The 144,179-nt window shown below is 41.8% G+C and overlaps 2 protein-coding genes across 4 annotated transcripts; one reads left to right on the top strand and one right to left on the bottom strand.

Moving 5' to 3' along the window:
• The first annotated feature begins 35,178 nt into the window (after nucleotides 1-35,178).
• Nucleotides 35,179-70,029, top strand: TBPL1 (TATA-box binding protein like 1). The gene is made up of 7 exons (XM_047758348.1): nucleotides 35,179-35,305; nucleotides 59,000-59,178; nucleotides 64,037-64,119; nucleotides 64,299-64,362; nucleotides 66,303-66,406; nucleotides 66,500-66,594; nucleotides 69,506-70,029. Exons 2-7 carry the CDS (start codon nucleotides 59,044-59,046, stop codon nucleotides 69,583-69,585), a joined length of 561 nt encoding a protein of 186 aa, XP_047614304.1. The 5' UTR covers nucleotides 35,179-35,305; nucleotides 59,000-59,043; the 3' UTR covers nucleotides 69,586-70,029.
• Nucleotides 70,030-71,195: 1,166 nt separating this feature from the next.
• SLC2A12 (solute carrier family 2 member 12) lies at nucleotides 71,196-135,105 on the bottom strand. Of its 3 annotated transcripts, none has more exons than XM_047758320.1 (5): nucleotides 134,858-135,104; nucleotides 113,804-115,144; nucleotides 92,119-92,241; nucleotides 87,442-87,574; nucleotides 71,196-73,804 (listed from the first exon to the last, which is right to left on the bottom strand). In XM_047758320.1, the coding sequence occupies exons 1-5, from the start codon at nucleotides 134,970-134,972 to the stop codon at nucleotides 73,651-73,653; spliced, it is 1,866 nt and encodes a 621-aa protein (XP_047614276.1). In that variant the 5' UTR covers nucleotides 134,973-135,104; the 3' UTR covers nucleotides 71,196-73,650. The 3 variants fall into 3 exon arrangements, with proteins under 3 accessions (XP_047614276.1, XP_047614285.1, XP_047614292.1); XM_047758329.1 differs by lacking the exon at nucleotides 134,858-135,104 and adding an exon at nucleotides 128,613-128,673; XM_047758336.1 differs by lacking the exon at nucleotides 71,196-73,804 and adding an exon at nucleotides 75,888-76,394 and having other exon boundaries at nucleotides 134,858-135,105.
• Nucleotides 135,106-144,179: the final 9,074 nt, after the last annotated feature.

Below are 144,179 nucleotides of genomic sequence, written 5' to 3'. Positions count from 1 at the left end.
AGCCTCAGCCTACACAGCCTCCTGGGTCCACATCCCTTTCCAGGTGCTGCCTCGAAGACCGCCAGGTGCGTGTGCCAGTGGGGACCGACCCCGCGCGGGGAAACCACCCAGGAAGGGTTCTAAAGTAACAACCCAGCTCGACCAACAGAAGCACTGGCCCAAACCAGCTGGCAAGCCGAACTTCCTTTCTTAGCTTTGCATCCTTTTCTCCAAATTCTGGCGATGCCCTTGGAAACTCATGTGGTGCCAACGGCGTTCTTGAGAGCCCGGCTGGCTTCCTCCAGGCATCAAGGCTCTTTCGATCTGGCAGGCTCAACTGGTCCACCTCGGCCAGTTCATGGAAAGATTAACCACCCCCGAGGACTAGGCTAAAGATCCCTTCCCAGGACAGAGGGAGGAGAAAGGGATGGAAAGGGCGGAGAGAACAGTTTAGAATGTCATTCAGTTATGAGACCAGACGCCTCAAGGCAACATCAGCTCATCGTTTGTACCCAGCACCCAGCGACCTGTCTGACACCTCAATAAATGTTGATCACTGGCAAATCATTAACTCTCTGTGGCTATGGTGAAGGAATAAGATAAGATAAAGGGCACTTGGAGCAAAGAAATAGACAGTGGGGCTCTTGCTGTGGTTAAATTGAAACTGAGCCTCTTAGCTGAAGTCAGGGTGCATATGTGAGGAAAGAATAAAGCAAGCAGACATACTGGGACCAGATGGCATCAAATGGGGATAGGATGTTTGAACTGCCCTCCCCTCTCTCTCTCTCTCTCACACGCGCACACACACACACACACAGGATCAGATGAAGTCTGTTCTCTCCCGTTTCAGTAGAAGATGGCAATATTTGTTTTGAATTCATATGGCCCTTGGGTCAGAATCATTACCTTAAAAGATTCTTTGAATAATGGAAATAACTTGAGATACTTTTGAGACTAAAATGTAAACTGTAAGATTAAAAAGGTCTATTTATTTATTTATTTATCTTGCTCTTTTGCTACAGCTGCCAGCCTATGCCACAGCTCAGGGCAACGCTGGATCATTAATCTCCTGAGCAAGGCCAAGGATTGAATCAGTATCCTCATGGATCCTAGTTAGATTAGTTTCCGCTGAGCCACAATGGGAACTCCTAAGAAGGTCTTATTTTAAAGTTAATCCATTTGGTGATAAGAAAGTAAGTTATTGCCTTTTACAGATGTAGTTCACATCTATGTCTAGTGGATGGTATAGTGGAAGGAGCTTTTGACTGAGTTCTTGGGCAAGAAATGACTATTTAGGACCTTGGCTCTTCCATCTGAAAAATGAGTATAAGAGTATAATAAGGACTGTGATAAGATATGTGAGCAACGTCTGGCACATGACAGGCACTAATTGATACTGGTTTTCTTCCTCTCTTCTCTGGTCATTAAGTTATAAAAGTGCCTAAAAGAATGCTATGCATTTCCTCTAAAGAGTTATCTAACCACTAGTAATTACTGAATAGAATAGTAATAATTATAAAGAATTACTAAATTCTTATGCTAGTCCAGTCACTTCAGGTCATCCTGAAGATGACTAAAACAGACCTTGCTACCTTATTCACAGTGTATCCTGCTCCTCATTCTGGATTTCAGCACTTAGAACCTTGTCAATAACAGGCAATCCTTATTTTCTCTCTTTCTCTATTTAGTTTACATTTATCTTCACCAGCTCCATGAGAGCAATTCACTTTGGTTTCCCAGCCCCCAGCACAGTGCCAGGAACGCGTTATGTGCGTGAAGAGGAATGAATGTATAAGGCTTAATAATAAGCGTATTAGAGATACGTCATCTTCTACATAAGTTCATGTTGTATTCCTATAACCAAGGGCTGGTTTAAATATATACATCATTTAACTTTAGAATGTGGTAATGAAGATTTATTCTATAATAAAAATCAATCTACAATGAAAAGATCAATTCTTTGAAGGGAATTAATCTGAAAAATTGGTCCTCATCGCATGTGGATTCTCCCTTTAGCACTAGATCTCAAGAAAGTGTCTATATGAAGTACTGTGTCTTTCAAAACAGTGCATACCTCCCTTCAGTACCCTTATTGTCCCTGGGGACCAGTCAGCTCTAGACTTTTCTGCTTGGTTCCTGGGATTATTCACTGACAAATCTTATGAAAATTTTTTCTTCTTCTTCTTTGCACTTTGTGAGAATACCACCATCTTCTGTTGTCCTCTAATCTCTTACTTTCTGGCATCTGTTACCCCCTCAATAGCTCCTTCAACTATCTTTTTTCTTTTTTCTTAACAAGCATTCTTTCTCTCCCCACCAAGGACTAAAAAGAAACCCAAGACATCTCCAAAACCAGGGAATTTTTTAAACCAATAGGGGTCATTTGGTTACAAGGAACAAAAATCCCTTCAAACTGGCTCAAATAAAGAGGGGAATGAGGCGTTGTAAAGATAGTCCAAGGAATCTGGCTGACATCTCCAGGCAGAAAATAAACAGTAGGGAAAATCTATTGGGAAACTGAAAGTCAAGGATAAAACTCCCTTTCTGTCTCTCCCTGGAGCTCTCTGAGCTCTTATCTCTGCTTTCTTTGCCAGTTTTCTGCGTTTTCTCCTCTGATTTTCTGTGCTGACTTTCTACTCCTCCTGAACTTTCTATTTCAGATGGAACTGGTTTGTTAGGTTCCTGACAGATGGCCCCAATTCTATAAGAACATGCAGCCACAGGTTCTTCTATCCAAAATTCTAGTCTCAACACTTCTTACTTTGATTTTTTTTTTTTAAGGCCACACCTGGGGCATATGGAAGTTCCCAGGCTAGGGGTCAAATTAGAGCTGCAGCTGCCGGCCTGCACCACAGCAACAGCAATGCCAGATTCAAGCCACATCTGCAATCTACACGGCAGCTCACAGCAACCCCAGATCCTTTAACCCACTGAGTGAGGCCAGAGATGAAACCTGCATCCTCATGGATACTAGTCGGGTTCTTAACCAACTGAGCCACAACAGGAACTCCAATTCGAATTCTTGAGAAAAAAAAATATATCCGTATGGACTGCCACAGTCTTGTCCTAAGGGGCTCTGATTAAATCCCCCAGGTCAGACGTACCCCTCTTGTCCCGTCGGCTATGACTGGCTGGGGATGGATGGACGGGTTGGCTGATGACTGGGATAGATGTTTTTGAGATGGAGGCTCAGAGTGAGACGAGAATCTCATATATGTTTGCTACAAATGTAATCTAATGGATCAGGGCTGAGATGTCTGCATATGGGCCACCTGGTTTTATTCTGCTACACCAATGGTGAGCAATATGTGTTTGGGAAAAGGTCAAGTTTACAGGTCATATTGTATCTGTGATGAGGGAAAAGGGTAGAGACACCAACATCAAGAAAACACGGATTCATATATCCAAATGATCTGCTTTACAGCACAAAATAATTTTATTGATAAAAATCACCTCCACTTGTATGGCAATGCTACTATTGGACATATTTAGGAAAATGCTAACTCACATAGATTCAGCTTTATTAATTTTCTTTATCCATTTGCATTACAGAGAGCTTGTTTATATGAACTATCATATTTCACCTTCAAAATAACCCTAACCAAGAGACCTTATCATCTCTTCTTTTCATTTAAGGCAACTGAAACACAGAATGGGGAAGTAAATCACCAAAGTTACATGGTAGATAAGTGGCAGAGGATAGAATTTTCTTATTTAATTAAACTGAAATGAGCTTTTGCCTTGAACATAGGACACTCCCCAGGATAAAAGAAATTAAGGATGGTTATAACCCTAAAAAAGAAATACTTGCAATAAAAGCATAACATGATGCTTTTTCACTTTTTCTTTTTTCTTTTTTTTTTTTTAGGGCTGCACCCATAGTGTGTGGAAGTTCCCAGGCTAGGGGTGGAATACACCACAGCCACAGCAACAGCAGATCCAAGCCACATCTGTGACTTATACCACAGGTCACCAAAAGGCTGGATATTTAACCTACTGAGCCAGGCTAGGGATCAAACCCATGTCCTCATGGATACTAGTTAGGTTCTTAACCTGCTGAGCCGCAAGGGAACTCCATGATGCTTTTCTAAACTAGAATGGTTGTCTTACACTTATATAAAGATCTCTTTTAGACTTATAAGTATATGTGTTATTCTCTATCACCATTAAGGATATGAAAAAAAAGGAAATTATAAGCAAAATAAGTTAAAATAGTCTAAAACTGTTCTGTACTCAGAGTCTAATTCATTTTGAATTATTTATTCACTCAGTCATTAAAATCTGCTGATTTTCTATCTATCATGTATTGGTCTTTGTCATATAATAAACTACCCTAGACCCCAAAGGCTTAATCTGTAAGCACTTGTTATTCCTTATGAGTCTGCAGGTCTGTTGGGCAGTTCTGCCAATTTGGACAGAAATTGAACTCACTCCTCTATCTGTGGCTGGACAGCAATTTGGCTGAAAACTAGCTGGTCAAGGATGGCCTCACTCACCTGTCTGATGGCAGGCTCACCACCACGGCAGAGATGATGAGGGTGACAGAGCTACATGTCTTTTATCACCCAGTGGACCAGCTTGTACTTGCTTTCATGATGACTTCTTGGACCTGGGTTCAAAACTTACTAACGTCACTTTGATTGTATTCAATTGCCTAAAGCCAGTCACAGAGCATCCTAGGTTCAAGGGATGGGCAAATAGATTCTACCTCTTGATGGGAAAAACTGCAGTCACATTGCATAAGGCATAAATACAGAGAAGAATGAGACTTGGGACCACTTTTATGATTTATCTATGATAGTAAGGTTTTCCTAAGGCTTCTTCATTTTCTTCATAATCTAGCCCTCCTGAATTATTTTCCCCTTTGAATGTGTCAATATCTAATGATTTACCACTGAATTTTGTCCTCTGGGTTACTAAAAACATTTCTTAGAAGAGTTTTCCTCTATCATTACTGTGATTTTCTTCCAAGCCACTGATACCCATTCTGCAAATTTCAGGGCTTACCTTTTCTTGATTTTGTCAGAAAGGAGAATAAAGAAAATACCAATAGAAATTAACATACCAACCTTTCTTTTACCTATTCTTAGAAATTTGGAGGTTTTTCTGACTCTAGTTGCATTGCTTGACATGTGTAAAGGGGAAGAATAGTGGTCCCAAAGATATCAGATACTAATCCCTGAAAACTGTAAATGTTACATAATTAGGGGGAAAAAGTCTTTGCAGATGCAATTAAGTTAAGGATGTTGAGATGGAAAGACTGTATTTGATTATTTGCATAGGCCCTAAGTGTCATTACGAGTGTCCTTATAAGAGAAAAGGAGAGGGAGATTCAAGGCACCGAGGAGGAAAAGGTGATGTGAAGACAGAGGTAGAGATGAGAGGATAAAACCACCAAAGGCTGGAAGAGACAAGAAATGATTTCTCCCTTAGAATCTACAGAGTGAGCAGGGCCGTACCTACACCCTGATTTTGACCTAGTGAATCTGATGTTGAACTTCCGTCAACCAAAAAAGGATAAGTCTCTGATCATTTGTTACAGCAGCCATGGGAAGTGAATAAAGCGTGTGACAGGCAATTTGTTGCATGTATCTCAGTAACAAAATGTAAGAGAGCCATCTACTTATGGTTTATTTCCTTTCTTAAGTTCTCTAAAGCATTCGATGTGACTTTGCAAGAAAGTACAGAATTATGGATAATCCTTCAATGAAAAATGCCTTTTTCCTGCACAGTAGCTGTCTATTTCCATGCTCTATTACGTGTAACAAAATTATATTTATTATTTATATATCAGAATAACATTTTTTCTGATGTTGTATATTCTTCTTAAGGCATTTTCAATGGCAATTAAACCCAGCATGGGTTGTATTAACAATACAGAAAATTCAGACGAATGGACCAATGTTAAAACGCATCTCAATTTCAGAAATACAAAAAATAAAGTATCTTAGAGTGATGATATATGTAGTTCATTTCATCCCATGCATCATCATTAAGTGTTCATGCTATGCAAGCCCTGTGTTACAGACTGGAAAGAGGCTAAGACAGCACCTTCCTGATCTCCAGCTTAGCTCTTTCTCTCCAATATTTGCAGAATCTCTTCTCTGCAAGGACCTGAAAGAGCAAGGTGGGCTTGTGTTATATAAAGCACCTACTGTGCCAGCTTCCAGAAGGCTGGGCTACCAGGACATACTGGCTGCTTCTGTTACACTCTAAGCTAGTGCTACAGACAGCTCAGTCTGTCACTCACGAAGCTAGCCCAACATGGAGCACAATCTCTACCTAGACTAATCAGCCTCCTAGTAGTGGGGAAATATCTGGGGAAGTGATTTCAAAATGTCCTTTCTACAACCAGGGTGGTTGTCCTGGAGGCTTTCATTTTCCTCAGGCTAAAACTGGATCTCAGACCATTTGGAGTTGGATCTTACATGGTGAGCCATTTTTCTGAGACACTAATTAGGGAGTAATTTTGCAAATATGCTCTCTTGGTCCAAAGCAAAACATTTTCAGAATATGATAGGTGCATTAGCAGAAATCAACAAAAACTACCAGGAAATCAACAAAACTATGAATGACAGACCATAAGAGTCAGTTGTGCCCTGTGATAGCTGAGCTTAACTTTTCATGCCTTACCTGCAAAGCCTTCTGCATCATCTCAGGGGCCTTCCCCTCCAAACAGTTATGAACATTCTGAAGATTTCTGTCCCCCAAACCTGTCTTTTGCTTTTTCTTTTCTTCTGAATCTTATATATCAACTCACAAAATTATATGACATTGAATTCCACTTTCTCAATACTGCATTATCAACTATATTTTATTAGAATAAATATTTTTAAAGTGATATTTTCAAAAGCTCATAGACAAACCTAATCAGGGGCTCTGCCACTAAGTTACTCTAGCTCCAAGCCAATCATTTAATCTCCCTGTGCCTTGACTTCTTCACCAGCAAGATTTTAAAAATTCCCTTCAACATTAAAAAGTTTTAACTCTAGAAAGCACTTCATGTGGTTTTTGAGCCAGACTTCTGATATTTGATCAGGAAAATACCCACTCACTCTTTTCTTTTTTCTTTTTTTTGTCTTTTTGCTATTTCTTTAGGCCGCTCCCACGGCATATGGAGGTTCCCAGGCTAGGGGTCGAATCGGAGCTGTAGCCACCGGCCTATGCCAGAGCTACAGCAATGCGGGATCCGAGCCGTGTCTGCGACCTACACCACAGCTCACGGCAACGCCTGATCGTTAACCCACTGAGCAAGGGCAGGGACCGAACCCGCAACCTCATGGTTCCTAGTCAGATTCGTTAACCACTGCGCCACGCCGGGAACTCCCCCACTCACTCTTAACTAAATGTAGAAAGACCTAGAAACTGTTGGTACCATGACTAGTTTTAGAACTTCTGCTGGTCCTATTAGAACCAAAAATAATACGAGATTTCTTCTAAGACTCTCTCTAATTAGAAAGATTTCCTTTTGACACAATGAACCTTTTTGCAGAACAGATACTGACTCACAGACTTTGAAAAACTTATGGTTTCCAAATGAGACAGGTTGGGGGGTGGGGGGGATGCACTGAGGGTTTGGGATGGAAACGCTGTAAAATTTGATTGTGATGATTGTTGTACAACTGTAAATGCAATAAAATTCATTGAGTAATTTTAAAAAGGGGGAAAAAAGAAAGATTTCCTTTTTTATATGTTGCATAATATTTAGATAAATTTCAAAAATGAATGATAGCTTCGCATCTATTTAGTTACCATTCTCACCCTGGTCTGGGCTTATCTCCACCAAGGGCTAGATAAGCAAAATAGGGCTAAAAGGAGGATGAAGGCTTCAAGGTATGGCACTCGAAGACTTATTAAACCTTCAAAAGATTTAATCAAATCAAATTTTATTTATCCCATCCACAGTTTAGCCAACCATTCCATAATTTTCAGATATTTAGATGGTCTTTCACTTTAGGCCGCAATACACATTTTGGATCTTTGTTTGCATTTTCCAGAAGTAGAATTCTGGGCCAAAGTGCATGACCTGTTTGAGGCTCATCATACATATTGCTAAATTTCTTCTGATTTTACATCCCATCAGCAACTACCTAACTGAACTACTTGAACTGCATTTTGAATTTAACTTTTTTTTTCTCTTGCCCACATGAAGAAGTCTAACCTCTTCAGAGCAGGGAAAGAGAATGAGGGATTAAGATGAATGAGTTTCTCTCTTCTCTACTAATTTATACCATGACCCCCTTTCGGATTAACTTACAACTTAAAAAGAAATAATATTCATTTGGGGGCAAGGGCTGAAGGAGAACATGAAAAAATTAAAACTACTATAACTGTGCAGCCACTGGGGGAGGGAGTAACCTTGTTTCAAAATTACATCCCCAGGAATCTTTAGAAACAAAATTTTACCTTGTATGCCTCACATAAAAAGACTTTTACCCCCAAACCAGAAATCCTCAAAATGGATGTTGCCAAATTAAAACAAATGCTCTTAAATAAATTTTTCTAATAATAAAAACAACGTATGATTCTTTTAAAATATTTGGAAAGAAAAAGTTTACTTCCAGAGAGATAAGTTGATAAACATAATAAAAATTAGTTTAATATTATATATGCAGGTCATATTCTACTATTTGCCACCTAATACTATGAAGCAGGGTTTTTTGTCACATCATACAGTTATTTTTGGAAACATAATATTTAAAAACTGGGCAATTTTCCCCTTAACGTATCAACTATACTTTATTTTTAGACATTTGTTTCTATTTTTTTTCTATGATAAATAACTCTGCACGGAACATTCTCACGCATCCTTATATCTTTGATTAACTCTCAAGTTATCACTTTGGATAGATTCCAAGAATGATTTTTTATAAATATCGCAAAATTGCTTTACAGAAAGCTCATACTCATTCAAACTCTCACCAGCAGTGTATAAGAATATCCATTACAATGAAGCTTTATGAATGCGTAATATTATTCTAAGTTTTTATCAAAGATTCTCATTGTTTTTACAAGTTGTTTCCAAAGCAGGTCAGGGTAACTTCTCTTATTTACTTACACAGCTTTTATTAAGAGAGAGATGAGTTTCTGCTCCCCAAATTGTTCAGACTGCTATGAAAGGCAAGTTATTTGCCTTGGTAGCATCTGAGTTGGGTAGCTGCTGAGTTACGTGGTCAACTGGTGGAGTTAGTCACCACCACCCACTGGAGTTTCCCTAAGTGGTCTGGTCACGTTTGTTTCATGATTAGCCTCACTGTTATGAAATACTGAAGGATGTGCAGGACAGATGCCCAGTCATACCTCTTGGTTAGCATGGAGCTCAGAAGTCCTAGAGAGGTAACCTGAACTCTCTTTAAAGTGGGAGTTACCATGGCTCAGCAGTAAGGAACCTGACTAGAATCCATGAGGATGCAGGTTCTCTTCCTGGCCTCGCTAAGTGGGTTAAGAATCTGGTGTTGCCATGAGCTGTGGTGTAGGTCACAGACATGGCTCAGATCCTACATTGCTGTGGCTGTGGTGCAGGCTGGCAGCTGCAGCTCCAATTCAACTCCTAGCCTGGGAACTTCCATATGCTACAGAAGTGGCCCCAAAAAAGACAAAAAAATAAATTTAAAAGATAAAATATAAAAAAGTTGGAGTTAAGAGCGGTACAGACCTGATAACTTGCAGGTCCCCAAAATAATCTGGAGTGGAGGAAGGACAGTGAAGACTGAGTGAAAAACAATGGAGTAGAGTGAGCCAAACTGTACAGCAGCACATGGATATTGAAGAGAGCATTTTTTCTGGGAGAATAAAAAAGTAGGCTCAACCATCCTCTGAAATAGCCACTGAGGGCTGAAAAAACAGTACTCCAGATGAGCAAATTACAATGCTGTGGGAATGCCCTCTTTAAAGAAGATGTCACCATAAGTAGGAGACTTCCAATAGTTGGTGTAAAAAGAATACCAGGTAACAATCCCAAGATCAGCAGAGGGGGCAGAAACCCCTCCCATGGGAGGACAGAGAGTCTGCTCTCCCACAGTAACAGGTTCAAGGAGAAGAGTGACAGCTATCAATCTCAAATGAACAGGAAGTTGGAGGTGCTAACACTGGCTCAAGGGAGCCACAAACCCCTGTTTCTGTTACCTTGAAAGGACAGCCCTGATGCTTCAGTCCAGCTCCTGCCTCTGTCCAACCAGTCCTCCAGAGATTCCGACATTGAAAATGACAGTAAACAAGGGCAAACACCCAGAAAATCATTAAGAAAAAAGACTACAGCTTGCTAGCCAAGTTAGTGGGGCTTAGCCCATCAGGATGTGTGGGGTACAAATCTGAAAGATCCATTCTCATCAGCTGAAGCCCCTTTCAACTTTGTGACACTTATGGATATGGTGTTATCTGGCTGGAACATAGTGTGTGCATCCATTATTGATTAAGAAAACCTTTTTAATTTCTCAAATTAAAAACCTATTGGTTGTTATAAATTCCATCTTTACATATACCAATTTGTGGCCACTGATAATAATGGAGCAGAAATCCTTCCAAACAGTTCTTTTTTGCTTTGAAAAAATATATATACAGACTAACAAATATATATGCACACATATATACATGCATATACACATGAGCAGGTAACATGTTGATGAACAGTTTGAAATTCACAGGGATAAAAACGAAACCAGTTTCATTTCCCTCCTATTATTATAATATGTTGAATCTCCTCTTCTAAGTGGGGAGCAGATACCTAATGCAATCTTGGGCAGAAACCATAGCATTTCCAACACTTTCTAATTATAAGACAAATTTAGTATTGTTCAGTTTAAAACTCAAATCGCATATTTGATGCAAGTCTCATCTCCATTAGACATGGCCCACGGCTCCAGAGACCTGCAGTGGGTTTGGTCATTAACAGGATGGAGTCAAGGGAGGGGGTCTGGCTTGTCTCTTCCTACCTATTTAAGAACATATTTCTCTGGTGGTGGGAGTTGAAAGGAAGAATGAATGAGGATGTGTCTTTATTGACTGCCTACTCTTTTGGTCCTCTATTGGTTTTTGCTCTTCACTTTCTCTGGCTGCCTTCTATGTAACAAGGGTACAAATATATCTTCTCATTTGGACAAGAGTAAGTTCTCCTGCAGGTTTACTTATACCAAGAATCAGGAAGATATCAAACTAATTTAAAAAGACAATCAGTATGGCAGTTTTAACTAATGTAATAAGACAAAAAAAGGAAATAAAGGGTATTCTGACTGGTAAGGGAGAAATAAAGCTGTTTGTTCTTGATGATGTGATTATCTATGCAGAACATTCAAAGGAATTGACAAAAAAAAAATTCTGGAGCTAATAAATGATTACCGGTAAGGTTGTAGGATACAAGGTTAATACATGAGAGTCAATTGCTTTCCTATACAATGAACAAGTGGAATTTGAAATTAAAAACACAATACCATTTCATTATCACCCCTAAAATAAAATACTTAGATATAAATCTAACATAAATCTAATGTTCAAGATCTATGAGAGAAAAATTGCAAACCTCTGATGAAAGAAATCAAAGAACTAAAGAAATGGGGAGCTACCCGATGTGCATAGATAGGGAAACTCATTGTAAAGTTCTTGCCACATGGTCTCTAGATTCAATGCAATCCCAACTGAAATCCCAGCAAGTTATTTTGTGGCAATCAACAAACTGATTCTAAAATTTATATGGAGAGGCAAAAGATTCAGAATAGCTAACACAATATTGAAGAACAAAAAAGAGCTTTCATAATCAAGGCACTGTGCAACGGCGAAAGAATAGACAGATCTATGGAACAGATCTGAAATAGACCCACATAAATACAGTTAACTTACCTTTGACCAAAAAAAAAAAAAAGCAAAGGCAATGCAAGAGAGCAACAATAAACTTTTTAACCAATGGTGCTGGAACAACTGGACATTCACATGCAAAAAAAAAAAAGCAGTCTAAACACAGACTTTACACCCTTCACAAAACTTAACTAAATAGATCACCTATCTATATCAAAATGTAAAACTATAAAACTCCTGAAGATAACATAGGGAAAAATCTAGATGACCTTGGGTTTGATGATGACTTTTTAGATACAGTGCCAAAGGCAGAATCTATGAAAGGAAGAATTGACAAGCTGAGCTTCATTAAAACTAAAAACTTCTGCTCTGCAAAAGACACTGTCTTTTATATATATAAAATATATATATATTTTTTTTTTAGGGCTACACCCATGGCAAATGGAAGCTCCCAGGCTAGGGGTCTAATCATAGCTGTTGCTGCCAGCCTACACCACAGCTACAAGCAATGCCAGATCCAAGCCGAGTCTGGGACCTACACCACTGCTCACAGCAACACCTAATCCTTAACCCACTGAGCGAGGCCAGGGATTGAATCCCCAACCTCATGGTTCCTAGCCAGATTCATTTCCACTGCACCAAGACAGGAACTCCCAACACTGTCAAGATAGAAAAAACAAAAAGCAAAAAAACCCAAAGACTAGGAGAAAATATTTGAAAAGGATATATGTGATGCAGGACTGTTATCTAAAATATACCCCCCCCAAAAAAAACCAAAACAAAACACTTAAAACTCAACAATAAAAAAAAATTTAAGAAACAGGCCAAAGAGGGGATTATAGTAAGATGTGCAACAGGCCTAGGTAGGTATATTTGCCATCTTAATTGCCTCCACACACCACAATCTTTCAGATGACAGGCTGCCTGCAGCTCAGAGCTCTACTGCCTCAGGGGAACCCATGTGTCAATGGAGAGGGCAACAAGAGGGCTGGAAGGGGAAAAAAATAAACAAATAATCAAAACGAAGGCCAAAGATCTAAGAGACACCTCACAAAAGAAGATATACAGATGGCAACCACGCATACAAAAAATGCTCCAGGAGTTCCCCTGGTGGCACAGCAGAAATGAATCCAACTAGTAACCATGAGGTTTCAGGTTCCATCCCTGGCCTCACTCAGTGGGTTAAGGATCCGGCATTGCCATGAGCTGTGGTATAAGTCACAGACATGGCTTGGATCCTGCGTTGCTGTGGCTGTGGTGTAGGCCTGCAGTTGCAGTTCTTATTCAACCCCTAGCCTGGCAACTTCCATATGCCGCAGGTGCACCCCTAAAAAGAAAAAAATAAATAAATAAATGAATAAACAAATAAAGCTCCAAGTTTTATGTCATCAGGGGAAGCAAATTAAAACAACAATGGGGAGTTCCCTTCTTGGCACAGCAGAAACAAATCCGACTAGGAACCATGAGGTTGCGGGTTCAATCCCTGTCCTCACTCTGGAGCTGTGGTATAGGTCACAGACGCGGCTCGGATCTGGCATTGCTGTGGCTGTGGGGTAGGCCTTTGGCTACAGCTCCGTTTAGACCCCTAGCCTGGGAACCTCCATATGCCACAGGTGTCGCCCTAAAAAGACAAAAAGACAAAAAAAATGATATACTTTAATAAAATGGCCAAAATCCAGAACAATAACATCAAGTGCTAATGAGGATGTGGAGCAGCCAGAACTCTCATACATCATTGGTGTGAATACAAAATGTAGAGTCACTTTGGAAGACTGTTTGTCAGCTTCTTACAAAACTAACCATATTCTTTTAGAAGGAGGAGGAGAAAAGAAAGGGAAAGAGGAAGAAGAAGAAAAAGGAGCACAAGAAAAGGACGAAGTCGTAGGTATAAAGAACTAAATGGAAATTTTAAAGCTGAAAAAAGATAATAACCTGCAGCGGTCGGGCCCAATGGCAGGATGGAGAGCACAGAGGGAAAAAAATCAATGAACTGGAAGACAGAACAACAGAAATTACTTAATCTGGAAATTCCCTTGTGGCTCAAGAGTTAAGGATCCATTGTTGTCACTGCAGCAGCTGGGGTCACTGCTGCGGCGTGAGTTTAATCCCTGGCCCAGGAACTTCCACATGCTACAGGTAAGGCCAAAAGAAAAAGAAAAGAAATCACTTAAACTGGAGAGGAAATACACTGAAAAAAGTTGATCGAGTACTCAGTGTCCTATGGGACTATATCATCAGAGTCCTGGAAGTAAAGGAAAAAGAGAGAAGAACTGAAAAAGTACTCATGTAATAACTGAAAAGTTCCCAAGTTTGTCAAGAGACATATATCAAAAGTTCAAGTTGCTGTGAATGTATTTTGAAAATGTAATTAAAGTCCATAATCAGTTAACTTCAAGTAAGAGAGATTATCTAGACAACCTGGGTGGGCCTGATTGAATCAGTTGAAAGGCCTTAAAAGCAGAGCTAAGGTTTTCCTTCTGTGTAAAGAAGAAATTCCATCCATATACAGCAGCTTCAGTCTGTGCCCAAGATAGACCTGTGGAATGAATGCCTTACCCATGGTCATGGGATTCCACTCATGCTTCTGATAAAGGAACTCACTTCACAGCAAATCAAGTGGAACAACAGACCCATACTCATGGAAGTCACTGGTGTTACAATGTTCTCCACCATTGTGAAGCAGTCAGTCTGATGGAAGAGCGGGATGGCCTTTTGAAGATTCAGTGATAGCACTGGCTAAGTGGCCTTAGCTTGCTGGGTTAGAGCAGTGACTTCCTAGAGGTTGTATATGCTCTAAATCAGCATCCAACACATGCTGTGCCTCCAGATTCACCAGGCCAGGAACCAAAGAGTTGGAAATGGGAATGGCTTCAGTCACAATTACCCCTGATGACTCACTATCAAAGGTTTTGCTACCTGTCCATACAGACTTAGATTCTGCTGGTCTAGAGGTCTTGGTTCCAAAAGGCGGGATGTTTTTACTGGGAGACATAACAATGACTCCACTGAACTGGAAGGTGAGACTGACATCTGGCCACTTTGGGGTCCTGAGGCCTCTAAATACACAGACAAATAAGGGGTTAGTGCAGTGGCTGGAGCGATTAATCCTGATTAACAAGGGAAACTGAGTTGTTACTATACCGTGAAAATAAAGAATATACAGGAGATACCCTAGGGCACCTGTTAGAATAGTCAGCTCTCTCTAATTGTGGTACTTATGCTCTATAAAGTTGATGTAAACATTGAGTTAGTAAATACTGAACCATCATTTCTAGGGGAAATCTGAAAATATTTCAGGCGTTCCCAGGTGGTTCAATGAGTTAAGGATCCAGCATTGTCACTGCTGTGGTGCAGGGTCAGTCCCTGGCCTGAGAACTTCCACATGCCAAGGGTGTGCCCCCACCCCCCGCCACAAAAAAAAAGAAAAAAAAGAAACTTTCAATTCCACTAACTGAGAGATAGGAAGATTTATGAAGAGAAAAATGTATATATTTCCCATATACACAACGTTTCTCAGATTACAGTCATAAATTCTAAAAAGGATCCAGTGTTGCCATAAGCTGTGATGTAAGTCGCAGATCAGCTTGGATCTGGTATTGCTGCAGCTGTGGTGTAGGCCAGCAGCCGAAGCTCTGATTTGACCCCTGGCCCAAGAACTTCATGGCCTCAGGTATGGACATAAAAAGAAAAACAAAAAACTAAAAATGACATACAAAAGTAAGTAACTTGCCTGAGGCCCCCCCACCTCAGGGTACCAGAGCTGGAATCCAAACCCTGTCCAACCAGCCCCAGATCAGGAACTCCTTGCACTACATTGCACTGCCCTACTGACTCTACCTTCTGGTTATCTTTACATGAGGGTAGAGTGTAGCCTTGTGTGTAACCTAACTTGGGAACTTGCCCAGCAAGAAATTCAAATTTTTCTCTGGTCTCTTTATGCATGCAAATGACAACAAAATCCTGCGAGTATTGATTTGAGGATTATGAAGGCATTTTATTCTAAGTGAATTAAAAAAAATACAGGATTACTTAGTAATGAGGGTCTAGAGAAATGGAATGTATTGGATTGTATAAATATGTATAAATATAAATCATATGTATATATAATTTATTAAAGAAATTGGCCCATGCAATTATGGAGATTAAAAGTTCCATGATCTGCCATCTGCAAGCTAGAAACCAGGAAGGCCAGTGGTATAGCTGCAGTCTGAGTCTGAAGACCTGAGAACCAGCAGTCAATGGTGTAAGTTCTAGTCCAATTCCAAAGGCCTGAGGACCAGGGGAGCTAATGGTGTTAGTCCTAATTCAAGGGCAGGAGAAGACTTTATTCCAGTTCAACAGTAAGGCAGAGAAAGAGAATTCTCTTTGTCTCTCCTATTTCTTTCTTTCCTTCTTTTTTTTTTTTTTTTTTGCCTTTTTGCCTTTTTGCCTTTTCTTGAGCCGCTTCCGGAAGCATATGGAGGTTCCCAGGCTAGGGGTTGAATCGGAGCTGTAGCCACCGGCCTACACCAGAGCCACAGCAACGCCAGATCCTTAACCCACTGAGCAAGGCCAGGGATCGAACCCGAAACCTCATGGTTCCTAGTCGGATTCATTAACCACTGTGCCACGACAGGAACTCCCAATTCTCTTTCTATTCAGGCCCTTCACGGGTTGGATGATGCCCATCCATTTGGGGGAGGGTAATCTGCTTTACTCATTTTACCAATTTGAATGCTAACCTCATCTGGAAACACAATAGTGATAACACAGGATCCTTAACCTGCTGAGCTGCCAGAGAACTCCTATAATGATCTTTTTGAAATGTCAGTTTGCCTAGGCTATAGTCCCCAGTTACTAAACAAAAAATCCATAATCAATTAAAGCTGTCTTTAAGTAAGGACAATTGTCCTGGATAATCTGGATGAACTCAATCAACTGAAAATTGCAAAGTAGAAGGCTTCTCTAAAGAAAAAGAAATTCCACCTGTGGATAACAATTTCAGCATCTGCCTGGGTTCCAATGGACAGCCTGCCCTGTGTATTTTAGACCTTCCTGTACAGCCCCCACTATTGCATAAGCCAACTCCTTGCAATAAATCTCTTAATATATATATCTACTACTGCTTCTCCTTCTCTGATATACATGCCAAAAGAGAATTCAGGCTGCAGATAGAATTCAGCTTGCCAATCGGCTGCAACTGACTTTAAGATTGGGGGAGTGGAGAGGGATTAAAACAACTCCATCGAGAAATGGGAAGCCCTAAATCAACATTCCTCCAAAGACATATGGATGGCCAGTAGGCACATGAAAAGATGCTCAACATCACTAATTATTAGAGAAATGCAAACCAAAACCACTATGAGGTAACACCTCACATCAGTCAGAATGGCCATCATTAATAAGTCTACAAATAGCAAATGCTGGAGAGAGTGTGGAGAAAAGGGAACACTCCTATACTGTTGCTTGGAATGTAAATTAGTACAATCACTGTAGGAAAAAGTATGGACTTTCCTCAGAAAACTAAATATAGAACTACCATATAATCCAGCAATCCCACTCCTGGGCATATAACCAGACAAAACTACAATTCAAAAAGATACATGCACCCATATCTTCATAGCAGCACTATTCACAATAGCCATTATTCACTATTCACAATAGCCTAAATGTCCACTGACAGATGAATGGATTAAGAAGATGTGGTATACATACAATGGAATACTACTCAGCCACAGAAAGAACAAAATAGTGCCATTTGCAGCAATATGGATGCAACTAGAGGTTCTCATACTAAGTCAAGTAAGTTACAAAGAGAAGGACAAATGCCATATAATATCATTTATATGTGGCATCTAAAACATGGCACAAATGAACCTATCTACAAAACAGAAACAGACTCACAGACATAGAGAACAGACTTATGGTTGCCAGGGGGGAGTGGGGAGGAAGTGGGATGAACTGGGAGTTTGGGGTTAGTAGATGCAAACTACTGCATTTAGAATGGATGGGCATTGAAGTCCTACTATATATAGCACAGGGAACTACATCTAATCCCTTGAGATAGACCATGATGGAAGATAACATAAGAAAAGGAATATGTGTGTACACGTATAACTGGGTCAAAATTTGCTGTATAGCAGAAACCGGCACAACACTGTAAATCAACTATACTCAAATAAAAAAATGTGAAAAAAAAAAAGATGGGGGGGTTAGCCTAGATTATTCAAGTGAGCCCAATGCAATTGTGAGGGTAGGTAAATGCAGAAGCGGGAGGAAGAAGGCTCACTATCAGTGTGATGCAGCATGAGGAAGACTGCACGGCCTCTGCTGGCTTTGAAGATTGAAAGACACCACAATCCAAAATGGTGGCGGCCTTTAGAAGCTGGCATCAGTAAGGAAAATGATTCTCCCCTAAGCTGCCAGAAGGAATGCAGCCCTGCTGACATCTTGATTTTAGCCAGTGAAACTAACTTCAAACTTCTGGCCACCCAAACTGTAAGACAATAAATTTGTTGCCTTAAGCCACTGTTTGTTTGCTAATTTGTTATAGCAACAATTAGAAATTAATACACCAAACTTACAAAAGCTATCTTAAAAGTTTCCTTAGACTAATAAAGATATATATTTATATCATTTAGAAATATGTAGAGTATATGTATACATACATATAACTTAGATTATACATATATAAATTTATTTATATACATTTTGATATAAAAATTACTGCATTGACTTAATTTATTCTCAACATCACTGATTATTAGAGAACTGCAAATCAAAACTACCATGAGATACCACCTCACACCAGTCAGAATGGCCATCATTAATAAGTCCACAAATAACAAATGCTAGAGAGGGTGTGGAGAAAGGGGAACCCTCCTACACTGTTGTGGGAATGTAAGCTGGTACAACCACTATGGAGATCAGTGTGGAGATACCTTAGAAATCTATACATAGAACTACCGTATGACCCAGCAATCCCACTCTTGGGCATATATCCGGACAAAACTTTCCTTAAAAAAGACACATGCAAAAAAAAAAAAAAAAGAAGTTCCCGTCGTGGTGCAGTGGTTAACGAATCCGACTAGGAACCATGAGGTTGCGGGTTTGGTCCCTGCCCTTGCTCAGTGGGTTAACGATCCGGCGTTGCCGTGAGCTGTGGTGTAGGTTGCAGACGCGGCTCGGATCCCGCGTTGCTGTGGCTCTGGCATAGGCCAGTGGCTACAGCTCCGATTCGACCCCTAGCCTGGGAACCTCCATATGCCGCAGGAGCAGCCCAAGAAATAGCAACAACAACAACAAAAGACACATGCACCCGCATGTTCATTGCAGCACTATTCACAATAGCCAAGACATGGAAACAACCCAAATGTCCATTGACAGATGATTGGATTAGGAAGATGTGGTATATATACACAATGGAATACTACTCAGCCATAAAAAAGAACAAAATAATGCCATCTGCAGCAACATGATGGAACTAGAGACTCTCAGACTGAGTGAAGTAAGTCAGAAAGAAAAAGACAGATACCATGTGATATCACTTATATCTGGAATCTAATATAAGGCACAAATGAACCTTTCCACAGAAAAGAAAATCATGGACTTGGAGAATAGACGTTGCCAAGGGGGAGGGGGAGGGAGTGGGGTGGTTGGGGAGCTTGGGGTTAATAGATACAAACTATTGCCTTTGGAATGGATTAACAATAAGACCCTGCTGTGTAGCACTGGGAACCATGTCTAGTCACTTATGATGGAGTGTGACAATGTGCAAAAATAGAATGTGTACATGTAAAAATAAATAAATACATATATAAAATATTAAAAAATTATTCTTTATAAAAGAAATTCTGGGGTAAAAATACTATTAGAATTAGTTTTATGTATGAGAATGTTCAAATAGAAGTTTTCACGATGCAGTACAAGATAATAGATGTTACAGTTCACAGCAGAGCCTTTATGAAGAATAAAAAAGAATATCATCCAGAAAAAAATAGTTTTGTGATCCTTGAATCCCTCAACCAAATCAAGACTGTGAGTGGGATGGGAAAGTGTGAACAGAAAAGAGACTGTTAGGTGAAGACACTCTGGAAGAAGATATTGTGTGGTGTAGGGCTGGGCTGTGAGCCCCAACCCACCCCAACCAAGGCAGAAAGGAGGACACTGCCATTTTATGGCATGGGGGAGGTTGCCCAGAGAGATTTAGGTGTTACTCCTGTGGGGAGAGGATAGGATTGGCTCCCTCTGAGGCCATAGATGTTAACTTCCCTTGTGCCCGATCCAAGAGTGGGGACACTGCACTGGGACCTACATACCCAGAGCCTGACCCCCCGCAAGAGAGAGAGCAGACACAAAGTCACCATGGGTCCTGTCCCAGCAGACCACTGGAGAGGCAGAGAGACCCAAGAGGAAGTTAAAGCCCACAGGTAGAGCCAGAAGTGGCTATCTGATGTGGAGATGCATTGGGCAGCACCCATAACAGGAAGGTTGGCTCTAAACAGCTACCAAGTCCAGTGCAGGTGGTGTCAGGTTATAATGATGCTCTGTCCCTGTTATATCTTTTCTTTCCTTGACCAGTCTCCAGACCCAGTCTTTCCTGTTTCATCTTTTGCAGGGGGGGAGGTCAGAAACTGGCAGGGTTAGGGGGTTTAAAGGAAGAGAAAAAAAGGGAAGAAAAGACTGAGATGAAGTCAAGTATAGGCCCCTTTTCCACTCTAGTAGACCTGAGCTGAGGGGTTGAGGTTTAACACAGAGTACAGTTCAGAATTTCTATTAATATCTTGGGTTGGATATCTCAACTACTGGACTGAGACTCTGTGACATTTAGAACTGTCTACTAAGGATGAGCACAAAAGTTATAGGACTTGCCACATTTCATTCAGGAGAATAAGAGCTTGCCTCACTTAACACTTTTTCCATGGGTAATAGGAGAATGGACAAACCAATTAATAGATAAAAATGTTTGGATTTCATCAACGTAACAGTTCGAGTGTATCATGGGGACTTTCTATTCCTTCCAACCCATTTTCCAGCTGGGTTGGAAACTCAACACTAACCCTCTCTCCCTATGATCTCCTGTTTCTGTTTACACATACCAACTGGACACCTAGAATCATCAAGATTTCCTCTCCTGCATCCACCCATTCAGTCTAATGTACTCTGCCTTTACAACATTTTATTTATCTATTCTCTCCTTTCCTGCCCTCCATTGCTCTACTGTAGGTTCAGACTGCCTCATATCTTGGGTATTGTAATAGTTTTCTACTATATATTCATTAGTGTCTTTGATTAGGTCTTAGGATCACTTTCCAAATCAGTCTATTCCACATAGAAGCCAATTCTTCATGAAAACATCATATCTCTCCATATTTCTTCGCCTAACATTCAAAGCCTTCAATGACCTGACTTTACTTTCTTCCCAAGTCTATACCCAGTTCCTCCCTATCCAATATGTTGGTTCAAGGTAAATAGTTATGCCTCTGCACGTTTTCCTTATGCTTGAAATTTCCCCATGTTGTGGCTCTATTTCAGTTTTGTAAAATCCTGTCCTTCCTTCAAAGTCCAATTCAAATGCCACCTCCTCCATGAAGCCTTTCCCAGTCACCTCAACTGGAAGGTATAAGCTATAGTCTGGGTAAGATGAGTTCTAGAATGGTACAAATCAGCCTAACTAAATCAACTAATAACTGGAACAGGCAGAACATTTGCAGGTTCCCACTCATATTGATTTGCCCATTTAGTAAAATGTGTAGATATATAGATATGGATACATAGATATAACTGAGCCAAGGGTAGATTGACAAAAGGGATGAGATTGACATAAAGCAAAATAACTATTCTATTCAGAAATTCCCAGCAAGACATGAAACAGAGGAAATTTTGTCACAAAGAAGGTAGTTTTATGACAGAATAGAGTTCACTGGGTTTCTACAGAGGTTGAATTAAAGACACACCTTTATAGTCAGTGTCTGGTCAGAGGGCAGAAAACATATAGTGATCTGAACAGGGAAATTTTAATTTAAAAAGATACTCACTACAGCAGAGGAGTAATTAGAAAGGAAGAATGCTGGGGCTGAGGGGGTATCCCCACAGAGGGAACAAACTTGGAAGAGAGGCCCCCTTCCCAAGGCTAGGATTCAGGTTTTGCAGATGTCCCCCAGACACAGAAGATCCCAGTGTTGTTCTGGACCAGAGCCGCCCCACAGCTGCTTGGAGGAGGGACTGGCAAGCAAAGGATTTCAGCTGGGACCAGCATTCAGGGAACACTCTTCTGCCGCGGAGGCAAACAGAGGCTGGCAGACTGGTAACTTTGGCTGGGACTCACTGGGAATTTGCCCTCTGGGAATTCTACCAGGGAAAGCCATCTGCCAGAGGTGCCACACTTGGGAAGTTTCTGTAAAGCCACCAAAGGAGATGCTGCGTGGGGCTCCCGCAAGGGGGTGCTGTGTTCTCTTAGTCACCAGATGCAGCAGGCTGCCACACGTGCTGCCAGAGGTCTGGTCTGCAGAAGCTGACCCGGGGAAGGACGCCGCTAGAAGGCTTTCAAATGGGTGGAACAGAAAGGGGCACCCCATTCTCCTGCAGTGTCCTTCCAGCGCCCTCTACTGACAAAGCTTAACATCCCACCAGCTGCAAAGGAGAGATGCTTACAAAATCCAGTTGCAGAAGTTAGAGGCAGCACCTTGATAAATGGAACACTGCCAACCATTTTCTTCCTATGCTTTACTTTGACTACTCGTCAGAAAAAAAATGGATTCTTTTTTTCTTGGTCTTTTTGCTATTTCTTTGGGCCGCTCCTGCGGCACATGGAGGTTCCCAGGCTAGGGGTTGAATCGGAGCTGTAGCCACTGGCCTACGCCAGAGCCACAGCAACACGGGATCCGAGCCGCGTCTGCAACCTACACCACAGCTCACGGCAACGCCGGATCGTTAACCCACTGAGCAAGGGCAGGGACCGAACCCGCAACCTCATGGTTCCTAGTCGGATTCGTTAACCACTGCGCCATGATGGGAACTCCCAAAAATGGATTCTTAAATCAACTTCTTAGGTATCTAAATCCCACGATTTCTCTAGATACCACCACCACCACCATCAATGAATTCCAGGGGAACAAAGACATTTCTTTGGACTAGCCTTAGAATAAATCTTGCCTATGTTATCTCCCTGATGCAGGATAACACACTCTGCACTATGTTATATAGTAAGCAGTTCATAAGTACATGCTACCCTTCTTTTTAACAAACCTGAGGAAACCGAAGTTCAAGAATACAGAGTAAGGAGTTCCCACTGGGGCTCAGTGGTAACAAACCCAACTAGTATCCACGAGGACACGGGTTTGATCCCTGGCCTTGCTCAGTGGGTTAAGGATCTGGGCTCGCCATGAGCCGTAGTGTAGGTCACAGACACGGCTCAGATCCCGAGTTACTGCGGCTGTGGCAGGCCAGCAGCTGTAGCTCCGATTTGACCCCTAGCCTGGGCTCCTCCACAGGCCCTGCGTGTGGCCCTAAAAAGACAAAAATAAAAATAAAAATAAATACACAGTAAGTAATGGATCTAAAAATGTGAACCTGGGACAATGTGACTAAAAATTGCTGCTTTGTCCACCAACTCAGCCTGACTTTCTCACCAAGAGACTAATTTTTTAATGATGTGCTGAGAAATTCCATAGTCTAGGCAAAAACTAAGGTCCTACCTTTGAGAAATCCTGCTGGCAAGAATGTGTAACTTTGAGGATGACATCTTTTCTGTAGAGTCTAGTTGTACACACATCTCTGTTGCTAGGAGATTCTATCAGCCTAGCATTTACCGAGCACTGAGTGAGGGCTAGGCATTGCACCATGGGCTGTGTATGCTTTTTCCGGGGTAATCTTTGCTGCTGCCCAGTGGGGAAGTACTACTAGGCCCATTTTTCAGATAAGAAAACTGAAGATTGGAGAAGTTGAATATATTGACCAAGTTATCACGAAAGTGGTGGCACTGGAATTTGAAACCAAAACAAGTCTGACTTTAGAACTCAAGTTCATGACAGTGAGACCAGGGCCCATCTAGTTTCCCTGTGTTCTACACTTTATTTCAAAAATTCAAGATTTCTAAGTTTTAAAAATACAAAATAGGCTTTTTTTTATTAAAGTATAGCTGATTTACAATGTTGTGCCAATTGCTGCTGTACAGCAAAGTGCTGTGCCAACTTCTGCTGTACAAACATATACATACATTCTTTTTCCCATATTATTTTCCATCATGTTCTATCCCAAGAGACAGGATATAGTTCCCTGTGCTATACAATAGGACCTCATTGCTTATCCATTCTAAATGTAATAGTTTGTACATACTAACCCCAAACTCCCCATCCATCCTACTCCCTCCTCCTCTCCCTTTGGCAACCACAGTCTATTCTCCGTGTCTGTGAGTCTGTTTCTGTTTTGTAGATAGGTTCATTTATGCCAGATTCTAGATCTGTGCCATTTGTGTTGGATTTTAGATCACATATAAGTGATAAAGTAGGCTTACTATATATTGTTTGGTTGCTTACAATGAATAAAAGAGATTGCTCCTTTGAGATTGTTAGGCTTCTTTAAGAATGTTCCTACAGGGGGGACAGCCCATTTCTAACCCTGTTAGATTAACAAGGGAAGAGTTTCTGATATGGTGCCCCTTGCCCATTTTCATCAATTCCGTGGGGTAGGGCAGAGCCATGCGTACCTGACATGAGCAATTTGCAATTGCCTAGGATGAAGATATCAGCTGATAGAGCAAATATTATTGTAAAGCTTATTTGTCACTGCCTTTCTTCTCACCCTGCACCTGCCTGTTAGGAGCCTCCCCGCCCCAGAGGGGGCCTCTGTGCAACTCAAGCAGTGATTCCCCTTGGGTACTACTTTATTTTTAGCCAAAAATGGATCTTAGTGCACATTTCTGTGACACTGAAACTAGAGCAGAACATAAGTAACCACTGACAGCAAATCTAAAAATTTGCTTCCCTCTGCTTCACTAAATTGTGTTTAAATTATCTCATTTATTTAAGGTCTATCATGCCAAAAGCATCTTATTGTGAAAACAAGTGGGAACAAAGAGAATTTTAATAATGTAATATCTTATTTTACTTAACTTGGTTTTATAAAATAAAATCGTGCATATCTAGAACCATTTTTTTTAAAATACAAAAATACAAATTTCTAAGGGCCTTCTATAGACCTCTCAATCTGTGGACATGCATCAGTTATAACATCTTCCTGGGACTTTAGCTAGCTCCATGGCTAGGTCTAAAGTTTGTAATTACTAAACAGTGGTGATTACTGTTATAATTCATGGACATTCACCTTGCGTAATTTCCCCAATTCTCACACTTCCCTGTACAAACCCCTCCTTTCTGTTCAAGTATCACACCACACGGTGGCAGCCTTGTTTCTTGTTTCTTCTGTATTTTCATGGCAGAGATCCTCATTGTAACCGAATGAGTGGTGGGTTTGGGAAGAAACCAACAGATTCAGAACCATATTTCTGAAGGAAATTAGTAGGAAAAAAAGGTGTGGGCCTTTGTTTCCATATTGATGAAAAGCTGCAAGCTTGGATTTATGATTCCAAAGCTGACTGGACACAACACTTGAATTGCGGAGAGAAGATGATGATGGGACAAAGCCTTGAGGAGCAAGTTTAATGAGCACGGGCAAAGTGCAAGGAAGGACAGAAAGCTAGAGATGAGGCGTTCCCAGCATTTTCCAAACGGAAGGTAGGAAAACAAGCTCTTGGGCAAAAGGAATTAAGGAAGATTGTGATGAAAGTTATAAATGAGCTAGAAAACACTGGTTATAAGGGTTTAATTTCCATACCCCAGAAAATGTGCTAAAATCAATCCTGTATAAAACTACCATCTCGGAGGAAAACCAGGAAAAATCAGTTCCTAGTGAAACTAACTCTAACTGCTGCTTCTAGGAGAAATACAAAAACACTCCAATCCAATTAAGGAGAGTTTCAGGCGGAAAACCAAGCCCTGGTCAGTAATATTCTAACTCCTCCGATGAAAAAAAATAAGTTAATAGAAAGATAGCAGTCTGCATGGTATCTAAAAATGGGGAGACAGAAAAGAATTTAAAGTGTCTTCTGCAGCATTGTTTAGGAAAGAAAGTCTTGATCATATTACATATATATATATATTTGGCCCATTTGAGGTGAATGTATTTTTTTCAGCTTTCTTGGAGTTTCTTCTTTTATTTCTCTAACTTGATACTTCCCTTATGAATTTTCAGGCTTTCTTCTTTAAAATAAGAGGCTTTTCAATTGTGTTAGTTAAAACTTCTATAGCTCTATTAATTTTTTTCTGCTTCACCTATCAATAATTCAGAGAGATTCATTGGCATATATGCTCTGATATAAGTTTGCCAATTTCTCATCATATATCTATTCATTTTATTTTTCATTTTGCCAATATTAAAATGGCTACTAGTTTTTAATGGTTTGTGTTTTTTCTGGATTTTATTTTATTTTATTTTATTTTATTTATTTATTTATTTGGATCCTTTAACTCACTGCGCTGGGCAGGGGATCTAACCTGCATCCTGGCGCTGCAGCGATGCCACTGATCTTGGTGCACCACAGTGGGAACGTCCATTTAGATCATTACTTAGTGACAAAAATTAATGCCACATGACTTAAAGATCTCCACTGTCTCTGATTTTAGCCCTTTGGAGGAGTTCTTATGTAAAATGCATAGGTTTCAAAGATCCTCAGTTCTGTTAGGTTTAATCATCAATTCTCTATCTCTATAGTTTATTTCAACTATGTAATCTTTTGTGTGTGTGTGTGTGTGTGTGTGGCTTTTTGCTTTTTAGGGCCGCAGGTGAGGCATATGGAAGTTCCCAGGCTAGGGATCTAATCGGACCTACAGCTGCTGGCCTACACCACAGCCACAGCAACATGGGATCCAAATGGAGTCTGCGACCTACACCACAGCTCACAGCAATGCTGTATTCTCAACCCACTGAGTGAGGCCAGGGATTGAACCCACATCTTCACGGATACTAGTCAGGCTTGTTTCCGCTGAGCCACAACGGCAATTCCTCAACTATGTAATCTTTTGTTCTACACAAGTAATACACGACTACACTTCTCAGTAGAAATTCAGACAGCACAAACATATACACAGAGTGAAGTTTCCTTTAATCCCCCACCTCCTGCCATCCCGCCCCTTCTCAGAATTAACAGTGTAGTGTACCTCTCCTTTATAGGGTTCAGACGTTCTCCACTGCTCTAGTTTTCTGGCATTCTAGACTCCTTTTTTGTTCTCTGAATTCATTTTTATTTATATTTCTTCTGTTAATTTAATTGAATTCTGAAAGACTAAGGAGGCAAATAGGTGTTTTTAGGCCTCTTTCATGAAACAAAATTTACTTGGTCACTTGATAATTCAATTCACAAATAAGATAAATAATGACATTACTTGAAATACATAAAACAGAAAATTATTTTCAAAACACCTCTTGCCCTCTAGTGGTGGGAAAGCTGTCTGCTCGAAATTTTATCATTTTATTTAGCAATTCAGACAATTTGGGGGAGCAAAGTGGAGGCTGCTGAAAAAAGAGTGTCCTTAGACTTGTAATGTTTAAAAGAGGAGTTAAGGTTGCTTAACATTAGATATTGTTGAGTTGTTAAATAAGATTGCTAGAAAACTACTACTATCATAAAGAGTACAAAATAGATTGTATAAATTCTCATCTAGTAGAAGGCAAAAATTAAATAATTAATGGATATAAAGAAAGTCAAGGGGGGAAAAAACCCACAGAAATAGTGAACAAAAGAGAGCATAAAGTAAGGTGTGGAAACAAGTTCTAGATTTCCAGGAAACATAAAACATGTAAATGGAAAAAGCTCATATGCCAAAAAACGCAGACAATATATAACTGATTAAATAATTCAACGAGACATATATGTATGTACATACACACATATCCCCCCCCCCCCCGGCCTTGGAATGCCATATGCTGTAGGGTGGACAAACAATTTTTTTTACTTTTAAAAATATGAACATATATATATTTTTTTCAAGTGGATAGCCAACTGTCTCAACACCATTTATTGACAGTTTATCCTTTTCCAACAGATTTGAAATGTCACCTTTAGGTTTCTTTAAATACATGGATCTGTATTTTATATTCTTTTTCCACTCATATTTTTGTCCATTCCTGCTCAATCATATACTATATGAGCCCAGTATAATTACTGATACTTTTTTTGGCCACACCTGTGGCATATGGAAAGTCCCAGGCCAGGGATCGAATCCAAGCTATAGCTCTGGCAATGCCTGATCCTTAACCTTCTGTGCAGAGCTGGAGGTTAAACCTGTACTGCAGAGGTGCAGGCCGCTGCAGAGATGATGCCGGATCCTTAATCCCTGTGCTACAGCAGAAACTCCAATTATTGTTGCTTGTTAATGTGTTTTTATATCTGGCAGTCTAACATTCTTGTTTTTTGGAAAAATTGGCTGTTTTTTTTCTTTTCCAGATGAAATTCAGAGTCATTAATTGCATCAAAAAATGATCACTGCCTATTGATTGGGATAACATTAATTTTATAGATACATTTGAGGAGAACTGACTTCTTTATATCACTAAGCTTTCTAGCCAAGCTCTTGCTTCTCTTTTCTCTCCATCTTCTGTCTCCAAGTCAGCTTTATCTCCTAGTGATTATCCTTCTCTGCCTGTAGAAGCGGGATACATTAGCCTGCTGCCCTCAGTTCACGCCTTCCCAGTTTCATCACCAAGAAAGGAAATTGTGGAGTTCCCCTGTGTCACAGAATTTTCACTCAGGTCTCTGCTGTGGCACTGGTTACCACATACTCGGAACTTCCACATACTATGGGCACAGCCAAAAAAAAAAAAGTGAAAGAAAAGAGGTGGTCTAAGACACAGAGACACACAGAGGAGAAGACGATGTAAAGATGGAGGCAGAGACTGGAATATGTCATAACCCAAGGATGCCAAGGATTACCGGGCGGCCAGCCACCAGAAATTGTTAGAAAGACACGGAACCTCAGAACCTCCCAAAGAAACCAACGCTGCCAATTACCTGATTTCAAAATTCTGTCTCCCAGAACTGCGGGAGAATGAATTTCTGTGGTTTTAAGCCACCAAGGTTGTGATACTTTGTTACAGCAGCCCTAGAAAACTAATACAGCTTCTGGCTGGGAACTATGTCTAGTCACTTATAATGGAGCATGATAATGTGAGAAAAAAGAATGTATACACGTAGGTATAACTGGGTCACCACGCTGTACAGTAGGAAAAAAAAAATAAGGTATTGAAGAAATAAAAATAAAATAAAATAGTAAAAAAAGAAAAGAAAACTAATACCCTTCTGAAAACATGAATACAAAAATGGAAAGAAGCGAAAGGAAGAAAATGATTCGTGAACACAAACACATGGATATAACATATTAATAGGTAATATACAAAAATACTGTAGTCTTTATTTCGTATGGTTCAGAAGACCGTAATGAGTATCTCTGACTTTCATTTCCCTTACCCACTCTGCATTTCCCCTGCCCTCAGCCAGAACCTCGGCCTGTTGGGAAGCTTTGCTTGGTGAAATGACCAAGATCTTCATTTCCAAAGGTTCGAAGTCTTCAAGAACCCTACTTTTTATTCTTGGTTGCTTTAATTTTTCAATAAAGTTAATATTAGACATGGAAGTACTAAGAGGATGCCCAGGGAATCTCCTGGGTTCCAGACTGTCTTCCTTGCCTCCACTGTGAATAAGCCAATTTCCCCATTGGTACTTAGGATCGATCACTCCAGCCAGAAGAGTAACCATTTCTTTGCTTTTGGTTTCAGTGCTATAAGGAACCCTGACTGCCCAGTTGGTAGCCTTATCTTCCAGGAACCATTGCACCTCCTGAAGGAAGCATTCTCCCCTTGGGGACTAAGATCCTACACTAGCAGCAGTCAAAGTTTTTAAGTAAAGGAAGAAAAATCCTGAAAGTGGATGGTTAGGGGCAATTGTGAAAAGAGATACTCCCACTGCCATACTTTGACTCAAATGTATTCTGACTGTGGAAGAGAAAGTACCGTATAATGGGTTCTGATTCAAAACATATCCTGTAAAACAGAATCCCATTTTTCCAGAGTGTTGCTTCCCAAATGGACCAGAACTGGCTCTTCAGTAAGTCATTTCACTGTTCAGTTAAGCCAGCTGCTTCCAGGTGATGATGTATGTGGGAGATCAGTTAATTCTATAGATATGGACCCACTGGTACACTTCCTGTGCTGTGAAATGAACAGTCGGCTCAGATGCAGTGTTGTGTGTAATGCACTGGTGGTAGATAAACCATTTTGTGAGTTCGCAGATAGTGGTGTTGGCAGAAACATCATGAGCAGTCAAGGCCAATCCATTTCCAGAACATGTAATTATTACAATGAGGATGAATCTTTGCTCCCTCAGTGATGGAAGGGGTCCAATGTAATCAACCTGCCAGATGGCTCGTTCATCACCCTGGGGACTGGAGCCATATCAGGGACTCAATGTTGTTTTCTGCTCTTGACAAATTGGGCGCTTAGCCATAGCATCAGCAAGGTGAGCCTTAGTAATGAGAAAATCCAGGTTGTTGAGCACATGCCTAGCCTGCCTCCCTACCACCCTGACCACTTTGTTCATGTGCCCATTGAGCAAGCAGTGGGGTGGCTGGGCAAAGAGGCTTGCTGACATCCACAGAGTGCGCTATTTTGTCCTTCGGACAATTAAAAGTCTCTCTACAGTGTGTACCTTCAGTGTGCATTCAAATAGGACAAAAATATCTTATCCTATTAATATCTTCAGAGTCAGTGCCCATTCTGAGTAACATATCCCCACACTTCCTTGTCACCAAAATTCCAATTCCATTCCATCGAGAAAAACCATTAGCAACTTCCCATTCCGGTCATCCCTCACTCCAGACATGGCAACAAATACACTGTTTGAATTATGTCTGCTTAGATTTTCCCTCACCACTGTTCTTCAGACACCTGAGTAAGGCTGAGGAAGCTGCCTGTGCCGCAGGAGGTGGATCCTAGAAAAGCCTTCCATGCCTCAGGTGCGCATCAGGGAAGAACACTGTAACCAGGAAGCAAAACCTTTTCCTCTTTCAATGTCACTCCAGCACTTTTTCTAATTTCAAACCTTAGCACTGTAATAGTTCACAAAAGACTATTCCAAGGGTCAAGAGTCACCTTCATAGAAGAGGCAAAAAGAGTGAATTTGCAACGAAGAGCCATAACTCAATTACAGTACAGATCCTATATAGTTGCCCTCGCTTAGCTCAGAAACCCCCTGCTCTATTGATCACTGCGGCTCTTGCACCAATCTAATTTACTACCCACATTAGATTGGAGGTAAGTAAAGAGTAGAAGTAGTTTCTCCACATGGGAAATAAGAGTACTCTTCCCCCCAAAAAAAAGGAGTTCTGGGTGGACAAAACAACAAATGTTCCCTTCACATCAGCTTTGGCTATTCCATGCATGCATGTGCCCCCCCCCCCCAACACACACACACACAATTTTCTCCGTATCTATAGTTTCTGTTAACATAAAGCAATGATCCCATATGCAATTGAAAATGTACTCAATCTGTACCCAGATGAAAATCATATCCCACCCAAATTCCATGTCTTTTATACAGTCAGTCTCGATCAAGTCCAGATGTAGCTAAGTGATGAATAACAAATTTTCCCCCAATGCACAAATACACAGTAAAGGAGGTGGGGGATGGGATAACCAAAATGATGAGAAACGGCAAAAAGGAGACGCCAAATGCATGTAACCACACCATGTCGGCCAAGAGTAATAAGGGTAAGTAAGAAGGACCTCTCTTCAGCAGAGAACTGAGATTTTTGGTCTGCCAATAGAGTGCCAAGATTTCCTTTGTCTCTTATCCTTAAAGACCCTGCCTTTGAGGAGTAGTGAGAAGGAATCTCCTGGGACTGGCTCAGCAATCAAATTCATCTTTCTACAGATATGGAGACCAGGACATCATCTTTGAGACAGACACCAGTAGATGCCTTTTGCCAGGCTGAGGACTTTCTGGCAATACCTTAAAGCTCATTTGGATACCAGTCAATGTCATTTGGGGGAAACCCATTAGCTTGTTATCAGAAATCTCACTGAGACATAAGCTTTGAATACAGACTTTGCCCTTCCTGCTTCTATCTCTTGGAAACTGGCCTGGCAACTTTATCACTCTCCCTAGATCTTAGCTCACTGTCTTTGTCCTATATAGACTCTATCTGAGGACAGAGGGAGGGAACAGCTGGGGTCATAAAGCCAGGTTATAGAATCAGACTCTCTCCTTTGAGCTGCATACAACTCACCTGCCATAATGGGAGGAATTACTTTTTCAATTCGTAAGAGTGCACAGCAGGATATATTTGAGAAGAATCCTGGGAACTGAGAATCCCTGACTCTACTGCTCTATTGGGAGACTGCATTCCTAGTTAGTGTTAACTTTACCTGGGGCAAGTGGTTTTCTCAATTGGCAGAGTAGATATTATCTGATCCCTACCAGTATAGGGATAACAAACCACTGGCAGAAAGCACTCCTCTTAGTGATGCTGTTTAAGTACCACCCCGCTGTTGCCTGTCTCTTCAGAAAGGCCATGCCGAACCACAGTTTGTCTCTCTCAAAGCCCCAAGCGAAGCAAGCAGTAGTCAACTGCTTGATTTTTCCAATAGCCTAGTTTTTTTAACCAAGTTCATAAAGCTTGAGCCTCAGTGGGCATAACCTTAGTGAAGGACCAATTTTTTTTTTTTTAGTTACCAAGCCAACACAGACAAATGCTTTCATAAATCAAAACTGCAAGCTTAGATGTCACAGTAATGTCACAGTACTGCAAATTTCAAAATGTTCCTTTTGATTTATCTACCTATTTCATTGCTAATCAGTACAGTTTACACACTGGCTTTGGTCTGTACATCATATTTTAAGTAGTACTGATCTGATAAAGCTCACTATTTTCCCAACCTAAGTATCAATTTCTATATTAATCAAAAGTCTTGGTTCAGAACATACACTGTATATTCTAACCTTACCTCATACCCGAATAATATCATAACCTTACCTGGATCTTGAATAATGGAGCACATTAGAAGGCCAGTGAAGCCCATGGGCTTTATCTCATTGTCTTACTTCTTTCATCTCGAAATGAATTCCTTCGTCAGAGGAACAGTATTTGAGCTAATGGGACAGTATACAAACATTCAATAAGTCTATGGAGAATCACGCCTGCAGTAAAATCAAACCCAGGTCCAGAATGGGGAAAGATAGTAATGAGACAAATTATTGACTGATCTGTGACAAATGGGGAGTCCAAAGTAACTGACATGCTTGATACCAGGTCTCCTGCAGGAGGGTGCTTCACAAAGACCTTAGTCATCGTTGAGCAAAAGTGACTTTTCACTAGTGGCAGTAAGCACTGGAATAGAGTCTTCCCCCTGCCATTTCCTTGGTAAGTCAGACCATGTCACTCTACAGCTGAAAACTCTACATTTTCCCTAGCACTTGAAAGAAAATCCAAACTCCCTTCTACACGGTTCAATGCCTTCGTTTCTCTCCAACCTCATCTCACGTCCTCTTGCCCTTGTTCTGATGGCGATGCCCCATTCACGCTTGTATTCCAGCACAGCAAACTCAGCCTAGCCTGTTCCCTTTGCTTGGAACAGTATGTGCATCCCTTCTACTCCCATCTCTTTCAGCTAACAGGTGAAATGCTACCTCCTGAAAGTGATCGGCCCCTACCACACTGACATTACTTTCTAACCCAGTCTCTTGTTCATTTTCTTCATTATACCTAATAAAAGCTACAATAATTTAATATTAATTAGTACAGAAATTGAAAGAAAATGGAAATTCCGTAACTCTACAGTGCTTTTAAAAGCTCAGATATTTTACTGAACACTGAGTGGGAAGCAAAAGATCTAAAGTTATCCTTGAAGATCATATAACTAGACCTTAGGTAGATCTTTTGGGTAAGTGAAATAACAAATTGTTGTCTACTCCCAAATCCCCCAGAAATCAACCCAGGTCTTCTCTTTCAAAAGGGCTGTGGTGTTACCATTTTTCACGCTCGATTCAGATTCACACCAAACAGAGACCAGGTACCCCTGAGCCCGCTTCACGGCCTTTTATAAAATCAGAACTGCCCGTTAGTCTCATTTAGGGCCAGAGGCTTCTTCTGACTGCAGGCCAGCTCTGGAGCATAGGCCTGCGCCGGCCTAGGAAGGCAGCTGCGGGGGATCGGGGTTCCAAGCTGCCTGGAGCTCCGGGGGCCGTTACTTCGGTCTCGCTCCTGCAGGCAGTGCCTTTCAAGTCACCCCCCGAAGGGCCCCGAGAGCCCCAGCTTGGCGGTTCAAACTAGCGACTGCACGCCCCTCGGGGTTCGCCCGGATCATTCCAAGGCTACTTCGGCGCAGAGCCGAGGAAGGGTCTCACTCCCAGGCGGCCAGCTTCCTTGTGAGCCAAGCCGCCGCGACTCCTGCGCAGCATCTCAGTCCCAGCCTGCAGCTGCCCTCTGCCACCTCCCATCCTTCTTGGATCCGGCTACGGGTAAAAGCCTCTGAAGTGCCTCCCGGCTCCCAAGGCAGAGTCTTCACTGCAAAGCCCGAGTAAGGAATATCATAAGGACAGGCGACAGAAGTGTGACCTAAACTCCCTGCGTTATCTATCTATCTATCCATCCATTCTATCAGTCTATCCGTATATCCACCCTTTCACATCCCATCGCTAAGATTGTAATTCCGTAATGAGAGGGTGATCGCGGTGCCGGAAACGCGTTTAACTGAAAAAGCAATGTAGGACCCTTTTCAGATAGACAGTATCTTTGCTAGAATAAGAAGACAGATTTAGTTGCTAAGGTCTAGCTTCGCTAACAATGTTGAACGGTGGACCTTTTCTAGAAATTGAATGAGCTAACGAGAAAGTTCTAAGGTTTTGGCCAAAAAAAAAAAAAATCCGTTCATATTACACTGTACGCCAGAAATCACGTACTCATATTTACCTACCAGCTAAAAATGTACAAGGGATACATAGTTCTTCGGAAATCTTTTAAGCAGTTCTCAAGCAAAAAAAGAAAAAGTCTAGCCTCATCACACCTTCCCCCTCATTACCCTACTTCGCCAAGCTCGTAGGCAGGCGGGGTCAGATCTGGGCACCAGGAAGGAGGAAGGGAAAGTGGGGGAAGGGGCGGGGGGGAAAGTGCTGGGAGCAGTGAAAGCCGGAAGTGAGCGGCTAGCGAGGCATCCAGGGGCGCCCTGTCCGGCGGCGCTCTAGCCTCCGCGCGGTGTCTCTATGCTCTCCCGCGTCTAGTCTATTTATTGTCGCGGGGAAGCGGCGGCCGCCCCGTACCCGGAACAACAAAGCGAGAAAGACGGAGCCCGAGCCTTGGGGGCTCCTAGCAACGGGCCGGGGCGGGAGTTCCATGGAGACTGGGGAGCGCGCCCGCCTCATCATCATCCTTGTCCTCCAGCTTATCCTTCGCGTCCGCCGAAACCGGCAGCAGCGCTGCCGCCGCGTCCTCTGCCGCCGCCCGCTCTTCCCACGGTAACCCAGTCGGCGACTCTGGGCGGGGGGAGCGCGGGCGACCGGGCGGCCTGAGTGCCGGTTGCGGGGCGGGTGTGTGCGGAACCGGAGGCAGTGCTGCGGGTGGGGTGTGCGGGGGCGGATGCCTGGAGGAGAGGAGCTCAGATGCGGGAAATTAGTCTGGGGTACGAGGGAGGCTCCAGTACTTAGGAAGACAGGGTGATATTTGGGGATCTCATCAGGGATAACGGGGTGGGGGTGGGGCGTCACTGCCTGGAGCGTTATCGAGCGGAGTAGAGGATAAGAAAAGAGGGGTTTTATTTTTCCTCTTAAGCCATCACTGGGAAAGATAGGAGAAGGGAGATTCCCCATTTGTGGAGCCCTCACCCAGGAGCACGGAAATCGGGCAAAGATGCTAGGGGTCCGTTGCTTCCCAGAAAACTTCCAGCGGCCTCTCCCGCGGCGGGAAGGCTCCCAAATTACACCTTTGTCGGTTCCTGGTTTTGACAATGCAACAGCCCCGTTTAATTTTATTATTATTGTTATTATTAGTGGTAGTATTAACCAAAATTAGGCTTGATGAAGAAGGATCCGGAACTGAGCAAGGTAAAATGAAGAGTAGGTAGGGCTAAGCAGGGTTGAGAGTTGGGATTTAGCGCATAATGATTGCCAATAAGAGCCCTAAAGTAAATTTAATTGGGAATGACGGTTTTTAAACTCCTTCTGCCGCGATGTGCATCTGCGGGCGCTGCCAGTGTGCTCGTTGCAATAGGATTCAGGCTGCAGCCAATCCACATCTGTGAGCTCTCTGACTGCATCTGTCACCTGCAGTTCCAAAGCAACACTGGCAGTTAACCAGCGTGGGCTTGTGTGTATAGGGTTAAGAACAGTGCTTTAAAATTGGCTCAAGGAAAGAAAAGGAAACAAGCTTGGTGTGATTTTTGTGTGAAGAAACAATGACAGATTCCCTGGGGAAATTGAAAAAGAGAAATATGAGAAGGTTCAGCTATTCTAGCATAATCTGCAGTCTCTTTGAAAGTTTGAGAATATGGTAGTTCATTCAAATACAGAAAGGACTTTTATCACTATGTGATTTAAAGAATTATTCACAGTTGATATGTCTGGTTAAATACTCACCAGTTTATGCTGTCTCTTTCAGCCTTGCATCTCTAACTACTTAATGGTTTTTATGCTTTCCAAAACCATTCTAGGTCAGTAAATGAGGTTTTCCTGTGGCATAATGAAGGGGCCATTTATACATACTACAGTAATGCCATTTTTGTATCCAGTGGGAACAGAGCTTTCTATATAAAGTTTATATAAAGTTGAAGATTAAAGATGAACATAAAATTGATAAATCACGGGGGTTATGTCAACCATAGTTTCCACTTGTCCCTTACCTTTTCCCCTAAGCCTGGTTTGTCTTAAACAAAAAGCTTTCATTTCCCCAGCCCCCACTTTTTGTGCTCTGCCCTCAAAATCAGTCTCAGAAACAGAAATGATGTGTTGCTTTGTGCTCTTGATTGGTTGATGCCAGAACAGAGTTTTGACTTGGGCATTTTCACAGAATTGAGGTTGAGCATCTCTTGTTAAAGGAATGTCACATATGTGCAAAAGAGTGTGGGCAGTTTCCTTTAACAAAGAGTGGAAGTATAAGCATTGGGAAACTTAGAATTTCATTTTGAGCTCTTAAGAAGAAAAACCTAATGGTGTCATCTTTAGGTTAATGAGTCAAGGACTTTTGCTTAATCTCTTCATGTAGCTGTACCTCTGTGAAGGTTGTGCTGGAAACGACCACACTTGAGGCTGTTGAATGTTGAGTCCCAGGATTTTCATAGTGAACATGAGACTTAGTGAGTTCCTTCTGTCTTAGGGCTGCCATCACACTCACTTCCCCTAGATCTGATTTGCTGTTTCCTCTTCCCTTACCCCTTCTGTGTTTCGGCCCTTTCACCTTTATTAACCATCGGATCACTTCTTTCCCTGATCTGTGCTCCAACACTCCCAACATTTTGTGTAGTCTTAGTTCCTCTCCTTAACCACATCCCAATCAAAAATGACTTTTTTATGCTATTTGTATTATTTCTGTTTCTTAGGGAGTTTTCAACATAATGTCCTTGGCCTGCATATTGTTTTCATTAATGTTACTTTGTCTGTTGCATTTTTATTTCTCTGTCTTCTGCGTTTTCTTTTCCCTTTATTTGGAGAATGGAGTGGTCATGTCAGATGTTCTGTATTCATTCTGAATAACTGTTGGTTAAACAGTACAACAGGTAAGAGCTTTATGCCAAGAATCAAGTCTGTATTGAAATAAAACCTATACAGATATTTGAACTTTTAGAAATACAAGGTGTTTCAGAAGTCCAGGTGGTAACACTGTATTTGGAGATGCAGTCAGTTTTTTAGAGATAAGAGTACTGTAGAGCCTACTTTGTGTTTTTAATTGAACCTTAGGTTTTCATACTTTGTATTCTAAAAACCTTTTCGTAACATCCATCTTTTCTTATCATTTTGCATCTGACTATTTGGCTGAAATTACATTTTGCCAAATTAAGGGGGACAATACATATGAAATCTACAGCTGAATATTTTTGGAGTGTTCTTCTTTATCATGGATGTGGCACATTATTTAAAAATCAGCACCTATTGTATAATCTAGCTGAGTGGGTGTCAGTGCTGTTTTTATGTGATGAAGGCCTATAATTACCTGGTGATTGATTTCCTTCTGTTGCATCATATCACAGACCATGTGATCAATTATTATTGCTTGAAAAATAAAGTTTAAATCGACTTTACAGTTGATAGTGGAATGGTTCCAGACTGGCTGAAAACCTATAGTGCTTTAAGAATTTAGCTGTATTGTGGCATTTGAATTAATAAATAAAGATTTCCTGAAATTTACACCCATTTTGTTGCACCTTTAATATGTCTGATGCCACAGCAGGTACGCAAAGCTGGGTGAAAGGTGTTTCTCTTCAGGCGATTTTTGTGCACTTGTAGATAGCAGAGAAATGACATACATGGATACCAAGTCATGACAAACACAAATTTGAATTTTAAATCCTTTATTACATACTGCTTGGTGCTATAGGTGTTGGTGAGTGGATTTCATCATGCCTGTTAAATTAAAAGTTTCTTGGGGATCAGAGCTGTAAGTTGCCATCGTATCCTATGTTCATGTGTTGTGTGTGTGTGTATTTTGAAGATTAACATGTTACTGAGAGGATATATGTACATACATAATTTCTTTCACTTCAGGGACTTATCTAGTGGATGAGAGGAATCTTTAGGCATCTGATATAATTAGGAATCTAATCACTGATGCCTAAAATTAACTTTTTATACTGGCTGCAAATTCTAAGCAAAATTTCTCAAGCATGATTAGGGCTTTAAAAAAATTAATTCAAATAATAAAAGCAATGATTTACTGCTTTGAGTTGGTACAGTATTTGTTCTTGCCACGTGATTACAACTTTGTATAATTCAAAAGAGTAAAAGAGTGTATATGTTTTTGAGGTCTTTCCAAGCCACATAGACAGATTTGATTTCTGTATTGTGTGGCACAATCAACCTTTTATTTAGGAGAGAATTGGAGTGTGTATGTTTGTATAGTTGTGGAAAAGCAAGATTCCAGAAGAATGTCGTTAGTGGAAAGGAGTCAGGTCATATCAAAAATTGCCCTCATGTGGTCTTATCCTGTGATTAAAAGGTGATAAAATTCACAATTTGGTTGAAATGGCTTATTTTGTCAAGGGAAGCATGTTGCTGGGGATCCTGTTAAATGTTATTCTGGAACAGTTCAAATCAGCCTTCATGTGTGAGTCCATAATGAAACTCTTTAAAATTTCACCAAAAAACATGCAGCACAAAACTTTGGCTGGCGACTTTGACCATGCAGTATTCATCTATCAAGAAAAAAGAATACTGAAAATCAGATTGCATGTTCATGACAATTTTCTTAGGACATGTGTGGATGACTCAGTACTGTAATTGTGTTTACCAGCATAGACTTCTGTCTGTAGACATTGGCCCATGATAAATTTTTGTCTTTTAACTCACTCCGAGCCTCAGCTGCCACGCTGCAGCTGCAGCAACGCTGCCCTGGGTGGAGATCGAACTTGAGCCTCTGCATTGACCTGAGCCACTGCAATCAAATTCTTAACCCACTGTGCCACATCAGGAACTCCTCACAACATTTTAAAAGAAGTCAGAATTTGTTTTTATTAAGTAAGTGGTTCCAAAAGGCAGTTCTCATTGTGGCTCCTTGAGGATGCAGGTTTGATCCCTGGCCTCACTCAGTGGGTTAAGGAGGCATTGCCACAAGCTGCAGCATAGGCCACAGCTGCAGCTTGGATTCAACCCCTGACCTGAGAACTTCCATATGCTGCAGGTGTGACCAGAAAAAAGAAAAAAAATAAATGGTTCCAAAGAATCAGGCATTAACCTTCCTCCTCCTGATGAATTAGAAGTACTTTCACTGTCAGAACAATTTTGATCTAAATCAGGTATGCTTTCTTGGGATTAGAATTAGTATAGCACTTAAGAGGGTGGGTTCTGGATACAGGCTGCCTTTGTTCAGCATGGTGACTGTTCTGCTTCTTGGGAATATGGCCTTGAGCGGGTTTTTTCTTTGCCTTTATTCCCCAGTTTCCTCACCTGCAAAATGGGGTGAATATTTGCACCACCTTCTAAGGTTGCTCTGAGAAGGGTCAAGCACTTAAAACAATACTCTGCAGTTAGTTGAAAAAATACTGGTCTGAGGTAGTGCATTAAAGGTGAACATTAGCCCATTTCAATGCTTTGTTTGTTTCATTTGGAGGCTGTTAAAACATTGAAACTCTTTGTGATCGCTGCCTCTTGGGCTCTTCCCTGCTTTTAGGTCTTGGGAGGGGGAAGAAGCGCTTTTGTTTTAATTTTGAATTGTCACACAGGCATCTGGTTATCACTTATGACAGATGGACTCAGTAAAAGGAGACATCTCTGTTTCTTGGAAAAGGAAGGCCAACAAAGCCTGGCCCTGGCTCCATGTTGCGGCTATTGAAACACTATTTCCCTGTGGACTGGACTGCTTGTTTAGCTGTATGGTACTTCTGAATAAAAGGAATAGACCCCAGTCATTTCATTTAGCAGAATTAGTCATTCTTTAGAAGACACTGTTTTTCACTTGTATAACCTTAGGTGATGGTAAACTTGAAACTTCTTTCAAATGTCATTGTCAAGCCATTTAACTTGAGGTTTTTTTGTTTTTTTTTTTTGTCTTTTTGCTATTTCTTGGGCCGCTCCCTCGGCATATGGAGGTTCCCAGGCTAGGGATCGAATCAGAGCTGTAGCCACCGGCCCACGCCAGAGCCACAGCAACGCGGGATCTGAGCCGCATCTGCACCCTACACCGCAGCTCACGGCAATGCTGGATCCTTAACCCACTGAGCAAGGGCAGGGACCAAACCCGCAATGTCATGCTTCCTAGTCGGATTCGTTAACCACTGCGCCACAACGGGAGCTCCTAACTTGAGATTTTTATGTCATTATAAATATCCTCTACATAGTAGCTTTTTTGTAATTTTAGAGGTAGCTGAAACTGCTGTTCTGCTCCAGTAATTCACGTGACTCAGGAATGACTGCTTAAGATTGCAAGATTATTTGTTTATGGTAAAGCTAACACCAAATACTGACCAGGAATGACCTGATAATTATATTTTTGTTCATTAGGCTGCAATTGAATTGGCTAACTTTTTAATGTTAAGTCCAAATGTTTTAGTTTAGTTGTATGGACCTTTGAAACTGTAGACTAGAAAATAAATATTTCTTCTTAAGTCCAGTGAATCACAAACTGCTCTTTCCTATTTTGGCTAAAATCTAGGTCTTGGTTTTTAGTTGAAATAATAATTTTATAAAACATAAAGAACATCATATAAAATGTATTATTAAAACTATGTTTTGCTCTAAAGGGCTAATATTTCTTCCATATGGTGCTGTTTTTGTTTGTTTTAATTGGTTTTTGTAACCCCACCACCACCAAGAAGACTGGCAAATACACTTGTATTTAAAGGTGTGGCTTTTGTTTTCCTGTTTAAAGAGAGCAACATCTAGTTGATACTGTTGATTTCATTGAGTACAAATAATTACATTGGCCAGAATAGATTTAATATTGATATAATATTGTTAACATAATTCCTGTAGCCGTCATGGATTCTGGGTCTAAAAAAATACAGAGATAAGCAGGGAAATGGTTGTGGCTATTTCACTCACACACACACACACACACACACACATACATATCCTTTAGTTGTAGATATTCTGGGGACTGTATTGGGAGGTTTTCAGGACAAAAGGTCTCCAAGGTGTCAATGTGGTCCAGCATAAAGCATGCATATTTTATTCTAACATATTGTTAATGTTTCCCTGGTGTTCTTGACAACACCTTTTTCAGGGACAGGTGTTTCGGCCCTTCACATATGAAGATAATAAAGCCAATGTGTAACCCAAAAGTGCAAATCTGAAGATTGGCATTCAGTTTATGACTGTGGCCAACACTTCTAAACCCTATCATTGTTTGAGCCTCTGTTAAGATTCCTGATGAACCAGAAGCTTTTGTGAAACAAAAACCTCCCCATTCTTTTTAACTTGCCAAATACTTTAGTTGAACCACAAAGACTTTTTTCTCTTACCTGCTTATGGCTACAGTGAGCATCTTGTGTGTTTCCAGTTTCTTGTCTGCATGTGCAGCCTAGTGAAGTTCTAATGAGCAGCATCCCTTAATTGCTTGTGGGTTGGTCATATCCCAGGATCTCTGCTGGTGGCAGGGGGCACAGTCCCCAGTTCATTAGACCTTCTCCAACACAAACTTGGTGTGCTATTCTCAAAAGTCCACCAGATAGCTTAACTCAGTTCTCTCCTCTTTTTTGTTGATGGAGGAAGACCTGAGGGAAGCAATGTGACAGGGCTGAGCAGTTCACAACTGATTAAAAGCTCTGTGGATATTACTTCTATCATCTTTTCAGCAGCATATTGTTAACGTAAATCTTTAGAGAAAACCTTTGGCTGACCAGTCTTGAAAATTCTGCTTCAAGGCATAGTGTAAACCTACTTGGGTAGTTGTTTAATTTGTGTGTACATTAAGAATGTGTGCCTTTTAATTTACTCTTTCTAGGCTTTTCATTTGAGGCCTGTTAATTGGAAGAGTTTCTTAATTTGTCTTGTGTTGTATCCTCATTCTCACTATGTAAGGAGAGGAATGGTGGCTTTATTATGAAACCCTGTTTAAAGGATGGTTGCTGTGCTGAAAGAAACTGACTGCAACTACTGACAGGATAGTCAGTCTATAACCAACTCTCATGGGGTGAACTTAGGATATGGATGAGTTAGGACCCTTGGGGGTGAAATGGAGAGTGTAACTTAGGAGGGGAAAGGAATATATATCAAAATTGCTTAGGGTCTATATGTGTGTTTTAATTAAAATAGTTCTTTCCTTATATCACCTCTTTGTGAAAGCTCCTGGAACATAGGTGTTCTTTAGGATTTGGGGGTCTGAACTAAAACCAATAGTAACAAGTTAGGTGTAGGAACACTAAGTGGAACATACCAGAAAGTGAAGTAAGGAAATAATAGGCTACTGTTGGAGAATCTGAGTGGTTGGGGCTACTAAGATTCTTATTGTTATAGTGGAAAATGTCTTCTCTTCCCGTTTATTCTCCAGCCCCACGATTCTTTCCTTCATTTATCCTTATGCATTTAATTCAACATCTGTTTATTGAGTTAATGACCAGGTGCCAACCACATTTCTATTAAACTGTTCTCTTCAAGGAGCATGGTGCCTGCACCGTCTAGTAGGCAGTTGCAATACAGTCAGGACCTTTGCATTTGCTCTGCCCCCTGCTTGGGGTCTCTTTTCCAGTATTTCACCTCACTGGATCCTTCTTAGCTTTCACAATGTCTTTTAGAATAATTTCTCTTCTCTGAGAAAGTAAAGAGGCCCTCCTGGATCACTGGAAAATTTCTCTTGTGTCGTCTTCTTTCCTTTATAACATAGATCACATTCTCTAATTATTTTCGTTGCTTGTCGTCTGCTTCATCCACTGGAGCGCAGCTGCCATGAGGGTTCCTTACCTGACCGTGTTGTTCTGAGCTGTTTTCCCAGTGTCTGGCCATAGTGCCTGGTTCACATCAGTTGTATACTAATGGGTGCAATTATGAGCAACAATTTGTTAGTTGAAGGAGTGGGGAAAGGGCATCCTAAGCAGATATAAAGTCAGGAAAGGGTCTGCTATAGCAAGAGGAATAGTAAAAAGTTGAAACCATTTTGGAAGTGGCAGGTTAGGTTACAAAAGATAATTTGGAGACATGAAACTCATTGCATTCCAGGCCAAGCATGTTAGATTCTATTCTGTCCCTATAAGAGAGCCAAGAGGTAGTGTTTTAAGCAGAGATGGGGCGCAGTTAGGAAGATGGTTCTTGTAGCTTATTTGGTAGACAGCCTAAATTCTGGAGGCTGCGGAGAGTTCCACTAGAAAGCTGTAGCCTCAATGACACATGAAAGCCTAAAATCAAACACTGATACTTGGGAGGCAGCAAAGAAGTTAGATGAGAAGTTAACTGGGCATGGGTGAAAAACAAGAGACAAAGAATGATTTGAAATTTCTGTTTCAGGTTGGGAGTGTAGGGTAGTGGCTCCAAACTAAAATTAAGAATATAGAGGCAGCAACTATTTATAAGGGGTTAATTATTTGTTTGTTTTTCCTTTTTCTTTTTAGGGTTGTACCTGCAGCATATGGAAGTTACCAACCTAGGGGTTGAATTGGAGCTGAAGCTGCCAGCCTACACCACAGCGACAGCAATGCTGGATCCGAGCCACATCTGTGACCTCTGCCACAGTTTGCTGCAACGCAGGATCCTTAACCCACTGAGTGAGGCCAAGGATCAAACCCTCATGCTCATGGATACCATGTCAGGTTCTTAACCCGCTGAGCCACAGTGGGAACTCCTAATTATTAGTTTCAAATGTGTTGGTTTACTTTAATGAGTACGCCTAACAGGAATATGGTTTCAAATCTCTGATAGGTCAGGATTGAAATAAGAGCCATAAACTTATGGATAGCAATCGAAGCTTGGAAAGCTTAAAGAAGAAAAGGATTTGGAGTTCCCTTCTGGCTCAGTGGGTTAAGGATGCAGCATTGCCACTGCTATGATTCAGGTCACCTCTGTGGCGTGGATTCAGTCCCTGGTCCAGGAATTTCTACATGCTGCAGGTGCAGCCACAAAAGAGAAGAAGAAAAGAATTTAAGGCAGTAATTTGTAACCTTCAGGGATCTTAAATTCATTTGAGAATATGAAGAAAGCAATGACCTCCTCAGGTACATGTCCAAATTTGTGTGGATATGATTTCAAGAGGGTTTGGGCCTCTGGAACCAATTGTTGAGCTTTTCAGGGACTTTCATGGACTTCCTCGAAGAATGTATAATTTAAGGGGCAGACAAAGTTTGAGATGGCAGGAGAACCTAGGGAAGGTGCCTCCGAAGCCAAGGATAGGGGATGGCAAGGAAGAATTGGGGAATCAGGGGTTCCCAGGGCTTTATGCTCGGTAGAGGCCCAGTAGGGGGGAGTGTCAGCTGTGACATGGGATTCAGCAGTTCCTGAGCAGTTTCTTTGTGACATTTCATCCCATGCAGAGGCAGAAGGCAGATCTCGACAGTTTAATGCATGAATCCAAGTTTAGGAAACAACGCATGGTATACGGAGTGCAGAAATCTTGATGTTTTCTCTGATGAAGTCCTGATAAGAGAATATAACCCATGTTAAGGACCTACTGAAAGGGAGATTCCATTATTGTCATGGCCTGTTGCGGTGTTTCAGCCCAGTGGTTCTCAGCTGACTGGCCCATTAGAAATAACTTAGAAATGTTTTTAAAATCACGTCCCTACAAAGGTTAGTTAATCCCTATCTTTGGGGTTTGTGCCTCTTCATAAGTTTTTATTTTATTTGTTTTGCTTTGGCTCTTTCTTCAAAGTTAAGAACCAATGTTCTAATCAGAAATCTCCCTTATCACCCTGGTTGTGTGTTCTCTGTAAGAATACTTTCTTTTACTTGTATGTGATTATCAATAACTCAGCTTACTATTGTGCTAGTTTTGAGTCAGTGTCCTTTAGTCCTTCTCACAGACCTTAATTTCCAGTTTAAAAAGTTTTATGGCTTTCTTCTGATCTTTAGCCAGGTTCTGCATATTTATCTTTTTTGAGTGAAACAGCCCTCAATCAGTGACCCATTTCCGAGTAAAAGAAAATTCTTAATGACACTTACACATGGGAAGAGTATTCATTCTGCAGTCTTGTTGCTTTTATTTAAGTGCTACATTTTTTGCTAAATAGTAAAACAAAACAAAAACATTTTTTAACTAGAAAAGTGAACTCTGTACACTGTTTTCCAGATAGCTAATCTCATAGTCTTACCTACCTTTTTTTAAAAATGGCAGTCATACATGGCCTAGACCTTAAGCAGGTTGTTTACATTAAAGCAGATATTTTATAAGTAGGGTAAACCTATAAAAGCAGTTGAAAGGAAACTGTCAAATAGGAAAGTCCACCTGTTGTGTTTTCACCTTGCAGTGCTTTCTCTTGAGTAAATTCATGATGAGCTGTCAGCAGTTCATTTTTGAACCCTGCATTCACCCCCTTGAAATAAAAATCAGTATATAGAGAAAATTGAACTTTATGCATGCTAGTCCTGACACTAACCACAAGCTGAAAGAATGTTCATTCAGTTTGTTAGCAACCTAATGAATTAACATTTAAACTTGCCAAGAAAATGATAATCTTTTAAAAATTCTGCTGTGTTCAGAGTTCCCTCGTGGCGCAGCAGGTTAAGCATCTGGTATTGTCACTACAGCAGCTTGGGTCGCTGCTGTGGTGCAGATTCAATCCCTGACCCGGGATCTTCCATGTGCCATGGGCGAGAGGAAAAAAAAATTCTGCTGTGTTATTAGCATCAACTTAATGGCTAAATTAGCCACACAAATTGCAGTAACTTAAGACAAATATCAAGATTTTCTAAAAGGAGATGAATTTCCTAGTTTTTTAAAAAATGTATTATATCTTATTTTTTTTGCTTTTTTGTCACCTGTGGCACATGGAAGTTCCCAGGCTAGGGGTCAAATAGAGCTACAGCTACAGGCCTCCACCACAGCCACAGCAACATGGGATCTGAGCCAAGTCTTCAACCTACATCGCAGCTCACAGCAACTCTGGATCCTTAACCCACTGAGCAAGGCCAGGGGTCGGATCCACAACCTAATGGGTACTACTCGGGTTCATTAACCGTGATGGGAACTCCAATTTCCTAGTTTTTTAAATGATAGTTCATAATATGGGAAAATAGGGACACATGTAAGACCTGCTGGGGAAAACTGAGGTCTTACCCTTGAAATGAACAGGATACATTTATACTGTAAGTGAAATGAATGTGATAAACAGTTTTGTTGAAATTTAATATTCAGTTTTCCTGGTTTTGCAAGTAACTAGCAAAGAAAACATTAGCAAGTTAGCAAAATGTCTTTTTGTAGTTTGTAGTAGACTTGGTCAGTCTCTTTTTTTTCTCCCTGCCCCTACCTGTCCCCTTCTCCTTTCTGCCCCCATCCCCCTACTCCACCCCCCCCCAAAAAAAGAAAAACCCACACAGTCAACAACTGTTTCTTGTTTCGGTTAAAAACGGTTTTATTATTACTGGTTTTGTTTTTTTTTTAATTCACTGTTAAATTTAGTTGTTTTTTTAATGCTCATTTCATTTACCAGATACATCTAAATTGTATTGTTTATTTTTACCCTTTTAGACTTGAAGCAACATAATCTGTTTTTGTGTTCCAAAGCTGGAGAACCATAATGAATAACTGGAAATCCTTTCCATTTTTGGACATTTCTCTATCCGTAGAAGATGAAGAAAGGAGATAATAATAGTAACAATGAGGATAGCTAAATCTGAATGCTTAGCATGTATACAAGTACTGTGCTAAATGCTTTGCCTGAAATTTTAGTTTTCCCAACACTCTGCGCTAAATGCTGTTATCTGCCTTATTTTACAGATGTAGACATTGAGACACAAAGGAGTTAAATAAGCTACCCAAGGTCACACGGCTGATAAGTAGTAGAATCTGAATTTAACCCAAGTAATCTGCTCCAGAACCTGAGCTCTTAAACTTATGTTCGTGTAGATATTGCTTTTTAAATAATCTCAGGCTAACAGGTTCTTACAGACATTTTATTGAGTGTGTTTTATGCCTTGGGAACTATGCCAAGACTTGGGTACAGAAGTAAGTAAGAATTGATGATGCGTCTGATGAGCTCCTTGTCTCCCAAGGAGCTGTGTATAGCTAGGAAATTTCACTACAGAGGGGGAAGGTGCTGTGTGGTGGATGGGACTCAGAGTGCTCCTCTCGTGGTAATGGACGCTCTGGCTCAGGCTTGGAGGTCAGGTGTCTCAGTTCTTTGATTTCTTATCTTACCCATCATGGTTTTAATTCCCTTCTGTATGAAGATTTCCCAGTTTTCACTTCCAATCTAGACAGACCTAGGTTTGTCCTGAGCCATGGACTCTTACTTGATCATCTACTCTGTATCTCTTCTTGGGTGTCTCACAAGTTCCTTCAAGCCAATGTGTCCAAAATACATTCCTTACTCCTCCTCCATTCCCATCTCCCCCATAGACCAGCTCTCCTTCCAGTGTCCCTGTCTCAGTAAGTAGCGTCTGGAGTCACCATCCACCTCCCTTTTCCTCTTCCCCGTATCAGACACAAAGCCCTGCTCTCTTTGTCTCCTAAAAATGTCCCTCTTCCATCCACATCTTTCCATCTTCCAGCCTGGTCCCACCACTGTCCTCTTTCACCATGGCTACCACATTAGACCCTGACTGTGTTTTCTGGCCGTTCTTCCCTTGCAGTCCATTGTCCTGTTACAGAAATGGCAGCCATAGATTTTATGAAAAGATGTACATTATGTCATTTCTTGTTTGTCTTTAACTCACATTGCTCTTGGGATAAAGGTGAAAATCTTTAACATGGCCTAGAAGGCATGATGGGAGCCCTTCCTGCAGCTCCAGCCTGGTCTTGTGCCACTTTCCTTACTTTCCCTCCCCCCACACTAGCCAGGCTGGCCAGTCTTCCAGTTCCCACTGCTAACTCACCCCGAGCAGCGAACACCTGCTGTTCCTCCTACCACATCTTGGTCACTGCTGGATCCCCATCCCCTGGGACGGGGCCTGATGCTTGGATTTCCATTTCATTGTTATAGAATTGATTGAATGAAGGTGCTGCTCAGTTGTAGAACAAATAGGAACGAGCCAGGTATGGAAATGGGATTGATCATTTTTAGCAGAAGGAATAGCGTAAGCAGGCAAAAGGCTAATAATCCTTTTACGTACAAGAGCTTTTGTAAATGAGTAGGATATCTCAAAAATGAGCAGAGGATATGAGGCAGTTAACATAGAATAAATACAAGTATTTAGTCATATTTTAAAAGTTTACCTTCATTGGTTTTCAAGGGAAATCAATTCAGTATTGCTGTTTTTCAAATCTCAGGTCGTCAAAGGTTTTTCACAGTATCCTTTGTTGACAGATACAACAGCATATGCATATTATCTCAGTCTTATTTAATATGTGCAGATAAATATATGGATTTAGCAGCCTCAAAACATGTGCCTATAAGAGCATAGAAAACAACAGTAATTATCACTGTGGTGGGATTATGGGTGACTTTTTTTTCTTTAAGTATTTATCTAATCAGAATATGACATCCCATCTTTAAAAATCATATATTAAAGCCATTTAGTGGAGTTCCTATTATAGCTCAGTGGTAATGAACCCAACTAGTATCATGAGGACACAGGTTTGATCCCTGGCCTCGCTCAGTGGGTTAAGAAACCGGCCTTGCCATGAGCTACGATGTAGTTCACAGATGTGGCCCGGATCCTGCATTGCTCTGGCTGTGGTATAGGCCAGCAGCTGCAGCTCCAGTCTGACCCCTAGCCTGGGGAACTTCCATATGCCATGCTACTGGTGCAGCCCTAAAAAGACCAAAAAAAAAAAAAAAAAGAACATTTACTTAAAATACTATGAAATCTATCCAGAATAAATTTTATTTTTACATAATAAGGAATCTTCTTTGAGTTTGCATCCCAAGATTCCAAGTTGTATTCAGTAAAATATATTTAAAATTAACATTAGCATTGACTAATATAACTTTAATAGAGTATATTATAATTTGTAAGGTGCTCATTAATCCCTCAAATTAATCATATGGTGAGTAAACAGTGTTGTTTGCGTTTTGCAAATAAGTGTAGGAAGAGTTCAGAGCTAGCCCCTGTCACATAGTATCCCTTAGGGTCCATATCTTGACATCCAAGTTTTCTTACTTTACAGATACATTTTAGTACATATTTAAACATTATTAATATGCGATAAGTATTAGATTGTGTATTCTTAAATTACAAAATACTTTAGTTTTTTATATTGGAACTTTTTTTACTATTGACTTACCTTTCCATAAGCACTTCTTCAGAAAATCACCCTCATTTAAGTCTTCCTCCACCACTTTTTAGGCATCATTGCAAATATTTGTATTGACTGAAACATAAAATATGCTCCTCCTTACTATTTTTTATTATCATTATTATTTTCGTTTTAGGGCTGCACCTGCAGCATATGGAAGTTCCCAGGCTAGAGGTCAAATTGGAGCTGCATCTGCTGGCCTATGCCACAGCCACAGCCACGCCAGATCAAGCTGCACCTGCCACCTACACCGCATCTTGTGGCAATGCCAGATCCTTAACCCACTGAGCAAGGCCTGGGATCAAACCCGCATCCTCATGGATACTAGTCAGATTCTTAACCTGCTGAACCACAATGGGAATTCCACTGTTTTTTTAATAGTTGCTGTCTACCCTCAGAGTAGTAGTTGTTACTGCTAAAAAAAAAAACAACAACACTTTGTAGTTTTCCTAAAGTAGATTTTTAAACGTTGTAATAACCATTTTGGTGCCATTCTTCAGAATTGGTATTTAGATTGAGTCAGAGATACAAGGTGGAGACATGTAACGAAGACAGTTTAGCTTTCCGTTTAACTTAATGGCATGATGGTTTTACACATCAAATACTTTCGCTTGTACTAATGCTTTTATTAACTGTTTGTGTATTATGAGTGGTATGCTATAGAATCCTTTCCTTTGGCATACACAAGGGTTTTTGTGGCCAGGCATACTATTAAATAGTTTTCTTGATGTGCTAGAACACAAAATTGCCAACACCAAGAATTGGCTCCTAAAGCATAAGCTCTTGGGCCATGCACAGAAACATCTTTATGATGTAACATCAACGGGCCAAACAGATTTTGTGCTTTGGTCCTCTGCCTGTGCTGTTGCCTCCAGTGCATCTAACTTTCTCCCTTTACTGTCCATTTGAACACAGTGCCTGTTGAAGGGAAAGTGGGAAGTTCAGAATTGGAATGTTAATTTAACTAAACTGACATGATAGCTCTAGAATTGAAATTTAGTATATAATTCCCAAATTTGTCTATAGCATGTCTTCATCTAAGACGCTGGAATCCTGGGATTTGAGAATTAGATCTTAGAAACCATCTAGTCTCCTCTTCTACCCAGTAAAAGACTCATTCTATAACATCCCTAACTTGGGTAATTATCTTGCCCTGCCTCCCCTTTTTTGTGGACTTGAGTTCTGTGGAGCCTTCTGCTTTGCAAGTATTTGTTTTTGTGTGGCTTTATGAGGTCTGCATCCGTGTGGCTTTAGTTGGATCTTTCACTTTCTTTTTTTCAGACATTTGAGAACAGCTACTGTATTTCCTTCCTTGTGCTAAGTGTCCTGACACTTTCCTCATACAACTATTTTTATAGCTCATGCCATCCTACTTTCCTCTGGATATCTGGACATCACTGCCCCTTGAAATGGTGAGGTCAGAATATTCTGGGTCTTTTAATGGCAAAGAGGCTTATACTTCCTTTGCTCTGAATACTCCTATCTAAGCTAGTTTTGTTTTTTAAGTAATATAATTAAAACCCATGTTATCTTAATAGTGTGACCTATTGTGAAGAAATTTTTTTTTTGTTTTGAAATACCTTTTTAAAGTTGACATTTTTTGACAGAAATGTGGGGGGGGGGCATGTAACAAAAACCTGTATATCCTATTGCCTAGATTTAATAATAATTTTTAAGATATGAGGCATGGCTATGTTCCAGTAAGATTTTTCTCTTTTCTTTTTTGCAAAATAGACGTTGGCCCATTGCTTATAGTTTTGACCCCTACCTAACCTATTATGATCTCTGTGTTTGTTTGTTTTAACTGTTAGTGTGTTGGTTCTCAAGTTTTGTGTCAACTCATTAAATAATACTATCTGGTTATGATGGCCTACTCCCTGTGAGTCCATTAAACTGTAGTAGCTATTGTTTCGTGAACACGTTGTATGCTGTGTACTCGACATAGATAATCATATATCATATTTAATCCTTCAGAGCACCCTGGGAGATGCAGTGATGTCCTCACCAGTTTTCAGAAGAGAAAATTAAGAATGAGAGAGAGGTTAGATAGCTTACTCTGTCACATGCCTAATTGCAAACAGTAGGTCAGTGGCCCCTTTTGTAAGGTTTATGCTGAACTATTACACAGATGTGAAAGCACACCCTCTTTCTAAAAGGCAAAATATCTGCTTTTCGGAGTTCCCATCATGGCCCAGTGGAAACAAATCCGCCTAGTATCCATGAGGATGCAGTTTCCATCCCTGGCGTTGCTGTGAGCTGTGGTGTAGGTCGCAGATTGCGGCTTGGATCCTGCGTTGCTGTGGCTGTTGCATAGGCCGGCAGCTGTAGCTCCAATTCGACCCCATATGCTGTGGGTATGGCCCTAAAAAGCAAAAAATAAAATAAAATAAGGAGTTCCCATAGTGGCTCAGTCGTTAATGAACCAGACTAGTAACCATGAGGTTGTGGGTTCGATCCCTGGCCCCGCTCAGAGGGTTAAGGATCCGGCATTGCCGTGAGCTGTGGTATGGGTTGAAGACTCAGCTCGGATCCCATGTTGCTGTGGCTCTGGCGTAGGCCAGCAGCTGTAGCTCCGATTGGACCCCTAGCCTGGGAACCTCCATATGCCAAGAGTGCGACCCTAAAAAGACAGAAGACAAAAAAAGAAAAAAAAATAAATTTTTAAGATGTGCTTTTCTCCATCTTAGTCACAGGCATGTGTTCAGAGACTGTCAGGTAATCTGTTGGGATCAGCAACTCAAAATGTCTGTTTCCTAAGCTGCTGTTTTGGGAGGTTTATAAAGAATACGAGTTTAGTTTGCATGGCATATTTTATTTGTAGAGAAGAATGATCTCTAGGAGATTACCTGAGTTCATGCTGTGTTTTCAAATTAAACTATATCCAGTCTCTCCCTCCCTCTGCCATTCCTCAACTTTTTTTTTTTTTTTTTGGTCTTTTTGCCATTTCTAGGGCTGCTCCCTCAGCATATGGAGGTTCCCAGGCTAGGGGTCGAATCAGAGCTGTGGCCACTGGCCCATGCCAGAGCCACAGCAATGCAGAATCCGAGCCACGTCTGCAACCTACCCCACAGCTCACGGCAACACCAGATCCTTAACCCACTGAGCAAGGCCAGGGATCAAACCCGTAACCTCATGGTTCCTAGTTGGATTTGTTAACCACTGTGCCACGACGGGTAACTCCTCAACTCTTGTATAGATAGTAATTCTGTGGTTAAACCTTGCAGGACTCCCACAATATCCTCAACTTGAATACACTTAACATTAGCTAGAATGCACTTTTCTGTATTCTCAGGTTTATCCAGTTTCATTCTTTGGGCTTTTAATTAGATTTAGGGTTATTTTTGCTGTGATTTTATAATGGTGCTTATTGTGTCCTTTTAGTTTAAAATATCTTTCCTGTTGTGGAAAATTTTCAATGTAGTAGTCTTGGATGTAATTTGACCTAAAAACCAGGAGGTGGCGATATTTTCCAGGTGATACTTTAAAAGGTTGCCCTTTGACTACCACTAGAAAGAGGACCTAACTGCCATAAGAAGGAAAATCATTATTCTAGAGGAACCTGGGAAACTTCAGGCTCCAAATGCAGAAGTTCCTAAGCCAAGGGTAGAACCCACACCATAGCAGTGACCTGAGCCGCAGTAGTGAAAATGCTTGACCCTTAACCCACTGAGCCACCAGAGAACTCCTTATGGCAGTATTTCTTAACATGTTTTCCATTATTGTCCCTTCTGAGGAGCTTTTTTAGACATTTCCCTCCTAATTCCACCCCCCCAATGAAATTTTAGTAATACAGCTATTTATTTCTCTATACACTCTACATATATCTGTGCTTTGTTTTAAAATACTGCTATTTTTTTCATTCATGTAAGTCATAGGTGGTGACTTACATCTTTACTTTAAGATCTAGGTGGTGATCCTACATCTTTACTTAAGATCTATGGTGCTTACACCTGGTTGAGTTCCAATATGATAAAGCCCCATGTTCTCTGCTCCCCTTCCCACCATCCTGATGGCCCAAGGGGGATTCTGTTTGGGGTTGATTCTGAATGGATTTAATTTTTGCCCTGCACCCTCTGTTCCAAGAAGAGCTTTAGAAAAGGGTCCGGACACCCTTTCTATTCACTGGTTATCTCTTTGAAGGATGATTACGGACAAATCTTCCCATATCCATACTTAATACTAGGAAAGTTCTTGGGTAGGGAATTTCAAGTTCTTGAAGGACCCTACTTTCAAACGATGAATGTACAACCAAAATGTGGCATATCTATGTGATAGAATGTTATTTGCCCATAAAAAGGAAAGAACTACCATATGTGTGTCATGCTACAACATAGGGGCGCCTTGAAAACATGCTAAGTGAAAGAAGTCAGTCACAAAATATTACTTATTTTATGATTCCATGTATATGGAATATTCAGAACAGGAACACTTATAGAGACTGAAAGATTGTGGTTGGTTGCCTGACACGGGGCAGCGGGTGGGGAAAATAGGGAGGATGATAGCTAAAGGGCATAGAGTTCTTTTGGGAGCAATGAAAATGTTCTAGAATTAACAGTGCCGGTTGTACAATTCTGAATATATGTAAAACACTGAATATATGCTTTAAATGAATAAACTGTGTGGTATGTGATTTATATCTCAATAAAGCTGTTATTAAAAAAAAAAAAGACCTAACTTGCCCATAAAAATCATTGAGCAAGGAAGAAGCTGCTTCAAATTCTAGAATGTGTTTTAATGCAAAATACTAGAAATATGTTATTTCCTGAAGTAGGACAGCTTCAGTTTTCAACCTTGCCTTTTATTAGAAGAAAGTATTTGACAGACTCATCAGGCATTTATTTGAGAAAAAGAACAAAACATCTTATTAATCCAGGTCTTAATTTTAGGCCTTGGGCACTGGGGAAATTACTGATATGTATTTGTTTTAAAAAATCTAGATTCTACAAAATAACAGAAGAATAGTTGTTTTCAGAAGTCACTCTGATGACTTAACACACACACACCACACTACACCACACCCTGGAATACTACTCAGTCATACAAAAGAATGGAATTTTGCCATTTGCTACAACATGGATGGACTTGGAAACTATTATCCTTAGTGAATGAGTCAGACAAAGAAAGGCAGTACTGTGTGATATCACATATATGGAAGATAAGATAAAATAGTGAATATAACAAAAAAGAAACACACTCAGAGATACAGAGAACAAAGTAGTGGTTACCTACTAGTGGGGAGAAAGAGGAGGGACAAGATAGGAGTAGGGGATTAGGAGGTCCAGACTACTATGTGTAAGGTAAATAAGCTACAAGTATATATATAGTATATAGCACAGAGAATGTAGCCAGTATTTTACAGCTACTATACATGGAGTATAACCTTCCAAAACTGTGAATCACTGTGTGTACACCTAAAATTAATACAATATTGTAAATCAAACTATACCTCAATTTTAAAAAGCTGGGGGAAAAAACTCTAAAAAAAAAAACAAAACACAATTTTTTTTTAAAGGAAACCAGCCTAACTTGTCTAAGTCTACTAGTATAATCGTGATACTCAAACCAGATAAGAACAATTCAAAAAAAGAAATATTATAGGCTGATTCTGCCAACAAGCATAGATGTGTCAATCCTAAATGAAATATTAGCAAACCAAATCCATCAATGTATTTTTTTAAATCAGGACTTCCTGGGTTCAGGGATATGATATATATGTTATAATTTTAAGGGGAATGTATGGGAATGATAAAGCACCAATTCAGAGAGGTGAAGGTTTTCTCCAGAGGGAAGGGATGAGGATATAATTTGGGAGAAGTACTTGGGAAGGCATCAGTTGTAGTGTAAATTTTATTTTTTAAGCTGGGTGTTGGGTACATAGATGTTTGTTTTTGCTATTTTATCTATCTCAAATATTTCATGCTATAGTGTTAGCAAGCTTTGTAAGCTCAAATGCCACTTTAAAATACTATTCTTTTGTGTGGAGTTGGTTAAAAACATTTCCCTTGGAACTGTACAAATGGGTTTAAAAGTTCTTATGTATAAACTGTTGTGATAAATAAGTAGAGTATACACAATATACACATATAACGAAAGTCCACTATGGGGCTTCAGGTAGAAATTGATTTTTCTCTCACATTCATGAAGTCAAGAATTAGAAAGGGCAGGGGTTTCACAACATCAGGGATTCGGGCAGCTTTTGTCTTGCTGATCTTCCCATACTTGTCTCATAATCGCGTGATTCCCAAGTGGCTTCCGGAGCTCCAGCTCTCGTGTCCAGACTCCAAGCAGCAAGAATGAAGAACAGGACGGCAAAAGAGTTTTCGCTGGCTTAGTCCCTCTAAGCAGACTTCCCAAAAGATCCAAAACCATTTCATTTGACATCTCTTGACCAGGACAGAGTCATGTGTCCTCTTGACGGTATCTGTTGCCAGGGAAGCTAAAATGTAAGGTGTTTTCTTTCTGTCATAGTGTCCCCAGCTAGACATCTGAGTTCTATTCATTGTGAAGGAAGGGTGGATTGGATGTTGGGGTGAGCACGTAGGAACCTCTGTCTCACAGTTATTTCCCAATTTTATTAGGAAAATAGCAGATGGCTCAATATTTGGTTTATGATATAATCCTGGGAAGTGATGCTCAGAAACCTCTGCTCTGCCTGTTGATTTAAACTTATGTTTATCACTGTCATTATTGTTATTATTTTCCAGGTATATGTGCTAAGTATTTTTCATACATTTTACATAATTCCCATAACACTAACTGGTAGGCACTGTCCATTACCTGTCACAGATGAGGAAACCGAGACACAGATAGATTGCACAACTTGCCTAAGTCCTCTGAGCTAGTAGGTGGGGAGGCAGACATTGCATCTGCTGCTTAAGATCAGCCTTGATAACTGCTTCTGTCCTTTGCTTATTAATCTGCCCGCCTGTATATCTCTCCCTCTGACCCACTGCCACTCCTGTCCCATCTCTTATACATAAAGATCACCCGAGGTTGCTCACACATACATAAAGAACAGAAAAACAAAAAGATAAACAGATTGAAGGGAATATAAGAGTGAAAAAATATGAAGTTCCCATCGTGGCTCAGTGGTGGTGAACCTGACTAGTACACATGAGGACGCAGGTTCGATCTGTGGCCTCACTCAGTGGATTAAGGATCCTGTTACCATGAGCTGTGGTGTAGGTCACAGACATGGCTCAGATCTGGCATTGTGGTAGCTGTGGTGTAGGTCGCAGACATGGCTCAGATCTGGCATTGCTGTGGCTGTGGTGTAGGCCAGCAGCTGCAGCTTAGACCCCTAGCCTGGGAACCTCCATATGCTGCAAGTGTGGCCCTAAAGAGCAAAAAAAAAAAAAAGTGAGAAAATACAATGGAGTTCTATTGATACAGAGTCAAATGCTATATGATGCTATAGAGGTGCTAAAAGTCTTGGTCTGACTTCTCATTGTATCCTATCAGAAACTAAAAGGCTGGAGAACAAGTTTGAATTGTTTTATTTGGATTCATCTTCATTTGTTAGTCATATAATAATTTGAATCCATATAAAGAATACCAGTTCTTTTTCATATTGTGGCTTCAGGGAATCATAAAGATAATTATAATATTGTTACCATTTTCTGATTTTCTCTTCGTGCTGTAGGTAAGCTGAATTACCATTAGAGACTTGTGGCTGCCTGATGGGAGGGGGAGGGAGTGGGAGGGATCGGGAGCTTGGGCTTATCAGACACAACTTAGAATAGATTTACAAGGAGATCCTGCTGAATAGCATTGAGAACTTTGTCTAGATACTCATGTTGCAACAGAAGAAAGGGTGGGGGAAAAATGTAATTGTAATGTATACATGTAAGAATAACCTGACCCCCTTGCTGTACAGTGGGAAAATAAAAAAAATTATTTAAAAAAATTATTTTTAAGATGTGGAAACCCAGTCAAAGAGAATATTTTTAGCAGGACATGGATTGTGTGCTTAGTAAAAACAAGGACTTGTGGAGTTCCCATTGTGGCCCAGCGGAAACAATCCAACTAGGAACCATGAGGTTGCAGGTTCAAGCCCTGGCCTCGCTCAGTGGGTTAAGGATCCGGCATTGCCGTGAGCTGTGGCATAGGCTGGCAGCAACAGCTCCTATTCGACCCCTGGCCTGGGAACCTCCATGTGCTGCAGGTGTGGCCCTAAAAAGACAAAAGATAAAAAAAAACAAGGACTTGTTTTTGTTTGTTTATAGAAATACTTCTGTCATAGTTTCGAAAAGATACATTTCGGAAGTTTGGAGTCTTGATAGCATTGTGCTCAGTAACTATTTGTTAGTTCTCCCCCATGTACACACGTTTGTGAACTCCTTCAGGACAAAAGACTTTGCCATAGTCCTTTTCTCCTCCAGTGTCCTCAGTGTATAGAGGCGTTCAGTAAGCAGGTAGTGAGTGAATGACTAGTAAATGAGAAAAGTCTGTTAATAAATGTTATAATTAACATTGCTGCCTCTTTAAACTTAAGTCAGTGGCTCTACCTGAAATAGAGGAAAAGTAGGTCATTCTTTTTATAGCCCTTGAAAGTTGTATGAAGTGGGTCATAGTATCATTAATGGTTGGACATTGGGATCACAAATTCTAGCCTTGAACATGGTTTGTTTAGAGAATCATCGTAACTGCAAGCTCCTGGCATGTACAAGTTACCAGTTAATTTTAAGGAATGAAAGTTAGGTCCAGGAGTTCCCATCGTGGCGCAGTGGTTAACGAATCCAACTAGGAACCACGAGGTTGCAGGTTCAATCCCTGGCCTTGCTCAGTGGGTTAAGGATCCGGCGTTGCTGTGAACTGTGGTGTAGGTCGCAGATGTGGCTCGGATCCCACGTTGCTGTGGCTCTGGCGTAGGCCGGTGGCTACAGCTCCAATTCGACCCCTAGCCTGGGAACCTCCATATGCCGAAGTAGTGGCCCAAGAAAAGGCAAAAAAAAAAAAGACCAAAAAAAAGAAAGTTAGATTTTGAAGGGTTTCATGAGACATGTTATCTTTTAAAAAGTGACATTTTATACAGGGAAAAGAAAAGACATGGTTTGACTTGAGTAACATTTGAAAATAAATAATAGAGATTCACTTCTTACATTACATTTTAGTTTTCAAGATTACTTGTGAACAATATATTTATGAAACATTGGAGTTTAACTATCTTATTTTGTTTCATTTCTCAGGATGTGATCTTCGTGGTGGGAAGCTAAGTTTTTAAACTACCCCAATGGATGCAGACAGTGATGTTGCATTGGACATTCTAATTACAAATGTAGTCTGTGTTTTTAGAACAAGATGCCATTTGAACTTAAGGAAGATTGCTTTGGAGGGAGCAAATGTCATTTATAAGCGTGATGTTGGAGTAAGTATCTAAATTTTGGTATTTGTGCTATATGCAGCCTAATTTTATAGTGCAGTGAATGATACACTAAAATGTGTTCTTTCTACTACAGTTTATGAACAACTTACATTTGAATGATGCCCTGATATGTGTTTGTATATGCTAATTTTAATATGTTTATTAAATTTATTAGTATACTTAATTTTAATGTAGAATCAATGTATATTAATTTGGTAGTGTGTTGTCCTGTCCCTCTTTAATTAACCAAGGTAGTCGTAATTCTTTACTAACAAATTGCAAAAGACAGTATGGTTCATATCCTAACCTGTACATTTTAAATTTTAGTTTTTGTTAAACCTATAATATTTAAAAGAAAAGCTGTTAACTTGCTTTTGACCTTAGCGTTTTGAGAATAACATTATAAAATACAGTGGCTGTTCATTTGGCTTTTATAAACTAAGGAATGATGATAGTGTCTTAAATGTTTATTTTAAAAATTAAGAATGTATATGGAAGTTCTCTTGTGGTGCAGTGGCTTAAGGATCTGATCACTGCAGTGGCTCAGGTCGCTGCAGTGGCACAGGTTCAGTGCCTGGTATAGGAACTTCCTCATGCTGCAGACATGGACCCCAAAAAATTAAAAAATAAATTAATGTTTCTTAAAAAAATTATTTAAAAAGAATGCCTGTGAAAGCTTTATTTTATTTTTATTTTTGTCATTTATAATGATTTTTATTTTTTCCATTATAGCTGGTTTACAGTGTTCTATCAGTTTTCTACTGTACAGCAAGGTGGCTCAGTCACACACATATGTACACATATATACATATATGTATATATACATTCTGTTTTCTCACATTATCATGGTCCATCATAAGTGACTAGATATAGTTCCCACTGCTATATAGCAGGATCTCATTGCTTATCCATTCCAAAGGCAATAGTTTGCATCTGTTACCCCAAATTCCCAGTCCATCCCACTCCTTCCTCCTCCCCCTTCGCAAACACAAGTCTGTTCTCCATGTCCATGATTTTCTTTTCTGTGCCATATATTAGATTCCAGATATAAGTGATATCACATGGTATTTGTTGTTCTCTTTCTGACTTACTTCACTTAGTACCAAGAGTCTCTGGTCCCATTCATGTTGCTGCAAATGGCATCATTTTGTTCCTTTTTATGGCTGAGTAGTATTTCATTGTGTATATATATCACATCTTCTTAATCCATTCATCTGTCAATGGACATTTAGGTTGTTTCCATGTTTTGGCTATTGTGAATAGTGCTGCAGTGAACTCAACGGTGCATGTATCTTTTTCAAAGAAAGTTTTGTCCGGGTATATGCCCAACAGTGGGATTGCTGGGTCATATGGTAGTTCTATATATAGTTTTCTGAGGTACCACCATACTGTTTTCCATAGGGGTTGTACCAATTTACATTCCCACCAACAGTGTAGGAGGGTTCCCTTTTCTCCACACCTTCTCCAGCATTTATTATTTGTGGACTTATTAATGATGGCCATTCTGACTGGTGTGAGATGGTACGTCATAATAGTTTTCATTTGCATTTCTCTAATAATTAGTGATGTTGAGCATTTTTTCATGTGCTTGTTGGCCATCTGTATATCTTCTTCGGAGAAATGTCTATTCAGGTCTTTTGCCCATTTTTCAATTGCTATTTTTGCTATTGCGCTGTCTAAGTTGTTTGTATATTTTAGATATTAAGCCCTTGTCAGTTGCATTGTTTGAAACTATTTTCTCCCACTATGTAAATTGTCTTTTTTGGGTTTTTTTTTTTAGTGGTTTCCTTTGCTGTGCAAAAGTTTGTTAGTTTAATTAGATCCCATTGGTTTATTTTTGCTTTTATTTCTGTTAACCTTGGGAGACCTGAGAAAGCATTTATAAGGTTAATGTCAGAGAATGTTTTGCCTATGTTCTCTTCCAGGAGTTTGATGGTGTCTTGTCTTACATTTAAGTCTTTAAGCCATTTTGAGTTTATTTATGTGCATGGTGTGAGGGTGTGTTCCAGTTTGATTGATTTACATGCGGCTGTCCAGTTTTCCCAGCACCACTTGCTGAAAAGACTTTTTCCCATTTTATATTCTTGCTTCCTTTGTCAAAGATTAATTGACTGTAGGTGTCTGGGTTTATTTCTGGTGGGTTCTCTGTTCTGTTCCTTTGATCCGTATGTCTGTTTTGGTACCAGTACCACTCTGTCTTGATGACTGTGGCTTTGTAGTATTGCCTGAAGTCTAGGAGAGTTATGCCTCCTGCTTGGTTTTTGTTCCTCAGGATTACTTTGGCAATTCTGGGTCTTTTGTGGTTCCATATAAATTTTTGAATTGTTTGTTCTAGTTCTGTGAAAAATGTCAGGGGTAATTTGATGGGGATTGCATTGAATCTGTAGATTCCTTTGGGTAGTATGACCATTTTTACAATATTAATTTTTCCAACCCAGGAGCATGGAATATCTTTCCATTTCTTTGAATCCTCTTTAATTTCCTTGATGAATGTTCTGTAGTTCTCAGCATGTAACTCTTTCACCTCCTTGGTCAGGTTTATTCCCAGGTATTTGATTTTTTGGGGTGTAATTTTCAAAGGTATTATATTTTTGTATTCCTTTTCTAATACTTCATTGTTAGTATACAGAAAGAAATGTGACTGATTTCTGAATGTTAATCTTATATCCTACTACTTTGCTGAATTTGTTGATCAGTTCAAGTAGTTTTGGGGTTGAGTTCTTAGGGTCTTCTGTGTATAGTATCATATCATCTGCATACAGTGACAATTTTACCTCTTCTCTTCCAGTTTAGATACCTTTTATTTCTTTTGTTTTTCTGTTTGCTGTGGCTAGGACTTCGAATACTATGTTGAATAGAAGTGGTGAGAATGGGCATCCTTGTCTTATTCCATATTTTACTGGGAAGGCTTTCAGCTTTTCTCCATTGAGTATTATATTTGCTGTGGGTTGAAAGCTCTATTTTAGCTCTAAAAATTAGATTCCAGTAAATTTTAGTAAATTTTCACCAGTTCTTAGTGCTGGAAACTAGAATGAATTAAATTCAATTAAAAATTTCAAAAAATTAAAAAATTTTAAAAAATTTTTTTTAATTTTTAAAAAAAGGAGTTCCCATTGTGGTTCAGCGGAAACAAATCTGACTAGTATCCCTGAGGACGCAGGTTTGATCCCTGGCCCCTCGTTCAGTGGGTTAAGGGTTCGGCATTATTGTGAGCTGTGGTGTAGGTTGCAGACAAGGCTCGGATCCGGTGTTGCTGTGGCTGTGGTATAGGCCTGTGGCTACAGCTCCAATTCAGCCCCTAGCCTGGGAACCTCCATATGCTGCAGGTGCAGCCCTAAAAAGTCCAAAAAAAAAAATTTCAGTGAGTCACAATTAAAGATTGTCAGGTTCATCAATAATGTCATCATCACTTTAGAAAAATAGTAGATGCATCTGCTAAAAAGAAGGAAGAGCGTAATGTTGCTTTGGAACTTTGGCGTGCCATGTGGGAGAGAAGTCATTTTTTCCTAGGAAGGTTAAATCTGAGTTGATAGACAGGCCAGTAGTGAAGACAGTTAAACATAGAATAAACTCATAGTTTCTTAGCCACTTATATATGACATTTTGTAATGTGTTTTAGCTCAGATTTTATTTTGGATGTGTGATAAATTTTGTCTCCCCAGATTTGATAGCTTTCTAGTTTGATAATATGGCACATGACAGGAAAAGGGAGGAACTCAAAACATAACGAGAGTTTTACAGAGAAACGTCTGATTCATTTATCTGTTATGTATTCAGTAAACATTTCTCCCTCTTATACAAAATGGCCACATAATGAAAAGTCACAATGAAAATTTAAATGTTATCTTGGACCTTAGTCTTTGACCTGTTTATACTCATGCTGTGGGTAATTTTATTCAAACCAGTAGCTTTAAGTGCCTTTCATTTCTAAGGCATCTAAAATTACATCTCCAGCTCCAACATTCCTCCCACATTGAATATTTGCACATTGACCTTGACTATGTAACAGGCACCTCCGCTCTAAGACATGGTCTGAAGAAGTGATGGGCACCATGAAACAGAGTAAAGCAGGGTTAGACGTCAAAGAGTGATGAAGGGCTGAGTCTTTCGTGGGAAAGGTCAGGGAGGGCCTCTCTGTGGAGGTGACATCTATTGAGAGACCTTAAGTGAGACTATCAAGAGAAGAATATTCCAGACAAAAATATAACAGCTACTCAGAGTTCCTGAAGTGGCTCAGTGGTTAACGAATCCGACTAGGAATCATGAGGTTACGGGGTGGATCCCTGGCCTTGCTCAGTGGGTTAAGGATCCGGCGTTGCCGTGAGCTGTGGTGTAGGTCACAGACGCGGCTCGGATCCCAAGTTGCTGTGGCTGTGGCGTAGGCCGGTGGCTACAGCTCCAGTTCGACCCCTAGCCTGGGAACCTCCATATGCTGCGGGAGCGGCCCTAGAAAAGGTAAAAAGACAAAAAAAAGTAACAGCTACGCAAATCTCCTCAGGTGTGAACAAGTTTAGCATATTTGAGGATCCATGCAAATTGTAGATTCCAGTTATGAGAACGGTGGTATGAGAGTTGGAATGTGTACCTATTTGTAATACATTGATTTCAAGTATATAGTAAGAGATTTACACAGACCTTGAATTTTTAACTAATTAAGTGTCCTTTTGGATTATTATGTTGTTTAGTGTGGTCCTTGATTTCAGAATGGGTGATGTAGTGAACAGTTATTTCAGCCTTGGGTAAGCTTGAGGGGGTATTTCAACATTAAAATGGCCACACAGAGTAGAACTATGTGTACAAATTAACACTTACTATGTAATCAGTTTGTTGGGATTTTAGTTTGTTTTTTCTTTTTTTGCAGAAAGTATTAATGAAGCTTAGAAAACCTAGAATTACAGCTACAATTTGGTCCTCAGGAAAAATTATTTGCACTGGAGCAACAAGGTAAATGTTGTCTGGGCTTCAAATTTTTATTTTTAATTTTTATTTTTTAACTTTCTCCTCATGGAAGGGGCATTTTTCTAGACTTAAAAATGAAATCACATGTACAGTTTTTCGTGTTGCTCAGTATAAAATTTATTTCCTGTGTAAATGAAAATCTTTTTCTTTTCTTCAAACCGTAGTGAAGAAGAAGCTAAATTTGGTGCCAGACGTTTAGCCCGCAGTCTCCAGAAACTAGGATTTCAGGTAATGTTCTCAAAAGATACCCAAACTGTAAATATTCAAGGATTTATTTTTGTACAGTTAATATTTTTCATTTAGTGGACTAAAGAAATCCCCACAGAAAGTCCTCCTTTGATTGACCCTTTTCTACATTTTATTATACTGTCCTTCAGCACAAAAATTTAGTAGCAGAACTGGTCTATGTGGGTATTTGTAAGGGATCCTAGCTTTTCCTCCAGTCCCTTTCCCGTAGAGAGAGACATGTTTCCTTAAAAATTAGCTGCCTTTTCAACCCTTTAAGTTTTTCACTTCTCACCAAAAAAAGAAAAAGTCATGTTTTTGATCGTCACAAGAATGCTGTGTCAGGATGACGAGTAGAGAGCTGCAGGGGCCTGTTGACTTGTACACCCTGGTTGACAGGCCCTCACACTTAGAAAGTGACCGTCGCTAGCAGGTCAGCCTTATGAAGTGTAATTTTATAGAGGCATGCATCTGAATAAAATGAGTCCATATCGTGGACTTGCCCAGTACTTGGAAATGATGAGGAAATGAAAGAAAAAGATGAGCTGTGGTTCCTGGAGAAGTGGGCCGGGGCTGTTTGGGGTTTGAGTGCGAGGTCGAGTTCCTCTCCAATGACTTCAGTCTCCTTTGAGGTGGAAGGTGCTAGGAGAGCACTGCGTGCCAGTGGGGAGCGGGGGTGTTGGTGCTGGACGGGAGTGCAGGATTAAGACCTGCAGGAGACGGTGGGGCTGCTTTGCAGACTTTCTGACTTTGTCCCACTGCCTTGTACCAGTACTGAGCTGGAGGATGGTCAGTTCATCCAGATTTGTGGTTGTACTAAGAACAGTTGAAACGTTAACAAGGTAAAACCATTAAAATATTAGTACAAGTAGCCAAAGGTGTTAATATTGAGAGAACATTATTTTCAACCTTGGAGCCTCTTTTCTTGGCATAATATTAGAAATGTTGAGAGAAATCTCAGAGTTAAAAACACAGTTTTATCACTCTTTTCCCCACGGTATGTCCCAAGAGAAACAAACATCTGACGAAACTCAAGAAATGTCATTTTTACCTTATTGCATATAGGAAAAAGTCTGGGCCTCTCCCACCCTCTTAGATGGCCCACTCTTTTTCTGTGAAGTGTGTTTGTTTCTGAAGACATCTGCTTCTCACCTATCAGGAAAGAAAAGAAAGAAAAAAAAAATCCTGGCTTATGGGAGTTCAGTGTTTACTATTTTCACTTAATATTGAATGACAGCTTTTCCATTTTGACTCTTCAAGGAGGACTCTGCTTTAATCTTTTCCTTACTCTCTGCTTTAATCTTTTCCTTACTGTTCTCCCTCCTATCCCAGGAGATTAATAATCCCATTTAAAGTATTAAGAAATTAGGGAGTTCCCGTTGTGATGCAGCAGAAACGAATCCGACTGGTATCCATGAGGATGCAGGTTCGATCCCTGGCCTTGCTCAGTGGGTCAAGGATCTGGTGTTGCCATGAGCTGTGGTGTAGGTTGCAGATGTGGCTTGGATTCCACGTGGCTGTGGCATAGGCCAGCAGCTGTAGCTTCGATTCAACCCCTAGCCTGAGACCCTCCATGTGCTGCAAGTGCAGCCATTAAAAAATAAAAATGATAATAAATAAAAAAATAAAGTATTAAAAAATTAAACGGAAATAAAATTCGGAAGACCCCAGATGTACTGTTTTACTAGTGTAATTATCTCCAGCTTTATTTATTTTTAGTTTATTTAAAATTTATTTTTTAATGACTTTTTGAGCTTTTTTTTCCCCTTTTAATTACAACATTAAAGAGTCCTTGATTACTTAAAATCCTGAATCCATGCTTTAAATGTATATCTCGTTTGCTCTTATTTTTAAGGATTGAAATTTAATGATTAAGAATACTCTGACGAGCAGATTTTTTGTTTGTTTTGTAGTAATTTATTGGTTTTACTCCTCTCCTAAAGGTAATATTTACAGATTTTAAGGTTGTTAACGTTTTGGCAGTTTGTAACATGCCGTTTGAAATCCGTTTGCCGGAATTCACAAAGAACAATAGACCTCATGCCAGGTAGGTCTTTGAAGAATTAAGATAACTTATCAAATTTGAAATTACCTATCAGGCTATAAGTATTTATAATAATTGTGACTTTTTTTGTTATAGTTATGAACCTGAACTTCATCCTGCTGTGTGCTATCGGATAAAATCTCTAAGAGCTACATTACAGATTTTTTCAACAGGAAGTATCACAGTAACAGGTATTTTATGATATTGAAACTAAGCTTGTCAATTATGGATCGAATGAGATAAGAGGTGTTCATTCCAAAATAATGTCTGCGTTGTCCCTTGTAGTCATTTCTGCCCTTCTGGGAGAACCAGTCTCCTCACTTTGAACATGTAGCTTAGGTTTCCCTGCTTTTCTATACAATTTTGAACTCTTACATATAATATTTTATGTCTCTCCTCTTTATCTTCATCATTACCTTAGCAAGATTCATCTGTATTGTTCCATGTAGCTGTAGATTAGGTTTTTTTTTTTTTTGTCTTTTTCAAGGCTGCACCTGTGGCATATGGAGGTTCCCTGGCTAGAGGTTGAGTAAGAGCTGTAGCCACTGGCCTACACCACAAACACTGCAACTTGGGATCTGAGCCATGTCTGCAACCTACACCACAGTTCACGGCATTGCCGGATCCTTAACCTACTGAGCAAGGCCAGGGATCAAACCTGCGTCCTCATGGATACTAGTCAGATTCGTTTCCACTGAGCCACGATGGGAACTCCTAGCTTAGTTATTCTTACTGCCATTTAGTACCCAGTACATGAATATATTGTCTATGAGCATTTAGATAGTAGTTTCCAGTTCGTAATTAAGAATATTCTAATATTGGTGTTCCATGGTAGCTCAGCAGGTTAAGAATCTGGCGTTGTCACTGCTGTGGCTCTGGTCACTGCTGTGGCACAAGTTTGATCCCTGTCACCAGAACTTTCACATGTTGTGGGCACAGCCAAAAAATAAAGCCTATTCAAGTATATATTTTCATATTTGGTATAAGTTTATGATATTTTGTGTTTAAAATACTCAAGGAGGAATTCCCGTCGTGGCACAGTGGAAATGAATCTGACTAAGAACCATGAGGTTGTGGGTTCAGTCCTTGGCCTTGCTCAGTGGGTTAAGGATCCATTGTTGCCGTGAGCTGTGGTGTAGGTCACAGATGAGGCTCGGATCTGGCATTGCTGTGGCTGTGATGTAGGCCATCGGCTACAGCTCCAATTAGACCCCTAGCCTGGGAACCTCCATATGCCGTGGGTGCGGGCCTAGAAAGACAAAAGGCAAAAAATAAATAAATAAATAAAATACTCAAGGAGAATCCCTCATATCTCAGCAGGTTGAGGATTCAGCATTGTCATTGCTATGGTTCAGTCCCTGGTCTGAGAACTCCTGTATGCCTCAGGTGCAGCCAAAAAAACCTAAAAACAACAACAACAACAAAAAAACTTGAGAGAAACCCATTTTATGAACTTCATGGAAGTTTTACATGAACAACTATAATTGGCACCTGTTATGTTTTATGTGTATTTTGTTGTCTCTGTTGAGTCTTTTTAATTATTTGGAAGGGATAGTTGCAGAAAACGAGGCATAGACGTCAACGGGTAGCATTAACACACAGGCTGAATTTTTTAATGTTATTGTAGTTATAATTTTACAGAGACATTACTTGGGAGTGAGGCCCAACCTTTGGCAAAATTGAGTTAAGGAAGATTTCTTTAGTGTCCTTGAGTGTTCTTTTTACTCATTCAATCCTTAGAGGAAAATTAAAATGATTAACTGACACCTGTTAACCTGAAACAAAAATCTTTAGTTTTGATTTATCCATGGATTTTCACATCTTCCTCAGAGGTTTTTAAAGGCTCTTGCGGAGTCATGCCTGAATTTTAAACATGGAGTGGTGAGGAACAAGTCTATTTGTTCTCTTCTTTCAACTCACTGTCTCTGTACTTTGGAGCTCAGACTTCACAGAGGTCCCCAAAGCTGTTGATACATCCCTACGAAGGATGGAATACAATAGTGCCTGTGTACAATATAGATTAACTTAGTAGAGAATTAAACAATAGCAAACTGAAGAGCATTGACCTGGTTAGTTAGTACACATTATTATATATTAGCATCCAGTATATCCTGTGAAGTGTTAACAATTCAGTGGACACATACTGAGTGGTTCCTGTGGGCAAAGCTCTAGACTCTGTGGACGGGCTGAGGTGGGTTGGGGAGGAGTGGACCCGGATAAAACGTAGTCAGTACCTTCCAAGGGTTCACAGTGGGTGTGCATGTCCACTTCTAGGATCTTTCACAAGGTAAGCGTACATCTGTGAAAAAACTTTCTTTTTTTTTTCAAAGTAAGTTTTAAAAGTTACTTCTAGCTTCTAGCATTACATGTATATATTGTCAACCATCCCTTGCTTTTTTTTTTTTTTTTTTCAATTAACAGAGTAAGTTTTAAAGGCCAGATTAGTAAATTTGTGAGGATGTTTAGACCTTGCAGTTTATAACAGCGCTCTGGTTTCCCAGCACTCTGGTCGCAGCACTGTGGAGCCCTGCTGGGTTCCTCAATACTCCAGTGAGCTTCAGTCGTAGCCTAAACAAAAGCCAGTCTGCAGTGACCAAAAGGATAATAGTTATCTAGTCCCACTTGTTATTCTTTCCTTTAAAAAGCGTATTATAGCACTTTGTAATCTCCTTCTTGATATCTGTGTGTGTTTTTTTAATGTATTCTCTTTTCACAGTGGTACCCTAAAATGAGGAATATCATCCTTTTATGTTCAATTGTCTTTAATGGTCCATAAAAAAAATTTTATTCTCTTGATCCTTACTATGACTATGTGTGTAATTATGTAAATGTAGTGGGGTTTTGTTTCGTTTTGTTTTTCCCTTTTTTGGCCGTGCCCACATCATGTGGAAGTGCCTGGGCCAGGGACTGAACCTGCATGACAGCAGCGACCCAAGCCACTTTTTTAACCTGCTGAGCCACAAAAGAATTTCACGCATAGATTTTAAAAAAGAGGCAGCTAATATTTTGAAGTGTTTGGATATTTTTAATTGTGGGAAATCAGTTTTTCCTAGTGTTGTCTTTGGCCTCTTCTCACTCCTTCCTCTTTTGTGCTCGTTACAGGGCCCAATGTAAAGGCTGTTGCTACTGCTGTGGAACAGATTTACCCATTTGTGTTTGAAAGCAGGAAAGAAATTTTATAATCCATCGCTTAATTGGTTAGAATCCCTAACTGAGCACCTTTTAAAACCTGCTGCACATTGGACTCAAAAGGAAAACTGGACCAACAGTAATCGAGGAAATAGACTCTTTTATTCATTGACGGCTACAGTAAGCTCCAGTCCCTTCGGATTTTATTTCAAACCTTGCTGTAATATAAAGAGGAAGTTTACAAGACATGACTTTGCTGCTTTTACAAAAGGACATTCTATTTATTTTCGCAGTAATTTTCATGTCCCCATAAGCAGAGCTGTCACAGTGTGCACTACCTTAAATTGTTTTGTTGTCATTATTTTTTTTCCAGTTTGAGCTAACGTGTTTTATTTGTGAATAGTCTTTTACATTTTTGTATGCTAATATGGGCACCAAAGAACCTGTAAAAGTTATCTTTTTCAATTGAATGTGCACAAATAAAAGTTTGGAAAAGATCTCTCTTCATATCCATTCTATAACTTTTATTCCCCATTTTCTATTTTAACAAAAATTGTATTCATAATTTTTTTTTAATCTATGCAAGCTTAGACTTTTGCTAAAGTGTGTTGGCTTCTTTTTGAAGTGTATTTTGTAAATATATATATGCCACATGTGTAAAGTATCTTTTAATTCTCTGTTACCAAATATCAAATAGGAATTTTTTTTCTTGCAGATTAGAAGTAAAAACATGTATATAAATCCTAGGGAACCGGAGTAGAACTTTATAGTTTAAGTGTAATGTTTTATGTTGCTAATTTAACATGATAGAAGACGTTAACAATCTTTTAAAAGTTGCAGAATTGTAGTTTTTAAAAGAGAATCCTCTTACTTAACAAGATGAATATGAGAAGGAAGCTGTGATGGGTTGTACCTCATTTGAACCTTTGTTATTCTGGAAAGACAACGCTGGTTGCAGGAAAGTCATCATCTTCGGTTGGTACTCGAGGCTATGCTAAGAGTCTTGTCAGAAGTTGAAGCATTGTGCTGTTGTAGCAAGAAGTGCCCAAAAGCTGCCCCTGTGCCACAGTATAATTATCCTGTAGTTCAACTTGAACTTGAAAGCCATTTTGTGAGAGAAAAGTCTTTCCCCTTGTTGTGTCTTATTTAATGAAGCTAAAGAGCAACTACTCAGTATATGGAATGGCTACTCTTAAAGCTATAATAAATATGCATTATTGAAAAAGTGGCTCTCTGGCTCACCCATGAGCCCAGGAGTAGTAAAACAGGCTCAAGCTGCATTAGCGTTCTGCCATTTGCCTTTAGGAGTTTAGTATAACTAATAAGGATTTTACCTAGAACTAAGGCTGAGTGGAATCATATTAGCTTCAGTTAAAATTAACAGAGGTAATACTACAACATAATCTTCCACTAAAACTTTGAACTTCCAAAGTGTTTTGAAACTGGTTGTGAACAATTGGAACATCTTAACTTCCCATATTCCAGTACATTTTCCTTACCCTATTCTAAAATCCTGAAAACTGCACTGAACAGTAAAAATTATTTTATGTTTATTTTATCTTCTTTCTTCTCGATGCCTTCCTCTGCTTTCATAAGTGGGGGGCAAAGGCTAACTTTTATATTATTTCTTGGGAAAGACTTAATTGTGATTTTCAGACTTCCGTTCTCATTTTTTACATTGTTGTTTATTTGTTTCATTTTAAGATCCAGTAGGCTAGACACCCTTCTAAAATATACAGAATAAAATTTGATGAAAGTTATGGTTCTGGGCAGGCGTTTTTCAAAAACTTGAGGTTTTCCACTTAGATTTAATTAACAGTAATAACTGATCTCCTGATTTGCAATATTCACACACAAAAAAAAAAGGGAGGAAAAAAACATGATTATATAGCCAAGGTGCAGATCCAGGTATTGTAACATTTTTCAGTATTGAGTGACTTGAATACTAGGTAGGTCAGTAGCTCATCAAAATGCTTTCTCAGAAAAGAGGAAGAAAGACAATCAGAGCAGGTCTGGTTTCAGGGCTGCTGCTCAAGTATCGCCTGGCGCAGTGTCTTGGGTGACCCTTTACATTTAACAAAGCTGGTAAGAAATGAGCGTGTCTGATGTCTTCTGGCTTTTCCCAAGTGCTGTACATTTTTTAACAAATAAAAACTGTGAATATGTACATACAAATTATGTATTCCCCCTTTCTTATTTTTGAAAGTCAAAAAGCTCTAATTGGGCGTGTCGGGTAAAAATTAGCTTGAAAATATATTTGTTTCAATAAAGGCTGAATAATAAGAAAAGCATGAGAGCGTTTAAGATACCGAAGTTGAAATCACTTAGTGATAAACCTACCAGGTTCCTAAACAATTTCCTGCTCATTCGCAATGCATGACTAAACCAAGAAATAACTAAAGTATATACTGTGTTTGAACCGCACAGCGAAACATGTAACAGTTTTGTTAAACATCTCTCAATCCGTGATGCTTGACAAAGAAGAAAATTCATATGATTACCTGTCCTGCCTTTTTAAAATCTCAGCATATAATTCCACTGAAGGTGGTATAATAAATTTCTTAAATTGATCCTCTACAGAGCATACTTTGCCTACTCCCTCTAAAACACATGAACAAAGCAGTGTGTGCTCTGACTTGCATCTGAAATGAATCATACAGAGTGCAGATGACAAAGCTCCTTAAAACTTGCCCTGCCAATTTTAATTTAGATAGTATGTTTCAGAACCTGGTCGTCTAGTCTCCTGAGTTTCTGATAATACAGCTTTACTATCACTTATATAGACTGTAGTCTTGAAACCTCTTCATTTTCAGGGAATGCAGTAGATCATATCAAACTAGGACACTGTTAAAGGCCAATAGAAAGATTTCAAGTCAAACAAAAAGTTTTTGACTCTTAGGATTCTCTTCTTTAAGGTAATCATTATTGTATTCTTTTTGAAGTTCGGTTGCTCAATCCTTTTTGTGTGTGTCTCCCATAGCTAATAATACTGTAATTTAATGGGTTACTACATAAGTGGTTTGAGATCCTTTATTGTAGATTTTCTATCATTGCATCCAAATTCTACTGGTAAAATGCCTCCCCAAGTCTCAAAACTCAACTGGAGAAATGCAGAAGAGAGCAATCCATTGTGTAGGTGAAACCCAAATGTGTGGCGCAGTCGGTGATCTGTGTTTCATCATAGAGAAGAGCATAGTGAGGGAACTGGCCCGATGTCTGGATGTCATTTATTATGTCTGCAGGCATCTGAAGGTCAGCATAGATTATATATAGCCTGTATGCCTTAACCTGAGGTAGTGATATCCCTGAGGACTGCAAAGAATTGTAAGAAACTATGGACCACTGTGAGGTTATCATGAAAACCTTACAAAGAGAGAATTGTATAAGCTCAGTAACTTGAACCTAATTACGTACAGATTTGGCTAAATAATACCCTAATGGCCTGACTCCTTTGCTCATGTTTGCCTAACAGCTATTTCTAAACAAATATGGTCCCAGGATTTTCAAATTGTCCTCTCTATTCATACTTAAAAACGGATGGAAAAAAATGCTTACTTTTCTCCTATTGCATAATTGTTTATTTTATAATACTAACATCAAAAAGGATCTTTTGCATTACACTGTAGTTTATAATTCATAAAATACGTCATATAATCTTTATACTTGTGTGTAGTTAGAAATTATCACTAGAATCCTAACCAGAACCCTGTCCTAACCTAGAATATGTGTGCAGTCGTCCACATTATGTCTTGGTTCTTTTTTGCACATGACCCAGTGCAAGGTGTGTCTCAGTAGGCCAAAAACTGTAAGCCTGGGATCAGACCACTTCTGTGTCTGAAAAACAAAGCCGCCACTGGCCTCTGTGCATACATGCCTTAAGGTAAAAGTTGATGGCATCACTAGTTCATGGTCTTTCAAAGGCTCCTCTGTGAAAAAGGTGGTAGATAGTGAACCAGCTAATATTTTTAACCTGGTATTCTGCTCAGTAGGAAAGAGATCACTTGGGACCTTGTACCTCATCTACCTTTTGGGGGGTAGAACGAGTGGCAACTGTGTATGGTGGGAAGACACTCTAAGTGTTCGTACGCTGTATCAACATCTGTGAGGTTTTGCGGCTGCTAGGTCTCCGGAGAAAGCTGCCTTGGTTGTCCCCTACCCCGCAGCTTCTTAGACTCCAAGAACTGTTCTTGGGGTTTTCTTTTTTGAAGCTGTTTTGGCACTAATTCCTCTTGGTGATGACTCATAAAACAAATGTTGTTTTTCACATAGTTCCTGAAAGAGAAGGAGGCACTAATGAAAATGTCATTCCAGAGTTTACAGTATTTTGAAAGAAAAAAAAATGCAGGCTATTATTTTTTAAATCACCATGGGGCTTTAATGTATTAGCTGCGCAAAAAAAGACCAAAGCACACTGCAAAGCCTCGACGTGTCATGAAATTCAGCGCACCACAGACCTTTGGTCAATCTCACGCAAAGGGCAGGGTGGGGTGTCTTCTCAGGGCATAATCGCAACATTCCTGTCTGCAGGGAGCAAAGGACTCCAAGGACAGACTTACCTAAAACTAATGGAGATTCCATCCCAGATCCTCTCTGATTTTTCACTTTTCTCAAACACTATCAATATGCCTATATTTATAGCTACAGATTCTTTCTGCATTAACCCCTTGCTCCTGCATTAACAAATCCATTTCTAAAGGATTATTCCCAACAGCATAAAAACATGGTCTAGTATTTTATGTCTATTTTTTAAAAGACCACCTTCGAACCTCTCTTTCACCTTCCAAATACCTTTTCCTTTAATTTAACCAATTCATCAAGTGGCCACGATGTGCCAGGTGCTGTATATAGTAGGTGCCATGGATGGAACAAAGACTTGCTTTCAAGGAGCTTACATTTTAACAGAGGGAACAAGGACACAGGTATATATAATTGCAAGTAGTAAGAGTGCTAGGGAGAAAAGTAAACCAGGAAAGAGAAAAAGAATGACTTGGGGGGGTAGCAGACTGTATCATACTGTTGGCTTCTCTAAAGGCTAGGTGACATCTGATCAGAAACTCGAGTGAAGTTAGAGAACCATGCGAAGAATTGCAACCAAGTGCTGTGTTACGGAGAATCCAGTATGGCTAGAGCTTGGCAAGTACATGAGTGACAGAGATGAGGGTGAAGGGGTGAGTAGCAGCCATAGTTTAGAAGCTTGACTTTTATTTGAAATGTAGACTGTTGCATGGCTAATAGACTGTAGAGGGCAGGAGTTGAAAGAGGAAGACTAGTTTGGAGGTTAATAAGTCCAGATGAAGGATGGTGGCTTAGATTTAGAAGAGTAAGAGCAGAAAATATATATTTGTATGTTTTAGGAGCTGACAAGACTTACTGATAGTGTAGCTGTGGGGTGTAAGGAATAGCAGGGGTGAATCCTAAACTTCTGGCCTGAGGAGCACCCCTGCCCTGTTCCCTCAAGCAAAAAGGCTTGTGGAGGAATAGGGTGGGGGTGGGATAGGGAGTCAATGGGACTGGAAGCCAGGAGTTCCATGTAGGCCACGTTGAAAGCTAGAGATGCCTATTGGACATTTCAACCAAAAATCTTAAGTGGGCAGTTAGATTTGAAAATAAAAAAAAAAAAAAAAACTCCCATCGTGGCGCAGTGGAAATGAATCCGACTAGGAACCATGAGGTTGCAGGTTTGATCCCTGGCCTTGCTTAGTGGGTTGAGGATCTGGAGTTGCTGTGAGCTGTGGTATAGGTCGCAGACTCGGCTCGGATTCCGCGTTGCTGTGGCTCTGGCGTAGGCTGGTGGCTACAGCTCCAATTAGACCCCTAGCCTGGGAACCTCCATATGCTGGGGTGCAGACCGAAGAAGCAAAAAAAAAAAAAAAAAAATCAGGCAAAAGGCCAGAGCCTAGAGATCCACATTTTGGAGTCATCAATTTATGGATGGCTTATAAAGCCAGGGGAATACACAGAAGAGGTGAATATAGATAGAGAGGTAAGGATTGGAGCCTGGGGCACTACTGCATTTAAAAGAAGAGAAAGCAAAGGAGACCAAGGAGTGACTAGTGAGGCAGGAGGAAAACCAGGAAAGTGTAATACTCCGGAATATATGTGGGGGAAGAAAGTGTTTAAAGATAGGGCGCTGGAGGAACAGGGCACATGCTATTGGGATGTCCCCTAACACAGGGGTGGAACAGTTTGATAACTCAGCAGAAGTCATAGGTAGCCTGAGGAGTAAGGAGGCAGGAAAGAAAGCCTGAGTGGAGAAAGTTTAAGAAGGAATGGAAGGAGTTCCCACTGTGAAGCAACGGGATTGATGGTGTCTCTGCAGCGGCCAGGATGCAGGTTCAATCCCTCGCCTTGCACAAGGGGTTAAAGGATCTGGCATTGCTGCAGCTGCTGTGTAGGTCGCAACTGCAGCTCGGATCTGAAAGATCAGCAAAAGGTGAGGAAGGGGGAAGAAGTGCTGGAGGCTTGAGGAGCGAGGACAGGGTGTGAGGTAACAATTGTGGACAGTAGGAAAATCAACGAAGGAAGTTGGAGGACATTCCTGAAGACCTACTTGAGATTTATGTACATCAGTTTAAAACTGGGCTCATCAGCATCACTGGGTATTTTCTCCAGCCATGGGGTAGTTCCTCGGATGCAGGGAAAAAGCAAGCTAAGGACCGGCTTAATCAGAATTAAGGTTTGCCTGAATGATGGCCGGAAAGAGGGCAGGGTAAAGGCGGGGGGTGGCGGGGTGGGGTGGGGGGGCGATGCACAGGATCTAAGCAGGTAAGAAAGGAAGTGTGGTCACGGGTGATGAGTCTTCTGTGGATTCCGGGTCCTGGTGCCTCCTGATGCGGTTGAAATGCAGGTGCTTGAGAGTGAGCTGAAACAGAGTGGTCCATGGGTGAATGGGCTGTTTGTGAAAGGAGCAGTGATGGGGAAAGACAGTCCTCTTCCCAGCCAAACTGGGAAGTCGTCTTCACTTCATGAGTATCTGCTCTCTCCTCCAGCCTCCTCAGTCACCTCTGTCCTCACACTCTGCTGAGACTGTGCCTGACAACCTGCCGTCACCCTCCACCTTGCACCTGGCTACTCAACAGCACTCAGCATCATCCAGTCCCACCTTGTTATAACACTCCCCTCGGCTTCAGTGAGACCATATTCTCTGGCTCCTCTCCAAGCTCACAGTTGTCTCCTCTTCAGTCCCGATACTCTCTTCCACCTACTCTCTAAATATTGGCCTGATCCAGGGCTTGGTCCTCGACCTCATTCTCTTCTCTCTGCTCTTTTCCTGGGTGACCTCATCTGGTTCCGTAACCTAAATACGACTGACTCCCAAATCTGACCCTGACCCTGAATGTCTCCAGAATTTCCTATTTACACATCCAGCTGCCAGTGAATACTATAGCCAGCTGATCTCAAATGCACGTTTCTGTAATCCTTCCAGCCCTGAAACCTACTCCTCTTCCAGGCTCCCTATTTTGCCATTTAGGTGTCACCCTGACTGCTTCACTGCCCTACGCCTATAATCAGTTCATGCATTCATTTTTTTCATTTCTTCATTTTCAATAACGAGCTTCAGTTATATATTAAGAAACTGTTCCAGGTGCCAGGAAACAACAGTGAACAGAGCATATGAAATTACCTGCCCTCAAGGAACTTCATGCAGTGAGAGCAGATAGACAAGAAACTAAGCAAAGTATAGAGGGTTCCAGCTTTGGGAAAAAACTGAAAAAGGAGAGTGGATGCAGAGTTGTGACATGGTTGTGATTTTAAATAGAGTGATAGGAAAATTTGGAAGGCGATCAAGCAGTGAAACAGGCAGATATCTAGGGGAAGGGAATTTTTAACAGAGGAAACCGGGGCAAAAGCTCTGACACGTGAGCATCCCTGGTGTGCTTAGGGTGCAGCAAAAAGGCCAGTGAAGCCAATTAGAATAGAAGAGGGGGAGAGTAGTGGGGTACGTGGGGCTGTGTGAGCCATCAAAGCTGGTGGATTTGAGCAAAGGCTTGGTCACATTTAAAGGGATCACTGGGAGTTCCCGTCATGGTGCAGTGGTTAATGAATCCAACTAGGAACCATGAGGTTGCGGGTTCGATCCCTGGCCTTGCTCAGTGGGTTAACGATCCAGCGTTGCCGTGAGCTGTGGTGTAGATCGCAGACGCGGCTCAGATCCCGCATTGCTGTGGTTCTGGTGTAGGCTGGCGGCTACAGCTCCGATTCGACCTTTAGCCTGGGAACCTCCACATGCCGTGGAAGTGGCCCAAGAAAATGGCAAAAAGACAAAAATAAAAATAAAGGGATCACTGGATGCTGGGTTGAGAACAGGCTGGAGGGGATGAAGGCTGAAAACAGGACCAGGCTGGTGGCTACTACAGCAGCACCAGAGAGAGCTTGGCCACTCAGGTCAGGGGAGGAGCAGGGAAGGGGGCCAGGCTCTGGATCTATTTTGAAATAAATGCCAATATTATCTTCCGAATGACTGAACATGGGGTGGGAGGGCAAGAGAGTCAGGGAACACTCAGTCCAAAGTTTGTGGCCAGAGCAAGTAGGATAAGTTTGCCATCAACTAAAGTGGGTAAGTCTGAGAGTGGAATAAGTCTGGGGACATCAGGGTTCAATTTAGAAATATTTGTAGACATTTGAAAAGCAATATAGAACAAACTGTTGAATAGACAAGCCCTGAATTCAGGAGAGATATTGAGGCTGGAGAGATAAATTTTGGATTCAGCAGCATATGGACGGTATAAAGGCATTAGCTTTATCTGAGATCAACCAGCCAGAGAGGATGAAGCCCTAGGACACGTCAACTTTAAGATAAAGGAGTTCCCACTGTGGCTCAGCAGGTTAGGAACATGAACATCCATGAAGATGTGGGTTGGATCCCTGGCCTTGCTCAGTGGGTGAAGGATCCAGCATTGCTGTGATTTGTGGTGCAGGTCACTGATGTGGCCTGATCTGGTGTTGCTGTGGCTGTGACACAGGCCAGCAGCTGCAGCTCTGATTCGATCTCTAGCCTGGGAACTTCCATGTGCCTCGGGTGAGGCCCTAAAAAGAAAAAGAAAAAAAAAAAAAAGGTAAGATGAGCTGGAACCAGCAGAGGATGGATGTTGAGGAAAGACTGGTAGGGGATAACCAGGAGGTTGGTCCCTGAAGGCAGAGAGGCAGGTGTTTCGGGGAAGAGGGCAAGCATCCGCAGTCAGTGCTCGGGGTGGTCGCTATGCTGCCACTAAGTGACAGGTGAGAACTGACCCCTGGGTTTAGTGACTGGGAGATTACCAGGATGTTGAAAAGAACACTTGCAGTAGAGTGGTGGCCATGCAAGTCTTATTGGAGCAGGTTCACGAGAGACTAGGAAGAGAGGAATTGAGGACAATGAAGAGAGACAACTCTGGAAGAACTAGGCTATCAATGATGGCAAAGAAAACAAGTGAAAAGAAATGAGGGAGTAAAACCTAGGGAGGAAAGTGGGACCAAAAGACTTTCTTTTTTTTTTTTTTTTTAAGATGGAGAAAAGGAGATCCCGTTGTGGCTTAGTGGTAACAAACCTGACTAGTATCCATGAGGACTCAGGTTCGATTCCTGGCCACGCTCAGTGGGTTAAGGATCCAGCGTTGCTGTGAGCTGTGGTGTAGGGCACAGAGGCTCAGATCTGGCATGGCTGTGGCTGTGGCCTAGGACAGCAGCTGCAGCTCTGACTCCACCCCATAGCCTGGGAACCTCCATATGCCGCAGGTGCAGCCCTAAAATGATAATAATAACAATAAAATAAAACAAAACAATGGAGAAAAAAATCATGCAAGGTTTCTGTGCTAATGGGAAGAGAGATCCAGGAGAGAGGTATGAGCTAGATGATTGCAGGTGTGAGCAGGGAGGGCTGTGGGGGAATGTTCTGGATAAGCAAGTGAGGAGGGCAAATGAGGAGAGCGGTTTCCAGAGAGAGAGGTTGGTATTGAGCAGTTGTCTAGGAGAGAGGCAGTTCATGGACGAGGGACATAGATGACTGCCAGGCAGCACGGAGGGCCACTTGGAGTCAGTGGGGATGATTTAAAATGAGACCTGGGAGTTCCCACCATGGCTCAGTGGGTATCGAATCCGACTAGGAACCATGAGATTGGGGGTTCAATCCCTGGCCTTGCTCATTGGGTTAAGGATCCAGCATTGCCGTAAGCTGTGGTGTAGGTCGCAGATGCAGCTCGGATCCTGCATTGCTGTGGCTCTGGCATACGCCATCAGCGACAGCTCCGATTAGACCCCTAGCCTGGGACCCTCCATATGCCGTGGGTGCAGCCCTAGAAAAGACAAAAAGACCAAATAAGAAAAAAATTAAATTAAATTAAATTAAATTAAATTAAATTAAATTAAAAAATAAAATGAGACCCAGCCCTGGGCTCCTGTGCTTTCTAAGCCATGTTCAGCTCTGAGCCTGCAGACACTTGCTTGTCACACCTTAAGGTAAACCAGATCACGTCACGCCTCTGCTTAAAATACTTTTAGTAGGTTCCCATTGCACTTAGAATGAAATCCAAATCCAGCCTGTAAAGCCCCACACATCAGTCTCCACCAGCCTTCTCACTGTATCTCAAAGATCGAATCCTCCTGGGCTTCTTTTGAATCATGGAACAGGGCAAGTGTGTTTCTGATTCACCCTTTGCACTAGCTGTTCTCTCTACCTGAATTCTCTTTCCACCCTATCTTTGCAAAGTTGGCTCTTTATTACCACTCAGATTTTATCTTTCATGTCACCTCTCAGGATAATCTTCTCAGATCACCAATCAAAGGTAACACCCCCCCCCCCCCGCCCCCGGCACACACTTAGTATCTTATCAGCACATTTTAATTCTGATGCGTTTTTGCCTGCTGGTGAATATGTTATAGCACCTAGAACAGTGCCTGGCACGTAACAGGTACTCAGTAAATATTTATTGAATAAATGAATTTGGGTGAATGAAAGAAGGAATGACCATGTAAGATTAACTGCTAAGAGTGAAAAATAATCTAAGCCTCTGAACTGAAATATTTACCAAACATTAACTGGTTGGGTTTCTTTAATTGTCTCCACTTAAACTGGGGAAAAGAATGAAAGTCACAGCTGAAATAGCAAATATGGCAAATGTCCCATTTTGTGTTTGTAGCTGGCAGGGCAGAAGTTCAAAATGAAATCCTTTCAAATTACATTATTGCTGCACTCTTTTCTGACCTCCCCACTGAGTCATTGTTTATCTTACAAGAAACTTAACAACTTTGGAAGAATATTTGTTTTCTCAGCCTCCTAGAAATAGGAGAAAAAGAAGCCAACTCCAAGTGTGAGAAAGGAAAATGCTAGGAGGTGTGGAGTATCAAATGTGAAGTTAATTTGATATTATAAATAGTTTCCTTTCTTAGAAAATCACGAGGACATACACATCTGGACTCTCTGTTCCTCTGGTGACAAAAGTTGATTCATTGTTTCATTAACTCCTAAATCCAGGAAGACTCCCTTAACTCAGCAATAGCCTTTCTGCGTCTTAAAGTTCACCTCACTTTCCTTTCCTCACTTGTTCCCTGGGACTTTCGACCATCCCGGGTTCACTTAGCCAATTCTGTAAGTTTTCAATGCCTTGATGGATTTGATTTCTGTTCTTGTCTTTGACATTTCCCTCCAGGGAAATTTGTTTAACACACATACTTCATACATCACTTTGATCAACGTACACACTTCGGGCTGCTTACATTTTCATTTGAAAAGCATTCACCAACCTGCCGCTTCAAGCTAAGACATGTCCCTGGCTCTTTGGTGTTTCAGAAATCAGAGGGAGCCAAGATTTCTGAAGGCAACTGTTTCCTTTCTGCCCTCAGGTACTGGGCTTCCTGGCAAGAATGTATCCTTAGCCCATACTGCTGCTGCTGCTACAAATAAATTGGCAGAATTGTTTTGCCATCTCATCTTTCATAATTTGCACCAATGCCCTTATCTATACTTATTCTCCTCCACCAGCCTCGTGTTGACTTGTGGAGTCTATCTGGAGGTGAGTAGTATTTGGTTTGTGGCTCTCTCCTAATTTGCAATTTAAAACTTCCCTGGAGAATCTGAAAAAGAATGGATGTGGGTATATGTATAACTGCATCTCTTTGTTGTATAGCAGAAATTATCACAACATTGTAAATCAACTATACTTCAATAAAACTTAAAAAAAAAACTTGGAAAGGGTCTAGATTTAAGTTACTCAAAAGTAACAGGAATGTGATTCTTTCGAAAACATTTCATAATTCAGAGTTTGCTAATTTAGACAGATTCCTTCCCCACCTTGAATTCTGAATGAATATATACTATAAGGAGTTTTACATACCCCCCCTCCGAATAATTATGCTCTTAGAAAATGCCTTATTCTGGAGGTCCATCGGATGGGAAGATAGGCTTTTCTTAGGTTTGGCTTCAGATTTTCATTTGCCCTGAAATTTAATGCATCCTGACAGCTCCATATGAAAAACAAAAAAATCAAAAATCTTCTTAACCTTAACTCATTGAGAACATTCTGCTTTCAGGTTAGACTTTTTTGAAAAAGTGCAAAAGGAGTGATAATAGGAGAGGCCCTTGGTTTTGTTCAATTAATTCATGACTGCTTTTTCCCTGCTTCAATTTATTAGTTAGTACAACTCACAAAATTTTTAACAAACCTTTATTTTTAAAGGAATTCTTTCCCCCAGCTAGGATACGGGCGGCTCAAAAGTGCATATACCCAAGGTGGATTTCCAAAAATCCAGTGAAACTTAAGACCCAGGGCCCCTCACCTGCACAGCCCCTTCCAAGACCCGTATACTCATGCCTCACCTTGCATTCATGGTTTGTATTATTTTTCTTAAGCAGGACTTTCAAAAAGCTTAGGTTCTGCAAGATGGATCTGCTTATGCACCTCCACGTTGAGGACCAAATTATCCCCAATATAGATATTTCCCCTTAACCCCAGCTTCCAATGTACATTTGCCTCCTTTCTTCTTCATTTGCACGCTCCACAGGTGCCTCACATTCTGTCTGTACAAACTAACTCAGTGAACTCAGTGTTGTCCCAATCCAACCTCCCACCAGACTCCCGCTTCCCAAACCTGCACTTTCCCCTCCTCCAGGTCTTACTTCATTGACTGTCCCCATTGTCTACTGGATTAGTTCTCCAAGCTAGAGAACTGTTTCTTCCAGTCTTAGCTCCCAGTTGTGCAGGTTGCATCCCTACACCCCGCCAGCCCCAGGTTTCCCATCCGATTCCCCCCACAGGCTCTTCCTAGGTTTCCATCACTCTGTGTCTACGCTCTCCATTTGCCATATTTTGCCAGCTCCTCCTTCAAAAATCTGGTCACTCCCCACCCCCACCCCACTCTGTTGTTTTAAACATGACCTACTGGAGTTCCTGTTGTGGTTCAGTGGATTAAGAACCCAGGTAGTATGCATAAGGATGTGGGTTTCGTCCCTGGCCCTGTTCAGTGGGTTAAGGATCCAGTGTTGCCACATGCTCCCTCATAGATGTGGCTGCAAGGGACAGCACAGATGCAGCTCCCGTGTAGCTGTGGCTGTGGTGTAGGCTTGCAGTTGCAGCTCCTATTTGACCCCTGGCTCGGGAACTTCCAGGTGCATCCATAAAAAGGAAAAAAAAATTTTTTTTTTAATTAAAAAAAAATGCCCTACTGCCTTAAGGGTAAAAATCCAATTTTTTACCAGGATGGACAAAACTCCTCTTGACTACTCTCTCCCTCCCTTTGATCTGGGCTCATCTCTTGATCCCCGACCCAGAACCTGTCCTCTTCATACCACTCTAGTTAGGCAACTGACCTCTGCTGTGTGATTCCTCTTCTGACCCCCATGCAGTTCTCTTTGCCTAGATAACTGCTTCAAAATTCAGCTTGGAGAGAACCTCCTTCAGGAAAATTTCATAGATGAATTCCTCTAACACGTGCGACCTTCCTTTGTACTTGCCAACACAGTGCATTGCAATGCTCTGTTTTCTCTCCTGCCTCTTAAAGCAAAGAAACTATGGGTCCTCTGTTCCCTATATCTTCGGTTCCTGCCCAGTACAGTGTCTGGTCCACAGTAGATGGTCAACAAAGAGCAGAATGAATAATTCATGAAGTGAGAGGGGGAGAAAGGGAGTGGTATGATGGTAGAACCAACATGTCTCCCTTTTCTGAACACATACCCCTTCCTCCTCCCATTGCACAGATTGTTAGATCACAGATTAAATCACATCCTATGACCCATAAAGATCAAAACCTATTGTGATTTATACGGTTATTCATGATCTAATCCCCACACACAATGAATTCAGCACTGGACTGACCGCAACTGAACAGTGAATATTTTTTAATCTTCTGCTAGGAATCAGTTTTAAGGCTAGGCACTGTAGAGATTACATAAGGAGAATGGGCAGAGACCATTCTTGGAAACTAAAACTCTATAACCTCCTTAAGGAAGTGAAACCGCAAGAGTTTTAGCTGAGGCAATAGAAAAGAAAAAAATGGGACTAGAAATTCTTAAAGATTTAGGAGAAAGGAATGCTATCCGGAGCTAGGGTGACTCAAGGCTTTGAAGATCCTTGGGCATAAGGAGGTAGAACTAAATCTGCAAAGATAACTACATGTAGGAAGAGAAGGAGAAATAAGGAAGTAAGAGGTAGGAGAAAACCCAGGGGAAAAAACGTTCCTTAGGAGGTAAAAGAATTTCAAGAAAGAGTAAGTATGGTAGATTAAATGGGTTTAAAAAAACCTTTGGGAGTTCTGGCTGTGGCTCAGTGGGTTACAAACCTGACCAGTGTCCATGAGGATGTGGGTTCTATCCCTGACCTTGCTCAGTGGGTTAAGGATTTGGTGTTGCCACAAGTGGTGGTGTAGGTTGCAAATGCGGCTCAGATTTTGTGTTGCTGTGGCGGTGGCATAGGCTGGTGGCTATGGCTCTGAACTTTCATGTGCTGCAGGTGTGGCCCTTAAAAAAAGAAGACAAAAAATAAAATCAAATAAAGACATTAGGTCAATGTCTAAACTCCTTGAATCTGGGCTGGCCTTAGGACTTGTACCGACGATAGAAAGGGATGGAAACGATGTGGACGTGTGACTTCCAGTGTGGAAACCTCTCAAAGAGCTGAATGCAGTGTCAGCCTCCACTACCAGGTCTGACAGGGGGTGAAGCCACCATGGCCTCCTGGAGGAAGAGGCCACCTGAAGAGAACTGAAGTTCCCCGCTGTATCACCTACTGTCATCCATCTCTGTGAGGCTCCCTTGGAGCTTCCGGTCCAGCTACACCTCACGCTGATGTTGTAGGCACATGAGTGACAGGTTTGTAGCCCAGGTGAAAGGAGCAGAGGCACCACCCAACCAAACCAAAGAATCACAGAAAATAGTAAACAGTGTATTCCAAGCCACTACTCTGGGGGAGCCTGTTTTATACCTAAATAGACCACTGATGTGAAACAAGCTCTGGGGAAGGATGAGAAATGAAGGGTCACCCACAGATGTGGCATCCTCATGTCCTGGCATCTCAAATCTGGAAAAAGCATGAGTTGGTCAGACAGGTTTCTAGTTAAAGATGAATTATCAAGGTCTGAGGCTATCCGCTATTTGAATGGCGCTGAGTTATCAAGGCCTGAGGCTATCCATTATTTGAATCGTGCATGTGCAATTAATTGTCTTGTTTAGATTCTGTGCTCACCAAGAAATCCTATTATTTGACTTCAACTTGTGCAGGCCAAAGGGAGGGAGCCAGCTTTCATGAGGATTATATTTTTCTTTGTAAATGCATAATATTCATTTTCATTGAAGGTTTTAAAAATAGGGCCTCTTCTGTGTCAAAAAATTAGCCCTCTGGGTGATACTTACCTTGAATTAAGAGAAAAGTGTTTTCTGCTAACGTGAAATATCTTTACAATGCAAACCATTTTAAAGTATATAAGGTACAAAGTAAAACTTTTCCACACTCCTGCATACTCTATACCCTGATAAAACCAGGATTAACAGCTCCGTCTGTGTATTTGTGCACATACACCTCCCATCAATTTACCTGTCAAGTTTCTTCTTCCTTCAATCAAAAGCCGAAGAATCACTGTGCCCACTATTTCTGTGACCTCATACGTTTCTCTCTAGGAAAGTTTTTTTTTTTTTAATTTTTTTGTCTTTTTGTCTTTTGAGGGCCGCACCCGTGGCATATGGAGGTTCCCAGGCTAGGGGTCGAATCAGAGCTGTAGCCACTGGCCCAGGCCAAAGCCACGGCAATGCAGGATCCAAGCGGTGTCTGCGATCTACACCACAGCTCACAGCAACACCGATCCTCAACCCACTGAGCAAGGCCAGGGATCAAACCTGCAACCTCATGGTTCCTGGTCAGATTGGTTTCCGCTGTGCCATGATAGGAACTCCTCTAGTGAAAGTATTTTTAGAAGAAAGTCACAAACTGTAAATATGTTGTTTCTGTCCCTTATATTAAAACCCAAGAACAAGTTATCTCTACATTGTCTAGTGGGATGCTTTAATCCTAGGCAGAGTAATAAGTTCATTCCTGGCCACATACCTGGTCTCCTCCCCCAGCCAGTTTCAAGTCAGAGCTGCGAGTTCTGCTACTAAAGGAAAGGGGAGTTTTCTGTAACCCACTTACTGCTAAGTTAGACTGTTGTAGCCATCTCTCCATGTGAATTTTCTTTTTTTTTTTTTTTTGTCCTTTTAGGGCCACTCCCATGGCATATGGAAGATCCCAGGCTAGGGGTCTAATTGAAGCTGCAGCCGCCAGCCTACACCACAGCCACAGCCATGCCAGAGAGAACCACATCAGTAACCTACACCACAGCTCTCGGCAACACTGGATCCTTAACCCACTGATCGGGGCCAGGGGTTGAACCCTCATCCTTCTGGATGCTAGTGGGGTTCATTACCACTGAGCCACAACAGGAACACCTCCACGTGAATTTTATTTAACCATTATTTTAATTAGCTATTCACATTAAGAAACGCTCCATCTTAATGTACTTTGTGCCGTATTTGGAAGAATTGTAGACATGTAAGCCCAAGAGTTATCCAGATTATCTGAACCTTATATGTTTGGGGCTTAAAAAGACCTACAAAGTGTAGAAGAGGTGGAAGGCTGAAGCCCATGGCTCTAGCATAGGGCAAGCATGATGGGCCAGGACCAACCTGAAACCCTAAGTAAAAATTTGAAATGAGTCAGAAAGACAAAGACAAATACCATATGATATCACTTATAACTGGAATCTAATATTCAGCACAAATGAACATCTCCACAGAAAAGAAAATCATGGACTTGGAAAATAGACTTGTGGCTGCCTGATGGGAGAGGGAGGGAGTGGGAGGAATCGGGAACTTGGGCTTATCAGACACAACTTAGAATAGATTTACAAGGAGATCCTGCTGAGTAGCATTGAGAACTATGTCTAGATACTCATATTGCAACAGAACAAAGGGTGGGGGGGGAATGTATACATGTAAGGATAACTTGATCCCCTTGCTGTACAGTGGGAAAAAAAATAAATTATATAAAAAAAAAATTCTTCCTGTGTAAGACAGCCAGGGAGATGGGAGGGGTTCTTCAATCATCACTGAAAAGATCTCTGAAGGGTTCCCTTGTTGGAAAGCACTGGTTATTCTAATTCCTTCGCTGAGTCACCCAACTTAAATGCACAGCAGAGAACCTGGTAGTTTCCAGGCTGTTTTACTGATGGTTGTTTGTCGGTTGTAATTTGGTGTTTTCATAAGAGAGGGTGAGCTTAAGTCCTTCTACTCCATCATCTTGTCCCACTTATTAACCCACAGCAGAGAAACTGGAATTATGCTTGGAGACGTGGTTCCCTACCAAAGGGAATATCTTAAAATAATTTCAGATATTACTATTATTTCATTGTAGATAAAAGCTGAATTTTTGACCCAAGAGTACTGCTCAGAGAGCAATGAAGAAAATACTCACTCTTTTGCTAGTTCCATTGATATTTGTTCCAAAGAGCATCCCTTTGTCTCGGGAATAAACACAAGCACAAAAACCAGAGCTGCTAGACTCATGATTGTATAAATAAAGCACACCCATGGCAGGCCAATGAGATCTAGAGAGGACAAAGGAAATTGGTTAGAGATGTTTCGTGTTGCTTTGATCCCATTTATGGACAGCTTCTTCTTAGAGCATATATGAAGCTATACACATTTTCAAACATGTTAATTTTGAAATAACAATCACAAATTAAAAATATAGCCAGCCCTGAAAGTTTCATTTTCCCAAACTACCCTAGCTTCCTCTGGCAAAATAAATAACGGTCTTAGAAGTATCACCATTTAAACACCAAGCTCTCTTCTTGATGGACATGCTTTTTGTGTTCAAAATGGTAATTGACATGCTCATTGGTTGGGGTGGGAGTTAAGAACCTCACACAATACAGAAACTCAGAAATCGGAAGGTCAACCACCTTCTCTCTCCTCACGCTCCACGTTCCTCTCTTGGGAATCACGGCTGTAGTCATTTGGTTTCTATTTGGTAGATATTTTTAAAGACATCTTTATACAGATGGACTCTTCCTGGAATGAGCTTCCCCTTCTCTACTCAGATTTGAATAAATCATTTCATGTTGACAGTTTTTCATCATTTTAGTAGCTGGCAGTGTATCTGTAATGCTGCTTCTTAGATTCAGAGGGAAAAAACAGTGATAGTGGTTTGAATAAAAGGCATTAATTTGCTAAGAGGCATCGGCAAGAAGCAGGATCCTCCAGGTTTTGGTGGATCTCATCTGCCAGCTCAGTTTCAAGTCAGAGGTCCAGCCCCTTTGTAGTTACTGACCAAGGTCAAGGTATGCTAGCTGGTGAGAGGTGGCCCCCAGGGCATTTGCATCTGCCCTTGTAATGTGCTACCCTGGGCCCATCAGAAAGTCCAGAATGGCCTGGAACAGTGAGGAGGCCTTTTTTGAACACAGGGTCAGACCAGCCACAGACAAAAACAGTGCAAATAGCCAGTAGCAGCCACACATCACGACTGATCTGTTGGGAACACGCATGGAGCAGTTAGGCAGTTAGGCAGTATGCTTAGTGCAGAGTGGAAGGATCCACGCATATTAACCATTCGTAGGTCAGCTGTGCTGAAGTGGGGAGAAGCAGGAAGAAGGAACAGCCCTGCAGCCTTTCTGGCAATTTTAATTAAAGTCAGCTCGCTCTGTGCCACTCTTGCTGCTGGCACGGGGTTTTGCCCAAGTGAGTGCTTACTAAAGTGTTTATAAAATTGGTCGTCTTCCGTCTCTAGGACATACAACCAGAAAACAAAAGTGAAGAGAATCAAAACATCATCTTATTGTACTCATCCCCTGTGCTCTTTGAGCATTTTCAGTAACAGGGAGCTCATGACTTCTCAAAGACAGGCACTGTGGGAGTTCCCGTTGTGGCGCAGTGGGTTTAGAACCCAACTAGCACCGCACTAGCCTGAGGATGCAGGCTTGATCCCTGGACTCGCTCAGTGGGTTAAGGATCCAGTACGACCAAAAGCTATGGCGTAGGTCACTGATGTAGTTCTATCTGGTGTTGCTGTGGCTGTGATGTAGGCTGTCAGCTGCAGCTCCAATTTGACTGCTAGCCTGGGAACTTCCATATGCTGTGGGTGTGGCCCTAAAAAAAAAACCCCAAAACCCCCAAAAACAAAGATGGCTACTGCGCTGTGAGCCAGCCCTGTCTAAGATGTAGTCCTCACTCGTTCCTAAGCCCACGTCTACCTTCTGGGAGCTTGGGTTCAGAGATTCATCTTTGTCCTCTGGATCAGTCCTCCCCCTCCCTTCACAACAGCCGCACAAACATATGAAGCCTCCTCCATCCCTTCCTGAGCATCGTCTTGTCCAAGTCAAGCACACCCAGCTCCCGAAACAATGCTTCAGAGATGGGAGGTCACATGCCCACGTCATCCAGGTTGTTCTCCGTCGGTGGACACACTGCAACCCTCTTAACACACTTCACTCAGAGCTGAGCGCAGGACTGCAGCTCTATTATGACCATGGCAGAGTATGTCTGTATCTCCAGAACACTCTGCTTTTATGGACACGGCTGAGACTGTGCTAAAAGTTGGTGTCCAAGGGCTTATTGCCAGGCAGAATCCTTATATCTTTTACTTGGAAAATTGATTTTTGAAAAAAAGCAGAGAATTTCAAACACAGTCCAATGAAATATCAGCTAGAGGTTTTAGATCATTCCAGGATTTGTTTTATTGCATAGACTTTCCCCCCATTTGCTGTAAAAGCTCATGCAGCACTTCTGAATTATCATCAGCTCAGCTGCTATATGGGCTATGCTTCCTGGAGTTTTTTTTTTTTTTTTTTTAAGGGCCATACCTGCAGCATATGGAAGTTTCCAGGCAAGGTGTCAAATTGGAGCTGTAGCAGCCAGCCTACACCACAGCCAAAACAATGAGGGATATGAGCCATGTCTGCAACCCACACCACAGCTCACAGCAACGCCAGATCCTTAACCCACTGAGCAAGGCCAGGGATGGAACCTGAATCCTCATGGATACTAGTCGAGTTCGTTACCGCTAAACCACAATGGGAACTCCGTTCCTAGAGATTTTTGCCATCTTTATTCTTCCCTCATCTTTTCCATTCTCTCTTTTATCTTTCTCTTTCTCCACACAAATAGCAGGTAAGGGTGTGTATGTGTGTGCGTGCATGTGTGTGTGTGTTGGTGTACGTGCATGTGTGTGTGTGTGTAAAAGTGAAGAGAATAGGTCTGTAAGTATGATCTGAGAGAGGTGTGGTTGGTGCAAATGACCAGTTTCTTTGTTTCTTTTCATCTTGGGCTATTTCCAAAATATGGTACATAAACATTTGAAAATTTTATGTAGAAGCCCAAACCATGCTTAATAACTCTAAAAGTTAATTTCCAAAGTATGTACTCAAAAAAAAGTGGTCAACAAGATTCAGAGTTACTATATATAGATAGATACTTTTTTGAGTATACATCCACTTCTGAAAATGTGCATCTTATCTTTACATTATATAAACTTCCATATATATATATGGAAATATATATATATATATATATATATTCCAAATATATATATATTTATGGAAGAAAACTCAATGGTCAGTTTTGGAGGATGCTAGGGAACCACTTCACTAGTTTGAAAACTAAAAAATAAAGAGAAAGTTTCAAATATCAATCTTGGTTTCCTATATGATTCATACTTCAGGGCAGGCAAATAACTGAGAACAAATTTCTCCTTAGAGAAGTATTGCTGATAAAAATTTAGCAGAAATGATGAAATGAAAATAATGGATTGGGGCTCTGATCCTCAAAGGATGCAGGCTTGAAGAAGTGGGAGCCAGACAGACAGAACAGCCCCGCCCCCGGCCCCACCCCCTCAGTGGCAGGACACACATCCAACTGGGAAGGACTTTGCAACCAAACAAACAAGAACATCTTCATCTTTTCCAGCTTCTACATCTAACCAGCAGTTTATAGAAAACATAAAGGATAGAGGGTCATACGATGTGACTACAATCGGCAAATCCACCCCAGGGAAAACTCTATAAGACAAATGACTGAGTTTCTTCATTAAAAATATAAAGTGTGGGAGTTCCTGCTGTGGCGCAATGGGATTGGCGGCGTCTCTGGAGCGCTGGGATGCAGGTTCTATCCCTGGTCTGGCACAATTGCCTTAAGTTAAGGTTAAGGATTTGGTGGCACTGTAGGTCACAACTGTGGCTCAGATCTGGCCCTGGAATTCCATAGGCCGCAGGCCAGCCAAAAAAAAAACCTAAAATAAAAAAAATATATCAAGTGTGGGGAGAGGAGAAATGGGGATGAAACCTACAAATTATAAGACATATCAATCAATTGTACATTAGGTATTTGGATTGTGATTCAAATGAAGTAAAAACTAATTGTAAGACAATGGGAAGGATGTGGACACAGACCGGATACTTGATACCATGGGATTATCACTCAGTGTTTTTAGGTGTGACAGTGATACTGTCATTATAGTGTTTAAATGTCTTATCTTTTAGTGGTCACTGATGAAATTTTAAAGATAAAAAAAGTGACAGGATTATTATTCAGTGTTTTTAAGTGTGACAATTATATTGTTGTTACATGTTTAAATGTCTTATCTTTTAGTGGTCACTGATGAAATTTGAAAGATAAAATGACATGTCTGGGATATAACTCAAAATAATTTGGGGGGCAGGGCAGGTGGGGGTCATACATAAATTAGGACTAACTGCTTAAACTGGGGGGTCAGTCCATCAGGTTCATGGCCATTCTCTTTATTTTTTAGTGTGTTTGAAAATACCAAATATGGGAGTTCTCGTTGTGGCTCAGTGGTTGATGAATCTGACTAGGAACCATGAGGTTGCGGGTTCGATCCCTGGCCTTGCTCAGTGGGTTAAGGATCTGGTGTTGCCCTGAGCTGTGGTGTAGGTTGCAGACGCGGCTCGGATCCCGCGTTGCTGTGGCTCTGGCGTAGGCCGGTGGCTGCAGCTCCGATTCGACCCCTAGCCTGGGAACCTCCACATGCTGCAGAAAAAAAAAGGAAATACCAAATATGTTTTTCAGGGGAATGTGAAGGCTTCCCTAGCATTTGTCCTAAGAGCACAAAAGGTGTTAGAGGAAAACAAGTTCTTACCAGTCACGGTCAAAAACGTCAGAGAGATGAGGAGATTGATAGCCCAGTTCATGCTGGAAGTTAGAGCCATGGCTCGTCCTCGAATTCCAGCAGGAAAGATCTCGCTCAACACCAGCCAGGGCACTGGAAGAAAGGGAACAGTGGGTGGGGGGCAGCAAAATGATCACACACACACCCCGCCCCCCGGTGAAGCTGAGGCCCAGCTCACTGCCCTCTGCGTGACTGGGGGCTAGAGAGCAGGGTCTCGTCTTCTTACCCGAGGAGGGAAGAGGGCTGTGTTTCTCCTCACCTCCAACCAAGTGACAAAAGATTCAGATTCGGGAGAGAGCTTGCCAGTGGTCCGAGGAAGTAGGGGGAGGGACCTTGAGGGCCAGCAGGTGACACTGGCCTGAGAAATACATGTGGGAGGGGCAGTGGCTGGGAGCACCTGCCCAGAACAAGAGAGGCAGCTTTGGGGCTCTGCCAAACACAGAGCCTTAGTGCCGGAGCCTGGCTCTACCTGCTTCCCTCTGGGTTCCTTTCCTGCAATTGCCTTTGCTCCTGACCTTGTAGAAATCCAACATCAGAGCTACTGAGCAGCAGGCTACCAAGCGGGGCGGGGGGGGGGGGGGGGGAGGGGGGGGGGGAGGAAGGAGGCTGGCTCCCCCACCTCTTCCCACTCAGACTCCCTGGCCTGCGGCAAGCTGAGCAAAGAAAAGCTCTAAATTAAATGGAGCTCCAGATTTGATTATTATACCAGACCAAACCTTTGACTTTCTGAGAGGAGACTCTTCTTGGCACAACTGATCAGAGAGCCATTTATTATCCAAGAGTGACACAGAACATCATAGGACCTGCCTGATGGGATGAGAAAGGGCAGGAGAGAAGTCAATTAACGTCTCTCCTGCTCACAGCCTATCAAGTCCAGTTTGCCTCATAGCTCCAAGTTCTCAAAAGCGGCTGAGCCCTTTATAAACCTTATCTCAATTGATCTGCACTAAATTCCTACCAGATAGGAACTAATATCACTCTCTCTCTTTTATTTTTATTATTATGATTATTTTTGTCTTTTTAGGGCCGTACCCATGGCATAGGGAGGTTCCCAGGCTAGGGGTTGATTTGGAGCTGCAGCTGCTGGCCTACACCACAGCCACAGCAATGCTAGATCCAAGCCGCATCCCCGCCCTACGCTGCAGCTCTTGGCAACGCCAGATCCTCAGCCCACTGAGGCCAGGGATCAAACCTGCATCCTCACAGATACTTGTTGGGCTCTTTACCCACTGAGCCACAATGGGAACTCCACTCTCCCTCTTTTATAGAAGAAGAAACTGAGACTTAAGGCTTTCATGATCTGCCAAAATCCCAAATTTCATAAGTGGCAGCGGAGGTGGCACTGAGCCCAGGTAGCCTCAGGAACTCATGCTTTTTCATGTCGGCGCTCTCTTGGTGGCGGCTCAATAAATATTCGCTAATGAATGAATGTCTGTGTAGAGTATAAGCACCTGTGATTCTGGGGGAAGGGCTTAGGGGCTGCTCCAGCCCTGGTGCACTGCTAGCTGCTACTTTTGTGTCGCAAAACCAGTGTTTAGATACAGACCAGCTGCCTCACCCCACCCCAGAGGAGGCCTGGGGGAGGGGGAGGGGGGGCAGCAACCCCGTGGGCTGCCTGTGCCAGAATCACAGAGCAGTCATCTGTGTCTCTGAAAAGGTACCTCTCAGGATAAGATCACGCTCTGTGGAGAAAACACCTGCTCAGAGTACATTTGCAAAGTAAGAAAAATAATTAAATGATAGGAGCAGCCTAGAAACACATTTTTTTTTCTTAATTACTTTCTCCAGGGTTACTTTAGGGTGTGGAAGATAACTATAACCAAGGAACATGGTTATTATTGTTCTAACTAACAGGGAATTCTAAAGTAATATTCCAGGTCCCTCCCTTTCACTCTGTGCCTCCAAAGACCTTCAGGTTCTTAAAGATTATATCCTTGGAGACCAGGGCAAAGCTCAGGTAACCATGCCTTGGGCTTTGCAAGACTGGGTATCTGGCTCTGAGTAGAATGACAGCTGCATAATTCTGGTGCAGCCTTTGTAATGACCTGCCCTTGGGCAAATACAAGATAAAAGTGGGTACGTCTACTCTGCTGAAGATAAATAACCTATGCTGCAGGCCAATCCCCAGGACCCTTCCTGCTCTGGATGTTTGATGTGGGCAGGGGTGAAGCCCAGGGTTCCTTATGGTGCTTTTGCTCTAGCAGCCGTGAGGAGGAGGTGGGAGAAGGGACACGTTCATTGTCTTTGAGGGTATTAGCAGCAGCCTTCTTGATCTACTTCCATCTCCACTTCATCACCTCTGAAACCCCTTTCTTCCCCTCCCCACCTGGCATCCTTATGATGGCCTCTTGGGATGATTTGGTGGGACTTCTCAGATGAGAATGAGCTGATCCCGCTGTTACAGAGGGTGGTAGATCTTGCCAAGAAGAAGATGACACAGCTGCACAAAGCACTAGGTTAAGCGCTCAGTCTGAGCTGTCAAGAGCGCACCTAAAAAAATCCAACATCCACAATGATGCCTGTCTCAGGCATGTGTTCAGTGCCTCAGCTGAGCCAATTCTTGGGCAATGAACTGAATATTGAAAAAGAGACTTCCATCAGTCTCTGATGGTCCCTTGTTATTGGGCAAAACTTACACCTGATGTTTCCAAAAGTAACCTATGATTACTCAAAGCATCTACTTCTTTTTTGATTTAGTGGAAAGAATTCAAGAATTGATGCCTTGGTTCATGTAATATTGATAAACTGGATGGTGCAGCCATTGACCAAGGTTTTGACAAAAAATGGGTCAACGCCCCCAATAGGGAACCTATCAAGTCAAAAATAAGGAGGATATCACTTTATCAATGATCTCAGAGCCATAAAACCATAGTTTTTCAGATCCACAGAGAGAGAGAGAAATCTGAAAGTGGTTCCCACTGTGGTGCAATGAGGTCGGCAGCATCTCTGGAACGCTGGGACAAAGGCTTAATCCCCAGCTGGCACAGAAGTTAAGAATCTGGCATTGAAGCAGCTTTGGTGTAGGTTGCAACTGCAGCTTGGATCTGATCCCTGGCTCAGAATTCCACATGTTGAGGAGAAACCACAAAAGAAAAAAAAAAAATCTGAAGGTGGTACTTGCAGCAAGATAGAACTTACTGGGAGTTCCCGTGGTGGTTTATTGGTAATGAACCCGACTAGTATTCATGAGGATGCAGGTTTGATCCATGGCCTCATTCAGTGGGTCAAGGATCTAGTGTTGCTGTGAGCTGTGGCGTAGGTCGAAGACTCGGCTCGGATCTGGCGTTGCTGTGGCTGTGGCGTAGGCCAGCTCCTGTAGCTCTGATTCAACCCCTAGCCTAGGAACTTCCATATGCCGAGGGTGCAGCCCTAAAAAGAGGACCCCCTCCCCAAAAAAGATAGAACTTACTACAAGGGTAAAGTATTTCCTTGCAGACTTAGGAGCAAGGTGGTGTCATAATCTTACCTATCTCCAAGTTCCCTGGAAAAGGGCTGTGAGTACCCAAGTCCAAGAAGGAATAGAAAAGCTGTTTCAGTTCACAGGCAAAGAACACAGGGATATAACCCATCACATGGGGATTTAATATGTTGATATTTATAATAACAAGTAGGTTTTTTTTTTAATCTCTAATGTTTTTCAATAAGATGGCCTAATTTCTCTCAACTGAAAATCAAGTTATTGTCACATGCCACAGTAAAGTGGTATCTCTCTTTGCTTCTCCTCATGATCCCCTACCCTGACGATAGGCCCAAAGCAAGTGCTTGGTGCCATCTGCTTGTGAGGAATCCACAGAGCACTAAGAGATATGGGAACGCTCCTGCAGCAAGTGCCCGCAACTCACTGCAGTTTTGCAGGCTCTGCTGCAATTCTCCTTGACACCTATTATTTCGCTTTGACCCTCATCACCCCAGGATGACCTCAGCAATATGGGCCTCTACAAATGTCAAGAGTCTGCACGTGTATTTAAGGACTTCTCTAGGTTGCAGGATTGAGGGAATTTGGGCCTTGCTGGGAGATAATTGTCCACAGACATGGAAGCTCATATTTTACGTGGTATTAAGCCACCAAGGCTTCCTGTCAGAACTTGCCTGATCCAGATGAAATCTGCAGACAGTGTTTACGCTGCACAGAGTGTCATTAAAAAGGCCATGAAGGACAAATACGTTGCAGTGTCTCTGTGTGCTATGGAGAACATGAATTTGGATCCACGAGGGCAATGCATGGAAATGGCTGAGCTTTGTTACATGGGAACAGCCATGCTCATCTCCTCCGTCCTGCATGTTTCTGCCACTGCTGACATTTTTTTTTCCCTGGAGCTGTCATTTCACTCCCTGTGCTTTCAGATTTAAACCCTGCAGCTCTTTGGCCATGGTTCCATTTGGCTTGAGCATTTCCTGAACCACCTGACACGCCAGCCTCGGGTTTGAAAGCCTCAAGGAAGTCCTGAAACTCTCACCAGGGAACTCCTAGCAACTTTGGAGAAAGCGCTACACTCAGGCTGCAGAGTTCTCAACATCCTGATTGAGCCGGTGTCCTATCCTTGGTAGGAGTGAAGCCAAATCCGATGGCTTTTATTGACTTTTATTGGTTTTTATTGACTTTGCATGCAGCAGACCTAGCTCTCCTCTGGCTGCCAAGGGGTACTTAAGAATGTGAATTCGAAAGGGAATGTGCCCATTTCCTTTCAACCGGATGTTCAAATTATAGCCTTATAAGTTCTGTGAGTGGGAAAATCTGGTTCTTTAAAAACATCCTTCACCACGGAGTACCCACTGTGCCACAGTGGGTTCGGGATCCAGTGTTGTCGCTGTGGCAGCTTCGGTCACTGCTGTGGCACGGGTTCGATCCCTGGCCTGGGAACTTCCACATGCCATAGCCAAAAACAAAACAAAACAAAAACAAAAAATATACTCCACCCTAGGCCACCTTCTCCAACATTAGCAGTGATATTATAGCTTTAATTTATTTTTATTTTCTAAATTCTCCCTTCACTCAGTCTCTCTGAGTTTTGTTCACTCCTGGTCTCTTTGAAATAAATATTCAAGAATATTATCTTGGATTACTTAAATAACAAACGATGAAAAGCTATGAAATGAAGTCTCAATGTTCCCCAATCTTTCTATCTAAATGATTTCTAGTCAAAACCAATTGAAAGGATTTTTAAAAACTATTCTAGGGAAAATTGGATTAAATGGAGTAACTCAATTAAAAAAAAAAATTAAAGCCAGAGTTAAAAAAAGGAATCCTTTTGTGGGCAGATACTTTGGGAATAAGAACTGTAGCAGTGATCTCCAAATTTTCTTGCTTGTGTAGCCTTTAAAATAATTTTTTTTTTCTTTTTTAGGGCTGCACCCACGGCATATGGAGGTTCCAAGTCTAGGGGTCTAATCAGAGCTGTAGACGCTGGCCTACACCACAGCCACAACAACATGGGATTCAAGCTGCTTTTGTGATCTGCAGCACAGCTCACCGCAACGCCGGATCCTTAACCCACTGAGCAAGGCCAGGGATCGAACCCGAAACCTCATGGCTCCCAGTCAGATTCATTTCTGCTGCGCCACGACAGGAGCTCCTAAAATAATTTTAAAAATTAAGTATATTCTTTCATTTATAAGTCAACAGCTAACATTTTTTTAACCGTAAATTTGTTTATTTATTTACGTATGTCTTTTTGCCTTTTCTAGGGCCGCTCCCGTGGCATATGGAGGTTTACCATAAATTTAAATGACAGCAAATGATGCAATTTCTATGGTATTTTAAACTCTATATTTAAAATAAGGAAAATTAATATAACAAATATTTCCAGTGGTATTTACATACCATACCTATTTGATATTTATCTCTAGCCATTTAAAAAATACAGCCAAAAGAAACTAATATGAAGTTTTTATTGTTTTTATGGGTTTTTTGTTTGGTTTGGTTTGGTTTTTATATGGCTGCACCTGTGTCCTACAGAAGTTCCTCGGCCAGAGGAACTGCAGCTGCAGACCTATGCCACAGCCATGGCAATACCAGGTTCAAGCTGCATCTGCTACCCAGGCTGCAGCTTGCAGCAACACCTGATCCTTAATCTACTGAGGAAAGCCAGGGATAGAACCCACATCCTCACAGAGACAATGTTAAGTCCTTACCTGTTGAGCCACAATAGGACAAACTCCACATTGTTTTTAAATAGATGAAATGCATTGCTCTCAAGAATAATAAAAGTAGATGGGGAATTGAATAAATTTTATAATGGCAGTGTCACTACATTCTTTAAATTAACAATAAAAGTTTGTTGTAATGCTATATCAGCTGATAACTTGATTAGATCAACCTATAGCTTTGTTGAAAGCAAATTACTGGAAATATTTAGGCTTATGAAAGAAAGCCTAAATATTTCCAATAATTAGAGTCACCTTTCCATACCACACCTATACCAACATTTCCAACTGTCCTTTTCATTAATGTTCCTAAGGCTTTAATAATTTGGTAAATATATCATAATAAGATTTCTGGTGGATAATAGCTGTGCTTTCTTTAACGTGGAAGAACAGTTATTACTGGGAAGATTAGGAAGAAGAAGTCTAAGGAAACAGATTCTTCATAAGAATCAAGAAATTGGAGTTCCCCTGGTGGCACAGCAGGTTAAAGATCTGGCTAGGGTCACTGTTGTGGCTTGGGTTCCATTCCTGGCCTGGGAACTTCTGCATGCCACGAGTGTGGCCAAAAATAAAAAAATAAAAATAAAAAATAAATCAAGAAATTAATTTCCTGGAGTTCCTGTTGTGGTTCAGTGGTTAACAAATCAGACTAGGAACCATGAGGTTGTGGGTTCCATCCTTGGCCTTGCTCAGTGGGTTAAGGATCCGGTGTTGCCGTGAGCTGCGGTGTAGGTCGCAGACGCAGCTCGGATCTGACATTGCTGTGGCTCTGGTGTAGGCCAGTGGCTACAGCTCCCATTAGACCCCTAGCCTGGGAACCTCCATATGCCTCGGGAGCGGCCCTAGAAAAGACAAAAAGACAAAAAGAAAAAAAAAAGAAATTAATTTCCTTTCATGTATCATTGAAGGAATACTACAGAAAGTTACCCCCAGGAGTATGCTTATCCCAATTTGCAGATTGCTGAACTAGAGTTCAAAATTGCAAAACAAAAAAGGGAAGGAGCTACAAGAAGTTAGTCTTTTCTGGTTTAAACTCTAACTTGAATGTCATGCTTCAGATGTAACATTTTATGTTGTGCTTTTTTCATGAATGATGCTTTGGACTTCAATCAGAAAAGTATCATAGTTTTTAATGTTACAAGTGTTCCTCTGAAAATTCTTACCATTGTGTTCTGAAAAAACAATAAAGTAACAACTGAATGCTATGCTTATTAAGATAGTGTTAAAACCTTAGTCTTTTTTTTTAAATGTCTTAACTGTCCAATATTCATAATTTTCAAGGGTATGGCACTATGATTGTATGCAGGACAGTGAGGAAACTTAAATGCTGATGTATTATGTGAAGAGTTGCTGATGTCAATGTAATAAATGGTGTTGTTTCTCTCTATTTAGCCGTACCCAGGCTAGAAAAATTAATTTCAGACTCTTTTTGGTTCTGTTAGGTACTACCATGCAATATCTAACTCCAAAGTGAGATTTAATTAGCTAAGGGCACAAATTTAAATTTTTCCTTTTTCTTGGATGCAAATGTAGTATAAACCATTCAGATACTATCCCTTGTTTACTTTGCATTATTGCAAGGACTAACACCAAAGAACCAAATAAATCACCACTTTGCTCAATCAAAATAACTTTTAGCACAATTAATTGGAAAAAAGGAACAGTATTGGTGTGAATATTGGTGATAGCTGAAACCTAGGACTTAAAGGGGGGGGAGGAGATTTAAAAGATCTTGGTAGACACACCTAACACAAACCCATTATGCGAATATGATTGTGTAACAGCTACATTTGAAAATAAAATTCTCCCGTTTAAAGAATAATATGCTTTTTCTCTAAAAATATGTGATTGTCCCATAAGAATAATAGAAAAAGAAAATGAGCGTTTAAAAAGCCTTTGACTGTGTTGGTTCTGAATATTAGAGGCTGGGAGTGTAGGAGGAAAATGAAAAATATCAAAGACTCTTTAGAAACATTTAATGTACTTCTAGTCTGTAAGCCTCTTTGTTCTAAACCTGTATATCTTGGAATGAAAGACTTAAGTAAACTTCCAAATTAGAACCTGCTGTTCTGCATCCCTGGAATTTTCATAATCTTTAGCTTTGCAAACATCACATGAACAATTTCTCTTGGAAGAGTTAGAGTTATTTAGGTGTAAAATCCAAATTTAAGTGTTACGACAGATGAGTCATATGCTTCCCACTAATACCTATCCTCCAAAAGGCTGATTAAACTCCATCAAATAAAACCAAATAAAAAACTAGGCTCTGCAATCTTTATACCTTCAAAATTTCCAGTTTCTTATTTTAAACAGAAAAGTGGCCTTTTTAGAAATCTGAGTTTAAAGACAATTTTTCATGGGTCTTGCATGTCTGCAGGGTCTTGTAAGAAAGGCACTGGCTTTTTTCCACACTGAGGATGGTCATATAGCAAACAGCCTTGGAAGACAGAGGGAGTGTCTCCCCTGGAACAAAGGTTTGTTTACTATGCAGCAAATTAAAGATAATGTCTCACTCCAGGGGAAAAATCAGGTTGGCTTATGTCTATTATAAAAGATTCGGGTTCCCTAAGCTTGGAGTTCCTCTCCTCTAACATAACTCATTCTATGTGTAGGTGTCACCTGTGGGTGACACAGGTGCCTTGTGGGTATTGGGGTTTGGGGAACTGGTGCAAATGCTGATATTCTGGCTATTTCTTCTCCTATGAATAATACATTGTCCTTGGTCTCTTGACCAAGGAGACTTATGACTTTTGCCAAAATCTGTGAAACTGAGACAGGATAACTTGTAAGCTTTCAGGTGGGCTCAAATATCAGCCAGTTTAGGGAGTTCCCATCATGGCTCAGTGGTAACAAACCCAACTAGTATCCTTGAGATGAAATTTCAGTCCCTGGCCTCGCTAAGAGAGTTAAGGATCTGGCATTGCTGTGAGCTTTGGTGTGGGTTGAAAACATGCTTGGATCTGGTGTTGCTGTGGCTGTGGCATAGGTGGCATCTGTAGCTCCAATTCGACCCCCAGCCTGGGAACTTCCATATGCCATGGGTGCAGCCCTTAAAAAAAAAAGAAAGAAAGAAAAAGAAAAGAAAAGCAAACACACACACACACACACACACAAAAATCACCCAGTTTATACTTCTAGAGGGTTTGAATACTTGTGGCTATGGTATGATTTTTATAAAAAGATCTTTTATTACTATTATTAACTTTGGAATGCCTGCTAACATCTGAGAGATTTAATGTGATTCTTAAGCCTGAGATTAATCCATTGAAATATTTTTATAAACTCTAATGCTAATTAAATAAGCAAAAAAAACCTCCCACATTCCAGGTTTTCCAGGTTCAGACATTTACATATCTCCCTTACGAAAAGCATGAAGGAATTGCCTCACATCTTTTTTCAAAAGAGTCAAGTTTTAAAACATTCAATTATTAAACTGAAGTAGGAATTATTAACCCATGACATGGATAATCTCAATCTTTTTTTCTTTTTTTTTTTCCCCACTCCAGGGGAAAGGTTCAATCTTGTATTTGGAGAAAATAATGGAAATTTGGAAATGGATATTTTGTCTAACACCATACAATTTTTTAAAATGGCATTAATTTTAGTAAATTTAAAACATGCAACTTTAGTCATCAAATGAATTAGAAATAGCATTGAATCCTCAACTGAGTAGTTTACTCAGATATAATTTTTGGTCAAATGTGCATGGGCTTCCTCACAAACCACTTATATTTCAGATTCCCTACAAACTGGCAGATTCATACCAGAAGAGATCAGGATAGTTCAACCCCAGACTAGAGAAAGAGCTCCCCTTAATCACAGAAGCTGAGAGAATTCTAGATTTTTGTTTGTTTGTTTGTTTTTTGACTCATCTACCATATTTCTTGAGACAATACAGTAGGCCAGGTCCTGGGTTAGGTTTAAAGAAACAATGAAGAAGACAAAGTTTGTGTGCACACAGAACATATAGTCCAAATTAGTTGCCCCCACTTAGCAGAGTGGACAGTTGAGTTTTCTCAACCTAAATCACATCATCTTTCACCGAAGCCTCATAATTTCCTATAAAATCTGCCTGATATCCCAGAAAGCACTCTTGACTGTAGGTTAAGCATCATTGAGCCATACTTCAAGCAACATATCTGTTCTCTTTGGTCTTGACCTAACTGGAATGGTGCATGGACAGGAGAAGAGGACCGTGTCATCATAATTCAGAATGGGGCCAGGGAGCACTTGCTATGTCTACTGGCATGGCTGAGGTCAGCACTGGCATTACAAGAACTTTTCACCTCATGTCTAGACCACAGCTAGATATTTCACAGCACTAATAACTGAGTGTATGGAGTCCATGTTACACACAAGGCACTGTTCTAGGTATACCTTATGCAGATGGCTTTGTTCAACTGCACAGTTACACAAAGAGATGTGTTGATTGTCCCAGAGTCCTACACTGTAGAGCTGTGATTCAAGGTCACACAGGTCACAAATCCTGGTCTGAATTCACACATTCTGCTATGTAGCTTTCACAGGATTTCCTGCTCTTCTCTTAAAACGTCAACTCATGTACCCCTTAAGGCCATTTGATGTTAGCCCTGATCCTTCTTCTTCTTTTTTTCCGTTTGCTTTTTAGGGCTGCACCTGCAACATATGGAGGTTCTCAGGCTGTGGGTTGAATTGGAACTGCAGATGCTGGCCTATGCCACAGCCAGAGCAATGCAGAATCCAAGCCATATCTGAGACTACACCACGGCTCAAGGCAATGCTGGAATCTTAACCCACTGAACGAGGCCAGGGATTGAACCCAAATCTTCATGGATACTAGTTGGGTTTGTTTCCACTTAAGCCACTATAGAAACTCCCCTGATCTGTCTTTTTTTTTCCTTCATCACTCTTACCTCCACCCAAATGTTAACACTTCTCTCTTGCTGAAGCTATGTTACACATGCATTCATTTGCTGCCTTACTGACTGTCCCACCACTAGCTCCACATGGGCAGGGCGCATGGTGTAGCTCTCACTCCTCCTTCTCTGAGTCTCCAGCATGGGGCAACATGCTGGTGGGTCATCAGTGAGTCATCCTCACATGTTGGATGAGTGAATAAACCGATGAATCTCAACCATTTTCTCCATCTCTCCTCTCTTCCTGGTCTCTCCAAGATGATTTCTTGCTGGAACCTCTGCTTATTTGGTATAGGACATTGGGGGAGGTGATTTGGTGTCACCTGTCATTCGGTTTTCAGTGTAAAGGTCCACTGGAATGTGCGATGACAAAGGCAGTTAAGGGATGACAGTCATTAACCTCATCACTGAACTTAATACGTGACCTTGGACAAATGCCTTCCATCTACTCCGATGAAAAGATATTAGTCATGGTATGGAAGAGGAGGTGGATTAATTAATTTAGGAACACAGGAATTTTTGGATTTTAAAAAAAGCCCTAATAATCATTTCGAAAAGAACAGTCGCACACATTTTTCTGAGTTACAGAGGCTGTTTTAAGGAGGGTAGCTACACAAGACATTATCTCAACTGAACTCATGAAATAATCACTGTATGCCTTGGTTTGGGCTCATGTCTACTTTTGAAGCCTGAGAAGAAGAGAAATCTTTGTGTGGCTCTGTGTCCTCACAATGTCAGGAATCTCTGGTTTGACCCTGAAGCTTGAATCACAATAGAAAAGTGTTGAGTTATTAAAAGGAGCTAAAATGATCGGGATCGTCCCAGAAAGACTGGAGAGTAGAATTAAGATTTTGAATATATTTTAAGATGAAAGATGAAGTGTGGAAAACAGCATGTGTCATAAAAGTCTCCAATAAGATCAATAGGGTATATACTCTGATTTTATTCAATGGAAGAGTTTTAGTATTAGTTACAGAATAATAGTGGGCAGAGGCTCTTACTCTCTTTGGCTCAGGAACCCCTTCAGCAGGCTGGTGAAGCCTACAGATTCCTTCATAGAATAATATTTCATTTTATTTTATTATTTTATTTTTGGCTGTACCTGTGGCCTGTGCAAGTTCCCAGGCCAGGGATCGAACCCACGCTGCACATGCAGCCTGTGCCACAGCTGTGGGAATGCAGGATCCTTAACCTGCCATGTCACATGGGAACTTCCAGAATATTTTAAATGTATAAAATCAATATATAAGATTACTTGGTAGGAGATCCCATCATGGCTCAATGGTTAAAGAATCCGACTAGGAACCATGAGGTTGTGGCTTTGATCCCTGGCCTCGCTCAGTGGGTTAAGGGTCTGGCGTTGCCGTGAGCTGTGGTGTGGGTCGCAGACGTGTCTTGGATCTGGCGTTGCTGTGGCTGTGGCGTATAGGCCAGTGGCTACAGCTCCGATTAGACCCCAGCCTGGGAATCTCCATGTGCTGTGGGTGCAGCCCTAGAAAAGGCAAAAAGACAAAAAAAGAAGAAGAAGAACAAGAAGAACAAGAACAAGAAGAAGAAGAAGACTTGGTAGCAAATATATGTCCCCTTCTGAATTCTAGAGTCAAGGAAAACGAGGACCAGAAAGTGAAATGATGTAGGGCATACACTTTAACCTAAAAATAGAAATACTTTTTGACAAGAGAAACTATTTTGTGATCTAATATAATGATGGAATGTTGTTCTAAGCCAACCCAGATTTTTAAAGATTTAATAAAGGATTTAATCTTGCTTTTAATTTAGCTTTGGAACAGCAAGTACTTTTCCCTTTATGTCTCTGTTGACACAAAGTATTTGCCTCTATTACAAGCAATAAACTCTCTAAATGAAATACCTGAGCTATAATTACATCAGGTTAATAAGTTTTATAATGCTTTCAAGATCTGGGATGAAAATTCACTCAATAAAAATCTTTTAAAATTCCAAATTGGTTCATGCCAAAGCTCTTTGGTGATTGAGCTGGAATTCTTATGGTATGTTTTCTTTAGAAAAGAAGTAAACTACAATATGAATATGGTCATAAATGACTAACTTTAAGCAAGAAAAAAAAAAGGACAATTGGAGTTCCCGTCGTGGCTCATCGATTAATGAACCTGACTAGCATCCATGAGGAGGCAAGTTCGACCCTGGCCTCCATCAGTGAGTTAAGGATGCGGTGTTGCAGTGAGCTGTGGTGTAGGTCACAGATGGGGCTCGGATCTGGTGTTGCTGTGGCTCTGGCATAGGCTAGTGGCTACAGCTCTGATTTGAACACTGGCCTGGGAACCTCCATGTGCAGCGGGTCTGGCCCTAAAAAAGACACCCCCCCAAAAGGCAATTATTCAGACCCCTTCTAAAAACTCTAGAATTAATAGCCCCAAGCCCTGGATATGAATTAACTTCTTGTTTTCCTTAAAGGGAGTGTTTGGAGTTTGGTCTCAGGTGTGAATATCCAGCTCAGTCATTGCAATAGCAATTACAACTCAAAGAAAGCAAGTGAGGTGTTATTCCCCTTTCCCCAAACCAAACCTCCTTCAAACCTGAGATTCTCCATCTCATTAGTGTTGCTTTCATTCTAAGAAATGCTCAAAAAGGCTCTCTTCTCCATGTGAAAGCAAAAAGTAGAGGAGTGCAAAAAAAAATTGGGGATTACTTTTAAAAATTCTGTCTGAAATTCCCAAATAACTCTTTATGACCTGACAAAAAATGCCCTAAATGTCTCAAGCTATTTGTTTTTGAGCACTGCTAACTAACTGTCCTGCATCTTTTCTTAAAGGCAAAAATAGAAAGAGATTTTTTTAGAACACATGCCCAGGTGATAGATTGTTCTGTAAAAACAGAACAGGAGTTTTGGTTTCAGGAACAGGAGTTTCTGTGGTGGCCTAGCATTCCTAGCTTTCATGGTACTTAGCCAACCAAGAAGACAGTTTGACCCAGTTCAAGAAGCACACTTTGAGATCTTTCCTGTATCTTCATTTTAGTTTTAAAATTCTTCTCTCCCTCCCCTCCTTAGAAACATACCTATGTCCCTGCATGGTTTTCAAACAGATTTATACTGTGCTCACTTAAAGGAATAGAAGGAAAAAAATATGAGATGTCCAGTCTTCCCTCAAAGAGCTTACAATCTAGTAGCCACATTTCGGTTAACAAAGTCAACATATAAACGCAATACACTGTATCATCAAGGACTAAGTTGTATCATCTCATGATAACTTCCATTGACATACTCTCTAGCATCTAAAATATTTGGACATGCCTTAGTTCCTTTGATGCTTCTCCATACTCTGAGATAGGGTAGGTATTATTACACTCAGCTTCAGAGAAGCTTGAGAGAAGATAAGTGACTTAAAGATCACATAACCAGTAGGCAGAAGAACTGAGATTAGAACCCAGGTTTTTGTTTAAAATCTTTGTAGCACAGAGCTGAACTACTCTACCCTAGAAATAACTGGTGGTTCATACAAATAAAGACCTTGAAGAAATGGAGTGAATTCATGGAGAAGATAAGACTTTGAGTTTTCAAAGATAGGAGGGATTTGGAGAGAGTAGAGGGAGAAGGAAAAGAGGCCACATGTATTTTCTGTCTCTTGACCTGAGTATGGAGCAGTAGGAAATAAAAATGAGAGTGAGGCAAGTATTGCCTCATTGCACAATGCCAGGTGGCCTCACTCGTTGTATCCCCTATGGAATCTGTATGTACCTCTAGGTGAATAGTAACCCTGGAAGAAAACTCCATAGACCACAGTGTAAATGGTGCCCCCTGGAGCTGTGCAGAAGCCCTGATGGAGCTGGGGGGTGTGGGGTGGGATGATGGAGGACCCTGAAAATCACACTGCTTTTCCCTCCAGGATGGGTGATATAGTAGCAGAAAGAGCATGGAATTAGGCTTCCGATGCCCTAGAGTTCTAGTCCTAAATTTGTGTGATCTCGATCTCTCAGAGCTTCTTGTTTCTTTTCCATAAAAGGCAAATGTTGGACTAGATAATTTCTAATCTTCTTTTTATCTGGAAAGGCATTTGACTTCTCTGATATGGAAAAAAGCAGGAAGCCATGGAAGATTTGTGAGCTGTGGGGTCATGAAGAATATAGTATTTAAAGAATACTGGTATGGCAGATGGATGGGCGTGAGAAAAGCCCGGAAAGGGAGAGAACCACAAGAAGGGTCTCCCGTGAGTCTAAGAATAAGATTGTAAGGGGTGGACTAGGATGCCACAAATAGGAAGGAAAAGATTAACACAGGAGCCCTTAGTGAGGGGAAAATCCAAGAGCATTTGGTCATTGACTGGATTAGGGCATCAGACCCGAGTGAAAAGTGCCATGGAAAGGAAAAGCAAGTCCTTTGGGGTGAGGGGAATAACAATTCTGCATCCGCGTCTTGGTGTCTGGCTGACATGGAAGCATCAAAATGGAAAAGTCCAGCACTCATTGGGAAAAAAGGAACGAGAAGTCATGTGAGGCAATGGAATTGGAGATAAGGGACAGTCATCAGCTCAAGGGAGACAATTAACATCCCTCAGAAAATAAATATGAAAGCTTTTACAACGCATTAGCAAAAGAGTATTTTTCAGTTTTATAGCTGAAGAAACAAAAGCCAAGAGACAGTACTGAAATGACCTCACCCCTTTGCAGAACTGGATGGAATAGAAGCTAGTCATATATTTTAACAGGTTACGTTTTAATTAAAAGAAACAAATGTCTATTACAGAAATTGAAAACAGAATACAGGGCCTTGGACCTTCTGAAATATTTCTTTCCAGATTCACATCTTCACACTGATTCTCTTAGTCCAGAGTTTATCACTCGGGCCCTTTTGTACTGTGTCAATTTAGCTAAGCTGGAACTACCTTTCCCAGAATTCCTGAGGGTTGGTGGGAAAAGAAATTTGCATGTGACTCGCAAGGCCGCAGTGACACCAACCCTTGTGGGGTTGTGGGGTTGGTGCCCTGAAACATTAGTGCAGCTTGTACATGTGGCTGTGATCAGCGGTCTTTCCTTGTTGGCTTGGGAGAGCAGATGGTATACCCAGACTTCCTCTTCCAACCTCTTCAGGTACCAGGCCAGACACAGGGGCAGGGCTCTGGGGAGGATACCAGTTTATCTGTAGGTGGCCTGCGTCATTGGAGTTGACACAGTGGGAGGCAGATGTGGGTCCCAGTTTCTCCTCACAGATTCCAGTTAGTCCTCCCAGGGTCTTTTGTCTCTGTACCCCCTGCTCTGAGTCCAGCTCTTCCTCCCAGCTTCAGGCTGAAGGCACACACAGAGGCCACAGGCCTCATGGACTCCACCAGCTTTTCTTTGTAGTCCTGATTAGGGACTTTCTCCTTTCCCCCAAACACCCCCTCTCAGACCTTTGCTTTCTCAGCAGCTCCCACAATTATGTGATGTTTAATCCCTGTGGAAAGTTCCTTCTCTCATATAACTCTCAGAGGTTCTGCCTTTGTTTTGTTTTTTGTTTTGGGTTTTTTTTTTTTTTTTTGCTCTTTAGGGCCACATGTTCGGCAAATGGAAGTTCTCAGGCTAGGGGGTCAAACTGGAGCTATAGCTGCCAGCCTACGCCACAGCCACAGCCACGCCAGATCCAAGCCATGTCTGTGACCTACACCACAGCTCACAGCAACGCTGGATCCTTCAACCCACTGAGAGAGGCCAGGGATTGAACCTGCATCCTCATGGATCCTAGTTGGGTTCATTTCCACTGAGCCTCAATGGGAACTCCCTGCTTTTCTGATAGAATTGCTCACACTGTCTTCTGATCCAGGCCTTTTTATGTCCAGCCGCCTTTTAAATGACTGTACTTTGTGCAGGTCCCTTATTCTCAAGGCATCATGAGATCCCAGAAATCGGAGAGGAAATTTTAACATACATCTTCATATTTCTAAATAGCCATCATAATAGACTGAGAACCAATATTAAAGTACAGGCTACAATGAGATCTAGGGACACTCTTTATAGGCTTCTGATGCCTGGTCTGGAAGCCTCCACAGCACCCAGAACTACCCAGCTCTGCCTGTTAACTGAGGAGAAAGAAACTCCTATCTTGTGTAAACCACCATTATTTTGGTCTTAGCTGAGCTTGCATTCTAACCAGCTGACCCATTAAACATTATCTTAAACAAGTTTAGCGATTTAAGTCAATGCATATTAACAGCTGCATTCTTATCATTATTTTCCTTCTCTTTTATCCCGAAGTTCAGCCTTATAAATGTACATGCCTGCTGTCCCAGGAGAACTTCAGAAAAAGAGAGACTGTCTCTATCTTGTATAAAAGGCAGCAGCCCTCTTAACAGCCTCATGCCATGGACAAAGATACACTGCTTTCATTCATTCCATTTCTAATATATCTTCAAGGAGAGGATTGAATTAACAATAATTAGCCTTTACTAATTAAGACCAGCACAGGACTGCCTATTCGTGTCTTGGTAAGCTCAGCAGACAAGAGATGTGTTCATTTGAGCAAGTCACTTTACTTCTTTGACGTGCAATGTCTTCACTGATAAAATCGGAATACTCTTTCTTCCCAGGCTTGTTGTGAAGTTAAAATGAAGTCCTCCAAAGTGTGTAAAAACTGCCAAGCATAGGGTTTGACGTAATAGATGTCAGTAAGTATTAGTTGACTCTGAAGCTTAAATTATAATTTTTAAAAAATTAGTGTAGAATAATATTTGAGGAATTCTAAAAGGTAAATCACAAACAGCTTCTAATAATTTTTTTCAAAATCGGATTGAGCTTCCTGAAAACGGGAACTCTAATACAATAATGTATTAAAAGATAGGTGGGTGACTGAGGATTTATTGCACTTTTCAAAGTTACCCAAAAACCAAAGAGGAGAGTAGGATGAGCTCAGGAGGAATCTTATCATAGGGAGGTTGGTCTTTGAAGTTTAAGGCTATGTCACATGTGTGCTCTGTCCTAACAGCTGCCAACCTGAGAGGTTCTCGGAATGAAAACAAAAAGGGCAGGGAGTTCCCTGGTGGTCTAGTGGTTAAGACTCAGTGTTTTCACTACTGTGGCCTAGATTCAATCTCTGGTCTGGTCTGGGAGCTGAGATTCTCACATCATGCAGCTGCACACTACAGCCAAAAAAAAAAAAAAAAAAAGGAAAAAAAAAAGGGGGGGAATTCTTTTCTTAGATTCTTAATTCCTTTCTTAGATTCTTTTCTTAGATTCTTAATTGATTCTCCATATTTCAGAAGATTGCCTCAAGGAAATTTATGCAAAAAGGAAATATTTTTAGTTTTATGATGAATATATGGGGGGGGGGACTGGCAAAAAAAAAAAAAATCAATGGGGGTGTTCCCATCATGGCGCAGTGGTTAATGAATCCGACTAGGAACCATGAGGTTGCGGGTTCAGTCCCTGGCCTCACTCAGTGGGTTAAGGATCCGGCATTGCTGTGAGCTGTGGTGCAGGTCACAGACGTGGCTCAGATCCCACATTGCTGTGGTTCTGGCGTAGGCTGGCGGCTATAGCTCTGAGTAGACCCCTAGCCTGGGAACCTACATATGCTGCAGGTGTGGCCCTGGAAAAGGCAAAAAAAAAAAAAGAAAGAAAGAAAGAAAGAAAAAAATCAATGGAACTATAAATAACCACCTGAAGTTTATCACATGAGCAAAGCTTATTGTATTTTTGATACAGAAAGATTCACAGATAAGTTTAAGTTGTTCCTTGGTACAAGCTAGCACTTATATCTTGCTCTTCTAATAGACTTTAAAGAGTTTCTGGGGAGTGTCCTTGTGGCGCAGAGGGCTAAGGATCTGGTGTTGCTGTAGCTGTTGTTGCAACTGTGGCTCGGGTTTGATCCCTGGGCCACAAACTTCCACATGCCATGGGTGCGGCCAAAAAAAGTAAAGAAAGAAAGAATTGCTCAAAATAATGATGTAGGAGCTCCCGCTGTGGTGCAATGGGATCAGGATCAGCAGCATCTTGGGAGCACTGGGACACGGGTTCATTCCCGGCCCAGCACAGTAGGTTAAAGATCCGGCATTGCCGCAGCTGTGGCTTAGGTCGAGACTGTAGCTCGGACATGATTCCTGGCCCAGGAGCTCCATATGCCACAGAGTGGCTGAAAATGAAAAAAAAAAAAAAAGAAAAGAAAAAAGAACAATGTAAAAAATGTGCTTGCTCGGGGAGGGATAAATTAGGAGCTTGAGATTAACACACATACATTACTCTATATAAAACAGATAACACAGGGAATGATACTCAATATTCTGTAATAACCTATATAGGAAAAGAATCTAAAAAAGAATGAATGTATGTATAATTGAATCGCCTTGCCATACACGTGAAATTAGCACATTGTAAAGCAACTATATTCCAGTAATGTTTTTAAAGAGGTGCTTACTCATATTTCATTAGCGTTATTTATGAGTGGCCACATAAGTACTGTTATTGACAGCATTTTTATGGCTCCTCCAAAATTTCTATGTTGAAACTCTAATCCCCAGTGTAAACCCTAAGCCCTGATCCCCGTCTCTAAATCCTCAAGATTTAGACATGGGTCCTTTGGGAGTAATTAGATCCTGAGGGTGAAGCCTCCCTGATGGAATTAGTGCCCTCATGAGAAGAGACACAAAAGACCTATTACTTCCTCTCTCTCTGTCTCTGCCTCACTCTCTTCCTCTCTCTCCCTTTGTCTTTCTCTCTCCTATACAGCAAAAAGTCTGCCAAGCCAGGAAGACGGCCCCACCAAGAATTGAATCTCCTGGGACCTCGAGTTTGAACTTCCCAGCTTCCGACTATGAGAAATAGATGCTTATTCTCTAAGTCATAGCAAACTAAACTGATTAAGACAAGTGTCTCACAGGTCCACACCCAAAATAACTGAATCCTGAAATAATGGTAGAAACCTATTTCCAAGAAACTGTTCAGTAAAGATATTTATCATTTTCAGTCTTGGAAGCAGGGTCAGGTTCCAGGAACAAGTCATCGAGATCGGAGACTGAGGGTATTGAAGCGTTTCCTCTATCTGGCCATGCACAGTCCCTTATGGGGAAATCTCTCTACCCATAGGGCCAAAGGAAGGGCCAGCTTCCAAGCATCCATGCCTTAGATCATGTGGTCCAATCTTACCGCAGCTGCTTAGACTACAGCAACCACTTAGGACTTGGCACAGCACAGAGCGATGCCGATCAGACTCCCCCTCTGGAATTTGAATGAATCACCATCTAGGGACTGATCTCACTTAGAGGTGGGAATAGAAACTGAAAGATGAGGAAGTGGAGTTGGAGGAGAAGCTGCATCAGCCAGGTACATGTCCAGTTAGTAATTAACTAAGGTTAAGCAGGCTGAACCAGCTGGTCGCTGACCAGAAAGGAGCAGACACAGGGAGCATAGCTCAATCCATTCAACTATAACCTCCTTGAAGACAGGGACAGTACCTGTCTTGTTCATTACTATTTCCCGAGCATTGCGCATAGTTCTGGGTATTAAAAAAAAAATGTTGCCACTCGGTACGTAGCATTTGAATGCACGGTTAACAGTGGCTCAGTAGAGCGAGCCCTCTCCAGAAACACGGTCCAGTGCCTGGCACCAGAAACATGCACATGTCCATGAGAGTCCTTCTCCTTCAATGTAGCCTATGCCTTTTTATTGTCCCTGAACCTCCATCACTTCCTTTTATTGGGCCAAATGTGTCTGCTCCTTGATCACTGTAAACAGAGGTTTCAACCTCAACTCTGTAAGAGAAGAACTAAGGAGCAAGAGAGGGAGAGGGATGGAGCCGAACGAGAAGGAGTGGAGGGTGGTAGCAAGACGACCCTTGACGTTGAAGAACATTATTTCCTAGTGAGATGTAAAAAAAAAGCTTCACATCTTCCCTACAGAGAGGTTTAGACTTTGGATGTGAGGGTAAAAGATTAAAGAACTGCAACAGCTTATTCTAGCAAACTCTAGAGAATTTGCTCAAGAGAAGTGATGAAATTTTGTCATTGGAATAGACTGACTGTCAAATAAAACAACCTTGTAACTACCTCCCTGTCAACTGTCTGCACTGCGTTCAACGGGAAGACCTTGACTTCCATCCTCCCGTTTAACAGACAGAGGAAAGTGCCCTGAGCGGTTACTCCAGGAGTCAAAGACACTTCAATAATACACCTTCCTTCCCATAGTCATTCCTTCTCCATTCCCTTCTTCTTCAGTATTTCTGCAATGCATCCACAACTGTGTCCTTAAAAAAAAATGTAAATATGGGTTTTTTTTTGTTTCCTTCTACCAGTGAAGAAACTCAGGAATGATGTGGAGGAAAATATTGTCCCAGTAAACTTTGCTTTCATAAAACAATATATTCTCTTGGGAAGAAAATACCTTTCAAAGTCTGACTCATTCCCAATCAATCAGTTGGTGCTAAAGTATCCTCATGTGACAGATAATGGGAAATTAATCCTTGGTTGAATACTAGCCCTGCACATTTCACAAAGCAAACATAAGCAAGCATAATCTCCTCGTGAGCAGAAACATCGGATGGCCAATATTATCTCCATCATGTTTCTAGTAGTTCCACATATGAGGTATTATAACAGTAGGGTGCTCTGACTGGTCAAAAGCAATGCAGAAACATTCATTGGGGGAGAGAGGGAAGGAATAAAAAATAAAATACTTACTTGGTCCTAGGCTGATTGAAAATGCGGCAACATAAACAAGCAAGCTGGCCAAGGACAGCCATTTCAAAAAAGCTGGGACGTCCTCAGGGTCTGTGACCACCTGGTATTCAGTTTGGCTTGGTCCAGCCTTTGGTAAGGATGCCGAGGTCATTTCTCTTCTCTTATCCATGTCGTTTCTTATGGGCATTACTGAGCTTCTGCCATGGGAAGTCATTCCTTTAAAGGATTCTCTAAGAGTGTCATTGCTGGCTGACAGGTTACCTGGTCCATAAAACACAGACTCATCCAGGGACTGGTTGATAGGACCATAGTTTCTGCAGATATTGGTGACATTCATGTGGATGTTGAGGTTCACGATGCCCATGGTCACCAAGGAAACTGCCATCACAGAGGAGCCAACACAGAGGAAGGTTTTGCTCCCCACGTGGTCTACAAGAAGGGTGGCAGGGATGGTGCCAATGACCTTGACCACCCCAACCCCCGTGGAGGCGAGGCTAGCTGCCTCATTGCTCTGGAAGCCAACAGACTTTAAAACAGTGGATGCATAAAATAATATGTTTGGCTGGCCCGTGATTTGTACAAAAAACACCAGTGTCAAGCCTATCATGATTCGAGTCCTCATGTTGTCCTTTGACCGGAAGAGATCCCAAAAACTGTACTGATATTCATCTTTCAGGGAAGATTTTATCGCCGTGAGCTCTTCCGTTGGATCGGAGACGGCCCTCAACTTTCCGAGAACCTTGCTAGCAGCTTCCTCCTGTCCCTTCATCACCAGAAACCGAGGACTTGGAGGAAGAAAGTACATGGCAATGGCTTGCAAAACTCCCAAGGGGATAACGAGACCGAACATGTACTTCCAGCCGTGGGAAATGTTGGCAAATGTGTAATTCGAAACATAGGCGAAAAGAATGCCAGTGACAATCATCAGCTCGTTCAGTGACACGAGAAGCCCTCGTCGGTGTTGGGGAGCAATCTCTGCGATGTAGACGCAGGTAGCGATGGAAGAGAGTGAAATGGAAACCCCTATGGCAATGCGTCCCACTATGAGAGCCGCATAAGACAAAGTGACGATCAAGACCAGGCTTCCAACTCCAAGCAGGCAGGAGGACAGGATGATGGCAGCCCTTCTTCCGTACCTGTCAATCACGACCCCTCCGACGAGAGAGGCCAGTAAGGCCCCGATGAGGAGGGAGCTCACCACCATCTCCTGCTCGTGGCAGGTCAGGGCCAACAAGGTTCTTATCTGCAGGAGAGCCCCAGAGATGAGCCCAAGTTCATATCCCACCAGGAAGCCACTGACAGCAGCCGTGACAGATGATAGGAGAGTAAACATGCCGCAACCTATGAGCAGAGTGGAGAAAAGGGTCAGGTCTGAATCATGTCTGATGGAGACGTAAGCTTGCCTGAGTGTCTTTTGCACAGCACTGAGTATAAGCACATACAATCGGAGTCAAATAGTACATTCGCCCAAACAATTAGATAAAAAGGAAAAATCCTTTTTCTTTCACTTTTGGGGAGGAGACAGGTGGAGACATTTAGAAAGTTATTTCCTGTTATTTGTGAGCTGGTGTTGGTTTTTGCTCGGAGCAGACAGATACGGGAGATGAGCAGATGACAGAGGAGGAGGACTGAACAAACAAGAATGCAGTTAATTCCTGCCTTGGCGTTGGGTCAGAAATTTGAGAGCCTGGCTTCTTGGGTCCCGCTGTCTAAGGCAAACCCTTGAGGGCAGGACAGAGAGGGAAGTGGCCTGCGGGTCCCTCCCTACGGTGTATCCTGGGGGAAAACGGAGCACAGCCTCCAGGGCCCTCCTGTCTCCTGGGCTGCAATGCACCACCACTGGCTTTTGCAGAAGCACTTGTGGATGTTGGGGAGGCTGGGATGTGAAGAGGGCCTTCACAGAGCCAGGATTGAGTTCAGAAAGAAAGAGGGAGAAGTGGGGGCAGGGCAGGGAGCCAACCGCACCCATCACTCACTCCGAGGAAGCAGGAAGGGGCCTGGGACCTGGGGGAAGAAGAACCAAAGCGACTGTATAGTGTTCCATTCTTTTAACATGAAAATCTGAGGGAAAAGAGCAAAATGTGAACATTCATTTTCAGTGGTAGGTAGGTGTGTGTGTTATATAATTGTAACTTGTCAAAACAGAAACAAAACAAAACAACGCCAAGGGAAGAGTATCACAGGCAGAGGAAGCATTAGTTGCCAAGACCTGAGCACAGCGTCAAGGGGTGTGGGGGGTGGCACAGCGTGACTTTGAGAAGGAGGTGGGACAGAGCAGCCCTGAATATGGGTAGGTACAGAGGACACACTTCATACAGGGCCTGGCAGGTCACAGTGACAACTTTTTTTTTTCTACTCTCTGTACAGAGGGTGGGTGCCCACTAACCAGTAAAAGGGAGGACACTTTGATTTTCTTGCTGCCGTCTAGTCTAGAGCCTAGTTCTTCAAGGGGCAGTTCTAGTAGCAGGTGGGGAGTTTGTCGCCTTCGTCTTGACAGGAGATGGTGCCAGCTTAGATTTGGGTGTGAGGAGTGGAACTGAAGACAAGCAGACAGATGCAAGAGTTCATTTGGAAGCAGAAACGATGACCCTTGTTCATGAATTGGCGTTGGAGGGTCAGGAAGTAGGTCAGAACCCAAGACGGCTCTCTGGTTTGAGCAGTCAGTTAGGAGAGTTTTATGATATTCAGTGCCCTGTATGCAAGGCTATGTACTACATAAAGCAACAGACTAACCTAGAGAGGAAGGGGAAGGGACCTGGCCGTGGGTAGGGGTAAAAGGAGAAGTGGAAATCGGCGTCTACGTTACGTAATATGGTTCTTTTTTTTTCTTTTTAGGGCCGTACCCATGGCATATGGAAATTCCCAGGCTAGGGGTCGAATCAGAGTTGCAGCTGCAGGCCTACACCATAGCCACAGCCACTCAGGATCCAAGCCACATCTGTGACCTACACCATAGCTCACGAGCCTCGGGATTGAACCTGCATCCTCATAGATACTAGTTGGGTTCTTAACCTGCTGATCCACAATGGGAACTCCATGTTACAGAATATTGGGTAGAGTTCCCTAAACAGCAGGTCCCCATTGACCACCCATTCCACATACAATTGTGTGCACATGCCTGCGGATATGTGCATGAGTATAACTGAATCACTTTGTTGTGCAACGGGGATTATCAAAGCATTATAAATCAACTATACTTCAATAAAACTTTAAAAAAAGAAAAAAAATCCACATTAGAATAAAATGTTTTTACTAGTTTTACCTGGAAGATGTTCAGGTAAAAATGTCACGTACGAGATTGAGTATACAGATTTGGAGCTTAGGAGGCAGGTCGAGGCTGGAGATACATATTTGGGATTGGGCAGGGTGTGTTTGGTATTTAAAGCCATGGGATGGGTAGTTCCTGTCATAGCGCAGCGGAATCGAACCTGCCTAGTATCCCTGAGTATGAGGGTTCGTCCCCTGGCCTTGCTCAGTGGGTTAAGGACCCGGCATTGCTGTGAGCTGTGGTGTAGGTTGCAGACATGGCTTGGATCTGGCATTGCTGTGGCTGGGGTATAGGCTGGGAGCTGTAGCTCCGATTTGATGCTTAGCCTGGGAACTTCCATATGCCGAGGGTGAGGCCCCCTCCCCAAAAAAGGAAAGCCATGGGATGCATGAGATCACTTAGGCAGATAGAATAGAGAGAGAAGAGAAGCAGGATGAGTCCAGGGACCTAGGAAACACCAGTATTTAGAGGAGGAGACCACAGGAAAGGAGATGCAGAAGCCGAATGAGATGTGTATGAAAAGGACTAGGAGTTCCCGTCGTGGCGCAGTGGTTAACGAATCCGACTAGGAACCATGAGGTTGCGGGTTCGGTCCCTGCCCTCGCTCAGTGGGTTAACGATCCGGCGTTGCCGTGAGCTGTGGTGTAGGTTGCAGATGCGGCTCAGATCCCGCGTTGCTGTGGCTCTGGCGTAGGCCGGCAGCTATGGCTCCGATTCGACCCCTAGCCCGGGAACCTCCATATGCCGCGGGAGCGGCCCAAGAAATGGCAAAAAGACAAAAAGACAAAAAAAAAAAAAGAAAGAAAAGGACTAGAAATGTGTGCTTGGATGCACAATTATCACAAGCTGAGATAAGACTGCTCAGCTGTGCCCCTGCAGGGGTAGGAGACGGGATTTAAAAACGCTGTTTTGCTTTGGTGAAAGGAGCAGGTCAAATGAAGGTGATCTGCAATCTCTTCCCACCACAAGCACCCAAGGTATTTTACATCTCTGGGATCCTGGTGGCATATGGGAAATGAGAGACTCAAAAAAAATTTCATTAAAAAAAGCATCAAATATGTAGATGGAGGAACAAATGCAAATGCAATAATCCACAATAAAATAATGCAATAATCCACAATAAAATATGAGCATTGCAAATGAAAAACATTAAACTGACATTAAGTCAGCAATTTATCCAGCTAGTCAGAAAAGAAATCTTTAACACTATATGGCAGCAGGCATTTCCCTAAGTACTGGGAGATGTCTATATACACATGCAGATCTCTCTCTATATATTCGCCACAATGAAACAAAACAAATATGGCTCTTTCCCCCCAAGAAACTTAACATTCTGGTGATGTCTCTATTTTCTATTATTTATTAGTTACAGTTTTAATTTTCACATGCAAAATGACTTTAAAGTACTCACATGCCCTCCATGTCCACATATTCTTTTTCCCCCAAATGATCTTAAAAATCCTCAACAACAAATTCTTCTACCACCAAGAGAACTGGATCAAATTCTCACGTGTGGAGAAGAATATTGCATTGCTGTGTATCTCTTCTTGCCGTCATTTGTTTCATTTACGCTTGATGTGTTGATTAGAGTGTGTGTTTGGCAAGTGGTCTCCAACATTCAGCTTGGAGAAATAAGTGACATGCTTGGGAGGTAGAATGAGGCACCCAGAAGGACATTTAGAGGGACACAAGGCAGCATGGGGATAACTGAGTTGAGGACGTGGGGGAAGAGAGGCCAGAGGAGTGTGAGTGGCAGAAGATGGTCTTTGCCACCTCATCCTTTTTCTTCCATTTCCTACTTTCCCCCTTTTGTTATATGGGAAATAGTGCTTCCCTACAAAAAAGAAAGACCCCTTGAGATACAAGGCTTCCTTCCTTTGATGCTTTATGATCCTGTCTTAGAGAAAGTCAAGGCCATGGGTTAAGGAGGAAAGGGAGTAAGGGGCAGTACAAGTCCCAAAGCCAGCTTCTTGGGGTCAGGGGGGAAATATGTCCTGACAGAAGAGAGGTCTAGCTTTGCCTTCTGCTTTCTGGACTTAGCTTCCAATGTCTAATTCTTTTATTCAGGGTTCATGAACACTGACAGACTGGGATGTGTGCAAAAGTTCTGGAAACCATCCCGGTGTGTCAAGGTCCCTCTTGAGATCCAAAAGCTAGCGCAGAGAATAATTCTTTTGAGATATAGTAAAATTGTCTTCATATGAGTTGATTTTCAAAATTCTTTTCCCAAAATTACACATTTTTAAAAAATTATATCACATCCTCTCCCTCTCTCTTTCGTTTATCTGCATAGGCATTTTGCCTTCAAAAGTTTAAAAAGTTGCACTATGGAGTTCCCACTGTGACACAGTGGGTTAAGGATCCAGAGTTGCTGCAGCTGTGGTGTAGGTTGCAGCTTCGGCTCACCTTCAATCCCTGGCCCAGGAATTTCCATATGCTTCCATGGGGAGAAGGAAGATAACAACATGGACTATGTGCTATAGAATTAAGTTCTTGAATATCTAAAGTTTATTTGAAGCATGTATCTTTCCCGTGCTTTAAGGGCTACTACTGCCCCAAACTAGCTTCTCCATTCATCTCATGACTGTTGCTTATTGTGTTGAGGTCCCATTATGGTCCTCAAGCCAGCCATGCGGGATTTAGAATTCTAATTCAATGTGGAAGGCGAGTCCCTAAGGCTTCTAAGATTGCATCCTGCGATACCTTGGGACTTCCTCCATGGGAAATTTTCCTGGTGCTACTTTGCCATAAAGAAAAAGAAATAAAGACATAAAGAGTGGAGTCAAGTGGAGTCTTTCTTCTGTGTCTATTTTTTGACCGATGATGATAGAAGCAAGATGTAATCTCATGGATGCCAGAACGTAGAGTCGACTTTCCTAAGAAACCTGACAGAGCGCAGGAGGAAAGAGAGAGGACGTTTGCCTAAAAACAAAGGGCAGAGTCTGGGGCAGCTGGGTGAACCAAGGAGAAGCAGCCAGCCCTGTGCTAAAGGAGAGATGAGAGTGAAGAATCATAATTAGAGCCTTTTCATAAAGAAAAACAAACATCCAGGGAGTTCCCTTTGCGGCTCAGCAGTAACTAACCCGACTGGTATCCATGAGGATGCAAATTCCATCTTGGGCCTTGATCAGTGGGTTAAGAATCAGCATTGCCCTCAGCTGTGGTGGGGTCACAGACACGACTCAGATCTAGCGTTGATGTGGCTGTGGTGTTAGGCTGGCAGCTGTAGCTCTGATTCGACCCCTAGCCTGGGAACTTCCATATGCCATGGGTGCAGACCTAAAAAGCAAAAAACAAAAAACAAACAAACAAACAAAAAAACCACAGGAAAAAACCAGTCCTGGAGTCAGTCTGCACTCAAGATTTGAGATGAAGTTTAGCATTCCAGGCCATTTTACTCCTGGCTTTGCTTCACAGGGGCCCTTCCTTTCCATCTCGGCATTCTCCAAAGGTGCCATAGGGAATTCTCAGTCTTTTGTGGACAGCACAGAAGGAGAAACTACCCGGAAAGTTGCATCTGGTGCCCACAGGCTGTTGGGTCATCCCTGCCCTCTGGGTCTTGCTGCTTTGTTAGGCCAGCAGGCTTCCTTTTGATGCAGCGAGGATTCCTTAATAAGACAATAGAGTAAAACTGTTCCCATTGAAAATGTGATCACAACCCAGAGGCTTTATGCAAATGAGCACTGAGACAAGGGCACACCCGCCTCACCCCCGCCCTGCCTCAGGCTAGGAGGCTGCAGTCGCTCCCACAACAATAGCTGCATTGTCTAAGGCTGGTGCTCCCACAACACTAACTGGCCTGCACAGGAAACACTCCTTTTTTCACAATATTTGAGTTTCTGCCACTCTCTTCTTTTGTTCTTCCTCATATGCCTGTTACACGGTGCGGGTACATAATGGACCCACAATAAACACTTGCCAGCCAACTGACTCCTACAATACACTGCAAGTGTGTGCACACACAGCTTGACCAAACTGCGAAGGCTTCACACACTTGAAAGACCCCCTCCTTCATATTTTGCTCAAGGAAAACTTGCAGTGGCCCCCAAATGGCCTTGCATTTGTGCTCTTCCCTCTCTCTGCGCCTTCTTCTTGAAGACATTTCATCCCGACCTATCATTCAAGAGTCATCTCAAGTGCCACCTCCTCCAGGATGGCCACCCTGCTTTGCCGCCTTCTGCTCCCCCACCCACAGACCCTCTGTGCTTCTGCATGTACAGAATGCATGTTTTCTGATCTTTGACGGCAATACTACTATCACTCATTTATTTACCTCTTTGTTCTCCTCTTACACGGGAAAACTTTGAAAGCAAGAACACTGCTTTCCCTATATCTGTGTTCTCACCTCTAGTCTTTGACACAAGGTCAGTACTCAATAAATGTTTGCTGAGCGAATGAATAAATGAATGAATGACATTGGTGCTGCAAATGCCCATCTTCATCCTCTTCCCCACAGTTGGTCAACAGGCTTAAGGTTAATACCTAGTATTACTTAGAGATTAACACCTGGGACTTTATATTTGCATAAATGCTTAGCATGTGAACACACAATATTAGCATTTCTATAGCACTTTCAGTACTGGTAGTAGTGAGTTAATATAGCACCTTTGCAGACACTCTCAAGTGTTTCATTGTCATATTTTATTTCATTTTATTTATTTTACTTTACTTCATTTTATTTATTTTATTATTTCATTTCATTTCATTTATGTTTTAATTTTAGGGCAGCACCTGCGGAATATGGAAGTTCCCAGGCTAGGGGTCAATTGGAGCTTCAGCTGCCAACCTACAGCAACTCTGGATCCAAGCCACATCTGTGACCTACACCACAGCTCACAGCAATGCCTGATCCTTAACCCACTGAGCAAGGCCAGGGATTGAACCCATGTCCTCATAGATACTAGTTGGGTTCTTAACCTGCTGAGCCACAACGGAAACTCCGTGTATTTATATTTTTTTTTTTGGTGCCAGCCAAATACACAGACTTGTTCACTAGCCACTCAGCCCCCATGTCCTGCAATCTCCTTTCTGGGGACTAGGTTTTCAGATCCCAACAACGGTCTTCAGGTGTCACTACTCCAGCTCTTAGGCACCACTGGCTTTTTTTTTTCCTTTCAGGGCCACACGTGTGTCATATGGAATTTCCCAGGGTAGGAGTTGAATTGGAACTGCAGCTGTGGGCCTACATCGCAGCCACAGCAACTAGGGATCTGAGCCACATCTGTGACCTAAGCCATAGCTTGGGGCAACGCTGGATCCTTAACTCACTGAGGAGGCCAGGGTTCAAACCCACATTCGTACAGCCACAATGGGAACTCCCACCACTGACTCTTTCTGCAAAATGCCTGCATTTTCCCAGACTTGTGCTTCTCTTCATGCTCTTCTCCCTCAAGGCACCTCTTTCCTTCACTGCTTAAGAAAACCTCATTCATCTTGGAAAATACAGCTCAAATATCCCTGCTTCTCCACAACCTTCCAGACTCTCTATTTGTGGTTAGAATCAATCTCTTCTCTCTCCTGCCTTTGTGTCCAGGGCCTCACAACATCCTGGATTAGTGTGTCTCCTGCCTTATTTTGGGAGCCCCTTGAGAGCAGGGGTATCTTTACTGTGGGGCCCTCTCGGGGCCTGATGCCAGAACTCAGCAGAGAGTACTGGATGCCCAGGAAGGAGAGGGCTGGATGAATCAGAAAACTTCCTTGCACCAAGGATGCGGTGTGTGGTGTTTCCAACAGCTGTCAAAGGTCCTGGATGCTGCCTCTTGCCTCTGGACCACGTGTGATGCTCCTTGTGATGGTAGATATTATTGGGCACTCGACTTTATGTAACCATTCTCCCCTCTTCCCCCGCCACCTCTCCCCTGCTACCCTGCACCCCAATCCTCTCTTTAACAGGCAATGAGACTCAGACCAACAGAAAACCTGGCCTCCCTCCACTTTCCATTGTTTGAACTTTCTCGGACAAAAGATAAGGGACTTTGCCTTCTCTCCTTTTGATATTTCCAAAACCTGAAACTAACCTGAAACTAACCTTCTCCAAATTCTCTTGACTGGGAAGGTGTAAAGAGGGGGTATCAGTTAAGCCCACATAAGAGTGCCCCCCACATTTTACTCTGTTAACTCTCCTTTTCTGCCCCATCACTTGTAGGACTTTCACTCTTTCTTTGCTTTCTTTCTTCTTTCCTTCAGTTAGAAATTTTTACCAGGACAAGTCTGAGTACTTGATTCTTCTAGATTTTTTTTTTTTTTCTTCCCTTACTGGTTGAGTTCTACCCAGAAAAGATGTCCTCTAGGAGATCCCATTGTGGCTCAGTGGGGTGATGAACCCGACTAGTATCCGTGAGGATGTGGGTTCGATCCCTGACCCTGCTCAGTGGGTTAAGGATTGGTGTTACCATGGGCTGCAGTGTTGGGCATAGATGTGGCTCAATCCGACATTGCTGTGGCTGTGGCGTAGGGTGGCAGCTGCAGCTCTGATTCAACCCCTAGCCTGGGAACTTCCTTTCACATGCCACAGAAGTGGCCCTAAAAAATAAAAAAATAAACATTAAAAAAAAAAAAAGAAAAGATGTCCTCTAGTATTTTGGTTTAATTTCCCCCTCTCCATTTGTTTTGGAATGATTATTGGTGTGTTAGTTTTTTATATTCATTTCCTCTCTCATCTCTATATTCTTGTCCTTATGCACATCGCAGAATAGTTACTCTTATTCTCCACATCACACATTTCAGATAATAATTCTGCTCTTACAGTTTTAGACTCTCAAACCGTACATGTCTCACAGAAGGACTATTTGCATCCTGATCTCAGCTAGTTTCATCCTCACCACAGTTCACTCTTATCACCAGGTATTCTGCATGGCTTTTTTCAGAGTCCATTAAAAAGAAAAATTATTACAGAGAACAGAAAGCAGATGCCATCCAAAATGTATTTGTTTCCTGTAAAGAGATTTTTTTTTTTTTTTTGGCTGTGCCCGTAGCCAACTCCCCAGGCCAGGTATCGAACCCATGCCACAGCAGCGACCTAAACTGCTGCAGTAACAATGCCAGATCCTTAACCCTCTGAGCCGCTAGAGAACTCCAAGAGAAATCTTAAAATGCATGCTTTGCCTTTGCATTTTAAATGTACTTGACAATAACCAGACTGTCACCTTCTCTTTACCTAGCCCCCAAATCAGTTATATGTTTGACTGCAAGAAACCAAAAACTTGGAAAACAAGAGCATTTACTCTTTAATTCGTGAGCCGACCAAGCTGAGTTAAGTGTCTCTGAGGATTCACACTCTATCCATCCTTCTGTTCCTGCCTCCTCAGAGGACTGGCTTTGGTTCCCAGCTTGTCACCATGTGCAAGGTGGCTGTCACAGCTCCAGGCATTCGATGCTTTCACAACCAGCCTCAAAGGCAGGAGACAATGGAAGAAGGCCTAGGGCAAGTGTTTATTCCCCAGACGACTCTCTCCTTCTATCACAGAGGCAACTTTCCAGAAGCACCTTGGGAAATGATTGGATTGGGAACACACTACCCCAAGGCACCTTGGCATAGTGAATATTTTAAGTTGAAGGAATGTGAGAAAAGGCCCCACCCAGGAAGTTCCCTCCAGCCTTTCTGCTGCCCTGTCCCCCTAAAGCAGGCAGGTCATAACAAACACCCCCACGTGCGAGGGGAGGCGCTGTCTGCTCTGCCCAGAGGAAAGCAACATCCTTATCTCGGAAGACAAAGGGACACCAAGAAGAATTTGAACAGTCTTGTTAAGTTTCCCCCTAGTTTATCACACTCACCTCAGACTTTTTTTTTTTTTTTTTGTCTCTTTAGGGCTGCACTTGCAGCATATGGAGGTTCCCAGTTCAAATCAGAGCTGTAGCCGCTGGCTTACACCAGAGCCACAGCAATACCAAATCCGAGCGGCATCTGCGACCTCCACCATGGCTCCTTAACCCACTGATCGAGGCCAGGGATCAAACCCCAGGCCTCATGGATGCTAGTCGGGTTCATTAACCACTGAGCCACAAGGGGAACTTGACCGCAGACTTCTCAACTTATCACATTTTACATGCCTGTACACACTCTTCATCAAATCTAGCACAAATCTTCAAGCTTAGCCATTTCTTCAGGTCTTTATTTCCTTATGGAGGTTTCCATGTCACAGAATACTTAAATAAATACGGATGCTTTTTTGGTCATCTGTCTTTGTCAGTTAATTTTCAGACTCATCCACAGACCCTAAAAAGGTTGAGGAAAACTCTTTTCCTCCCTCACAAAGACCTACCCTAACGTCTCATTGACCACCAGAACCAGTGAGTTCCATCGTTAGACTTGGCTGCAAGAGATAACTGAGAAGTGAGTATGGAAATCTTCTAGCTCCCCAGACAGGAAAGGCAAAAAAATCAGAAAGGAGTTGGAACAGCTATTGGGTTTCCAGTGCCTGACACACCTTATTCTAGCCTCCCAGTTGCAGTTGGAAGCTCTTTTCATTAGACCTGGAGGAGCAGTCGACGTGCACAGCTGGCCAAATTTCTGATGTCTGGAAGTTATTTTTTGGTGTGGCCCCATTGGACTGAAAAAGGAATTTTTTTTTTTTGCTTCCACTTTTTGGTTCCCTGACTGTGAACAAGTGATGTCATTCCTGCATTGTTTAAAGCAGTCTGTAGTTTTTTTGCTTGTCAAAAACAGTACATGCCAAAATGCAACTTCTAGAAGTTGGTTCTAGAATGTACCATTCCAGTGGCCCATCTGTGCTTTGCCTCTTCTTAACACTGATTTCATATTCTAGAGTGCAACAAGTCACTCTCTTTCCTGTCTAGCCCAGAGTTGCTAAGATCTTGGAAACTATAATCCCTAAGAGATAGAGAGGAGTCATAGTGACAGGATAGGGTGGGAAGAATTGGATTACTGAGTAAAAGCTTCTGACCCTCCAAAAAAGTAGCTCTGAGGGGTGTGTGCATCCCTAATGAGAGAATTTCTTTTTTTTTTTTAACATGTGTTTATATACATCTATATACACACACATTAAATATATATTAAATGTATATATTAAAATACAGTTGATTTACAGTGCTGTGCCAACTTCTGCTGTATAGCAAAGTGACCCAGTTATATATACCCTAATGAGAGACTGTCCACCAATCAAAGGATGACATAGCTGGAGCTATTTTTGTTTAAATATTAAAATAAGGGTGATTCCAAAGAGCTAGTGCATTTAGAGCCATGCAGTTGGGGTTTTCTAAGACTCCCTAATTCTGTCACCATTATCATTGCCTTCAGAAATTTTAACAAAATGTTTTTTCTTTTTATGGCCACACTTGTAGCATCTAGATGTTCCTGGGCTAGGAGTGGAATCAGAGCTTCAGTGGCATGCCTAAGCCACAGCTACAGCAAGGCCAGATCTGAGCCTCATCTACGACCTACACCATAGCTTGTAGCAAAGCCCAATCCTTAACCCACTGAGTGAGGCCAGGGTTCAACCCACGTCCTTATGGATACTAGTCTGATTCTTAACCTACTGAGCCACAATGGGAACTCCAGGAAGTAAAATTTTGAAACAGTTTCTTACTGATAGCAAAGGAAGTGAAATGATACCTTGTTTCTAGCATAACAACTATGACTTTTCATAAATTCTTAAAGTCCTTTGTTTCTGGCAATACCTACATAATTGGGCTTACATGAAAAATTCTCCCTGTGATCTTGTCTTGAGCTTTCCACGGTGTTTTTTGTTGTTGTTGTTGTTGTTTTGTTTTGTTTTTTTTCCCCAATAGAAATGAACCATTCATTAGCTTTGGGATGTTTTCTCTGATATAAATTGATTCTAATTACATTTTCCCCCCTATTCTTAAAAAGCCTTGCACCTCTGAGGCTGAGATGCCATTTCTAAATGAGCATTGCATGTGACTTCTGATTCCAGCTTCCACAAAGCGTGGAAACAAGTGCATGCAGGAGCAGCGCATTTAAACAATAAATAGTAACAATAAAATGATATGAACATAGCTAACAGCCCTAGAGCCTGACAGTGCCAGGCAGATCTGAGTCATGAATGTTTTTGAGAAACAATTACTTCCAAGAGAAGCACAATTTAACAATTTCAAGGTAAATAACACTTGATTTACTTAAGGAAAAAAAATACTCCTATAAGTCAAACAAAGGACTGCATTTTTCTCTCTGGTATTTTGGAAGAACAGTATCAAGTGAGTCATTGTTCAAAAAGAATGAAAGCTCTGAAAATGAGAAAATGTGATAAATTATTTTTAGTCTTATTACCTCTATCTAAATTGTATAGAAAAATTAGTATGTCCTCGAGACATGGCCATTTAGCAAATGCATGAATAGATGTGCTATGACACGGGAAGAGAAGTAATAGCAAAGAGCCAAACAAACAAACACACAAAACCACCTCAAAATAGGAAAAAACAGATGTGATTTTATGATTTACTATAAAGGGAATATATCTGGTTTGGTGTTTCAGCTGGGAAATACTTAGAGGGAATTTCAGGTTCTTGCCTCTAACTGAGATTGGGTACTTTTTGAGGAAAGATGGGAAGGGCAGTTATCCTCATTGGTATTTGATCCATAGCCCCTTGGGAAGAAGCTCATTCCAACTTTTCCCCTTTCTCACCACCATGACTTGGTGTACTGTTACGTGGCTTTCATCGCCTGTTTCATTCACTAGCTCGTCCTCTTGGGGAAGACTGTTCATGAGAAAAAAATTGAATTAGGGAGTCCCAACTCCATTCAGTTTAAGAATTGAAGAAAACCCTGCCACGGAGGTTCCTGTCACAGCTCAGTGGGTTGAGAACCCAACTGGTATCCAGGAGGATGTGGATTCTATCCCTGGTCTCACTCAGTGGGTCAAAGGATCTGGCACTGCCGTGAGCGGTGGTGTAGGTGGCAGATGCAGCTCGGATCTGACATTGCTGTGGCTGTGACATAGGCAGGCAGCTGCAGCTTCAATTTGACCCCTAGCCTGGGAATTTCCACATACCAGGTGCAGCTCCAAAAAGAAAAAAAAAAAATGCAGAAAACCAGTTCTTGCTCAGGTAGTCTGAATAAATAGCTGCTTTAAATTCTTAAAAACCGAAGCTAATGCCACACCAATGGAGGCCTGTTTGGAGCTCACAGAACTTTTTGAACTCTAAGGATAAATAGTATTTCAGTTCCATCTGGTGAGAAGATGCTACCTATAAAACTAGATTCAAGAACTAACTATTCTTTTTTTTTTTTTTTGGCAGCACACACAGCATATATAAGTACCCTGGCCAAGGACTGAAACTTTGACACAGTAGTAGCAACAACGCTAGATCCTTAACCTGCTGAGCTGCCAGGGGATTCCAAGATCTCACTCTTCTTGACTGAAAAGTATCATCCCACACATCTACAGCAGTTAAAAGCTGCACTTTAAAGTGGGCTGATTCAACTCTGATACATACTTGTCAAGTGGAGTTTTCCACAGGCAGCTCCGGGATGGACTCATTGCATTTCCAGTTCTGTTTTCACCTAGCTATTACGAGGTCTAGACCACTCAAAAGTACCCCCTTGAGAATACATAAAGAACATACCTGAGGGCCCACAGGTCCTATCAGCTGCCACCAGTCTTGTTGCCATGAATGCCACCACCTCAGGTCTTGCTGGTAATCTCACCAGCCAGAGGAGTAATGTTGCAAGTATTTAGCGACTGGACAGAGGCACTGACCTATCAGAGCACTTGGCTACAAAACCTGTTCGGGCATGCTGGTGTTTGCTGGCTAATTTCAGGCCCTCAGGGTCAGCGGTGGCTCCTTTGGCCTTCGCCTTATTTGTCAGGCTCTCACCGATGCATTTTTGCTACTGCTGCAGCCGCCTGGATAAATTTGTTTGTGCAAAAGCCCTCCCTAGATGACGTGATCTTAGAAGGGGAAAGAGCCTTGCTATGTAAGCCAAACACCACCTAGAGATGGTGGAGAAACAGCCCGCTCCATGTTTGTTTGGGGCCTTCTCCCTTCTTAGGTCCCAGAAAAGCCATTTGTCCAAGCCCCAATGTCACAAAATGCCTCAAACTTAGACTCTTGATATGCCTTTCCAGAGATAGATAAGCTGATTGAAGAACAAGGGGAGATGGTTATCATTAAATCTGGTCTTATTTCCAGACAAAAAAGTCTAAAATCCTTTACAAATTCAAATATCTATAAATTCCTCTGTCATTTCCTTGAGAACATCAATCTTCACACCGTTTTTTTGTTTGTTTGTTTTGTTTTGTGTTTTTGCCGTTGTAATTGACCTTCATTTGTTAAGTACACATTTTTTTTTTTTTGTCTTTTTAGCTATTTCTTGGGCCGCTCCCGCGGCATATGGAGGTTCCCAGGCTAGGGGTTGAATCGGAGCTGTAGCCACCGGCCTATGCCAGAGCCACAGCAACGCAGGATCCGAGCCGCGTCTGCAACCTACACCACAGCTCACGGCAATGCCGGATCGTTAACCCACTGAGCAAGGGCAGGGACTGAACCCACAACCTCATGGTTCCTAGTCGGATTCGCTAACCACTGCGCCACGACGGGAACTCCTAAGTACACATGTTTTTACAAACACAGTTTTTGTCAAGGGTCTTCTCACTTTCTTTTGATACTTACATACTGTTTATATTTTGTTAAAATTTTTTTCTCTGCTTTTTCTGTTGAAGTATAGTGGATTTACAATATCATATTAGTTTCAGATGTCGCTTTTTAGTGATTGGAAAGCCTGGGAAATGGGAATGGCCAAGGCCTGGGTCTTCCCACAATGACTGCTCGGTTGGTCTCACAGCTAAAGCTCTGGTGTCAGGTCAAGCCAGTCCCCTGACCTTCTCTCCCCTGGTGAGAAGTTTGTCCCCCAAAGTCTCCTCAGTCTGTCTTACAAGTACATTTCCCCTTGGTCTGCCTGAGAAAGTCTGAGAAGGCCAGGGCTGGAGTTCCTGCCTCCAGAAAGGAGGTTGCTAAACACAGGGTCTGAGTGGCTAATGAACAAGTCTCTGTATGTGGCTGGTTTCTGTCATGACTCAGGAGGTTAAGAACCTAACTAGTATCCATGAGGATACAGGTTCAATCCCTGACCTTGCTCAGTGAGTGAAGGATCCAGCACTGCTCTGAGCTATGGTGTGGGTCGCAGATGAGGCTCGGATCTGGCATTGCTGTGGCTGTGGCATAGGCCTGCAGCTGCAACTCTGATTCAACACCCCCCCCCCCCCGGGAACTTCCATATGCCACTGGTAGGGCCCTAAAAAGAAAAAAAAAAAAAAAAAAAGAAGGCCAGGCCTGACTGAATTCAAGAGGGCCCAGTTTAGCCCAAACCTGAGAGCCCAAGGCTCATAGTAGGAGCACAGTAATATACCCTAACCTCAAAAGCAGCCTGCCTAACCAAAGTAGTGATGGGCTCCCAACCCAGGAGCCGGCTCCAGGCCACAAAGGACGGGAAGGGAGCAAGGAAGAAGCCAGGTGGAAGGTCCTTCTTTTTCCACCTCCCGTCCTTCCACTAAAGCGGCACCATGTTTGCCTGTTCTAGGTACTGACCACTGACAGGTTTCCAGGAGAATGGAAGAAGCCCCTCTCCCTTGGAATGTGGCCCTTCGAGTTGGACAGCAAGAAACAATGTCCTACGGGAAACAACTGCCTGCAAAGATTAACCACCTGTAAAGATTAACTGCCCTCTGTACGTCAATTCCTGTTTCGGCACAACCTGGTCATGAGACGCCAACCCCAACAACCTTCCCACGTGGTGTAATTTGGCCCTTCCCCCCCATAACTACCCCCATCACAATCACGAGGTGTGGGACTCGACCCCCTCCCCCAAATTGTATAACCTTCCTGTCATTGTCCTCACCACAAGTTCCCCCCTTGGACCCTATATAAAACTAACTTCTCCAAGTCGGGGCTGATGCTATCTTGAGCTCAGCCCATCTCTCTCAGATGCCTCAGCAAATTTCTTGCTATACCGATTTGGCCTCGAGTTCCTCCTTCAGCAAGCCTAGCAAGCACCTACTCAGCTTCCACTCACAAAAAGGAGTTCACATCTTTCAATGCATTTGAGAAGAACTGCCTTAGGGTATTCTCCTGATAGCCTAAGTATGCATTTCTTTTTTCTTTTTTGCTTTTTTTTTGGCCACTCCTGTGGCATATGAACGTTTCCAGGTTAGGGGTTGAATCGGAGCTGCCACTGCGGGCCTACGCCACAGCCACAGCCACAGCCACATCAGATCAGAGCTGCCTCTGCAACCTATGACGCAGCTTGCGGCAATGCTGGATCCTTACCCCGGTGAGTGAGGCCAGGGATCGAACTGCATCCTCACGGATATTAGTCGGATTCTTAATCCACTGAGCCACATTGGGAACTTGCCAGGTGTGAATTTCTTAATTGCCAGACTGTGGCATTTTGGGTTTAGCAGGGTCTTAGAGGGGATATAGTGCAGCCCTTTCAGCTGGGTCAGTGAGTCCATTTCCAGTGATCTGTGTGCTGGTGTATTTGGCAGCTGGATCTACAGTGCAGAGAACCTGCACTCATACAATGAATATTGTTCTTGGCATCTGACCTCTTGAAGAGACATGAGAGGAAAAAGCAGCTCTGGTGGGGGTAATGAGGGGCTTAAGGAAGCCCTGCTCCTAGCCAGTTGTTTGAACCATGAATTAGAAGGGCCTGGAAGGGAGTTCCTATCATGGCTTAGCGCTAACAAACCGGATTAGTATCCATGAGGATGAGGGTTTGATCCCTGGCCTCCCTCAGTGGGTTGGGGATCTGGCATTGCTATGAGCTGCGGCGTAGGTTGCAGGCGAGCCTCGAATCTGGCATTGCTGTGGCTGTGGCATAGGCTGGCAGCTGAAGCTCCGATTCGACCCCTAGTCTGGGAACTTCCATAGGCCGAGGGTGTGGCCCTAAAAAGATTTTTAAAAAAGAGAAGAAGAAGAAGACCCTGGGAAACCCAGCTCCTGAGATGGAAGAGCCGCCTGGCCAGAGATCACAAGAGTCAGCTTTGATCTGTCACTGCGTGAGCCTGAGCCAAACACATCTTCTGGACTTCTTGTGTGAAGGTGTCCCAGCTGCTCCTGTTTCTCACCTCACCTCTCTGTTGTTGGTGCTAGGTACCAGGAGTTCTGAACTCAACCCTGCCCTGTAAAGGCAGTTATAATGTGTTTGTGAACACTGAAAGGTAGACTAAAAATGTATCCACTTTGAGTTATAACTTCTTGAAAATAAATCTGAATTCATTAGCTCCTAGCCATTGGATTTACAAAGCATTCCTTCCCGTTTAGAGGGTTGGCTGAGGAGGAGGGCCAGCACTTTTCATGACACACAACAGCATCAAGGGGGTGCAATTACAGAGCTTAGGGGTTTTGTTTTGTTTCATTTTTCAGTATCTCAAAGGACATAATTACCTTTTCCTGGGTTGTATAATTCATTCCTCTTTGTACTTAAGTTTTTTCATCTAGGAATCTAGAACAATTTGCTACTTTCAAATGCAGGAGTAGTAGGATAATTGTTAAGCATATTTTACATACTTGGAATTTCCTGGATGCAACTATGGAAGTTTAAAATATAAAAAACTTGGTAGGAATATTTGTCGAATATTTCATTAAACCTCCAGCAACTTTGTAAGTGAGACTAAAACAAAATCCCAAGAGGAGAGGTGAAGTAACGTGTCAAAACAATGGAGCAAGTCTGAACTATGCGTTCATTATAATTTGTCTGTATAATTGTGTTTGGGTGTCAAGAATGTTTAAGACAATTTGGGAAAGTTTATGAACGTAATAAGAAAACATTTGTATTTGTCTAAATATATACTACATGTAGCCTATATCAAAGCCGTATTCACTTAGGATTTAAGAAAAGGATTTGGGTTACCTCGTCTACGTAATAAAAGTTAATTAAAAAATTAAAAATTTGGATTTCTCTTGTGACACCATGGGTCAGGGATCCAGTGTTGTCACTGCAGTGGCTCTAGTCACTGCTGCGGTGCCCATTCGATCCCTGGCCTGGGAACTTCCAAATGCCACAGGTGTGGCCATAAAAATAAAAATGACATGTAAAAGAAAATTATGGTATTTATTCATTTATTTCCAACAACATAAACAGTTGCACTTTAAATTGAATTTCGTGTGTATATTCAAACTGTACAAGCACACATACATCTTCCCTTCCTTTGGGATCTTTGTGAACTTGGGCAATTTAACCTATGAAGAGTATTGTACTTTCAAAGCCATATCAAGACTGCATAGTCCATTTGTAATTGTTATTGTCGAGGCCTCTACAGGATAAAGTTTCTTTCATCTTCTTTGTGATATTTATCATTGACTATATAGTTACCCCCCATTTTTTTTCTTTTTAGGGCTGCCCCTGCAGCATATGGAAGTTCCCAAGCTAGGGGTTGATTCGGAGCTGCATCCATTGGCCTACACCACAGCCACCGCGACGCCAGATCTGAGCTGCCTCTGCAAACTATGCCACTGCTTATGGCAGCACCGGAATCTTAACCCTCTGAGCGAGGCCAGAGATGGGACCTGCATCCTCAGGGATATAGTCGGATTTTTAACCCACTGAGCCACAACAGGAACTCCCTAACCCATTTGTTGATATCACCATCTCAGCTCGCCCTACAACTCAATTTTGTCGGAATTCAGAGAGAAGAACTTGGCCGCTCTTTCTCTTTACTTCCAGTGCCAGTTGCCTTTGTCTGCTCTTAGACTTAGGAACCAAAGATCGCACTTAGAGAGAAGGGCAAAGAAGAGAGGCCTGGGCCCACAGAAAGGTGACCCTAGATATTGATTCTTGACTAGAAGGTCGGAAGCGGAGGCAGGCTGAGTGGGGGGGAGGAGAGGAGGGGCAGCTCGTGCCTCTCTGACAGGGGTCGTGGAGTCAATTCCAAGATCAGACAAACCCACGATGCAAACATAAATATACAGATCCATCCCAAGGTGAAAGGTAAATCCCTTTTGTATCGTTTAGTGTTTTGGACCATTCATGAAATTCCAATATATGGCCTGGGACAGTATTACTGATTACAGGGAGCAGAGCTGAGGGAAGCAGTGGGAAGGAGACCTTATTTGTGTTTGATTTCATTTCGTGTTATGATGAGTTTCTATTGCTTTGATTACAAACGAACCGACTAGGGAGAGGCGACTAAAAGTGTGCCAGGTGTCTATGAAAATTGTAAATGTGGAAGCCAAGAAAGGCACTGGATTTAACAAAGAGAACAAATGAATTAAAACTTTTCCAAATTTGACCTCTGGAAGGAAAAGTATGACATAAACCTCAATCCGAAAGTCCAGTTTTAAAGAAAGCAGGCACAAGGAAGCAGAGATTTTAGGCTGTAAATAATGCTCACATTCATTACAAACAGATGCTGGGAACTTAAAAAGAAAGTTGTGTTTGATGATTATGTAACTAATAATTTTATGAAGCCTCCTTAAAATGTTTTTTTTAAAAATGGTGGTTGTAAAGCCCAGTTGTTATGGATTATCTGTTTGGGACAATAACTGGAAAAGTGTGTGTATGTGTACATGGGTGCGTTTGCACGTGTAATTCTCTTGCCAAGCAATTTCCCCAAATGAAAAAGATTTATACATCATGTGGTCAAAACGGAGGTTGAGACCCGGCGGATGAGTAGCGAGACTTCAATCTTCACGTTAGAGCTCCTTGTCATTCCTCCCACCAGATCCTGTCCCCTCTTCTTCAGGCACCTAGCAAGCTCACGTGTACACACACACACGCACACACACGCATACACACACACACACACACACAGTGAGACACGCATCCAGCTGGCTCCTCTCGCGGTTCCCCGCGCCTGGCTGCCTCCCTTTACCTCTCGCCCAGGGAGGATGCCGGCCGCCGCTGGCTCTGTCGCTGCCATCAGTCTCGGCTGCTCGCCCCTTCGGTTTCAGCAGACTGGGGCCCTCTGCGTTTTCAACAGGTACCATGGTCACGTAGAAGTTACAGCCGTTCCCTCGGCACCAAACCACCCCGACTTCCCCCACTGACAGAAGCCGTCACTTTCCCCATGGTCGCATGCTAAAGAAAGGTGAAAGGAAAAAAAAAAAAAAAAAAAAACTTCGGGCAAAGCCAATGTGATTTGTGACCAACTTTGTTTCTATTTCCGAAAGCTTTGCCCTTTTCGGTGACACAGGCTGTTGCTATTCCAAGCAGCCTATCACAGGCAGTGGGCGGGCCGAACCTCAGAGGATTGTTTTTGCCTTCAGATGCAGAGTTGGGAGCCGAGGGTTTCCAGGCTTGGGAACTGGCAGCGTTTGGCCACTAGCTGGGGGGGGTGTAGTTAGCTCTTGTATTCCTGCACCTTTGAAAAGAGGCAGAGAAAAGAAACAGGCAGATGCAAACGGCAGGCCCAGTGCGAGGGCCCAGGAGACTCCCAGATGGTGTTAGTTAATCTTGCAGAGGCAGGAACAGTTTCTGCAAAGACATTCCAGAAGGGAGAGTGTGTCACATTTTCAGCCAAGAGTGTTATGCCCAGAGAGTCGTGGCACGTCTGACACTTCGCAGCTTCAACAAAGCACGAAACATCATCTTTGTTTCAACCTGATTTTGCCCTAGGTGAATGCCTCGTTCACTCTCTCTCTCCAAGACCTGTCAAACAAATCAAGGCCTGAGACGGAGAGGATGGAAACTCAGAACGTACAGATTGTTGGGACTTTTTTGTACCCTGGTGTTACAGCAAAGTAATCCAGTTTATTTATGCATAGTTGTCTTTAAGGGAGGAACTATCCCGGAGTCTTCTGTTGCTTGTGTGATAGCCTTCTAGTAGGAGGAGGAGGGTATGTCCAACTCAGAGAGACCAGACTAAATGAGTCTTTGTGTGGGTGTGGCATCATCCCATCGTCATCCAATCGGAAACAAAATCAGGGCTGGAGAAGAAGAATATATTTTCCCCCCTGATTTGTGACTATATTTATAGGAAAGTCCTTATAGCGTTATGACATTTTACCTTCAGTTATATATTTAGCAAATCATATTTATTGAAAAAAGAAGAGAAATTGGGATCCTTTTAGAAAAGCTTTAAGAGTGAAAACCAAAATTTATGGAGCACTAATTATGTGCCAGAAATTATGCTAAGGGCATTAACTCAAATGATTCTTTTGAAAATAAAACCCAAAACAAAACGACAACTTGTGAGGCAGGTACCCATGTTACAGAGCAGAAAATAGAGGCTAAGTGACTTACCTCTAACATCACAACTAGTCAGGCAGGGAGCTGAGACCACGAAGCCACGTGGTCTAATGCAGTAATTCTCCCATAGCCTAACTCTCCCAGCCTTGTCCTTCTCTGATTTTCTCTGTTTCCTTCCCTGCCAGCCCTTCTTGACCTAAAGAAGATGCCATGAGATACAGCTTTGCGTTCTAGTCATTCCTCTGGACAGAGAAACGAGCTTGTGCTAGTATAGGCAGAAGGTGAACCAGGCAGAACTCACTTCCTGCATTTCGTGCTGGATCCTAACATGGCTCTCAGTTAACTCATCATTTGTACATTTCCTTTGCTCATCATTAGATATTTCTGTACCTTTCTTATCCCTCAGATAATAAAATAGCAAATGGAAACAAACCTGAACATTTCAACTAGTATTTATGATGCACCTGCCACATGTTTACAGCTTGTGCTGGAAAATAGAAGTTCTCTCTCTCTCTTTTTTTTTTTGACATAATGGAAGTTTCCAGGCTAGGGGTGGAAGGTGAGCTGCAGCCGCCCGCTTACACTACAGCCACAGCAATGCCAGATTCAAGCCTCGTCTGTGACCTACATCACAGCTCATGGCAACGCTGGATCCTTAACCAACTGAGCGAGTCCTCATGGATTCTAGTTGGGTTTGTTTCTGCTGAGCCACAACAGGAGCTCTGGGAAATGGACGTTCTTTAAGCATCGCCCAGCCCCTTTCGGATTACATACAAGGTGAGTGAAATCCTACAGATCAGCTTGTTCTCACTAAAGCATGTGGGCTACAATGATGCTTTGGTTTTTCTTTGTTCTCAGAATGTGTTATCATTGTAGGAGCAACAGTTTTATCCGTGAGACACACTCATTTCTCTCAGGCTCTCTGTGTTCTCTTGGCTTCTTTCGGCTCAAAATCCGCAACCTCATGGGGGGCCATGTTCTTGCCATGGATCTGCTGTATCAGTGCTTTGTTTGATGATCTCAGGCTCTGTGTCTCCAGCAGCTTCTTGGCACCACGGACGTTTTGGGGTATTTGCTTGTAGTCTTTGACCAGACAAGATAAACCTAATTCCAGAATTCCTTACTATGGTGAAGACCCATTCAGCTATTTGCACATTGCTTTCTGTAGTGAACCACACAGAAACTCCTAGGGCATAAACCAATGAGAAATCTGAAGGAGTAAGCACACAACGTGATTGCCTACATGGCTCCTGGTTCACCTCATTCTGCCCTCAGTCCATTGTTGATCTGATGTAGGCCACTGGCTCTCCCAGTCTCTGTTCTGTGCTCCTTTACTCTCTTAACTCGTAGAACAGTTAAGGAGAAAAATTCTTTTTGTCCAGGGTAGAGGGAGATATTCTCCCGCCTGAGTTTCCTGGAAAATCCTATGCTTCTTCACAGTATTTGCACACTTATAATGTTGCAGTTTTATTATATTTACACTCAGTGATTTGTTGAAATTTGCCTTTTCTACTAGATAGCAAGCTGCATGAGAGAGCAGACCATATCTGTTTATGGCATTCCAAGTGCTGGGCCCAGAGTGAACAGTCAGTAAATATTTGCTGGCTACCAGCTAGCAGACTGATCCTGTTCATCCAGCTAACTTTTTCTTTTCTTTTTTTCTTTTTTGTTTGCTTTTTAGTGTTGCACCCATGGCGCATATGGAAGTTCCCAGGTTAGGGGTTACATTGGAGCTGCAGCTGCCAGCCTACGCCACAGCCACAGCAACACGGGATCTAAGCTGCGTCTGGGATCTACACTACATCTCACAGCAACACTGGATCTTTAACCCACTGAGCGAGAGAGACCAGGGATTGAACTTGAGTCCTCATGGATACTAGTTGGTTTCGTTATCACTGAGCCACAGTGGAAACTCGCAATCCAGCTAACTTTAGCCTGACTAGAGTGTAAGCTCCACAAGGGCAGGCACCTGTGTCTGTCCCAGGTACTAGTCCATCTCTGTGTCCCCAGCTCCCAGCACAGTGCCAGGCATACAGCAGACCCTCGATAAATAAGTGTCAATTAAACGAGGGCTTCCAAATGGAGAGTGAGCTGGATAACTATGTAAGTTTTTTTTTTTTTTAATTCATTTGATGATTGTCTATAACACTTTGTCCTTTCTCTCTCCTTTCTGTTACCCTCTTTAGAGTAAGTATCGCCGCAGGCTGTCCCCTCCTTAAGGAGTCGGAGCTACTACTGTCGTTAAAAGTTGTTTCTCCACTTAAGGCACATCTAAACTGTCAGCAGACAGTCTTTTCTCCGTAACCCTGATACTTTTGCTACATTTCATTTCAGACCACCTGCTCGTAGGCAATGTCATCAAATCAAAAAAAAAAAGGTATTATGGCAAGACAAATAAGGGGGGGTGAAAGAGATGGCCAGCAGCATCGCAAGGCTGTGGACCATTTATTTTGTATAAACTAGACCTATTTTTTTTTTTTTTTTGGTGATTTGTCTTAAATTCACAACGATTAGGTGAAATAAACCCTCTTCCTTCTATTTTGCAGAAATTGAAGCAGAGAAGTTTATGAAACATGTCCCAGATCAAAAAACACTTTCCAGTGTTTCATTCTGAAAACGTTCAATCATACAGGAAAACCCAGATTCTATAATCCACATTTTTGCTATGCTTGCTCTTTCACCAATGTATCTGTGTTTCAATCCCGCTATCCACCCATTGATCCATCTTAGTTTCTATGCCCTTCAAAGTAAGTTGAAATAATTTGGTATGTGTATCATTAACTTGAGTTCAGTACTTGTTTAGGTTCTTTTTTTTTTTCTTTGAGATATTTGACCTACAAATCCTAAGGATAGCCTTATATAAATTCAGAAAAAATATACAGACACTTCAAATCTGTACTAAGTTTCAGAACATGACCAGCATCCTAGAAAGTTCCTTTATGTCTCATCTGAGTAAATTTCCAGATTACTCAGAGGTCTGAGTACAACCTCTAGAAACAATCAATGTTCGATTTTCTTCCACATGGGTTACTTTTCCCTGTTCTAACTCTTCATAGAATGGACTCAAAGAATATGCACTCTTACGTGAGGCTTCTTTCACTGAGATTAATTTTGAGATTCATCCATAGGTTTATATGTATGAGTAGTTTATTCTGCTTATTGCTGACTAGTATTCCATGGATAAATAGACCACGGTTTATTTATATATTTCCCTGCTAATGGGCACCTGGGCTGTTTTGTTTGGGCTGTTATAAATGAAGCTGTTATGAACATTCTTGGACAAATCTTTTTCAGAACATAACATTTCAAAGCACAGCGGTCCAGGTCCATTTGATTCCAAAACCCACATGCTTTCCATGCACCCCATTGCTTCTCTGTGGTATGTCTGATTGCCCTGTGTTTATGTGGGATGTACCTCTGGCGTTTCTATCCTAAAATGGTTCATTACAGCATAAACACAAATGGGAAATATGATCTTTAGACAAAAAAATATCCAGATACAAATTCAGGACTTTATTAACCATACTCCAATAAAACATTCATCTTGATATGAGTTTTTTTTGAAGGATATTTATCCTTTTAGTTATTTATACTACCCAAATAACTCCTTTCTCTTAAAGTTTTACTATAACTCTTTTTAACGTGTAGAATATTACCAGTCATAACATATTGATTAAAGTTCCTCAACAGCTGGAATTCAGGTTAAGGATCCAGTGTTGTCACTGCTGTGGCTCTGGTCACTACTGTGGCATGGGTTTGATCCCTGGCCTGGAAACTTCCACATGCCACAGGCAAGGCCAAAAAAAAAAAAAAAAAAAAAAAGAAAAAAAAAGAAAGAAAGAAAGAAAAAGGAAAAAGAAAAAAAGTTCCTGCAATTACAAAAGAAGTGTGGTTAAATTCATTATGATGTGTTCACATGAAATTATAAAATAAATCATTGAAAGAAAGACAGTACAGCACTGTAAGAAAATGTTATTTCTATCATTTTATTTTAGTCTTTTTAGGGCTGCACCCTGGCTGTTCCCAGGTTAGGGGTCAAATCAGGAGCTGTAGCTGCCGGCCTACGCCACAGCCACAGCAACGCCTGATCCTTAACCCACTGATCGAGGCCAGGGATCCAACCTGTGTCCTCATGGATGCTAGTCAGATTCATTTCTGCTGAGCCATGACGGGAACTCCTATTTCTGTCATTTTAAATGGAAAAGTCAGGGCAGAAAATAGCATACTCATTACCACTACAATCATTTTTTTGAATATATTGCATATATGTAGAGACTAGAAGGAAACTTGAAAAAAATTGAAACTAACAAATATGTTGGAATGGTAATCTTAGGTCACATAAGGAGGGTTTTTTTTTGTTTTTTGGTGTTTTTTTGGTTTGTTTTTTGCTTTATTTATTTATTTATTTTTAGGGCCACACCCTCAGCATATGGAGGTTCCCAGGCTAGGGATCGAATTGGCGCTGTAGCTGCTGGCCTACACCACAGCCACAGCAACACTAGATCCGAGCCACACCTGTGACCTACACCACAGCTCATGGCAAAGCTGGATCCTTAACCCACTGAGTGAGGCCAGGGATCAAACCTGAAACCTCATGGTTCCTAGTTGGATTTGTTTCTGCTGTGCCATGACAGGAACTCCAGGTCACATAAGGAGTTTAGACTTTTCCTAATTAATCATATGTCAATCATGTGTAAAAAGCCTTTTCTGGAAAAAAAAAAAAAAAGCATTTTCTTAACATTGTTGTAATATTGTATATGTAATAAATACAAATCTGAAAAAAAGTTTTTCAAATTTTGGCTGCCATATACTATTGTGCACAATTATATGTGAGCCATTCCCATTCATATAGATAGGAATTTGTTTATAAGATAAATTTTCCCAAAAATTAAAATTAAAATGTAATGTGTACAAAGATACATTTGGGCAATTAATGGGCTGTTCAAATTATAATCTCACTTTAAAGTGAATGTCTCCTTATCTGTGAGTTTGGCCCATATCTACTTTTGTATAGTTTAGCTATATAAGTGCCCTTCTCCTTTCTATTACCGATTTTTCCAAATAAATTAGTTCCAGTATTTAAATCTTCCTCCGTACTATTACCATGCTCTTTGGATGGAGGTATCCATAGAAATTTGTTCAATGACCAAGACTTGCCTTTAGGGTATCCTTCTTTTTCTGCCATAATGGCAGAAGAAAAAATGTCACTCAACCTTGTGTGGCAATATAGTCAGTCTTTACTGGCCTGGGAGCCTGGGTCCATCTTCATTACTTGTTTCCTATTTGCTGGTCAATGAGAAGGGCCCTGCATAGAAAACCAACTGTCTCCCACACAGAATTTGCAGAGACCCTTCTTGTGGCTTCCTTTATACCTACAGCTAGGCTCTGCCTAGCAGGTCACAGATCTCGGGTTTTGCAGCAGAAGCTGCCTGCATAAAGCAGCAGGATTTGGTGTTTCTACTCCAGCAAAGACGGTTCAGTGGTTCTGGCCACCATGTCCAGTGTTCAAGTTGCTCAATATACACTGTGAGGTATGTGCTCAGGGGCCGCTACATCATCTCAGAGCAGAACTTTGGGAATGGTTCTTTTTTTTTTTTTTTCTTTTTAGGGCCATGCTCATGGCATATGGAGGTTCTCAGGCTAGGGGGTGAATTGGAGCTACAGCTGTCAGCCTACGCCACAGCTATAGCAACACAGGATACGAGCTGCATCTGTGATCTACAGCACAGCTCACAGCAATGCTGGATCCTTAACCCACTGAACAGGGTCAGGGATTGAACCGACATCCTCCTGGATCCTAGTTGGGTTTGTTAGCTGCTGAGCCAAGAAGGGAACGCCCTAGGAATGGTTCTTGAGTGTGAAATCTTCCAGTTGGGTTTGGTTCCTGAACTCATCTTGCCGAGTCCTTTTTTCACGTGTGCAGAGGCCGATGAATCACAAAGCTAACAATGTTGAAACTTCAGGATCCCTCACTCACCAAATCCAAGGCCATGGGAGGGATCCAGCAATGCAGCCATAGGATCATAGGTTTTTGTAAAATCTGTAAAAGTAGAATATTCAACGGCAGCGGATTAAGACCTCTAACTCTTTGCACGCTGACACTGACATGCTTTTTGTCACATTTTCCTTGTGTAGGTGATATAGGAGTGATCATGGAATATTTAGGATCTGCCTTCGGGGCAGTTACGTTGGAAAAATATTTGGTTTGGGTTTCACATAGATGACTCACAGGCACTTTGGTGTGTAGCTAAGCTCTGGCTGTCTCTCCTGCTAAAGGAAGGGTTTTCAGAAATTCTCCTGCTACCCACATGCCAAAGCACGCTGCATATTTTCCACATTATCACACGTGTGGCACAGTGATGAAGGGGCTCAGGACTCGAGGCTCTCGCTCAACATCCTAAGTCTTTGTCATATGGCTCCCAACACCAAGCTTTTGTGGATCACAGAGGAAGGCCATGCCAGAGAACAGACTGGGTTCTGTCTCTTCTCTCTAAAGAAAATATCACTAAAACATACTGTTATGAAGAGGTGAAGGGAAAAAAAGTATCATAGTGATGTATCAGGCACTTCCTGGATTGTGTGATGTTTGTAATACTTAGTTAGCAGCTTTTTAAACATTTGTAATTGATCTCCATAAATATTCACTTTCATACCTAATTGTGTATTTCTATTTTTAAAGATAGGAGTGCCCCAGTTTCAATAAACTTTGGGCCCCACAAAATTTGGATCTGACCCAAAGAATGTGGTTGGGAAATAGGGGTCTTCCCAGATGATCATTCTTACTGTAAATCTCTCAGATCCATTCCCTTCTTCCCATCCCTGCTCCCCCAGCCATTACTGTCTAAATCCAGGCCACCTCCCATGTGGACAGCAGCAATGACCTCTCACAGTTCTCCCTGCCCGCATTCTTGCCCCTCAAAGCCCATTTTCCATACTAAAGCCAAGCCTTCTGTTTAAAATCCAGGCCCTTAAATGGTTCCTGTTGCTTTAAACCTTTCACTAGCTTCTACCGGTTCTTAGGAATGGTCTAAATTTCTTAGTGAGACCTAAACTACCCAGCATGGTTTGGCATCAGCTGACTTCTCAGACCCATCTCCTGTGGTTTGCTCACTTGAGCTTTGCAATCTGGTACCAGCTTGGAGTGTACGGTGGGCCAGCCCACCAGCGCCTCCTTAACCTCATCTCCTCTAGGACACCTGTCTCATGCCTCACTGTGGTTGGCAGAGTCTCACCCCCAGCACAACTAATTAACCCAGGCAGAGAGCTCGTATGCTCAGGGAACCAGCAAGATGGGCCGGAATCCTCTCTCTGGGGCCTTCTCTCTCAATTAAATTAGGGACTGGGTTGTGTGTCAGCCAGAGTTTTATGGGGAGTTTATGTGGGAGTCTTAAGCAGGAAGGAATTTAACACGGGGAATTGGGGGCTTATAAAATCATTGAAGCCCTAAAGATTAGATTTCCAACACTCAGAAATGACTCTCAGAATAATACAGAACCAGAGTTACCCAGTGTCTTATAAAGATCCAGAGATGTCACTGCTGTGGCTCAGGTCACTATTGTGACACAGGTATAGTCCCTGACCTGGGATCTTCTGTATGTCACGGGCATAGCCTCCCCCCCCCCCCCCCAAATAAAAGAATAATAGAGCTGACTTATCCGCTGAGCTCCTATATTTAAAGCCACCTACTGGAACAAGTCCAAGATGCATTGTTGGAGTTCCCGTCATGGCGCAGTGGAAACTCATGCAAAGCTAACTCTTTCTTCCCATCAAGCAGAAATTCTTAGAATAAGAATTCAAGAGTTCCCGTCATGGTTCAGTGGTTAACGAATCCAAGTAGGATCCATGATGTTGCAGTTTCGATCCCTGGCCTCGCTCAGTGGGTTAAGGATCCAGCATTGTTGTGAACTCTGGTGTAGGTTGCAAACGTGGCTCGGATCTGGCATTTCTGTGGCTGTGGCGTAGGCCAGAGGCTACAGCTCTGATTAGACCCCTAGCCTGGGAACCTC

The sequence above is a fragment of the Phacochoerus africanus genome, chromosome 2, assembly GCF_016906955.1.
Source record: "Phacochoerus africanus isolate WHEZ1 chromosome 2, ROS_Pafr_v1, whole genome shotgun sequence".
In the NCBI taxonomy this organism is placed as follows: Eukaryota; Metazoa; Chordata; class Mammalia; order Artiodactyla; family Suidae; genus Phacochoerus; species Phacochoerus africanus.
This window is presented reverse-complemented; position numbering and strand designations above follow the sequence as displayed.

Bases quoted from the DNA above. Each gene is read 5' to 3' on its own strand.
- TBPL1 (XM_047758348.1), top strand. From the start codon at position 59,044: ATGGATGCAGACAGTGATGTTGCATTGGACATTCTAATTACAAATGTA. The intron at 64,120-64,298 runs GTAAATGTTGTC...TTCAAACCGTAG, and splicing joins ATTTGCACTGGAGCAACAAG to TGAAGAAGAAGCTAAATTTG. The intron at 66,595-69,505 runs GTATTTTATGAT...TGCTCGTTACAG, and splicing joins AGGAAGTATCACAGTAACAG to GGCCCAATGTAAAGGCTGTT.
- SLC2A12 (XM_047758320.1), bottom strand. From the start codon at position 134,972: ATGGTACCTGTTGAAAACGCAGAGGGCCCCAGTCTGCTGAAACCGAAG. The intron at 92,242-113,803 runs GTAAGTATTTTA...CCTTTCTTCCAG, and splicing joins TTCAATCAGCCTAGGACCAA to TGCCCTGGCTGGTGTTGAGC. The intron at 87,575-92,118 runs GTAAGAACTTGT...TGTCCTCTCTAG, and splicing joins GACGTTTTTGACCGTGACTG to ATCTCATTGGCCTGCCATGG.